Raw genomic sequence first — 144,179 nt, 5'->3', positions numbered from 1 at the left:
ACGTGTGGCTGGTAGGGGGGATTTGTTGCAGTTGAAGGCAAAGGAGGAGCGCACCCGTCCGTGTAGGATCTTTAACCGAGCGCCATGGCGACCGAAGTGGATACGTGGTCCAGCGCTCCGCAAGCCGACGGTAAGTGAATGCACCGCGGCCGTCGGTCGCTTATGTAGCCGCGCTTCGGTGCACAAGCCCCGGGGTGAGCGACCACCGTGGCCCCGCTGGCGTGAGCTCTCTCTCCCCCGAGATCCATTGTCCCTGCATGGGATGGGCTGCAGCGCCAGCCATGCTTCACCATGTGCTCCTGTTAAACCACACACACACATAGGCTACTCTCTCTCTCTTTCTCTCTCTCTCTCTCTGAACACACACCGACGCTCAAACTGGTGCAACACTCGCTGCACACTGACGCAACGTTGCACTTTCGACGTCGCATTTGCATCAAAACACCGACCATTTACATTTATTTATTTATTTATTACAGCTTTTTATCTTAGCAGCTTTGACACGGTGTTTTGTTGTTGAACTGCTTCCACATTTAACCCTTTCGCGTCTCTGATTGGACGAAGCCACCCGTACCTTACTTCCGCTTTGACAAGTCGTTGTGGTGTGCATTGTGCACACACATACACACACACTGGCCTAGCTGCTAAACACTTGCAAAATGCACGACACAGAAAGAGCTGTTTTGGTTCCTGATTTTTTTTTTCATGGGTTATCTCGTATACACGTATATCCCCACTTTCCCTGTCACTCTGTCTATTAAAATCTTTATTTAAACCGGAACTCGGAACAGATTTGACGCTTTTATCCTCCAGAAATTCAGATTTCTTTGATTGCATTAATGCTTATAGAGCAAATCCGCGCTTTGTTTACTTTTCACGCAAAAAAAAAAAAAACGATGTGCGATATTCACCCCATTCTGTCACTAACACACACACACCCCTCAGTGTCTATGATTTAATGGTTACAACAATTGTACAATGCAGTGGCTTTTTTTTTAAATTTATTTATTTTTACCACGATATTTGAGCCCATGGCCGCACTGGGTTCCGTTTTCCTCTTCCCAGCCTGTCAGTGACGTCGACACGTATAGCCTACTATACGAGCCAATAGGAAAACCTTATATAATCTCTGCGCTGCTGTTTATTAGGAAGGTTACATAAGAAATATAGTTAGCAGGTTGTAATGTATCAAAGTGGAATAACTTAATCTTGATTTGGAGCAAAATCAATTAACAAATCACACTACAGTTGATTTACCTGAGGTTACACCGAGGTAAATCTGTGACCATGTGAGACACCACATGGTTTGTTCCATGCTTGTTATGGTTGCCTTCAGTGTGTGTGTCTCTGTGTGTAAAAAGCAGCACATATGGGCTTTCCTGCATGAACTTGACTGGCCTACTTTTCCTCAAGGAGGGTTGGCCACGCTTGATGGAGCAGCCTCTTGTTGATGAGGTGGTCACACACAGACGCTGTCAAAGACTCTATTGTCTGAGCTGGAAGACGAGAAAGAAACAAAAAAAAGACCAAAGACAAAACAATTCCCCCCATATGCTGTGGGGTCAGCCTGCACACTGAACTCAACAACAGTCCTATGGGAAGTGTGTAAATAGAGCACATTATGGCTGATTTAAACATTGTCCTATGTAACCGGTCATCCAGGGGTTAAAGTAGGACTGCACAGTAAGATACATCATATTGTGACTAACATGGCACATTCTGCAATTCTGATATGCGATTTCAATTACTGTGGGAATGGTCCTTTTTTTTATCTTTCCATTTTCACCCAGATGACATTATCAAGTTTATATATGTTGTGTCCTGTACCAAACAGACATGTCCAAGACCCCTGTGCATTTTGAGAACATGATCAGTTTGCCAGGGCTTTACATTTAAGAAAATGCAACCTCCAGCGTTTTGGATATTGGATTTGGCCATATTGTGATTAATTGTGTACTTTAAAAGCCTTTCTGTATTTTCTATTTTAGGCTTCAGACTAGTAATTGCTATGAATCAGATTAATTACCAGATCTTAAAGTCATGTTTTAAGATTAACTAGTCTGGCTGGTGGCCAAAAAGCTCAGTATGAGGATAACAGAACAACCTTCAGGGAGGTACAAAGCTGTTGCACTTGAGCAGAGTCAGGATGAGGCTTTTCCTCTTTTGTTTTTTAGCTATTAGAATCAAAATCCTGAAAAATAAACTCTCATTCTTCCTTAATCTGTTTTCTGGGGATATTTTTTTTTTTTTATGTGTTGTCTCTTGACGAATAACTTTAAATGAGAAATGACCTCTAAAAATAAGACATGAATCATTTTATGTTAATGGTCCTGCTGGCTTCTCAAGTGGCTTTTTCACCACTGACGATCTGTACACGGACTGTGCAGGGTTTTGAAGCGACACAGAGCCCATCTGTGCTGTGATAAGTGCCCTATAGGATCATTCGATTTAAAACCCGTGCAGCGAGCGCCCCACCTGTGGGAACATTTACATAACTCCTCGGGTAAATGCGCATGCAAGAAGCCTGCTGCCATAAATGTCAAGCCAGATGTCTTCGTGGCCTGCTGAGTACACATTAGACTACGCTCTTTGCCTCCTCTTCTTTTGTTAACTTTCCACCCATACATACATTCATGAAAACATGTTTGCACACACCATCCGTTTGCATTAAGTCGTTCAAGTTTGTGAAACCGAACAAACCAACCGTGCAGAGTGAGTGCTTTACAGTGTACCAGTGGAGAAGATTGGTTGAGTATTGAAGAAGGAAAAAAACAAAACAGAAAACACACGCTATCAGACTCTTGGCCGTTTATCTGAGTATCTGTAATCTTTTGAACGCACCTCCCCTTGAACTTTATCTGTGCTGTTGCTCTGCAGCTATTGCAGACGGCGGTGACTCAAGAAGCAGAGTCAGCAAAAGTTTCCACTCAATGAAGATCTTTATTTTTCTCTCACTGTATAAACAAAGAAAAGAAACTTAACTTTGCTCCATATGTTGCAGCTCATGAGCGTACATTTGTGGCCAGTGTATTCTGTTCTGTACAGTTTTTTTTTTTTTTTTTTACAACCGTTTTATATTTCAAGCACAAATCGCCCCTATGCAAGTTGAGGCAACGTATATGAAGCGTGTTTCTATGCAAAAAAAAAATGCCAGCGTCTCCTTTCATTAGATGAAATGACAGTTAAACCTCTAGGACAACCACACCCTAGACTCCCTGTGATAGATAATCACCACCAGGACACATGCTGTGGAGCAGGGCTCATTTATCCCCTGTATCATTTTGCAGATGTTTATTTGGTCTTGCGTGTTTGGGTCAGCACTCAGCAGACAAGGCTTACTAGATATTTACCCCATTGACCTGTATTTAACCAGATTGTTCAACTGAGATTTGAGAGTTTCATGGGAAAGCATGAAACAAAAATTAGAGAAGTGGGTTTGTGTGTTTGGGGGGGGGGGGGTCCCGCAAGCAAGTATTGAGAACAACATAAAGTTGTGTAAATGTACAGTTCCTGTCTGTTCTTGTGCAAACAGACGAGCTCGACAAGGATCTGTGCGTGTGTTAGGTTGACTGACCCTGAATCTGAGTAGTTTGTGGTTTTGGTTGAAGTGGAAATTCAAAACGTATCTCTATCATCCCCCTAATGACAGGTTTCAGTTCTTACTGTAAAGATTTCCCTCCTGACCTGGTTTAACATGCATGGTAATACTGTGCTTTTGAATGATAGTTTGTAAACGTCTACTCTCCCCCTCTCTCACTGAAAGACGTCCACAACTTTAGCATATTATGCAAGTATTTTTTAATTTATGTAATGCACTGGAGGATATTCATTTCCACATGCGCCGCACATTTGTGTTAGTTGTGTATATGTGAGGTGATAATTGGCTTCCAAAGGAGTTGTGAGATCTGAAAATCCTGTTCACATGAACGCGTCAAACTAAATTCAGACTCGAGGCGAGCACAAACACAGCTTTCCAGTCAAACTGCACTAAAAGTAGAAAAACGTATATCTGAGTGGAATAGGACTTTTAAAAAATGGTGTCATGTGCGACAGATCCCGACGAAGTGACCCTAACTTCTGCTTAGCCCACAGTTATATTTATATTTTTGGAAAACTAGGTCTACCCTGAGCTGAGGTGTGTGAAATCCCTGCTCCACTGACCTCCTTCTCATTCATAAACAACGCCGCTGTATGGACACCTAAAAACCAACTAGCTCTCTACTGCAGCTCAGGCTCACCGGCTGTGTGAGGCTCCCACGCAGCATGTAGGGCAGAGGTCCTCTGCTGGTCTTCATCAGCCTGTGTGCTGTTAAAAAAAAAAAAAAAAAACTGGTGTGCTGTGGGGGCGGTTTTCAAAACCGTCATGACAGCAGTGAGTGGTTTGATATTGGTGTTGGTGGCGTCTGGTTAAGGAGAGAGTGCAGCTTGATGCGACAGTGACACACAGACCTACTGTTGTTGAGCTCTTTTTTTTTTTAGCTGTTACAATCAGGCTCTGCTGCAAACACACACACACATACACGGCCCGTGTTGCTGTGTTTTTAAAAAAGTTAGTTAGCCCCGGCTGAATTTTGTTTAACGCTTGTTTTGCAACTCTTGTCTTGGCAAACAGCTCTTGACTTTCTCTGCCCTCTCATTTTTCTGCTCTTTTCCAGTTGGCCGGTCGTGTGTTTTGGCTCACTGCCATTGGCTAGTTCCTAATTTACAGTGCTGGCAGGCCCCTGTGGCCTACATGAAGGGAGGAGGAGGAGGAGGAGGAGGAGGAGCAGGAGGAGGAGATGACACATGGCCTGCTGTTTACAGAGTTGTGAAGGCCAAGGGCGTGGTGCTGCTGCTGCTCCTTCTACAACAGGTTAATTCAGGGCTGCGTCGTGTTTTTCGCTCGAAAGGTGCTTCCTCTCATTCTTGATCCGACTGAACTCTGCACAAAAAACTTTAGAGTTCTATTAAAAGTTGGTCGTAATCCAGCGGAGGCATGATAAAGAAGACTCCAGTCGCAGCCATGTTGGTGTTTTCTGCAGCACACAAACTGCTGCTGCGTTTTTAGATTGTTAGTTTTATCTGCGGCTTGGACGTATTCCCCCCTCTCCCTCCCTCTGTGTGTTTTCCACATCTCCTGTAAATCTATAGGGCCATAACTCCTCCAACTGCCATGCATAAGGGATCTAAGTATTCATTACAGCCTCAGACATTCCTCCACCACCTCCTCCTGCTCTCCTACAGCCCCCCCGTCATGTGACCGGTCGTGGTCCCAACCAGGCCATATGTAGTCAGGTCCACTCCGGCTGCCGCTAACAGATCGCGAGAAGACAGAGGAATAAAAAAAATAGTGGTGTCAGCATTTCTCCAGCATGTGCTCCACTTTGCTCCCTCCCTCCCTCCCTCCTTCCCTCCCTCCCAGGCCTGCAGGAATACTCCACCACCACTTGTTGTTGTTGTTGTTGTGTCTCTCTTCACCTACAGGAAACAACCTGAGATTTGATCTCAGTTTCTCTTTCTACCCACAGTTTCTAGTACATGGTAGTTAGTCATTAATTGTGTGTTTAGTTACTTGACACACTGACACATCTTACATCTGCTTACAGAGAGGGCGAGTGTTGCAAGTGTTTGTGAGTGTGTGTGTATGTGTGTGTGAACATTCACTGCCATCTTCCTCAGTGTTCAGGGTGTTATGTGTGACCTTTGGCTCCATGTGTAAAACACGGCCATGACATACGAAGGCGTCTGGCGCACGCGCAGCCAGGACACACTGTTTTTACGCCCTGAGCTGCTGCTGTTGTTGTCGTCGCTGGAGTGTAAAGGTGCTAATGCACAAGATAATCTGTCATGTTTTGCAGCGCAGGTAAATCCAAGACAAACAAAGCCAATGAAGCACTCTGATTCTTTTTTGATTTAAGCAATAATATGCTGAACATAACTTTGTCTTTTCAACAGAATGCATTATTCTAAGTGCAGCTAAGCCACATTAATCAACATACTGCATTTTCACCATTTGTTTAACTGTTGTTGTTGGCAGATCCCTCAGACCTTAGGCTCTTTAAACAGACTCTTGTTTGTAGACAAAGAAGTTGTTTACTACAGTTTTCACTATCAATTTTTCAGCAGCTATAAAAACGGCAGCCATGTGTAACCGACGCACAAGTGTAGATGAGAGAACGTTTATTTGAATGTTTCAAAATGTTCAAGATACGAGATCGAGATACAAGGATTTTGGACAGGAAAATGAGCTAATGTCAACAAACAAGCATTTACATATTTTGACTAACTGTTCCATAAGCGTTTCTTGTTTTGTGTGCTCAACAGTTTTCTTAAGTCTCGTTTGGAGGTTGTTGTTTTTTTTACACATATTTACACTTCTTGGCCAAAACAAAATAGATGGGACACTTCAGCATAACACTAATACATAACAGTTGGATATACGACACCCATCGCTCTTCAGAGTCAGAAAACTAGATTGAACAATTAATGAAATATAATTAAAATCACAATATGTAGTATTCACATTGCAGGGACGGCTTGGTGTACAAATCATCTTCTCCAGGCATAAGTCCGACTTGTTTGTTTGTTTGGTACAGACAGAAAACAGAAAAAGACGCATCAACATCATCCTTTCAATTTTTTGTGTGAAAATGAAACACGAAAGTGACCGTTCCAGCTGAAATCATGACTCACATCGTAACTGCCAAAATAATTCCACCTCATTTGTGCACTGGATCAGAAAATGGAAACAAACCCTCCATCCTGTTGCCACGAACTTGAAACAACTCTCTTGTTTAAACAACACTGTTTGTTGGAGTATTATTATGATTGACCTCACTTTAGTGCAGTTGTCCAATGGTCTCAAGTGACTTCAATAATTCGCAGCGGCTGTTACCTCTCTGTTCTTGTTGATAAATCAACTCGTTTCATCTCTGATCACAGGGGTGTTCTCCTACAACGACAACCTGGCAGAGGCGACCCGTCCCTACAGCGATGACGACGACGCGCTCAACGATGCCGAGGTGAACGGCAACTGGACGCCCCAGGAGAAAGCGCTGCACGAGGCGCGCCTCAAAGCCAAAGCCAAGCGCCGCCTGCGCAAGTCCTCATCCCGCAACTCCACCAGCGAGTCCATCTCCGAGTCGGGAGAATTGGCAGGAAGCGACCCAAACAGTCCAAAAGGCAAAGTCAACACCAACGACCGCAAATCCAGGACGGGCAAGGGCAGAGGCCTGCCAAAAAAAGGTACAGCTGGCAGAACGGCTGAGGAAAAAGTTCAGCTCTGTGGAGAATCTCTGAATTCACAGACACGGTTCCCCTTTTTTGAGGAACAGAAACATTTACCAGATAGATCACAGGTTGAGCTGCCAGAGAGAGAAATGCTTAGAATCTGTGGTTTGTGCTGATTGTTGACAGTGCAGCATTGAAAGAAATGACTCTTACACAAGCGTGCTCCTCTTATGGCTTGTCTGTTCACTGGTTGTCTGCAGGCGGAGCAGGTGGGAAAGGAGTCTGGGGGGCTGCTGGAATGGTTTACGAAGATGAAGAACCTGATGCACGGGACCCTAACTATGATGAGTCTTCCCAGGTGGGTGACTATGACAGACACTCAGTACGTTTTAAAAAAAAAAAACCAACGTATTATGGCCTTAATCCGACTATAACTGGTCAACTGAAGTGCATGTAAACGAGTTTAGGATTGGATTTTTCCAAATCCGACTCACAAAAAGGTTGACCGGAAAGTGGAACATTTTAACCTGCTGAAACAACGCATATCACCACCTATGTTGAGGAATTCCGGTGAGATGCCCAACTCGAGTTCAATCAGACAACTCTGGAATGAGAAGAAATCATTTATTGAGCATAAGCATAGCAAGCTGAAGCACAGCATGGATAGCATATCCTTGAGCATGGCTGCAGCAGGTTTGGCGTCAGGCTCTGACTCATATTCGTTCCCTGAATGATCTGCCTTGCCAGACATTTACAGGGAATGAAGCGGACCCCCCACAAGGGATCAAGAGACAGAGCCCACAGGTGGATGCTGGGGAGGTGGTGGGTTTGCAAAACCTCATGGGCAGCAAGGCAGCAGCAGCAGCAGTACGAAAGGCAGAGCAGCAGTGGCGTAGCAGCAGAAGCATAGCCAGGGGCGAGCAGGTGAGCTGGGAGATTTAAATAACCCGCCCTATCTGGGCGAGGAGAGCATGTGACCGATCAGCTGATCAGGATGGGCGCGACTTGAGTCGTCTGCCTGAACTAGCTTCGCAGGCATCGCATCATATATGAACATAGCTCGATTTAGCTGTGCATGTAAATGCACTGTGTAGTGTCTCTTTTAGGCTCTGGTGGCACATTTAACTACACATTTATTTAGAAATGTTGGGGCTCGACTTAATTCAGTGTGGGAAAAAAAATGTACAGCATGACAAACATTAAAGTAAGGGTTGGAACCAGCATTAATGACAATATTAGGGGCAAAAATGTAGTATTACTCTCACTTAATTGCAGATATTATCCTGCATTGTTATGATATGGGAGATTTTAGAGTTGAAGTGGATTCTCTTCAGATTGTTTGTTATGTCCAGCCAACTGTCCGAAACCCAAATACATTAATTTCACTGGGAGAAGAGACAAAGAAAAAAAACAACACTCGTCCTTAATTAGGAAGGGAACGAGGGAACAGTTGCAGATGAATGTTATGATTTCATCGTTTCAACACCACATCAAAGAAAAAACACTCTTTCTGACGTGCTGTGAAAAAAAAAACAAGCTTCAAAGCGCTGGCGCGACTGGAGCATCAGCAGTCTTTACGCACATCCTCCCAACAGTCGTTTTTTTTTTTCCCCCAGTGATGAATAAGCGTCACCAGCACAGGTTAGTTCATCACAGTCGTTAGTCAGAGCTGCTGATGATGGCGCAGCCGGCAACCTTTTGTTCCAGAGGGGATCGCCGATCATAAGTGTGTGTGTGTGTGTGTGTGTGTGTGTGTGTGCTGCTGCTGAGACACTGGATAGAAAAGAAGCTTCTCCCTGTAAACAAGATAAAGGCCTGATAAATTACAGAAATGACTGCTTTGTTGTTATGAACAACAGAGCAATTATAAGTAAAATGATAAATTATGCAACCTTTTCTCCGAGGGGATATGATCAAAGAAGATATTTCCTACTGCATTGTTCACATGCTGATCAACGCGACACTGTTTTTCATATCCAAAAAGTCCCTGCGATTTGGCCGAAGCTTATTTACAGCACGCCCACTCACATGCTCGTTTGATCCAGATGGCTCTGTCCCATCACAATCAACTGCGTTTTTCAATCTTTAACCCCGTTATCAAGAAATCCGTGTGCGTGATGCTGTTGGCCAAGTTTGTCTATCTGCCGTTAATGGTCAGGCGGACTGGACACAGAGTGGGAAAGCAGCTTCTGTCAGAAAAGGAGTCGATAAAGGTTTTGGGAACGGCTCCGAAAAGTCGACGTGACTCGACCTTGAACGTTGCGGGAATGAAGTGGAAAGATGTCAGTGGGTTAAAAGGGAAGTAGGACAGAGTGGTACAAAGAACGTGGGGCATGTGCAGACTGTGAGAAGTTTTGCTGAAAGTTTGAATCTTTTAAAAAAAAAATCTTGTGCCTGTTCTTTGTCTAAAATGATTGTTTTTTGCTTTTCCCCCCATCCTCCTCTATGGTTAACAGTCATTTCATGTAACAAGGGCAGCAAACAGGAAGATGAATCAGCTTGTTGAACTCCTGGCTGTAATCCTCCTTTATACCTAGATTTCCTTGTTTCCTGTTAGATGAACCTGATTGTATAAGAGGAGGCGAAGACAAAAGAGTGATCAGAAAAGAAAAGTGTTTTTTCAGGACACTGAAGTCAGTGAAGTAAAATGGAATGTAGTCGGATTATTATTTGATCAGCTCTCCAGGTCGAGCAAAACCTCGCCACAGAGAGTCAGTCTGACTGGTTTCGACTGACATATCTGGCATTCATGCATGAGTGTGGAAGCAGAACAGAACAGAGAAGTTGAAGGTATTAGTTTGCTTCACTGAAAAGAAATGATAATGGCATGATACAACTGTAGTCAGTTTTTACGTACAATTTATTGATATTGAGTATTCTGGTGTCAGGTGGTAGAGCCTAAACTTCAATGGTTAATGCTGTTGAAGGCTAAATTCTGGTTGGGATGTAAATAAAATTGTTTGCAATGTTTGTGTACGTGAATGCCTTCTTCAAACTGACGACTGTGTGTCTTCTCATGGACAGGGGGACACAGTTTACGCAACAGTTGTGCCGGAGGTGGACGAGAGGGAACTGGAGAAAATGGTCAACCCGATCGTGCAGGAGTACTTTGAACATGGAGACACAAAAGAGGTCCAGGTAAAGGATTTTAAATAGATGTATGTATGTATGTATTATATATGGATGGAAAGCAGTTTACATGTACATTATTAATTCAGACTGGGAAGATGATCCGCAACAATCTTATTTTTTATTTGTTCTTGATCTTGTCAGATGTTGCTGAAGGGGCTCAACCTGGGCCCCCATAAGTACGAGTTCTCCTCCATGGCCGTGTCCCTGTCACTGGAGGGCAAAGCCAGCCACAGAGAGCTGACCTCCCGCCTGCTCTCTGACCTGTCAGGCAAGATGCTGTCACAGAGCGACATGGGCCGAGCCTTCGACAAGATGCTCAAAGAACTACCAGACCTCATACTGGACACACCGGAGGCTCCACAGGTAAAACTGATACACAGGGGAGGAAGGGGTGCGGGCAGAGCCACAGACGTAAGACATGAGACTGTTTATTCATCCCACACATGGGACATTTGGTTGTTACAGTAGCATACACAGTCAAAAAAATATATAATAGATATAAAACAAACATATAAAGCAAAAGAGAGAGAGAGAGATATTCCGTAAAGTTATGTACCAAAATATTTCAAGAGTATGAACAGTTATGTACAAAAATTGAATACAATTTATATAGACACAGTGTTGATTGTTGTAAGGCAGATAAGAAAGTATTGCACAGATAGAGAGGGTGTATGGGAGTGTACAGGACTATGGTGTGCAGTTTGTACACAAAAATGGTAGTGTTGGACATCAATAAATAAAACTGTAAACTGTATGCATGCAGCCTGGACCTGTTTATCAGATCTATAGTGGGTGGAGAAACACTGTATTTAAGATAAAATCTGACACGACATGCATTCAGTAGTTTTTTTTTCTCATGAAATCCGGATGTCTGTCAAAATGTTTTTTTTTCTCATAGTAAATCTAGAGGTCATCTTCGTAGTTGTTCTGAAGGGTTTTCCTCTGTATCAGTGAAGTGGCACCATATCTGCATGTTGTCATACTGACAACACGTTGGACTTGTGATGTAGTGACACTTCTATGTTTGTCTCTTCCAGATGTTAGGCCAGTTCATAGCCAGAGCCATAGCGGACCACGTCCTCCCCATGTCTTTCCTGGACTGTTACAAGGGCAAAGTGGACTGTGATCACGCCAGGTGAGTCAGTATATGCAAATACCTGCTGCTTCTTCTTCTTAAAGGTTACTCCCTTAAATACGAGAGCTATAAGATTTCTTTTTTTTTTTTTTTTTTTTTACAAGCTCTTAGGTTCTTTAAAGTGAATATCTGTTGTTGTTTTTTTACAGTAAGATAAAGATAACAGATGCAGCAGAAACACATTTTGGCCTTCCTCCTCCGCCTTGTGTTGAAAACAGCTGCTACTTTTCACTTTCTTTAAAGAGGAACAGATGTCTTCCTCTCCTGTGGTTCTGTGTGGCTGACGGATAACGTTTACGTGAATGAAACATCTTTGTTGTGGTGCTATCTTGGTCCTTTTGGACCTCCGTGCTAAATTGGGAAAATCCCTGCAGCCATTTATTGTTTTGTTTTTTTCAGTTATCAAACATTATGTAGATACACTGCCCATTTTTGATCATATGAAAGTCATCTTTTGGGTGCGGCTCTTTCTTTTTTTTTCCTATCTTTTCCAGAGTGGCTTTAGACCGCGCTGCTGTGCTGCTGACCATGAAGAGGAAGATGGTGCGTTTAGACAACGTGTGGGGTGTGGGTGGAGGCCTGAGACCTGTCAAACATCTCGTCAAAGAGGTAAGCTCTGGCCAAACAGGAAGAGTCCTGTACGTTTTAGAAGCAATAATCAAAGAAATCACTAGCTCTTTTCCATATTCAAAATAAAACAACCCAACACCTGAGGCCGCAGTGTTTTGCTACTTCTTTGTTGGCATTATGTAACATAAGCAGAAGGCAGAGTTGCATGCTGGGTAGAGAGCAACAGGCTGGCCCTCTGCTATGTTGCTGTGTCAGCAGCAGGGCACTCTTTCTCTCCATAGAAGTAGGGAATTGCAAAAAAAACGTGGGTGCAGGAGATGACCGACGGGGATACACACCCAAACCTTTAACTGACACATAAACTCTGCACACACACACATTTGCGTCCCACGTGTTTTTGCCTTTTTGTCTTTTGTTTACAATTATTGTTCCATGATCTGGATTTTCTGGAACCTGTCGTGCTAATGTGGGTGTGGATGGTGTAGGAGTTTTCAAGAGAGCTGCTTGAAAAATTATCGAGTTATGCAACCTTTTTAAGTGAATGAGAGAGTGGTCTGTCGGGGCGTCCTCGCTCCTGCAGCTCTGTGTGAGCCTCAGTAACCGCCAGACCCTCAGGCTCTCCTGTCCAGTTTTGATTTCCTGCCGGCTTGTGCGCAGCCTCGGGGGAACATCCAGGGCCGAAGGAGGCACAAGGCCTCTTTGACTCTCTGCTCTCTCCCTCTCCCTCTCCCTATTGTCCTTGCGCAGCCTCTTCCAGTCTTTTCGGTTTCTTCATCCTCCCCTCTGTTACTGTCCATGATACATTTCACTCCTGTTACTGTTTTTAATGCTCAGATGGCCGCACATTCCCTCAGCTCAGTGAATTAGACCCGGAGTTGACTCAGACGTGTTGGTTTAACTGAGAGGCTTTTGCACTTGTTGCATCAATCACGCTCCTCTCAAATCCCAAGTGGAGTGACTAATTGCTCCATAAATAGGTTTAAGTAAAACAGTGCATACAGCTCAGCAAGCGTGCCTGAACCAAAAAAATGAATCAGAGACTAAAAGATTTAAGTGCAAGCTCCAAACTGAAAGAAATGCTTTCATTTATTTTATTTTTTCCTAACTGACTTGAAGTGCCAGTTATATCAGACGTGTGTGCCAGGTTCTGTTGCCCAAGGAGGTCAGGTTATTGCTGGAGAAAATCCCTTCATACGGTTTGGAATAAAATACCTTTGAGGGACAGGCTCTTCCAGGTGTTATTCAACTCTGTGTATTCAGTCCTGTGAACACAAACAGATGTTTGAAGTTTTTTTTATTCATTATTTCCCAAACACTGTAAATTTGCAGTATCCAGGAAGGCACGACCAAGAAACTGACCTTTTAATACAGTGTTACACCATCAGTTATCATGCAATAGTTATCACACGTTATTAACCATACTGTCTGTTCTGGCTCAAAAGCAGCTGTGAATAGACTCTGCAGATGTTTCAAAGGAAAAGCCTCACAGGGGTGTGAAAGCTTCCATTTGAAATAAATGTGGGGAATAAGCCTCGTAAATACTTGAAATATGATTAACAGAATGGGTGGCACATTGCTTTTGTACAAATTGTTCTTGCATACATGGTTCCTGACTTACATACTCATCTAAATGTAGTTTTCTAAATGTGGCTCAATGCATGTTTGACACCCCCACCAGCAGCAGCATGAAAGGAGAAGACTGTATTTCTGTCTGTTACTATTACTATCTATCTGTCTTTGCAAACACAACAACGCCACTCACAGATGTTACAGATACAGAAGTCTTACACAGCTTTTACCTCATGTAGTTTTTGCACACATTGTTTGAACCACAACCTACAGTAGAAGCAATGATGGTAAAAGCTAGAAACAACTGTGGTTTCATTTGTTTGTGTTTGTTTTTAGATGAACCTTCTGCTCAAGGAGTATCTGATATCAGGAGACGTGTCAGAGGCCGAGCACTGTCTGCGGGACCTGGAAGTCCCTCACTTCCACCACGAGCTGGTCTATGAGGTACTGCAGTCAAGCTTAACATTACCTGGTGTAAATAAATACAAGTGCAGAGAAGTCTTGAGTTTGATGTCAGATTTCTGCATGTTTTTCCCCCTAATTACAACAATAAGATAATTAAATCATCAAAGTGAATGTTTTTCTCTCTTGTGCTTCAGTCTTGTCAGCTGATGAGAAAAACCGAAAACAAATCTCTTCAGAGAGACTTTCATTTCTCTTTTCTGCCAAGGACAGTGTTTGTTTGGCAGCAGCTTTCTCTCATTTGCATTTCATATATTATTAGCAAAGCTCAGTCTAAATCAATCAATCTAAAAATGTTGAAGCACATTGCATAACATGGAGCTGTCTATCCTACGTACAAATGTAATTGCTGCTGTCGTTGTTTGGTACAGTGTGTTGCTGAACTGGTTTTGTTTGTGATGATCCTAATTTTAGCAAATAAAACTGACTTTCAGTTACTCTGGCCTTTTTAAAGACCAATACCAAATCATTTTGTATGTTATCTACTCATGCCTGCTGTAATACTGGTCACTTACCAGGTCCTCTGTGTACATACACAGTTGACACAAACTGGACAATAGGTTTGTTTTTCCTGTAAATTAGATGGGGAACAAATTTATACAAAACTGTCAATGTTTGTATCATTTCATGTTGTTAGCTTTTTACTATTATTTCATACTTTCAATTGGATTATACAATCTTGTCACTGTTTTAAAATCTTAAATCTTTAATGTAGTTATTGCTAAAGTGCAATATGAGAACAACAAAGTCATGATATGGGTCTTTCTTTACCCTTACCTTGTCCTAACTCATGTCTCCTGGTGAACATCCCCCATGTCGGTCCAAACACTGCCACCATGTGGTCAACGTACAACTCTCACATGTCTGAAAAGAAAAAATCCATCTCAGTCGTCAGTTCCACCAGTATTTGACCTTGAATTGGAAACGTGATGCAGATCATCGCTCTCTGATACATGACGTTGTTGTCATTGTTTTTCAGGCTGTAGTGATGGTGCTGGAGTCCAAAGGGGACACTGCCAGTCATATGATGATAAAGCTGCTGAAGTCCTTCTGGAAAACAGGCCTCATCACTGTGGACCAGATGAACAGGGTCAGTCTCTGTCCTTTTTTTTTTTTTTTTTTTTGCTTGACTGAACTTGAAATATCTTCCTTCATGAGAGAAAAGATCTAAACGAAACCGAAAACCAGTGAGCATTCAACCAAGTCCTAACAGTATCCCTGTTTGTGCATTGTTTTTCATGTAGGGTTTCCAGCGCGTCTACGATGAACTCCCTGAGATCAACCTCGATGTGCCACATGCTCACTCCATCATGGAGACCTTTGTGGACCTCTGCTACCAGGAGTCTGTCATTACCCAACAGCTGAGAGATGCTTGTCCCTCCAGGTTAGTCAGCAAGTAATCAGCACTTAAAAGTTTGCTATTTTCCTGTGTTGTGTGTTTTTGGCCATGACAGAGAGGAACATGCTATAAGCTTTTAGCTACATAGACAACACAACAGCATGATCAATACATTGTTGGTTTGAACAAGATTTAGAAAAATGAAATATACCATCCTTACCATCTAATAGTATATACTGGGTAACAAAATTATACTAACGTGTCTCAATCTTTATTTTCTCCACCAGAGGGCGAAAGCGCTTTGTAAGCGAGGGAGATGGAGGCGCGATCAAGAACTAATGTACAGGAGGAAGAGCAGAAGGGAGGAGAGGTGTCTACAGGTTCTCCCTCTCCGTTTACGCTCCAGCACTCTGCTCTCTTGAAATGCGGCGTGCTGGCAGTCTAAAGTTTCCTTGTTCCTCTCCTGATAATGTTGTCATTACACAAACCAGCGTTGACGTTCGGTGAAAGCAGACTGAAGAGTGGCGTTCAGTTCCCTTCATCTTGTTAATCACTGTTTTTTTTTTTGACATTTTTTTGTAAGAATATTCTTTATTTCTGGGGTTGATGTTCCCCCCCCGTTGCCTCGGTCTTTGTACCTGTTTGTCAAGAATAATTAAAGTCAGAGCTGCAGAAGACAGACAGGAGGGCAGGATGGGTTTTTGTCGGAGATGAGTTTTGGTGGTTTGTCTCTTGCTTTGCTTCACCTGTTGCCACATCTCAGTTTTTTTTCATGTTAAGCACTATAAATGGGGAAAAAAGCACTTAAAAGACAGAGCATACCATACCATCAGTGAGCACTTAGAAGTTTAGCTCAAACAACAAAGATCTAAACCTTTTTATTTTCTGCTACAAATGATTTGAAGTTATTTCAAGGCTGCCATGCTTTGTACCCTTGGGTTCTGTTGATCTCTTCATGAACAGTCTTTCTTTTATTTTGATTCTTGGTCTCTGAGGCCACATCTTCCCTTTTGTACAGCACAACAATTGGATCAAGAGGTGTTTGGGCACTGTTTGGGTGTTTTCTTGCATTAGGGCGAAAATACATTGGAGTTCCTTTGTGGAAAAAAAAAATGGGGGTAAATAATGTGTGTAAAGACCATTAAACAAGCGATATTTTGAGCACACTGACTTCGCTTGCAGTTAATGAATCTACAGCCACACGGTCAGCAGTGGATTCTGGACAGGTAACCTTAAATTTAAGTCGACCTTGCTCTAGAGAACATAATTAATCTGGAAATGTTCTTTAAACATGGAATCTGTTTAATATGTCAATGACAAATCTGGAAATGTTCTTTAAACATGGAATCTGTTTAATATGTCAATGACAAGGCAACTCTGACATGTTGGGAATATTCAGATTTTTCTGCCACTGTCTGTAAAAGTTTTACATGTTGACCAAAGTTGAATTGTGGATAAGAAATATATTTCATTCATTAAAAAAGGCAACAAAAATGGAGTTTGTTTTGTTTTGTTCCCATGTATGCAGTATTAAGCAAAGAGTAACCAAGAGTAACCAAGATTGCCCCAGGGCAAAAGTAGTAGAGATATAAATCACTCACATCTGTTGATTGGAGTCCAGCTGAAAGCTTCTCAATTTCCATTTTCTCTGACTATTTATCAGAGCAGGTGTAAAAAAAAAAAAAAAAAGTTAACTTAAACCTGGAATAGAAGTAATGCTCTTCTTGCCACAGTGAATCCAGGGGGAAGCTCATTTGATGGACATATTTTTTAGATATCAGAATCCATGTGTGATGACTTTTGTCAATAACAGGTTGAAATTCACAAGGCCTATTTTTTCTTTTTTATGTAGTCCGCAGTATGAATTTTACTAATTTGTAATGCTCCTATAATGGTGGATCCATGGTATCTGTCGGACACATTTCCAGCTGTCAGAATCCATTCCTCCTTCAGACAATGGGGACTTAAGGAATATTAGGCTGAAATTCACATGCTAGAGGTAGACAAGTCAGTAGCATGAATTCACCCATTTGTGATCTTCCTGTCTTACTGAATCAAGGTGGAAAGGTATCTGATGGACGCTTTCCTAGATGGCAGTATCTGTGAATTCTTGGAATAGCAGGCTGAAATTCACAAAGCTTACTTTTGTTAAAAGTCTAAAAAAAAATTGGCATTTAAACTGTTGAGTTGTAATGGAATATATGGAATGATATCTTAGTGTTTTCAATCAATCAATCTGACTTTATTTATGGATCTATCTTATTGTCTTGTATTCCTGGAGTCATATACTGTAGGCCTATGTAGTATTGAATTATTTGGATCGGCAACATAATGTCCTAGAAAATAAGGTAATTTTCTATATTTCAATACAATTATATACTTCCCTCTATAAAATCATATTTTAACCCCCCCCCCCCCCCCCCCCCCCCCCCGGTTGCTTTAAAGCAGAAGTAAGCGATCCGGTGGTTTTGGCTAACTTCTTGTCAGCCGATGGAGTTAGCAGTCCCTACGTCACCACATTCATGCGCATCCCTTGGCTGCACACACAGAGAGGACCGCCCCTTTATGCCGTTCTTGCTCCTCATTGGATAAAGGTTGTAGGATACAAGGAAAGTTTTCTCCTTGTGACTGACAGACCCGTGTTTCAGACCAAACACTCTATATAAGTGATTGCTGTCGGAAGATATAACTATTTAAGACTTATATTAAAGCAGAAGTGAGTGGTCCGGTCGTTTTCGCTAATGCTGCGTTCCAGGCAGGCTTTTGAAATCGTAAATTACAGCTTCAAGTCACAACTTACGACTTTGTAGCGTTCCAGGCAACCCACTCGTGTTTTTCCGACCTGTTTTACCGGTGAAAGTCACTATAACGGCCACTCGTAACTTCCGACCGGTGAACTCGTACCAGATCGAACTGGTACCACTTCACGGTCGGAAAAATACGAGTTTCCTTGAACGCACCATAACAGTCCTCGTCGCTACGTCACCACATTCACAGCGTTCCTTGGCTGCACACACAGCCCTGCATGCCGTTCTCTCTCCTCATTGGATAAAAACTGTAGGATACGATAAATGTTTTCTCTTCGGCTCAGAGCAGAGCAGAGGGACTGAGAGACCCGTGTTTCAGTCCAAACACTCTATGTAAGTGATTGCTGTCGGAAGATATAACTATTTAAGACTTATATTAACACAAATATATCACTCACTTCTGCTTTAATACAAATATTCCGCTTACTTCTGCTTTAATTTGTGTTGGACACAATGCATAGGGATTAAAAAAAAATCTATTTTCAAAGGAAGAAAATCATAAAAAGGTTATTTTGTTTTCTTTTTTAAAACACTTTGCAGTGCTGTGGTACAAAATACTCCCATTATTCCAAATAAATTACATTTGAGGACAAAAAAAATTCTCCGAACAGGTCTGTGGAAATTTAAGAGCGAACTTGGTGAAATAACTGTTCCTGCATAGCAACAGAAAATTCAGGTCCATCTAATTTAAAGAATATGAACTTAATAATCATTTACCTCTTTTTCATTGATGGTAGGCAAAGATTGCTTGTTCTCATGGATGTATGATATTGGTCTTATAATAGATCCATGCTTGCTCATTTGTTTTTGCCGACAGTCCGTGAAGGCAGCACGGCATTACGAGGCGCCGACGTAACACGTCAGTGGAGGCGGCGGCACTGACCAGGAAGTAGCTAGTTTACTAGCAACGGATAATGAGCAGCTGAGTATTTCTTGTATTTTGGCAGGTCAGTAATCGTTTATTCACAGTACAAATAAATTAGAACTGCGTCGTGGAGGTATATTGTATCATCTGCTGGCTATTCAAAGCTGTGTTAAGTTACATTTCGACAGCCGGTCGGTATCGTTAAAACTGACGTTAACGTGTTGGTACGACTAGCGTGCAGTGTGTAGGCTACGTTGCTTTATCTGGGCGTTGTGGCGGGTTTCCGGCTGAATGTGCTGTGGGTGAAACAACAGGTGCCTGTGATTTTAACTGGAATCGCTGTCAATATTGAAGGTTTCATTATTATATAGTGGGCGACATAAGGAACATATTTTTTGTCATCACACACACTTACCATGCACGGGGCAGCTAGACTGTCCTGTTTAGCCTGAGGCGTTTGAGGAACACACCACAGAACTGATACAGTGTTAACAAATTATGCTGGTTGTTTTTATCTTGCTTTGAATTGGAAAGGTGCCACCACTTGCCTGTTTTATGGGTGTACTAGGAGTAAGCACCATTGCAGTCAGTCTAATTCAATGCTCCTGCCATTAAAGTAGAGCTGCAACATAGGAAGATTAAAAGGTTGGTTTTTATTGCAGAAGAAATACGAACATATCAATTACTTGCAGTGTTTAACATGCCATTTGTCAGAATTTGATGCTTGTCTTTGTCATACATGACAGTAAACACCTCTGGATTTCAGATTGTTGTTCAGACAAAACAACATTTTAAGTTGTCACCGTAATTATTTTCAATAGGCTATAGTGTCAGACAAGTCAAACGGATACATAGTCAATCTGTCTTCATTGTTATAGGCAAGAAGAACTAGACTGATAAATTGGCAAGGCTCATAGACTGTGGCCAGGCTGCTGTTCAGTATTTGCTGAAGTAAGAAGGTCTCACTGTTAAGAAATGTCAAAATAGATTACCATCCATTACCATGCAGGGGTTACGAGACAAAGAGTCCCTGAGTGCAGGCACCTGAATGCTTCACTGCGTCTCACTGTGGTCATTTTGTGCTTATTTTAACTCGTCTTCTTTTGGTTGTTTACAGGTACCTTAGTTTATCTTTACTCATTGTGAGCATTTTGTGTCTTTATGTGGTGGGTGTCAAGTGACTCCAGTTGTGCTCATTTTCTGATTCTTTCTGGTCATATGATTGACTTCACAACAAGTCGTGTTAGCGGTCACTTGCCAGAGTTAAAGGCCCCTCCTGACAGACCCTGGGCCCTGGTAGACTGCTCAGTTATCCATCAAAGTCGATTTTTCAATTGTTTAATATCTGGTTAAAATGTATCTTGCTAACAAAGAAAATTAAGGCAAAAGACAAAAGGATCTGTATCTAGATTGTTTAAGGATGTGATGGGTGTTTGGGTCAGTGACAATTATGGTTTGGCAAGATGAGCATTTCAGAAATATCTTTAAAGGAACTTGGGGCAGGATCAAGAAATAAGACTCATTAGTGACACAACCACTGTTGCGGCCATGCAGCCATCAGCCAAGCCGGTGCGGGGGCACGCATGAACTCTTCAAAGCAGTGCAGCTGATGTGGCTGTATTCGAAACCGCATAGGCTTACTGTTATGTTGCAGACAGTGTGCAAATAAAAGCACAATCTGCAGTATGAGAAAAATTCCCGGATGTTGTACTGATTCGGAAAATATCTCTAGTGTGCATCTAACCCATGGATGTACTGTATTAGATCCATGATCTGACCAGTCTACATTGTGTACTTTATCCCACAATGCAATGCGCCCCTGACCTCTAACCAAAGCTGGTTTAGATAGACTGGCTCTGGTTTAGAGTAGTGAAGTAGCCTATCTTTGCCCTGTACCGTAACCATGTTATGTAACTAAGTAAAATAAAATAAAATGTGGCTGATCGGTTCATTGTAAAACATTTATTTATTGATGTAAATGTGGTGATTTCTGTGCATGCAGAGCCCCGAGGCAGCGCTGCTCTTCTGTCCAATCACACCTGAAGCTTCACTTTTCATTCAAACAAACTAATGCAACTGCCACAGTTGTTAGTTTTCATCAATGAGACCAGCATTTATCTCTCAAAAAGAATTTAACCAGCCGGCGGTAAACCTCTAAAAACCTGCAGATAAGTTACTCAGCTCGTTTTCTCTGACGACGGAGGTTGATCAGCTCAGGAGACAGCTGCTGCAGCCTCTGTGACGAGCTGCTGCTCCCGGTCGCTGCTCCCACAGTTGCTCTGCACTTCAGAAAACGTTGGAGCAAATCTCCTAACAGGCGTTATTTGAATCACTCTCTCGCATGAAAAAATATAAAAACTTAATAAAGTGACGCTATTTCTTTACTCGCTGTTCACCTGACTATTTACTGCAAGACCTCTGCCAGTCGCAAATCAAAGCCTTCGAGGACACGCATTCAGCGTCATCTGACGTCATGTCCGCAGGACTGCGCGAGAAATTATGCAGCACACAGCCTGTTAAAGGCAGTGGAGAGATACGAGTGGGCTCATTCTTTTTGGTTTGGAATGCTTCATCACCCATTAGCATTAAAAAACTTATGTGTGTTTTTTCATGAATCCTGCCCCAAGTCCCTTTAAAAAATGTTTTAAAAGCATGCATCAGACCCGACGTTACACCTTTAGTCATTTTAAAATCAAACATGACAGGCATTACCATGCACACCCATGTAAGCACATGGCCTTGGTCTAAATATTTCAAACATACTTTAAAGTAAATAATAATTTACGTAGTAAGTAATAAATAAAGTAAATATTCATTTTTATCATTCATATGGATTATTGATGTTTTTCTAGGGTCATACCATTTGACATGTGAACTTACCAAACCTGACCAAACCCGGCCTAAAACATCAATTTATGAGTTATAAAGAGCTATTAACCTTGTCATGCAGCAGCTGTGATCACCAGGGTCGGGTCGTTATACCATGTCCTGTCACATGATTCCCCAGTTTAAATTTCAATATATAAATAAATATAAGATCATCATGCCAAACCAGTGATATGATGTTTTATTTAGAATTGTAGTGTAGTGTGTTGTTTAAGTTTTTGGTGCAAATGTTCATAGTTACATCACTTGTGCAAGTAAATCATAATTTCAAATTTTAATCCTTTTAAGATTGACTAAACCATATGGACACAAAACAATTAGTGTCAAGTCATTGACCTGTTTACTGGCCTCCTCAAAATCCAATAATGTTTGATATTCAAATAAATGGAACAGACAAAATATTAGAAAATGTGGTAAGTATTGCACAGTGCAGCTCTACAGTATCACAAACTGCAGCATCTGAAATGACCATGAATTGAACCAGATGATTATAGTCATATTATCGGATAATAAAGCTTGAAAATTTTCGAGTGGTATGAAAAAACCTTGCTTAAGAGCTGTTTGCATTTTATTCAGATAAAAAGGTGTATCTCATTGTAGTTCTCCAGAAGTGCTGCATTCATATGGGATATCTAAGGTCAAATAAACATTTGATCCTGTCGTTTAATATACATTGTTGTTTATGTAATTTGCTCTGTCCTCATAAAAAAGTGTGTGCATAAGAAGGCACTGATTGATGTTTCTCCTTCTTGTCTCCAGTTTCAGAAGGGCAGGATGGGCAGGCAGAGGAAGAGGGTGGTGAACAGTGAAGCTGCTCCCCTTCCAAGGAAAGATGAGAAGCCCCCTGCATTTCACCGAAAGGAGAAGAAAAAGAAAGTTGATATCGGCAAAGTCTTCATCAACATCTCCATCGGCCTTTGCATATTCAGTCTGATCTGGTTCTTTTATGCCCTCTACATGCGGTCCAGCTTGGCCAAACGGGTGGTGACTCTTCATCCATCACCTTCTGTCTTGGATGTCAATAGCAGTAGTTCTAAAGTTTCCCCAGAGAGGTTCTGGGGGTCGTACAGGCCGCAAGTCTACTTTGGCATGAAAACTAGGAGTCCCAGGTCCATAGTGACAGGTAGGCTGATGCATTCTCACTCGAGCTGAAGCTGATAAGCGCAATTATGATGGGTTTATTAAAGGAAAATATGACAATGACATGACATTTCTCTGATGTGGAAATACAGGAATAACTAAATAAATAGATATTAGAATTAAGATAAATATTAGAATAAGATAAATCAAATGAGTGAGGACATCTTTCCTTTCCTGTAACTGAGTGTTGGTGTGTAGGGTATGTGTGAAACTTGGTGTGTGGTTTGTGCTTTATAGAGACTTTATATAAATGTATGGGAGAAGGTGGTCAGGAATATCAGTGAAATTGTTTACAAACCGCAGGGATATCAGAGGACCTCTGTAGCTATTTCTTATAGGTGAGTGCCTTGGAGTGGAAAATACAAAAGACAAACACAAACTTTTCTTCATTGATGATATTTTCAGTGTTTCATTGCACTAGATCAGACAGGGACAGGGTGGGGAATAAACTCAGGCACTTGTCAATTTCAAGTCAATTATGGCCACAGTTCCTGCTACTATTTAGTCTTTCAGCCAATTTCGATGATTAGTATTACTGAGTAAGCACCGGTGCACTGGTGGTCTGAAAACCCAGTTGGTAACTTGGTGTATGTGATCACTTGACTTAAGAAATTAACTTTTATCTGAAACTGTTGACAAGGATTTTAAAGCATAATTTAACAGCTTTATATGTGCATCATCTGTGGTATACAACCAATTTCACTTCATCATCATATCTCCACAGGTATGATGTGGATGCGCCAGTTTTCCGACATGGACATAAACTTGAGGCACACCTGTGAGCAGGGGGATCGTTTGCAAGGATATGGCTGGCTGATGCATGATGGTGTCACCTTTGGGGTCCAGGAAATCCGAGACAACAATTTCACCCTTACCACGGAGTTTGTTAAGAGAATGGGAGGGGGTCACGGGGGCGACTGGACCTGGAGGGTCACTGCCAAACAGCATGTGAGTTCTCACAGTGTGTATGTGTAAGATTTATTGTAGATGTTCCCTTACATGATGTTGACTGTTTTTCATCTTTTTTTAATCAGCTTTTGCCTTGGATATTGCAGTCAGCGGTTGAATTAAATGTCTTTTGTTTGAAATATAAATGATTCTAAGGAATAATTCTTCTTCCTTTATCCACCAGAGCTATACCCCTCAAGCACCAGTCATCTCCCTGATGTTTTATGCAGCAGCAGACACACAAGGCTCACTGGAGGCTCACGTGGAGGAGAGAAACCGTCTTGCATCCATCACTGGTTCCTCAGAGGAGCTTGGAAACTTTAAGATCACCTTCCGAAAGCCTGTTACCGGGGAATTATCCAACGCTAAATATGCAAGGTAAATTAATAAATACAGGAGTGAATGGTAAAGTCAGCAGGTCTTTCCAAAAATTATAATCAAGAAACCCTTAGGGAATGTAATGTAGAATGACTCCCAGTGCTCAGTTATATCTGGAGTAAAGAAACCAGCAAAGAAAATTGACGGTTAGGACTTCACTTCACAGCAACAACTGCCTCAAAAAAATTGCTAATAAACATTGTAGAGAGACAGAATATAATTTTTACTTTTTTGATCCAAATAGTTTAATTATCAATCCATCAATTAAGGGAGAAGACATGTAGGCAAATCTTGATAGAAAGGGAAGAAGACATTGTGATAATATGATGATGATGATAATAATAATAATAATAATAATAATAATAATAATAATAATAATAATAATAATAATAATAATAATAGTCATAATAATGTACAGGTCATAATAAAATACAGTATGAAACAAATCAAATTTTCATGTCAGAAAATCACTGAACCCTAAATGTTACCCAACTACACATTAGATTGCCAATATCAGATGTGTAGACTTTTACACTTCGCATTTTTGGATGATATTCAGTAGTAATGCCATAATGTGTTGTAGTGTGATCCTGCAACACTATGGTGTGATCCAACAACACTGGGGTAAAAAAAATGTAACCACTAGGTGGAAGCAAAAGCAGGACTTTCTGCCTTTGTTCTATGAATTCCATCACTGTTGTGAAATGGATTTTATATATGCATTCATGCCTAGAAAGCATGTATGTATTTGAAAAGCCAAAGAATACCAGACCCTTTACTTAAGGGCTCTAGTGTTTTCCTGCAGCTGTGTTTTAATCATTGAAGGCGTTTATCCACCTTCAAAAAACTGTTGTGGCACTTTTTGCATAACGTGGATCTCTGCAGGGTGTCTGCTAACAGTATTCAAAAGAAGCACCAGTATTTCACAACTTTGTGAAGGGCAGAGAAGACCAGCATAGCAAAAGAGAAAGGTACAGTATAAACAGGTAGAAATGATAAGAATAGGCTTTATTTTTCCAGGTGTGTCTGACCTCACAACAATGGTCAGGCACACCTGGGTTAATCAGTTGGTCCAATAATGTAAGACAGGAAATAAACGAGCTGGCTTATTTCAGGAAGTAGTGGAGCTGTGCATAAAGCCTATTGTATGAATTTTGAGTTATCGTAGGAAGATGGTGGATGATGTGGTGTAAGTGGGAGAGACTAGAGTTTGATTTAACTGTGACCAGTCACTTTATCTCTGAGTCACCGGTACAACATGAGACAGCAAAGGCTAAGATACAGTTAGCTAAGGCTACCTAAGCATAGCTAGTTAAGTGAAGATCACCTGTACAGCAGTAGCTCCTGTAACTATGCTAAAAAGATTTGTGTGGCTGCTTGTTTCATAGATTTGAAAACACAGAGCAGTTAATAATAGTCTCTTAACTTTTCAGTTACAACTATCTCCAGACGGTGTCTCCTGGCTTGGAGAAGCTGACTGACATTGTGAAGCACAGTCTGAATCGCCGGTTTGTCTACAGCCATCCCACTGGTGAGAAAAGGCATTACATTGCTGTAGACACCTACAAGCCTCCCCATCACCAAAACCAACAGAAACCTGCTGACACAAGGAAAGAGGGTGACTTTGTGGTTCACCAGGTAACTGTCCAGATGCCATTCCAGATTGAAGTTCTGTTTGAGTCTGCAAGTTTCCACAATCGACCAAACCAACTGGTGGGCTCTGTTATGACCCAGGAGCTAGAGAGGAGGAAAGCTGAGTTTGATGCAAAATTTGAGAAGACTTTTGGACTTGAGAGCAAAGGATATAACCAGGCACATATTAGATTTGCCAAAGCAGCACTCAGCAACATGTTGGGTGGAATGGGCTACTTCTATGGTCAGTCAGTGGTGCAGTCAGCCTACAATGAGTACCCGCTCCTATACCCCGAGGGTGCTTTGTTCACTGCCGTACCATCACGTTCTTTTTTCCCCAGAGGATTCCTTTGGGATGAGGGCTTTCACCAGCTGCTGCTTAGTAAGTGGGATCCCCAGGTGACAAGGGAGGCTATTGCCCACTGGATAGACCTAATGAATATGGAGGGCTGGATCCCGCGTGAGCAGATCCTGGGGGATGAAGCTCGCAGTAAGGTCCCAGCTGAGTTTGTGGTTCAGCGGAACGAGAATGCAAACCCACCTACTCTTTTCTTAGCTCTTCAGGAACTTATTGAACAGCTCTCTGCTAACCCAGACAAGGCGGCTTTTCAGCCCACTTTGCCGTTCCTCCAACGGATCTTCCCCAGATTGAAAACCTGGTTTGAATGGTACAACACCACGCAGACAGGACCTTTACCCAACTCCTACCGCTGGCGTGGACGGGACAAGGACACCAATCTTTTCCTCAATCCCAAGACCTTGACTTCCGGGTTAGATGACTATCCTCGGGCCTCACACCCCTCAGCAGATGAGCGCCATGTGGATTTGCGCTGCTGGATGGCCTTGTCCTCAAGCATAATGGCTAGTGTAGCTCGGCTTCTCGGAGAGCCCTATCAGGCCTACGAACTTACCCACCAAGTGCTCAGTGACAACAACCTGCTGGATGAACTCCACTGGTCAGAACAACTCCAGGCCTTCAGTGACTTTGGCAACCACACTCAGGCTGTGTCCTTGCAGCAGGAGAAGGTGTATGTACCTCCCGGACAACCTCGTCACCAGTTCCCTGTGGCTCGCCTTGTGCGCTCAGTCCGCAGGGCCCCCAAGCTACAGTATGTTAATGCCGTGGGTTATGTCAGCTTGTTCCCCTTCTTATTGCACATCCTCCAACCTGACTCACCCAAACTAGAACATATTTTAAGAGACATGAGAGACTCCAACAAACTCTGGACACCCTATGGCCTGCGTTCACTCTCCAAGGCCGATCCCATGTATATGAAGCGAAACACAGAACACGATGCCCCCTACTGGAGGGGCCCAATTTGGATTAATCTCAACTTCTTGGCAGTGAGAGCCCTCCATTACTACAGCAACACGGAAGGGCCATATCAAGAAAAGGCAGCTGCTCTCTATGAGGAACTCAGGACTAACATTATCAATAATGTTTATAGACAATATGTAGAAACGGGATATGTCTGGGAACAGTACAATGACAGCACTGGCAGAGGCCAAGGAAGCCACCCCTTCACCGGCTGGTCAGCACTGACAGTGTTAATGATGGCTGAACAGTACTGATAGATTTCATTTCATGTTTTAAAAGGTACTGGCCGTTATTTATCTAGATGGGACTGAACAATACCATGACCAGAAATAGAGTTTGACTTGTGCGGTTAATAAAACGTATGATCTTATTTCCACAAATGACCTTTAATTAAAATAACAGGTTTCTCACAGGTGCTCTCTGAAGGGCAATTTCAAACAAGTGTAAGTGCAGCTATCCTGACTTTGCTGTATGCGGAACTAAGCACTGTCTAGTGCTTCAGTTATGTACTTAAGATGCATTCTAGTTAATGAACTCATATTTCCTTCTCATACACCTTCACATGTCTGCACATTCACTGCAATCTTTAATTTGAAACTGTTATTTAGAAAGCAGGAAATTGGCGGTCCACCTCACTGAGGGAGTATTCATACTTCACCACTCTATGTGAAGACAGTTCTTAACAGACAAGGAGCATATTGTGCTTTCATTTAAAAAATAAGGGACTTCATTGTTACATGTGCCATTTTCTCTTTAATCAACCATGTCCTTGGTTTTCTGTCTCAGTGACTAGTAATTTTGATATTAAATTGTTAAAAAAAAGTCCAGACGGTGTTGCTCAATATTTCTAAAATTACTGCTTCTAAAAGCAGCCCTATTTTGTATACACAGCCTGTGGTATGACAGACAGGGTACACAACATGGACTGTGACGTTGATCTTGTTTTGTTAAAAACAATAAATGGTTTAAAGAAGTTTTGTCATACTTTACTTTTTTTGTTGAGATGCTACTTCTACTCATAACTACAAAATCTCCAGAAGGCAGAAATAACAACAACAACAAAAAACATTTACCTTTGTCGTTATGGCTCAGACCCTCACCCTCTATCTCTTACTGGATGTTTATCACTGCAGGTGATTTGCTGTGGATGAAAGAATCATTTGAGTCTCACAAATGACACAGACCAGTTCATAATCACAACAATTAATCCTATTGTAAACCAGCTATGATTACAATAAATGTTTCACTAAAATTTGAATTTGATATTACAAATGACACAAAGAGAAAGAGTGCGGTGAACAAAATATGTTATGATAAACATAAAAATGCAATGAATTAATACACAACTTTGATTGCTTCATGTTACAGTACATTCATATGTGGTAAATGTATCAGTCAGCCTGGGTATGTGCAGATTTGAATATTTCTATCTTGTATTAATAAGATTGTTCTTATTGTCAGGAGGTTAAATCCCACCATGGCTTACTTTTTTTCCCTTTTATTTTAGAAATCTTTCCAGTATTCCCAAAAATGCCTCAGAGTGCACATTATCTATGAAGTGGAATCTTAAGATCTAAGTGTCATAATATTTAATGAATGTTACACAGTACTGTGCAGAGGAAATAACACAAACTGTTCTTAATTTCTATATTTCTATGTAAAGAATGAGAATACAGGATCCTTACCTTGCACTTAATAACTCCTCACATGTTCAGTGCAGATGTCAGTTCTCCTCTGTCAGTCAACGCAAAAGAGTAGCTTCAACACACCGTGACCTGGTCCTCTTTCTTTTGTCAGATGGCACATTTGAAGGCCTCCAGCTGACGTCAATCTGCTGTAGATTATTTCTTTTTTTTTTTTGCATGGTTTCCATGGAGCACATTTGTTGTGAGGGTTTGGTGCTTAATTAGCTAACATCAAAAGGCATGGAGAGTACATAGATGGTAAATCCTTTTCACTCCTTGACATATACTGGCATATATTCACAGACCAGGGCATACAGTGGCAGTGTTCCTATTGATAAAATGCCAAATATAAAACGCTGATACTCGGAGCACTGATACTGGCTCCCCGTCTGTGTGCATGACCACTGCGTTCCAACCTCTAGACTTTTATGAATCCTTTGAATGGGCTAGATGTGCAGTTGTATAGTTGAAGGCTTAGCATGGTGCATTAAGGTTGCATGGCTAAAAATAGTGCCTCTGTCAGTTAGCAGAACAGCAGATAGGCTGTGAAGCCACAGATTGGTAGTTTTGCCACATTTATCAGGAGATACAGTATGTCCCTCAGTTCTTCTGTTCATGAAAACTAAAGACGCTGTAAATTAACAGCAACTCAATATAATCTGTTGAAAAAAAGATTTCAGATTTACCATTTTAGAGTTTTTTTCCCAATATGAAACATTCAGTTGAATCATCCTGAGTTTAGATCTCAAAAATTAGTGTGATGTATGAGTGTGCAATGATGCCTTCAAGGGTTCAGTCGTGGGAGACCCAAGCTCATCATTTGACCCTTTGACTTGTTAACGCAAAGCATGGTATCAAGGGATTTGGACACAGATGAGCCATATCCTCTGCCTTTTGCCATTTCTCTCAGTGGAAATGGATTCCACATCCCCTGAATGCAACTACATTCGAAAATGCATTTATTTCTTTGAAGAGTGCGGACAATCTGTGTGACTAAAGCACTCACTGCGCAATCCATCCCCCTCACCCAAGACCCTTTTTTCACAGTGAGATGGGATAATAGCCAAACAGCATCAGAGCTAACTAATGTGACTGCATAATAAACAGATGAGTCAGGGAGTATTCATTTGCATATCATCCCAACCTTATCAGAGCTTCTATATAGTGAATATTTTGTGATTGCCTACTACCAGTGAATTATCTGATGATTGCAGAGAACATAGTGTGAATGCAGAGTCCAAATAGCTGCAGCCCGGTGTTGAAATGGTGTATTTTTATGATGGAAATCATCATCACATCTGCAGAGTAATTATAAAGTTGTCTAATAGTTGCTGTCTGGAAATACACCCCCACTCCCCCTCCCTCCCCACCCCCTCTGCCTGTAGCACTGACTGCTGTATTGAATGTAATTACTGGGAACTTATGCTAGAGGGAGCTAATTAATAAGGCATTTGTGAGTGGGAAAGAGGCTTTTTGAATACAGCTTAGCTATCATTTTACTTACAATGGAGAGCTACTTAGAATTAAAGCAGTATAAGTGGATAATTATGCTAATGGCTCAATTTGGATTTAAGATATGGTGGCAGGCTGTATTTCTAGATGATAACTGCTATTGCATTACCGCAGCTCTCACACAGGTTCTTTTTCTTCTCTGTACGTATGTGGGCTTGTATGTTCATATGAGCTCACTGGAGATGTCAGATGTTTTGTCCTGAGGCCACACACACAGTAATATGTCTGTGTGTGTGTGTGCAGTCTCCTCTGACCCAACTTCTTCTTTGCCTCCCAAACAAATAAACCAGACCTCTTGGCAAACTGGCTATGAACTTCTGCTTCTTGTGACGTGTGCATTCCTCGAACCTCATGGCTATGCACTGTTGAATATGTCAATTTTCATTAGCATATCTACTGTTAATCGTGTTACTGGCTCTCCAGCTTTGACATCACTACCCTCCCAGGACAGTGTTTGTTCTGCCTGACATCAAAACATAAAGCCTTCTCGGTGTAGACAATGATGCCGACTGGCCCTAATTGCTGTTTATACTTCTCCTCTTCCTATAAAATACCCTCCAGGATCGAGCATCTCCAGCCCTCTCTACCCTGCCTTTGCCCCCTAGAAGCTTACTGTTGAGCACCAAACTTGCCTCAGCAAACATAGGTCTATGTATGTTATGTAAGGCCCACTATAAATAGGTTCACCCGCGATCTTTTGTCTTTACCTGATTCGCTCTTAGCCCAACAGTTTTTATTTCTGGAGAGAGCTGTGGAAGCTAGTGCAATGTAGAGCTGGCCGTTTCCATAGTTACTTTTGTTAGCTGCAAGCTCTTAACATTCTTCATCTGTTTCCTCACATGTCTGCTGTTGGCTATTTGTTTGAATCTGTTTGCATTGCATGTCCTCACAGTGACTGTATGTGCACTGATTAAGCAGTAATGGAAACAATGTTCTAATTATTAAGACGCATACATGTTTTAATACATGTTGTTGTGTCACTGGATGGAAGAAAGCAGCAAATAGAAATCAGTGTGGGTGCAGATGAGTCAGAGACTAGAATATGTAGACCTATTAACTTCTGTTGGTCAAAAGTACATGCAATTAGTCCCGTGTTGCGTGATAATGATTTTGTGTAGTGGTTGTTATTGAGTGTCACTCTAAGGGGATTGTTGTTGTAGCTGATAGAGCAAATAACCTAGATATTTGCAATTTGACACTTTATCTACAGTTTATCGAGCATTTTTTGAATCAGTTGTGGGGTGATTAAAAAAAAAAGAAAAATCAAAAAAGAAAAATCACTGTTCTGTTTCATGGATTTCTCTTAAATATGTGCAAGCAGTTAGGTAACACCAGGTACAGTATGCTGGATCAGGCCCAAGAATTGGACTGTCAGAATGCTGCAAGCATAGATTCAGCAGAGAAGAGGGCAAGGTGGGAGCCATGCAAGTGCAGTGTGTGTGGAGGAGTCTGGGGGCATGGTTAAAGAAACACTGGGGCTTTCCGCAATCACGATTGGTGAGCTGAATGTGATTCTCACCCATCCCTGTTGTAGAACCAAAGAGTACAGGCGGCTGGGGACCAAAGTGGGCGAGTGCGAAAGTATTTTTGGATCGCACGGGAAACCTGCCGCACCAACAGCAGCAGCAGCATCGGGGCCTGGTACCGGGCTTCCCTAACCCACTCCCACTCTCAGAGGAAGAGCAGGAGAGAGATGTTCCTTCAAGAGAAGAACCACGCTTCCGCTGCTTTTATTTTTCTTATTTGTGCTATTTTTCTTTCAATTGCCCAACGTTTGAATGATGATGTAGTATATATAACTATGCAGAGCCCAACATGACAGAGAGAGAGGGAGAGAAAGAGAGGAAAAGAGAGAGGGAGAGAGAGAGAGAGAGAGAGAGAGAGAGAGAGAGAGAGAGAGAAAATAACGAACTTGGCAGCTGAGGCGAGTATCTTGTATTTATAGAAAGTCGTGTTTCCGGCAGAGGTTTCTGTGGTTTTAGCACTCCCAATCCATTTTTGCGGTGTCTTACAGGCCCTATTGTATCCAGGTTTAGATTGAAGATGTTCCCTCATCTAGCGCCTTGGGGGGAGATTTGACTGTGAGACATGTCAGAATGTGATTTGGGGGAGGTAGATGGATTTCTCCAGCTCTTGTGCAACCCTAGCTTTCGTAGGATTGCTCCAGCAAATCAGCTTTGCAGTGACAAACTTAAAAAGGCATTAGTCAAAAGTACAACACAGCACTTGAGGCTGAATGTAAATGTGCATACTGTATGATATATCCATTTCATTACTATATGGATGCAGGCATGTTTTTTTTTTTTTTTTGTAATCGCAGGTTTGTGTTATAGATTCAGCACAGTGTTTTGAGTATAACCTCTCTAGATCATGGTAGGTTTGAAGTGCTTTTTTATATCAAACAGCAACGACAGCCTCTGCATCTCAGTGGATTTCCTGGTATGGATCAGGTTCTTCTATTATTTACTCTCAAACAGTGTGGGTAGCATAGTTGGTTGACAGGATGCCAAGGCATTGAGACTTTGAGGAGCCACTGTAACTCAAGTGAGATGTATTTCATGTTGAAGTTAGATTTATTCGTATGCAATGATTATGAATGTGACAGCAGAAACAGCCAACATTTCTGAGAAAATCAAATAATGGAGCTGTTCACTAAATTTAGAATTCCCATTGGAAATCCATGGATGCGAGACTAGCCACTGATTTTCAATAACAAGCAAAAGTCTACTAATTATCACATGTTTAACCAGATTTACACTATACTTTTCAGAGCACAAGAAAATAACTGATTTGTCTATTTATAGCTTTACTGTTGAACAGTTTTACAAAAATCAACATGCCAAAGCTTGTCTCATCTCAAGATGTGTATCAGCTTTGTATGAATAAGTAGTAGTATCTTATCTAAAGGAAATGCATTTATTTTTAGATGTTATTTCTTTCATAGGAGATAACTGGGCCTAATTAGGTTAGATTTTGTGTTGTCAGCATTGCTGCTCCTTTTGTTTTTATAACAGTGTACAATCATAAATTAAAAAAAAAAAAAAAAAGACAGACTTTAGTGCCCAGCCTAGTCTTCATTTTGCAGATGGTGATCTCAGAGGGCAGTGACTCCTCACTGCCTCTTCAACTTTATCAGGCACCCAAGTGCAAGTGTAACTCCCACACCCTGTCCAGGAGTGAATCTGAAAATATCATGGACAGGGGTTTGCAGTATAAAAAAAGTATTTACTTTTATGCAAAAAGCATAGCAGTTCGGTAAGTAATATGGGGGATTGCATGTCCCATAATAAAATGGGAGTAATAAAATAATGAAATAAAGGTGGCATAATCAACAGAGATTGGAGTGGTCTGTTTCTGTTAAAGGGATAGTTCAACATTTTTGAAAATTGGCCCATCGCCATGATCCCCCTAGTAATAGCAGTAGGTTCGTTACCTTTAATTGTTGGTCCAAGCTGCTTTTAGATCGGGGGAGAAGAATACCGAGCGGCGCAGCTACACTACGGAGGCTAATGGAATTTCTTGGTTTTGCTCATCAAACTCAGCAAATACACAACCAAAAAACTCAAAAACGCTGTGGTGGACAAGTTGTGACCTGCACATTTACCACGCTATGAGATAATAGCGGAAAGTTAAGAGAAGTGAAGCAAATACTCGGAACTACTTTCTTCAGTGAACCACTGGTCGGAGGGACACAGTGTGCGCACCTCAGCCAGTGCCGTAGTATACGGACGTATCTGCAGTAAACAGGCGCTTTTGAAATCACTCCGCCGAGCAGCCGTCTAGAGTGTAAAGTCCGACTTTGCCTCTAAAACAACTCCATCTCGCAACTTTCCGCTATTATCTGATAGCGTGGTGAATGTGCAGGTCACAACTTGTCCACCACAGCGTTTTTGAGTTTTTTGGTTGTGTATTTGCTGAGTTTGATGAGCAAAACCAAGAAATTCCATTAGCCTCCGTAGTGTAGCTGCGCCGCTCGGTATTCTTCTCCCCCGATCTAAAAGCAGCTTGGACCAACAATTAAAGGTAACGAACCTAAGCTATTACTAGGGGGATCATGGCGATGGGCCAATTTTCAAAAATGTTGAACTATCCCTTTAAACAGCTTGAATTTTAGTGAGAAAAGGTCTGTAGTCATCAGGAGGTAGGGAGTAAACTACTTTGCAAAATACAAGCTTTATTGAGTGAAAAAGCTGAAGCAGTTTTTTTCTTCACAGGGACATTTTTATTAATTGCATGGCTGGAAATGTTGGTCTGTCTCTTTTGTCCTCCACAGGTTGAAATATCACAATTGCTAGTACATGGATTACGTGGTGAACTTTTGTATAAACATTAATGGTCCCCAAACGACAAACTGTAATGGCTTTGGTGATCTGCTAACTTTTCCTGTAGCACCTGTACCAGGAGGTTAATGTTGTTTTGTGTGAAATAACTCAAACACTTTTGGATGGACTGGCATGACAGTCCCTATAGACTCCTAGACATATAGGCTATAGCCACCACTCTGGTGCAGTTTATCCATTACTTTGGTTCATGACCAAACACATGTAAATATAATGACGTTCCATCCAGCCTGAACTTAACAAAGGCTTGTTAGCATTAACATGGTACACATGTTAGCCTGCTGATATACACTAAGCACTTAGACTCTCAGTCTTGTTAAAATATGCATTGAGGTGGATATGCATTAAAATCATTGCGGTGCCACACAGAGATTTATTTTAGTAGCACTTGACTAAGTAATTGACATGAAGAACGTACGGATGGATGGATGGATGGATGGATGGATCATACATAGTGGTAGGAAAAAGTATGTGAATCCTTTGGAATTTCTTAGTTTTCTGCATTAATTGGCAATTTAATATGATCTGATCTACATCTAAGTCACAAACAATGTGCTTAACCTAATACCACAAAAACAATTAAAAATGTTCATGTCTTGATTGAACATATCCATTTAACATTCACAGGTGGAAAAAGTAAGCAAACCCTTGGATTTAATAACTGGTTGAACCTCCTTTGGCAGAAATAACCTCAACCAAACATTTCCTGTAGTTGCAGATCAGATCTGCACAACACTCAGGATCCTTACAGAACTGCTTCAGCTCAACCATGTTCTGAGGATGTCTGGCTCTCTTGGGGTCATTCCACGGCATCCCTATTGGATTCAGGTCTGGGCTCTGACTGGACCACTCCGAAAGGTTGGTTTTCTTTTCTTTTCTTTTTTTGAAGCTACTCTAGATTATCTAGATAGTAGATTTACTTCAATGTTTAGGCTCATTGTCCTGCTGCATCATCCATCTTCAACTGAGCTTCAACTAGTGAACAGCCACCCTTACATTATGGAAGCCTTGATAAACTTTGGAAGTCATTTTGCCCTTGATGATGGCAAGCTGTCCAGGCCCTGAGGCAGCAAAGCCCCAAACCATGATGTTCCCTCCACCGTACTTCACCTTTGAGATGATGTTTACATGCTGGTATGAAGTGTCATTTTTACACCATATCTAAATTAGTTTTGAAAAAATTAAAAAAAATCTTAATTTCATCAGTCCACAAAACATTTTCCCATTAGTGTTGTGGAGTGGCAAACTTCAGGCCTGCAATGGAAAGCAAAGCAATTAATGCAGAAAACTAGGAAAAAAGGGTTCACATACTTTTTTTTGCCACTGTACATTTATAGATTGACAGATACACATATAGGTAGATACATAGACAGTTAATTAATATTAAGTTTAGTCAATATGAAAGCATGTTCCACTTGCACTTCGCTGGAACTATCCATTCAGTAGAAGTGCTAAGATGTCCTTTCATTAAAGCAATGTTTCATCCTCTTTCCATAGCCAGTACTTTGAACCTCTTTTGAAGTCAATATCCTTGTTAAAACATGGAGACAACTTTGTATTGCTCTAAATTTCTTCTCTACCTCTTCAATAAGAAACAGGAAGATTTTGTCTCACAGTGCTTAGATGTGAAGGAGTAAAACAAAGGCTTTCATTTATCTTTCACCAGTATGGAGTTACCCCTGCGCTATAATGTCAGTAAGTGCTAACATTACATAAATCCATTACTTAGTCCCTGTGCTGTGGCATTTTATGGAGGAGAGAGGTTAGCCACACTGCAGTTATCATAACAGCATCCCGTGATCTGAACTCTGTGTGATCAGATTGGTTTTAATAGACTTGGGATTACTTGGAGGCAGTTCCTCAAAGCTAAACATCTCTGGGCCTAGAATTAGAGTGCACATCTGAGGTGAAAACGATTTGTTCCGGAGAATGTCACCGCTGCAATGAAAGAGCTTATACGCTATTATCATACACTACCTTAAAAAGATGACAGGGAAGCGTCTCAGAGATCCTTTGATACATTTTCCACCGCTCAGTATTGGAGTAGATAACATAAAATTTGAGAAGTCTAGTGTAAGCAGGCTGTTTATTATGTCTTATTAGTCTTTTTGCATTTGTGCTACAGTAGACTGGATACATTTTATTCCATATAGCCTACAAGCTTTCTTATCTTCGCTTAATCTAGTTCGTAACAAAGAACATGTGGATACTATTCAGATGGCCAAAGATCTGAGTTCACAGGCGCCCTTTCATTACATCTCAATATAAGAAAAAAAAAATCCTATGGCGATCGGTTAAGTGCTGTCTGTAGTGGAGTGAAAGAAATTATTTTCTGCTTAGGTCCATTTACCTTATAACATTTTTGCTTATAGCTATGTTCATGTGGTGACCCCTTGTCACAGGTTCTGTGGCTATTGTGAAAGTCAAATTGAATGTGATATCATTTTCAGATTGTTTCATTTGAATAAATTTACAGGCTTTAAAATATAAATATATATACACACGTTTAGAAAACAGAAAAATAAAGATTATTTCAGGAAAGTCTTGGGAGTAAAGAGTCTTTCCATATAATGGCAATACTTCTGGCTTTGTATGGCTATACAGGAGACCTTCATTGCATGTCACCTTTTCTTTCTCCTGCCCCATGTTCCCTGTCTATCTCATTCCTGCCAAAAATCCACTCAGTGTCAAGCTAATGCAGCCCTGAACAGCTGTTCTGCCATAATGTCTACTTTTATAATGTCCATAATGTTCAGTTTTAGTTGTCATAGTTTCTGACTGTGTTGCACTGAGAGGTGTTTCTAATATTGCTCCCTACTCATGTAGGGAGAGCAAAAAAAAGATAAAAAATACAAGCACTTCCTAATAGTTCAGCACAACTGAACCTTTGATGATGGCCTCAATAGTAAATATAATGGAATTTACAATGTCTTAAAAAATGTAATTTTTTTTATCAGCTTCATTATAGTAGGTTGCAAGGGTCTACTTGATAAAGTCAAAAGAACTTCTGTCAGTGGATCCTAATTCTATGTTAACGTCATAGATTGAGATGGAGCAAAATTAATAGTTTTATGTAGGTTTCTGGGTTTCATTTTTAAAACTGAGGCATTGTATTTCATTTTATAAGATGATAAACTTAACAAAAAATGCCCTTTGTGCAAAATCCTAATCTACAGAAAATAGCCTATAGCTTTAGTAAATGAAGCTGAGTATAAAATACATTTCCCCCATGTTGGAGAAGCAGCAACAAACTAAAGAAGGAAATAGAAATAGCCTATTATGTATCAGTTACAAGGTAAATTGTTATTTGCATAGCCTTGCATCTTTTGGGCAATGTGGAAAAACATAAGGACTCGGAACACCTTCGTATATTGCTAATACGTCCCGGCTCATGTTGCACTAACGGGATCATTACAGTTGTGTTGACCACTGCTTCTGTACAAAGAAACGCACCACAAGATTTAGGCAAAATCATTGCAATAGTAAGGATTAGGCTTTCCCATAGTCCTCTGGGGTGTGATTGGATTGATGTCGTGCAACAGAATGACATTCACATGAACACAGAGCCACAGGAACTATTCAGTACAAAGCAACAAGTAAAGGGTTCGTGCGCTGCCGGTTCATATGTGATTACACGGCTGAATGCTGCACCGTCGCTATCCATGGTCCTGAACGTCCAGCCGGTGCCAGAGGTCTGCTGCAGACTGCAACGTCCTATGAAAGAGTATCGACTTTTTGTAATAGGAAGTGTGACCACGGAGTGCACCCAGCAACAGATGCGAAACTGGAAAAAAAATGCTTTGGGGGTTGAAATGTCATGTGAACAGTTGGGTTCAACCACTGAACACCTCAGGGGTGTTATCGACTCCCTTCAATGCTTTTAAAGGCCAAGGGTTCGTTTAGACTGGGCTTTGCTGTTATTCGCCCTAACGGTGTAAGCGACCACAATTTCCAGCGGCCACACGAGATGAAGGGATTTTGTAAATCTAATCAGTGGACTGCCTGGAAGAGGTGGTCAGTTTAACTGCTGAAACATCAAGAGCATGCAGTCTGGACAGAGAGGGAAGTGTCGGTACAGAAATTAGATGAACTGGACAGTAGCTTCGTCTTATATTGGTCTTAAAGTAATTACTGCAACAGTCTATAACTTATATTCAAAGACAGTCATACTTAGGAGAATAAACAATTATGTGTCTAGGTTCCCGCAGTTTTGCCTTTCATCGTTTAATTAATCGTCCATTAGTGTTCTGCTTTTTCATCTTCACTGCAGGCTGTTAACACACATAGAAGAAGAGTGTCCTCTGTCAGATCTACAAAGAACAGCCATAGTCGCACCTCTGAAATCTGCACTGTCTTACAGTGTTACATTATGTGTGATTGTGCGTTGTGTGTTGATTTTTAAACTGGAACTGGACACTAGTCTCCAGTATTACCCTACATTAAATGAAAAGACGCACTGAAGAAAACTATTATATCAGTATCAGTATCATTATTATTATTATTATATTATTATTATTGTGTAGCATCCTAAATGTATTCCTATATCATCAATCTATATTTTCTGTCATTGATCCCATAGGACATGCACTTAGTTTGCTGTAACATTAATAGACTCTCCTCAAACATATTGTATTTAATTAACATGTCTCATAAACCAAGAAGAAACACTGTGAAATATTTTGCTGTTAGCTCTCTGAACTCTTGCATACAGCTATATCAGTCTGTCACGTCTATAAAATATCTGCTGTCTGTTGTATTATATTGTTAAATCGTCAAATATAATAATATGGTTGCAGGGAATCAAACTGTCTTTAAGTTTGCCAACTCAAAATTTTCTTATCTCTCAATTCAGTGCTCAAGACTTAAGACTGTCTCGTTACTCGTTACATTACCTTCTGTGCACGCTCCCAATGCGCTCTGAGTACCATCTTATCTCCAAAGTTTGGAATATACCTAATGATCAAGTCAGCGATTTGATTTTGACTTGATTTTATTTTTGCAATACCCTTCCTCGGATACAATGCCAAAACTAAGCGGCGGGTGGAGGTCGCTCTATGTCGTGGGATGCCTTATCCTCAGAATGAGAGCAACACCTTCATATTTTATCACTGCTTTACTTAGACATGCTTTTAATTCAACTCGTTAATATGCAATGAAATATACCATTAATACAACGTTTCACCACCCAACACTGGTCGCCACTTGTTGCAACGTCAGACTCCATCTCTCCAGTATGGGAGGAGGGAGGTTTGGGCAAAAAGAGGAGGAGGGTGAAAGGGGGGGACTCCGTCACATCCTCTGTCCATATATGGGCATGAAGTTTACACGCAGCGGGGAATCCTCTCACTGGAGCTGATGAATGGGGAGGAGGGCCGAGGGAGCTGCCAAAGTGTATATAAGGAGCGAGAAGGGAAGTCGCTGATGTGAAATCCACAGCAAGCAAATACCTACCGAGGAGCAGAGAGACGAAAAGGAATACCTTTAATTGCTTTTTACACCTTTTGACACAGACCACTTTGGATCATTTGTTGAAAACCATCAAAAGGGGGGTTGAAAGAAAACAGTCATCTGCATAATTTGTTTCACATTTCCCCCCCTTTTACCTTTTTCCCTGGGAGAGACGGACTTCTTCTAAGTGCATCATTATGTTGAACAATATGGATTTGAATGCGAAAGATTCTTTTTACCCCCAGTTTGACAATTGCAACAGTTCTTCCCTGGGGATGGAAAACAGCGTGCGAAAAGATAACCAGGAGGTGTATGTCGATGCAGAGCGGGGGGTACCTGCCCAGTTTGGCCACGGTGAGTTCGCATCTTTGCACAGTCGATAAAATGTGCATGCATGAGAATTTCAATCTTTTAAATGCGCGAAGCGTTGGAAATAGCGGGCACTTTTTTTTAGTGCAGTCGTGTACGTGAAGGCGTCTTACCAAGGTATTCCTGTGTGCCAAAATACGCATGCATGTTTATGTAACGCTGAATCTCTTCACTGTTTAATTTGCACTGATTCTCAGATTTAAAACACAGGCAATGACAAAGTTTTGTGTCATTCTAATTCAACAGAAGGAGCCCCTGCAACCCTCAAAACCGAAGCTTCCAACTCGGAATTTGCTTTTAACCCCTGCGAGTGCCCAAAAGACACCTACACCCCCTCCTCGCTCGCCTACTCTGGCAGTTTCTATGTTGAGGCATCTCAGGGAGCGCCGTGCAGCACCGAAACACTCCTCAATATGATCACTGAGATCGTGGGGATATCTACTCTGCCACTTTCAGAAGTGCAACAGAGCGGCAGCAGTCGGGGAACTTATCCATCGCCAGCGCCGATGGACAGCAGCAGCAATGGCAATTTTGGAGACCTCGGCCCCAAGAGGCAATCCTACACCTGCTCCGGACCTACCCCCCCTGTATACTCTCCGGACCAGACATGTCCGAGGTATGCTGATGATCAGAGCGGCAGCCAGGCCCAAGACCCGTCCACTTCCCAGCTCAGCTTCGGCTCCTCCCGAGCTCCAAACCAGAAGAAGGCTGAACCAAAGTCAGAGGCCGCTTCTTTCCCTGTTGTGGTCAAGAATGAGTTTGAAAGCAGCTGCTACGAGTGGGGAACCTTTAATAAGTCTGACTGTTTGGAGACGAGTTTTCAGACAGAAACGTTCCCGATGTCGAGTGATTTCCCCCCCGAGCAGCAAATGGATGTAAAGGAACTTTTAGACACCTTCCCCCCAATTTGTCCCAACCCAGAGATGGAGTTTAAAGTGGAGGGAGGAATCAAGCAGGAACCGTGTTTCTCTGACACCTGTTCTCAGAGCTATTCCAGTCCCCTGTACAATAATTACCTCCCACCACCACCACCGATGGGCCTCTCCTCTAACCTGAAACCCTTCCCCGAACCACCACAGCCATCTAATCAGTGTGATTCATTATACACATCACCAGCATTACCAAGCACCATAGACTCCATCCTGTACTCTTCCTTGTTGCCAGATTCTTTTGCCCAAAGTTACACTACCCGCGCGACGAAGCCCCCCAGGGCCAGAAAGAGCCCCGCCACCTCTCACGGCCCAGCCAAAGAGAAACCTTTCACCTGCCCCATGGAGAGCTGCGACCGGCGCTTCTCTCGCTCGGACGAGCTCAACCGGCACATCCGCATCCACACGGGCCACAAACCTTTCCAGTGCCGCATCTGTTTGCGCAGTTTCAGTCGTAGCGATCACCTTACCACCCACACCAGGACTCACACGGGGGAGAAGCCGTTCTCCTGCGACGTGTGCGGCAAACGGTTTGCCCGGAGCGACGAGAGGAAACGGCACGGGCGCGTACACCAGAAACAGAAGGAGAAAATGGAACTAAAGCCACAGGTGACCGCCAGTGCATGGCCGTTCACTCTTCCCGAGGGAATTTGAAGACAAGGCTATGTGTCCACACATATAATATTAGGATCTTTCCGTCTTGGAAGATAAGCCAGCTGACTGTACAACTTGATGTCTGAGTTGGTCTGACTGGCAAAACCAATGCCTGACATTAAGATGTTTGCGAATATTGCAGTTTTTAAGGAGCAGAGAGAGAGAGAGAGAGGTGGGGGTGGGGGGTGGGGTGAGAGGTCTGCTTCGGCCTTATTGCCTGCTGCTGATGCTGCTGACTTTATGCAAAGATGCATAAGTTGTTAAAGTCGGTAAACAGATCAACAGTGACTTGTTGCGGATACTGTCAGTACAGCCAAACCTCTGCTGCGGCATTGCATGACTGCTGTTCAGCACCTCTTCATCTGGACAGCTCCAACCTCCATCCGCCTCTGAGCCTGGATGGATTGCACTTACAGATTATTAATATCTCCATTTAAGATTCTTATTTTCTGCTTTTAGCATTCTTAGAGCAATGGTTTGGACTATGTTTCTTAAAAATGCATGTTTATGTGTTTTTTTTCCTTTAACCGGAATATCAGCCACTGTCAAGGTACTCCTTCACCACACAGTGAGGGTTATTGACATGAATGTAGGCTAACATATTTTTATGGCTTTGACCATAAAGCTGTCCATCTTTGATCAAATTTAGTGTTTGTTTAACTTCTTATCATTTGGCTGTCAGTGTTTTTTGTCATTGGTCTTTGTGTTGTGTTACAATTGTTTGGATTATTACAATTGTGAAAGATATATCATAAATGGGAAATAAATATATTTGTATTACTGTACTTCTTTGTATTTTTATAGCTAACTGTATATTTTACATTTATCACATTTGAGTGTCATTTCTAAGGTGAAATGTATTCTTAATCATTAATAATGTCTTGGTTTTTTGAGGGCTACTGTTTAGTAACACAATATTTTAAATGTTACAATTTGATATCAAGAAACATTTTCGCACTTCATCCCATTGTTGGTATGATAAGAGTTATTTCATTGAACTGCTGTTCTAGATTTAAAAGGGACCAGAATGTACACTAGTTGTGGTACGGCTTTTCAACAAAAATGATTTTACAATATGTACTGAAGTATGTTTAATCAAGCTAGAGATGACTAGCAAATCATATAAACATTGCTTTTGAGTAATCAGGTAGCACACATTGCTGCGAGTTTCTGTGGACGTTACTTTGATGATGAAAGGGTTTTGACACCTGGTATCTTTTACTGGAAATACCTAATGCTGAAATGTTCACTTTAGCAAAAAAAAAAAAAAAAAAAAAAGACAAAAAGCTAAAAAATAAAAAATGTTGACAGTTTGGTGGCATTGTCACCAACAGGGTACTGCAAAAAAGTAATTTAACTCGCCTTAAGTTATATTAACTGTTCAAGTAAAGATTTTGTACATACACAGTTTCTACAATACCTTAAATTAATATTGATGTTGTTATTTTTATGAAAAGTTTATGAACAAAATAAACATTTTCTGGAAACAGCAAGTTTCTTGTGCATGGTTCAAAATGATCAACCATATTGTCCTCTCACTTTGCCCAGTCTGTTTCATCAAGACTTGAGACCCCCCATTGGAGCACTCGGATGAGTGTATCTCTTCCCAAAATATACATTATAACAGGCCACCTGTGGCACCACACTGTAGCCCTAACATTAGACGAGACAGCTCTGCCCCATGAATCACAAGGTGTTTAAATCCAGCACATTAAAGTGAACACCCTGCTACTCATCGCTGTAGTTCTGAATCGCAAATATCACTTCCCTCCTGACGTACATGTGGAGACGAATACCAAGAATGCCATGATAATCTCTGCAGAAAACCTGTTAAGCAGGACATTTTCTTGTCATGTCAGTGAGATGATCTGATGCTCTCGGTTCATTCATTCCTTTGTTCATTCACTCATCCATTTTTGCAATAAAAAGATATTAATTTCCACTCAATTGCTGAATGCAATTATGGTCTATTATCATGTATTTTTTTTCTCTCAAATAATGGTGCTACTGAAGTCTCCTCTTGTCAAAACTGCCTGTGCATTCTTGTAAATGCAGTTAATGGTCTCTGTGACTCAAAATATCTCTGCTAAGATTTTAGATAGATAGATAGATAGATAGATAGATAGATAGATAGATAGATAGATAGATAGATAGATAGATAGATAGATAGATAGATAGATAGATAGAAAGAAAGAAAGAAAGAAAGAAAGAAAGAAAGAAAGAAAGAAAGAAAGAAAGAAAGAAAGAAAGAAAGAAAAAGCAGTAGTGCAAGCAATTGCTGCCAATTCTGATGGTGAGGGCATTTCTTCAAAGCAATACATTTTGTATGCCACTATATCAAGAAACAGACCTAAATGCATTTCATAAAAAAAGTGTTAAAATTCACACACTTGTGAGCATAGTACAAGTACAATTTTAACCCATACATTTTCACTTGGCGTGAAGTGTTCCTGCAGGAGATTTGGAGTTTCTATGCATTAAGTGGGTTCCCAAGAGGTTTTGGGCTCTGTACATCTTTTCATGATGCCAAGATCTTATAGTCTGTCATTGCAAATTATGCAGACATGTATTTACCAGGGACTCCGCAGTGGTACGTAGGACATGCATGTGCCCATGACGCAGTCGGCTGGCAGAACACTACTGTGCTTGCCCACGGCAGTGCGTAAGTGCCTGCGTTGTCTGTAGCTGACAAACATACTGTACCAGTGTGAAAATGCAAGCTGCCACATGGAGCACTGTGAATAGTATGTACCCATCCTCTCCTGTCCATCACTCATCATCACTTACAATAGCACAGGGCCCCACCAGCATCAACATGCACTCCCTTATCCATGTTGTTTTAGTAGCAAACATTGTCCAGTGATGGATAGTTGAAGCTTTGAATTGCAGTGATGTGCAGTCACAGTGACCATTATCCAGACACTTGAAGACTGAAGAGTTATTGAACTCTGGCCAGTGATGGAATTTCTGCGTTTGTGCATTTGGAAGCTCAAATTCACATTTGCATACTGTAAATGGTCCTTGATATATCTACAGTACGGTTTTAGCCGTGTCGTCTTTATCGAATACGTTTACCATGTCATAAACCTTAAAACTCGTGCTTTGATACCGAGGAAAGATATAAAGCAGCTGCCTTCCACAGACTGACATTTATGTTTGTTTTTCTCCTGTAGATATGTGTAATTTCTGAAGCCATTAAGTAATTGTGCAAGGAGGGCACATGACCGCCACCGAGAACCATGCTTTCTCAGAACATAGACCTCTGTTGTTAATGGTGGCACATCAAGTACATTAAATCCTTGCCAGGGTATTACTAATGCAAACATGTTAACATTAGGACTTTTGCATCGAGGGGGGGGTTTATCCAAGGTAATGTTTCTGTGTGACTAACGTATTCCATATGTAACCGGAGAGAAAACCGTGAACAGAAGTGATTTCACTTCCTCATTGTCTCATCCAATTAATCGCTTGATGTAGGATTGCTTCTGGATAAGTCAATGGGGATATTTATCTGCTTTACCAAATGAATACTTTGGCTCAGGATTAAATAAAAAAATCCTTATAAATGACAGTGAGGGATTAAATGGGCCCAAATTCTGGGGATAAGTGTCATTGCAGAATGATATGTACTTACATGTTTGTTACTTGTAAGAACACGCTTTTTCTTCCTTCTGATTGGCACACAAAAGTTTGTTTTTTCCTGCATAATCTATTTTTTTATATATATTTCTTTTGCATCATACACAAGCAAATTGTGACCTCCAGGTTGTTTATATCATATAGGTTCATAACTAGAGTATGCTGCCCTCCTCAGTGACACAAACCCATCTATGTTTGTGATGCCATTACATGCCTGAGGTCTATCATCAAGAGGTACAAGTACAGCCCCCGTCATCTCTGAAGAGCCTAGCATCCCTTTTATCCATGCTTGAACTCCAAACAATTCTACCTCTACAACAATAATCCAATAATCACTTTCAGAATGTATGAGAATGAATTTATTTGCTTATATGAAGGATCAGAGGCAGTTTCAGTGGTCCAAGCTTCAGGTATCAGGTCACCTCAAGTGCCTATTAATAATCACAGTCCTACTTGAGACAGTCTATATGGCCACACAGCCTCATTTGCTTGCGGATTGATCCATTGTGGGGTAATCACCACATAATTTTATGCGCACCTTTAAAATGTGCACAGGGGCACGTCATGGTCCTTGGGGTGGGCTCAGTAATCAAAGTGCATAATCGCATGGCGGTAATGGCAATCAGGCTTAGCAGATTAATTCCTCGGATCATACATCAACCCGTTGGTCCTGTATCTGATCATGAAGAAGGGTGTAGGTGGTCTGGAGAGTGCAGGTGATTAAAAAGAAGAGAACCATTGTGGCAAGAAGGACCTCGTTATGCAAACATTTTAAAGTGCCTAATTCTTTCCATTGTTCTGGCTCCCAAATTCTCCATTTGTATTACAGATCAGGCGAAGAACAAGACTTAGAAAATAACTTTTTCCTTGCTCCTTCATAAATTACAAGTCAACTCAAGGGTCAAGGGCTCCTGTCTGCCACTTTTATCCTGTGCACAACATCTCTATGGTAACTACGTCAAAGGACTTAAGGTGTATGCTGCACCTTAAGTGAATGGAAAGCGGTGACCATACCCCAGCTGGCTGAATGACTTCATAGCAATTCAATTACTCAGGAAAATTTACAGCTGTCCTTGGAACATTCCAGGTATAAACCCTTACAATTCTGCCACAGCAGTGTGCTGCAGCAGCATCTATTCTATGGCAACCTCTAGGAATCTGGACAGGTCATGGAAATAATATTCTCACTCCGTACAAATGTCTTCATAGCCATGTATTCATTTCTTTCCAACTTGCTGCTTTGAATTCCCAGTGTGCTGGATACTTGTTGCTTCAGGATTGTGCAGGAACAGGGTGCTCTTTGGTTAATTTATAACATAACATAAATAATGTAAAGCTGCTACATATAATCAATACTTTCACATTAACAATAAATCCAGTTTAATGTAGAGTGGGTCACTTGCAGTGACAAACCCAGAGAATTATTACTGTAACGTGGTCTATGGTTCCCCGCCCCCTCCCCCATTTTAGCATCTTTCAGCTTATTATTTGTTTGTTTTTTCGGATACTACTCTACTGATTTAGACCCAATTACCTTCCCTTCCCTCCAACTGTGGTCCAGCCCGGTTTAGACAGCCACAACATCAGGGGGAAATATTATCCATTAACCTGATCAGCTGGTGGCAGAGTACTACAGCTACCTCTGACAGCGATCACTTCAATTAATCATGATATATGCCTGCAACAATATGCACCAAAAAAGAAATATCCTCACCTATGCTCTCATCACTCTGTTGTTCAAACGAGAGCCCCTAACAATGAAATGTCCAGCACATATACTTTGACATTTGTGGAGGAAAGGAAATAATCCTCAGGTGTGTATACAGTAGCATACGGTTGAAAAGCTTCCTGGATTGACAGTAATGACTCTGAAGGAAGTTTGTGCTTGTGTTAAAAAAAAATGTCCATCACGCTATTACTTGTTGCATATATCCAGGAAACCTGCTGTCACATTAGCATGCAGCCGTCTCACAAAAGAAGTGTGTAAAAATCCACCCATCTACATAACATCACCACATACACTCACAAGTGTTAACCCCTCCTCCCATAAAATAAATTACCGTATGACCATGTGTCCAGTGGAGCTGAGTGATTACTTTAGTGCTTTGACATTTGCAACAGCAGTAATGAGGCATGTCTGTGACAGCTGTGTCACTACCAGCAGCCTATGTCTTGGCTGTTCAGTTCATCGCTGGGAAGCAGGCATACTGTGGCCAAACACTGGCACTCTCTCTAGATAATGATGGCTCACCCATAGAGAAGCTGAGAGAATGTGTCGAAGTCTGAGGAAACTGTGCGCATGTGTGTTTAACTGAGAGAAAGAAGTGAGCGAGGCCTATTGAGCGTGTTTGTGAAGAGAGTGTGTGTGTGTGTGTGTGTGTGTGTTTGTTTGTGTGTGTGTGTGTGTGTGTGTGTGTGTGTGTGTGTGTGTGTGTGTGTGTGTGTGTGTGTGTGTGTGTGTGTGTGTGTGTGTGTGTGTGTGTGTGTGTGTGTGTGTGTGTGTGTGTGTGTGTGTGTGTGTGTATGTGTGTGTCTGTCATTGCCAAGATGGAATCAGAGACTGGGAGAGGAAGCTGGGCTGGGACATAAAGACTAGTAGTATAAAAAAAAATGAGTGGGCTGAACACGCTCCGCTCATACAGTGCACCCCTCAAGCAGGGCGACGATTTGCATGTGCACACCAGCCTCGACGCCAACTACAGTATGTATTCTGCATCTAAATTAACCATCAAAATCAAGCATCGCCCTTTCCCGAGCCTCCATGAAATGTATGCAAAACGTAGCTACTTCAGCATTAGGCGCCTGCTTTCTCTGCCGCCGCTGTTGTTTTAATGCCCGCTCAATTCTGATAGTTGTGAATTGGAGCCATTAGTAAAGGGCGGGCAGTGAACACAGAGAGTCTCGTTATATAGAGGACAAGTACATGAGTGACTTAAATCACACAGAGAGTGTTTATGGCCACTTAAGATCACTTTGTTTGTGTGACTGTATTTTTCTAGTTTTGTTTTAGAGTTCATAGAATTATTGTGTTCTATCATATTCTATTATGTTCTGTTGCGATGAATTCTTTTATTGTGTTGTCTTGTGTTGTCATCCTTTTTATTCTATTCTGGCCAATTCAATCATTTTGTTCAGTTTGGTTGTATTGTTTGTCTATTCTATTCTATTCTTAGTTGAAAAAGGTTCTTATATGAACTATTAGAATACAGACATTTTATGAACCCTTCTATTCTATTCTATTCTATTCTATTCTATTCTATTCTATTCTATTCTATTGATAAATAAATTAATAACCTTTCTGCTAGATTTCTTTGAGGGAGATTTTACTCTCAAACTAACTGAAGGATGATGAGCCCACAGTCCTTTTATGTATATAACATATATTATTCAGCAGCCTTTCAGATGTGGCAATATTTATACCATCATGTCATATGTGTGATATTTTCTGCTGTTGTAAGTTAGAACAGCTGGAGTTTCCATTATTGCATTCATAATGTTACCGCTGCGTTAATGCACTTGAGTTACAATGGCCCCCTTTCAGTGTGTTAAATCCCCTATAAACGTGCACTCAGATGTTTCTCTGTGAAATGTAAATACTGATGACAAAAAAAGCAAAAAACAACAATAATACTGGCAAACAGTGAGATAAGCTGTGAAATGATGACAACTTTTTTAACTTAGAAGAAAAAGCATGCTTTGCCACTTGTACCTGAGGCTGACTGATAAATGTGGTTTTCATGGCTTTAGTTATTGTAGATTATATCACTGGATCATTATTACAGATCCACTGAGCAAGTTGTGTATTGTAAAGTAGGCGCTGAGATGGTGCTCATTGTAGGTTGGAACTTTAATTTTTATAGCCCTCCATTATGTTTTATTAGCATATCATGTCTAAAAACTGTAATATACTATATACATTTCTAATTCCACCTAATTTCTCGGTGGGGATCAATAAAGTATTCTGATTCTGATTTAGTGAACACTTTAGTATGAATACGATGCTAATCCTGACACACAGCCTCACTTCATGGCATGGATTTCACAAGATGTTGGAAAGTTTCCTTTGAGATTCTACTCCATGTTGATATGATTGCATCACATTATTTCTGCAGATTTGTCAGGTGCACATTCATGCTATAGTCTCTGTTCTACCACACAACAAAGATGTTCTATTTTCAGATCTGGTGACTGGGGAGGCCACTGAAGTACAGTACAGTGAACTCATTGTCATGTTCATGAAACCAATTTGAGACGACTTTTGCTTTGCGACATGGAGCATCATCCTGCTGCTGTAGCCATTAGAAGATGGTCACCTGTGGCCATAAAGGGAAACTCGTTGTCAGCAGCAATATTTTGATAAGCTGTGGCATTTAAATGATTATTGATTGGTATTAAACGGAACCAAGAAAACATTCCTATGGCATTACATCACCACTGTGAGTCTTGACTGGTGAAACAAGGCAAGTTAGATCCATAGATTCATGCTGTTGATGCCAAATCAGATAGCGGAAATCCAGATTCATCAGACCATGTTACTGTAGGTTTTCCCACTCTTTAAATCTCCACTTTTGGTGTGTCAATGTCCACTACAGCCTGACAGGGGCGGAACCTGACGAGGTCTTCAGATATTGTAGCTTGTCTGCCTCAAGGTTTGACATGTTCTGTGCTCTGAGATGCTTTTATGCTCGCCACAGTTGTCAAGAGTGCTCATCTGAGTTATCGTAGCTTTTCTATCAACTCCAGCCAGTCTGGCCATTCTCCTCTGACCTCTCTCATCAACGGGGTATTTCTGTCGGCACAACTGCTGCTCAGTTTTTTTTTGTTTTTAACACCATTCTGAGTAAAAACACTGGAGACGGTTGTGTGTGAAAATCCCCAGAGAAGAGAATTCAGAAATAATTTAGTTAGAGTTAAAATGGTATCGTCTCCCTCTGGAGTGTTGTGTATTATACAGTGGAATAGAAGAAGTCAAGCGCAGTAATCAAAAAAATACTGAAGATTTGTAGTGAAATACAGTATTTGAATAAGTTACTTTCCACCACTGGTTTCCATGTGTATCCGTAACATATCCTGCGGTGCCGCTGTGCACAAACCCTGCCACCGGCTGCTTTACCACCCTCTGGTCAGTGGCATAGCAGAGCTGTAGCATCACACATTCTCCTCCCTCCTATCCTCATTCCTCACTGACCCCCCCTCGGCAGTACATAATGGCCGGCTCTGCCCCCCCAGTGGCTTTTAACCTGTGATGGACTGTCACTTTCACTGGGGGTGGGCGCACAGAGAGTGACGTCTCTCTCTGTCTGAGTGTATAGGAGCCATGCTGGGGTCACACAGGGGCGTATACAGTACAGTATGTTTCCCAAGCCTGAAAGCCCCGACCATAAATCAGACAGAAGCTGTCTCTGATCTCAAACCTGTAGAGTGTTGGAAACCTTAAGAGACGTGTTTTGTCCCCCTCCTGTGATTCTTGGCACTTTAAATGGGGCTTTCATATGTATGAGTCAGAACAGCAGTGCACATTTAAAAATCGAAACACTTTCTCTCACTGCTGCTATGCCAAATTCCCTTGTCTTGTGTTGTGAGCAATCACCATGTGAATTAACAAGTGATTTAGGTTGTAGTTTTTCTAATTGCTTCTGCAGCTTTGAACAGTATATGGTCGAGCAAGGCTGAAAATGGAGAAACTGAATGATGTTTGCAGGCCTTAAAGCTGTAATTGATAATTGATAGAAGGGTGCATTTCAAGAAGCAAAACATTTTTAAAGTTATATGTGCTTGTGTTAGCCTCTGATTTGACCAGTGTCTTTGCAAATTATTTCTGTTGCATGCTATTTTGAACTTTTCCTGAATCAAGTTACATAATGCTAATTTCAGCTTTGAAGAATTAGCAGAAATGCTTTGCAAGGAGACGGAAAGGAGGGGGGGGGGGAAGATTCTCTGCTGTTGTTGTTAGTCATCTGTGATCCTGTCACTCAATGCTGTGGCGGCATAGGGTCCGCTTCCTGTTAACAAGATATGTTTACAGCATCAGCATTGGGCTCCAACCGTCTGTGTATTTGTGCATTTATACTCCCTGTCACTCCTCAGGATTGATGCATCCACGTGTCCGTTAACTATTAACTGACCAGGAACTTACACCTCTGGGGAGACAGATAGTGACAGGGTCCTGGGTCCTAAACAGTACTCAGTGGCTGAGGCAGGCCTTCCTTTTGTCATGACGCCAAAATGGTGTCCAAGTGGCAGGATGCTGTGTCTAACCATTAACTAGATTGGTGGCACTGGGGCTCACCACTGAGGTGACAAATCACAATGTCCCCCAGAACTTAGCTTGGAGAAATATTAAGCCCATCTCAGCTGGGGCTCTTCCTCTGTCGTCCTGCAGATAAATGAATAGATGCTGATCCTTCCATCACCATCAGCTTCTCCTTCCTCCTACTCATCCACTCTCTGTGTTTGTGTCTCTTCTGGCAACACTGACAGTGGTGTCTTGTGAAGGAGGAAGAGATTGATATGATGAGAGGTAGATGTGCTGCTTCCTGCCTCTGGATGACAAAAAAAGAGATAATTTATGGATTCATCACTTTGCGGTTCGTGAAAACAGAATAACCCTCAAAGAAATTATCATTATGAACGAACACAGAAGCATGATTGAAGTTGAACAATCACTTAAACAGTCGTAGAGCTGTTACAATCAAGGACTTTAGTTTATGTAGCAGATTCTCTTCATTTGTGATCTCCTGCAGCACCTGTTCCGTACAAAGCCATTTTCAACATGACCGCATTCCTGTTCTTATGGCCCATTCACCGAACCCTCAGATGTTGTAGGTCTGCCTGTGTTTAACACCTCTGAAATATTTTCTCCCTCCCTCGAAGAGAAGTTAAAAGGGTGACAGATTTAGCTGTTGCCTCCATCATTAAATCCTGCGCCCCTTCATAAAGTCAGGAGACCTCCATGGTGTCTCGGTCCTGCGCTATAATGGCCGCTCATGGTCCAAATGAACTGAAGAGCTTTCATGTGTCCTGAACAGTCTACTCCTCTCATTACGGCCCGTAGTGGTCTCACATCAAACAGCCTCATTATTTCAACGAGGGAGGAAGCGCAAGTATGTGACGAGTTGGCGCTACAAAGTGACTACCAAGTTCAAATAAAATCTGCCCTTTGTGGTTATGCTGTGCAAGCAAAATGATACACAGATTAAAGTACTGTGTGTCTCCAGACTTGTAACATGGGACTTCAAGTCACCAGCCTCACTCATGTTTACACAGAATTTTTTTGTGGAAATGATGTGAAATCGGGACTTATAATGTTTTAACAGGATTCTTTAGCATCCTCAGTGACAAAACTGCAGAAATATGCTTTATGCATGCTGTGCCATCATCATGCCAAAAAAAAAATAATACTGTGGTTATTATGAATAACATTAAGATTCCACATCAGCCCCTCTGAATATCCTGTATCATAAATGGCTTTTCACAATCTGATCATTACAGTGCAGCAAAAATGTTTTGATATCACACAGACCATCATATTAGCTCTCAGCTGAATTATGCCTATTTATAGTTTGAAAGCATTTTACATAATTTACATAACAAGCCTCTATTACTAGCCTAATTTAATATTAGCTGACAACAATTTGACAAGGCAAGATCAAAGGTTAAGCTAACACACAATGGCTGTTAACTCTATTAACATGGAAATGAATGCAACAACTCAATAGCCTGTTGTCATACCTACAGTGAACAGCCTAAATAAGTTGCAGTGAAAAATCACAAGGGCTGTACTTGATAAGACATACTCGTGTTACTATGGCAACATCCATGGCTCAAGCTAAGAATGCAGAGATCTGGATAATCATTGTCATTGTGATACACGGGGTTTTGCTATAAGACCCATTACTATATTTGGGACGTTAATGTGTTTGCAGTCAGCAAGATCCGTTTCCATTCAGAAATCATCAACAGTGGCTTTACATACACACCACTGTGTGCAACACAAAAGACTCCTGTCTATCATTACATCTGAATTTTCAAGATTAATGTCCTCCACACATGCCTTGTTGTACAAATACAGTATGTACAGATCAGTCCTATAATGCAATAATTAAAATTGCAATGTTATGGCAATTTTCACAAATGATGAATCATTTTAAATGGATCCTGTTTTCCTATTTTGTTTTTCTCCCAGAGGACATGTAGCATTTGTTGGATATCCTGCGGAAACACTGTTAGTCACTGTATGTGAGACGTACAACAGTACAGTGTTCACCCCACTTGAAGTTTTCATGCTTCATTATCTTTTTTAAACAACGTAGATTTGATTTTTCTCTCAGAAAATGCCTTTTAATGTCAAAGTAAAAAAAAAAGTGATTAGAAATATAAAATACCTGTTGGCATTGTATGAAATGGCGAGAACAGCATGCATTTTCTATGATGAGTACAGTATTTGCAGGTAGATGCATCAGAAGGTTTTTCCTGTCTGCTTAATCACGGTCACAGAACGAAAACCCTACCTTGTAAATTTGATTTGCTCATGTTTGGCTGCACAATTGCCTTTATTTAATTCCGTTAATTAAATTCAAAACATGCATTTGTATCAGCGTAGAAATTAGATAATAATTTACTCAGCACCTGGCTTTGTAGGCATAATAATTTTTGCAGAGCGCCGTCGCTAAATAACAGATACACTGTTTGGTTTACAAATCACTTGAAGGATTCTTAAAGTGATTTCCAAATGTTTCATGTTTACCCACTGTGTGACCCCTTGAGCCAGAGTGTTGTTCACACTCACTTTCATAGCCGGGCTGCTCGATAAGCTACTGTACACTTACAGTGGAGTTGCATTGTCGTGAAGTGAATGTGTTAATGATTTTCAAGCTGCTAACCAGGCAGTTTCACATTTTCACATTTTATCCTTTTAATGAGTATAATTGGCACTTGAGGTGATATATTGATATTGGTTGGGCTCCCACAGGCTTGTATGTCGTTCCATTGTGTTATCCTGAGTGTTAACAGATGGCGAAAGCCCCTTTGACTTACTGATATAACAAGAAGTCCTCGTGCTCTGAGGGAACCAGACTGGCTGTCATTTTGCAGTGTGTGTGGTGTCTGATCAGTGACCATATTGATCTGTGAAAGATAAATCCTCAGTGTACAGGATGAATACAGAATACCATTTATTTATGCATATGCAGGAATCCATGTATTCATCTTTGAGCAATATATTTCCTTGATTTTAGAAATTAGAAAAATGCAAACAATAGCCTGCTAACAAGGAAATAATCACCCGTAAAGACACAATGTCTGCACTAACAATTACATGCACTGAAACACTTTGTTTGACTTTGTCCTGATAACTAAATATTGATATTGCTGTTGTGATGTTCATCACTTTATCTTGGCATATAACTGGTGCCCCCTGCTGTCCAAAGATTTCACTGCGTAGCTGAGATACTGTTACTCTAACATGCAGCCATGGCCTATTGATGTGTGTGTTGAAGCGTGGCTTCTTAAGTCTAATATGACCTATTGATTCAAATTAACCTTAAGGTCAGATAGAAAGCTCATTTCCTTTGAGAACATAATAATAACGTACCTTGGGAGGGGGTTAAGTAATGACCCCAAAATGAAATCGTAGGTTTCCTTCATGCTGAATAAAACGTGTGAGCTGCTACTGTATTGTCTGCTCATTAATTTCACATTTGATGTTGACATCACTTGAAGACATAAATGACCTCAACATACTTTATCGTGTTGTGCATAATAGTAATAATAGTAACAAGAATAATAAGAGATTTACCCTCTGTCTTCTCAGTTCTCTCTTCCTTTATCACCTTTTTACATCTGCTCAGCCAAAATAAAATAAACTCCAGGCAAAACGTTTTCATTGTACAAAAATGTCAGACATGTGTTGTGGTTGCTAAGCAAACAGTGACTAATAATATCTACATGGAAGAGGTTTGCATTAGTGCAGCAAGCCAAAGCACAGCATGTCTCAGTCTCTACCAATCTAAAGACAATGAAGGTTCACCACACTGTAATTACCCAACAATGAGTTTGTCAGTCACTTCTCATAAATATGAATAAGGAGGGATGGATAAAGGTGTTCGGTCTAAATTTGCCATGGTTTTTGACGTGAGAACGAGAAAACGGCCCAGCATCATATTCATCCTATCAAAATCTCCCGAGGGAGAGCGTTTTTAAGCTTTTGTGTGTCAGTCTTTCCCTGTCATGACTGGATGAGTGCAGCATGTAGAGGGCGTAGAGGGGTAGAGATTGATGTAACAGGTTTGGGTTTTTTTTTGTTTTTTTTTTACTTTTTAAATGATGAAAGGGGTTATTTTTCAGAAACAGCCTGAAGGTGTCAGCTGTTACTGCGAAGCGCAAGGATATAGTGGACAGCATGTTCTGAAAAACACAAAAAAATACATCTGAACCTGCCTTATTCTCTAGCTAATTTAAATGTTAAAAGGTTTATAAAAAAAATCGCCTCTTACACTGCTGTACATGTTTCACTTAGCATCGGTGGAGAGCACTCTTGGTGTCACCAAAGTAGGCTTGATCGTAACCATTGTTGTACAATTAGGTTCCAAATTAACAATATAAAGAGTTATTTTGGCATCAGACACCATAATAATCAATTGATCTTGGTCTCTACTCTTGGCGTGGAGACTCTCTATCTCATCAGACTATACCTCCTTGTTGTTAATAGGGCAAGTCCTGGATACATTAATGTTTATAGAGCAGCTTGGAGACATAAGGTAGAGGCAGGTGCTTCTGGCTTCTTAAAACACTGCTGAATGAATTAATGCTGGGAGGATTGGTTTCGGCACTGTAGGAATCAAAGCAGCCAAATGTTTAACAAATCGGATATGTTTATGTATATTCATAATATTATAATGATGTACAATGCATACCTTGTGTATCACAAACAGTGGAGATCGCAACTGATTAATAAGTGGATTTTTTTTTTAAGGGAGCAATATTGCATTTATTGTTCATACAGTTTGAGTATTTTCACAATAAGAGTTTTGTGACAGTTTTAATGTAAAACAGCAGCAACATCACGTATAGTGATGAAATGACTGCATCATGAGCTTTTCTACACTCATGGGTCACAGAGAACGCACTGTGTCTATGATCTCCTACAAGTTTTACAGAGGAAATTAGTGAGGAAAATGTTGACATCTGGTATGAATAATTTGACAGTTACAGAAGTGTGATGAATTATGGCCCATTTGACACGTTAATTTTCTGCGTACTTGCTGAGAAGGAAGTTGAGTGGACTAAATGAATTCATGAAAAACAACAGGACAAAAAGAGCTCGGCACTTTAATGGCAATTTCAATATTGAGTCAGAGTTTTAACATTATAGCCTTCATCACTGTACTGAAAGAACTGTGGAGTATATCCTTAAACATATGACTTTACTGACTGTATTTTATTTAATCAGGTGTTTGCCTACTCTGATACAGGACACAACAATAAAAAGGTGATGATACGTTAGATACGTTACATATAGTTTTGCTGTATTTGTATTGTGTCATGTTTATGAAGAGGAAGACTTTTTCACTTGTTCTAATTTATAAACCAGTTGTTGAAAGCTTTGAGTTTTTGTGTGATAATGTTTGTATCTCCTACTGCACAATTAATGTAAAAAAAAAAAACAGTGCCTAACAAAAGTTTCTTTCTTTTTTTTTTTCTTTTTTTTTTTTTTTTACAAACAGTGCCTGTGTGTTTTACAGGCAGCTTGTTTCTCGTATAAACCTGATTTCCCTTTGTTTTGTGTTGCATAGTAAAACTGAAGATGTGTACTTAGTCCAGTTTCAATTGATGATAAGTACCAAGAACAATAGAGACAGCTGTTACTGTTTATCAGTGGTAAATGTTGCCATGTGGGAAACATTGACTAATTCATTTCAGTTGGTTGGTAATGCTGTGTGGAAGTCAATGATGCACAGACACAGTGGTTGCAAATGGCAGCCCGCACCTAGTGTACTACTCCTCTCTCACCAGTAAGTGGTGCTTGAGTTCCTAAATGGGATTTCTGGGAATCCTGCCTCTCTCTCTCTCTCTCTCTCTCTCTCTACACACACACACACACACACACACACACACACACACACACACACACACACACACACACACACACACACACACACACACACACACACACACACACACACACACACACACACACACACACACACACACACACACTTTCTGGTCGTTGCTGTGGCTACACTAAATTTAGGCAAAAGAGGCATTTAGCGTGTTCCACCCTAATCCAGACATTGATAGGCTGCATGAAAGCTTTCAGCAGCTGAGGTTTATTGACTTCCTTTATTTAAGTTCTCCCGTTTGGTTAACTATTCCCAGAGAGTATAAGTGTGCATTCTCCTAAAATAACACACACTCATCCAGACACTGCATGATATCATCACAGAGGACCAGTTGACATCCTTGTGTGCTGACGTGATCTCAATCTGGCAACAGAGACACAAATCACACAAACTATTCTTGGCTGCTTCTCACAGAATGCAGTGACAACTCTTACTTGCAGGCACTATATGTTCTCCATACTCAGGCTTTGCTGAGTTCAGTGACACCCAAAACCATCCAGTCAAGATCATTCAAGACTGAAGTTGGTGGACAATATGTTTTGTAGGGGGAAAAAAAGATATTGAAGTAATAATGTGGGTGACAAAATCAAATATTAGTTGCTGTAAACACTCCTTGCTAAACCATTTTTAAGTCACTGGTGCAGAAAACATCCCCAGGCTGCGACACATGGGACCAAAAACATCAGCTGGAGCAGAAAGCACTTAAAGCTGATTGTAGTTGTGTAGCCTTGTTTCTATTTTCCTCTCTTTTCTGTCACCACACAGCAACTCAATGTATGATTAGCTGCAAGAGTTATGACCCTCACTATGACTCACATAAACACACTGATACAGAGTGTTCTCAAACTTTGTGATGTCAAGGACCCACAAAGAAATATCCTGCTGTAAGCCGCTGGTGCCGTATCTGACAAGTGTTTTGCAGTTCAAATGGCTGCAAGACATGATTGCATTTGGAGAAAATAACTGTGAGAGTGAAATGTACAAAACAGGTTGCTATTAACTTACAAAAGGTGAGAAGATTAAAATCAGCACCTGTAAAATCTGCGATTTGAGGACATACAGTAGTGGGCAAGATCTTTACGGCCCCTGCTAATCAAATACATTTTATACAATAATCAATACTTTTAGATGTAGGCAGATGTACTCCATGGTCGCTTTTACTTCATACTGGGAACACCGGTTAATCCAGGACAGTATCTTCACTAACTACAGCAACACCAGGGATGTAGAAATACTGTGTTCAAGTGTCAAAAATTCCCCAGTCCAATATCCACCTGATGAAAGTTTTAATTTTTGTAGTATTTCTGTGTTGATTCAACTCTCTCTCTCTCTCTCTCTCTCTCTCTCTCTCTCTCTCTCTCTCTCTCTCTCTCTCTCTCTCTCTCTCTCTCTCTCTCTCTCTCACTCTCACTCTCAATTCAATTCAAATTCACTTCATTGGCATGAATGTTTCGAGAATTATGTTGCCAAAGCATCAAGAATCAATGAAACAAAACAAATACAACTCACAGAATCAAATATGTACAAAAAAAAAGAAAATGTACTGTACCTGTGCATGTGTGTGTGCTGATGAAGTGCTGTCTCTCTCTTATACACAGATTGGGTGTCATTAGGCAGTTGCAAGTTGTTATATATAATGAAATATATATATACAGTTCATATTAAAGCAGAAGTAAGTGGTCCGGTCGTTTTCGCTAATGCTGCGTTCCAGGCAGGCTTTTGAAATCGTAAATTACAGCTTCAAGTCACAACTTACGACTTTGTAGCGTTCCAGGCAACCCACTCGTGTTTTTCCGACCTGTTTTACCGGTGAAAGTCACTATAACGGCCACTCGTAACTTCTGACCCGTGAACTCGTACCAGATCGAACTGGTACGACTTCACGGTCGGAAAAATACGAGTTTCCTTGAACGCACCATAACAGTCCTCGTCCCTACGTCGCCACATTCACGGCGTCCCTTGGCTGCACACACAGCCCTGCATGCCGTTCTCTCTCCTCATTGGATAAAAACTGTAGGATACGATAAATGTTTTCTCTTCGGCTCAGAGCAGAGCAGAGGGACTGAGAGACCCGTGTTTCAGACCAAACACTCTATGTAAGTGATTGCTGTTGGAAGATACAACTATTTAAGACTTAGATTAACACAAATATATCACTTACTTCTGCTTTAAATGATGATGATAATAATAATAATACATAACATAAAGAAATTAAAAACAACAACAACAACAACAACAACATTATACAATATTATATCATAGCAATAATGGTTGTGATCAGCTTTAATGTGTTTCTCTAGTCTCATGGCAGAGTGTTACATATTGTGCAGCTACTGTAACTTTACAAATTCTCTCTCTCTCTCTGTATAAAATAAAGTAAAAAATAGTATAAAGTAATTATAAGTACTTTAAGTAAGTCAATTATAAGTACGTATATATGTATATATTGAAAACTTTGGACACACCTCTTTCAATGGTATTTCTTTATTTTTTATTGCTTTCCACATTGTAGATTCACAAGACATCAAAACTATGAAGGAACACATATGGAGTTATGTTGTAAACACAAAAGTGTAATAAAACTTATTAAAACAAAAGGGTTATCTGTCACCTGACCTAAACCCAACTGGTGACGACCTCATGAAGCTGATGAGAGAATGTCAAGAGTGTGCAGAGCTACCATCAGAGCAAAAGGTGGCTTCAGAAAGTCTAAAATATGAAACACATTCTGCTTTGTTTAACACTTTTGTGTTAGGTCTTTTGAGGTATTCAGTTTGAATGCAATGTAATGAAAATAAAGAAAAACCATTGAATGAGAAGGTGTGTCCAAACTTTTGACTGGTAGTGTACATATTTTTTTCTTATACTGTGTAAATTCCATTTCTGTGTGTACCGCACTTTGCCAGAGATACATACCTTTCAAACCCAAGCAATTGCTGGGTTAGCGTTGTCATTAATAACAAAGTTAATTTCTTCTAAACTAATTTCATTGTAACTTGTCTCACCAATAGTCCAAAACCCAATGATATTCATTTTACGATAACAGAAACAGTCCTTCTTCTGTCAGATTCTTGTTCTATTCAGTTTGTGGTGATTTGATGAAACATAACTTTATTTTTACTCAGGAAAATGCACCATGGGAGCACTATACACAGTAACACAATAAAGGTGTCTGAATTCAGACTGTGAGACATCTCCACTGGATTAATGCAAGACCCAACTGATATTGTATTTTAATTATGCAAAGTCCCAAACACATTTGTAAGTAATCAAATTACTAAAAGTGAACTAAAGATATTTGGGCCCCCTGGAGGTCTGCAGCAGGCCCTGGAGGGGTGGGATGATATAAATCAGGACTGAGTGTACAACAGAAGAAAGCAGCAAATCATATCCTCAGATTGGAGAAGCTGGAACCAGACAGCGTTTGATGTTTGACGGTTGTGCTTGAGGAACAATTTAAACAATGAACTGATTGTTAACATGCCTGAAGATTAACTGTCTGTCAGCTGACTAATAATTGGCTTATTGTTTCAATACAACTAAAGAAACAAGCAGCAACAAAAGAGAAAAACAGAACATTAGCCAAGAAAATTCACTCTGATGTACCGTTCTTTAGATGACTATTGTATTATATGGACTCTGTTATATTTATCAGCGGCTCGGGCTTAAAGACAAAAATCAAAAAACTTTGTTTACTTAAGCACAGTATGAAATGGGAGTGGGATCAGTAGAGGATCTACTGTGCATGTAATTCACTAAGTGGATCAAGAGTTAAATTACTCTTTTAAGTGTCCACCCCCTGCTCATTCTACCTTTAGTGAATCAAAACAACTCTAATACTAAAATTGTAGGCTACATCTGAACTACCTACTGAGAATCCACAAGAACAAAACCAGCGTGAGGTCTGTGAATTGCCCCCCAAAATTTGTAGCAAGACTTACTGAGAAACCAAACTGGCTGGATGATGATTGACAGGATGCTAAATAGTCAAAGCTGTGACACATGGATGATGTTTCACAACCCAGCTGGCAGGACCAAATTGACTTAGCAGGTTGTAATGCTGAGCTGGATGAATGGGATATGTTATTAGTCTGACTGTCCGTCTGACCGCCTGTCTGCCCTACTGACTGTCTATTTGTTTTCTTGCTTGCCTATCTGTCTTCCTGACTGCCCGTCTGTCTCTCTGCTCCTCAGCCTCCCTGCACACTCACAACCTCAGCAGACACAGGTACAGCAATCTCTCCTCAATCAGAAGATGGGAGGGATGTATTTATTTATGATTCATGTTTTTGCATCTGCTCATGCCTCTCTCCCTCTCTCTCTCCCTCTCTCTGTCTCTCTCCTCCCCCCTCTCTCTGTCTCTCCTCCCTGGTCGTCCTCTGCAGGCCTGCTCCTCTCTGCTGCAGAGAGGGGCTGCGTGACGTCAGTGAAGGCTGGAGCGGTTCCTTGGTTGGAGCGGAAAAAAAAAAATGAGGAGAAGATTGCGAGGTGAGTGAGACGCACATTTCTTTCCTTTATGTTCCGATCAGATTTGTGTCGCTGTGTGTGCGTGTGTATATGTGTGTGTGAATGAATGCGTGTGTGCGCGCGCGCGCGTTGCATGTTTTTTCCATTATCCCTTCATTGACGCCGTTGCTCCTGTGCAACGATTTTTACGCAACGTCGGGAAGTAAAGAGTCCAGGCGATGAGCCCAGCGGAGGTGTGTGTGTGTGCGTGTGTGTTGGGGAGGGGGTATCGGGCACATGCCAAGCTGTCGCCCTTTTCCTCCGAGAGGGCACAGCTGCTGCCATCAGCATCGTTGCGAATTAACCTGACTCCAGGCCCGGTTCGTGCATACAAGTCTCTATACGGTGGCGTTCATTGCCGTTCACATGACATTTTGGTGATGCCGCCGGTCCACACCCACATGATAACGCTGCTTGTGATTGATCCATGTGCGGTGCAGGTATGAGGATCAGTGTGTTCTTTAGCGCCGAATGTGCCAATGTTTACACATGCCGTTAACCGCTTGTCAAGCCACAGCCTGAGAATCAGCTCCTCAGACCCAGCAGGACACTTGAATGGGCCTGTTTTGGCCTGGATGTGTGAGCACAGTACCTGCTCTTCCTGTACTTCCTAATATGAAGATGTAGTGTATTGCAAGTTAAATGAGTCCACTCATTTGGTGCACGTATATCTGTAACCAGGATAGGCATGTTTTTTTTTTTTTTTTTTTTTTTTTAACAACACCATTTTTTATTATCTTCCTTTAGTCAAGTGCACAAACTTAGTCTTCATGCATTGGCTTTTTGATGCTCTTCTGTCCACTCTTTTCAAGTGTTCAGTGTTAAAGGAAACAATGGCTTTATACATTTCACACTAATATTCCCATAGTACTTCCTCAAACTCACCTGGTCTTCAGCACACTGCTGAAGTGACAAACAGCCAGCCAGGGACTGCTGGAGTTTGGGGAAAGTGTCATGTGACTACAGTGCATGAGAAATCTGACTCAGAGTCAAAAATGCTGAATCAAATGTGACAAAAGTTGGAGCTGAAAAAAAGAAGAGACAATCACAAGATTAACAACTGGAAAGGAACATGTTAAGACTGAGTGAGATAAGCTTGACCTGCTGTGTAATAACTAAGATTTTCGGCTTTTGAGTGCTTCTCTCTCTTGAAGACAGAGCTTTGTTTTGTATCTGCACTGCAGCAGTAAACAACACACATGCTACATGCCTCTGTGCAGTGTCCCTAACAGGCTCCTTCACTCATCCAAAACACCATTTTTGACTGCATGTCAGCAAGTGTTCACACTGGATATTGTGGTCACATTACTTTGCACACGTGTGTGTGTGGCTCTTATGGAACTGCAGCAGTGAATCCCATATTCATTGCTCCCAGAATAGATAGGAATCATCTGCTGTCTGCTGCTTCTAACATGTGAATGTGTGCTTACAATACTTTGTTTGTGCCGTTTCGGGACGATGGTTTTGTTTACATTATCTGATATCTTGAAAAGTGAATCTCTTGTGGTACAGTATCTGTATCTCTTATTTATGTAGGCATTGATTGTTGCTGTTGCAGTTGGGTTTCTGGATGTGCGGTTCACAGATCAGACGTAGATACAGATAGAGGGCAGGACCTGTCAGTATGTTGTCAATCAACTAGAAATGCTCACATTGAAATTCACATACCCCACAGATATCAAAGGACATGTCCTTATTTTAGACAGGTGGGAAACATATATGTGTGTGTGTGTATATGTAGACAGACAGAGAGAGAGAGAGAAGTAGGAGTTGTTATGTTTTTGTTATTGTTGACAAATCCAATATAAAGAAAGAACCAAACCATCAATGCTTCGCTCAAAAATTTCCAATCCCGCTGCCTTCCTGACTCTGAACTTTGATTCCATTTGCTGCTTTTGAAGACAAATTTTGAGAAGCAAGTTACGAACATAAAATATCATTGTTTGAAAAACTCAGTAACTTTCTGAAACAGCCAAGTAGTAGTTTTGAGCTAACATGAGTAAATTGTGCATTTGTTGGAGGCTGTTTACAACTGCAGCTTTGATGTGCTAGCAAGCATTTACACCACCATTAAAGCCAAATAAACAGTGCCTTTCTTCATCACAATGAAAGAGCTTGTCAGCCAGTGCAACAGGGCTGACTGATGCATTTTTAATTATTTTAGGACAAGAATGGTGGTTTGTCATAAAAAACATTTCCTGGATCAGGCAAGTTGATGCCTTTTAAATGTCTTGTTTTGTCTGACCAACAGTCAAAACTCCAGAGATATTTAGATGACTGAGAATCTGAGAGAAACTGAGAATATCAGTGAATCCTCACATTAGAAAAGGAAGGTTTTTGCTTTCTGTCAATCGGCCATTGATTGGTTTAGTAAATATAGAACATCAGCAGCCTTATCTTTCCAATCAAAAACACTGTCCTCTAACAGTTTCACACTAGTTCTCAGCTTTGTCCCGACTGTGAAACTTGTTATTTCATTATGTGTCTCATTTCATGCTGCAAGTTAACGGTTCTTTTGTGATCAGACAGTTTTTTTTCCTTTTAGCTCACAATTTTAAACTCATTCTCACTTTTCATTTCTGCCATAACAATGTGTCCATGCACAGCTGCCTCAGACATTTCACAGCCTCTCTGTTGTTGTTGCGCCTGCCTGCAAAATGGTGTTCATCCAACCATCACTTAGAGATCAAGGATCAGGCTGATGACTCTGGCCTTAGGGCATTCAAACTTTTCTGACAGCTCATGTCTGCCAGACAGTATTTGGAAAAATACTGATGCTAATGTGTAAATTGTAAATCTTGTGTAATACTTACCTGTTTGCTGTTTGTCTTTATGCTTTTTAGGTTTTTCGAGTGCCCTGTGTCTGCCCCATTGAAATATGAAATATTTACTCTTCACAGATTTCGTCACTCTACCAGCAACGCGAATATCATGTCACCACAGGCTTAGGATTAATGAGTATAAGAGGACCTCAGAGGAAAGTCGAAAAGTGCCCACAAATCATAGAGGCCATTTTCTGCATCATTTCCCACAGACATCCTTTACAGAAGCTTCCTCCCCAATCTTGTTTAGGCTAGCACAGAGGGCTTAATGTACTCACATTAGAAGCTTTCTTGTGTTCTTTTCAAAGGATGTGAAATCCTGAGAAAGTATAGTATCTTAATCCAGCTCTGGTGGGATAAGATACTGTAACTCTCCTGGATGGCAGTGACAAATCTGTCAGAGAAACTATCAGCATAACTAGCACTAGCTTAAAGTAAGGCCTTTAAATGCTGTAGGTTAACACCCAGTATGACTTAATGGATCTTTTTACTTGTTGAGGAAACTGCAAGATCAATTTGAATTTTTTCTATTATTAACATGTCGGTATTTGACTAATTTCCCTCGCATACTCTTGGAAATAAACAAACTGGATGAAACACATGCACGTGTCCACATGCATTGAATCGCAGCTGCCAGAACAGTTAGTGTGTTTAACAGCGTCTTCCTGGCATGCACTGATGCTGTACGTATCCTGGAGGATAATTGTTTAACAGAGCAGTCGTCTGGATCAATAGTAGACGGTGGTGAGCCGGGGAATGGGTCTGTCCATCAGCTCACATTTGTGAAAGTCATTCTATCTCATTCACCATCCTGGCTTCGTCTTGACCCGAGCTCCTATAATGATGCTCATTCAGTGTCACTGCAGTGAGAGCTGTGCTTCTTTAGCTTTCTTGTTGTGTTCACTTTCCCTGTGGTCACTGAATGTTAATACTTCCTCAGTGGGTGCTGGAGCTATGTCAAAAATATGAACGAGCAATTTACTGAATGTGGTGTCTTCCTCTGTCTTTGTGTTAATGAAGGACTAGCTTAATGAGAGATTGTTGGGTGATAGTCATCAACAAACCTTTATTAAGTGTTCTTTTATCAGTTTCTTTTTTTATGTAGTGATGCTATGCTGAACAAGTTGAGGTCATATTATACAGGAGGATTAGATAATTATGTAATCACAAGGTCAGTTTTTACTCCTACTGGCTCATCAGCTACAGAGAGAGACTGTTTCTTAAAACCTGCAATAACACATTTTTGTGAGGGCAACAGAACAGGGGATATGGACACAACACTGTCACATGATCACCTTTTTAGGTGCCATGGCAAACTAGTTGACAAACAGTTGCTTAGAGCACTATTGTAATCTAGTATTCAGTCTATTTCAGCTATTTTTGGTTTCTACCAAATCCTGGGGGAAATGCCTGGATCTTTAGCTCCAAAATGTCCCACTGTGTTCTCCAGCTAATTGCTAACTGTCTGTCTGTTGTTTGGTGCTGGGCTGGCAAAGTGTGGTGGGTTTTTAGAACATTTTTACTGAGAACAGTCTCCTGCTTTGGCCGAAAACATAATAATGGGAACAGTGACAGTAAACCAGAAAAGTATAAAATTGTGGGTCAGACAGCTCAACAATGAGCTATAAAGCTCTGTGAAACCAAGAGGAGCTGCAGCTTCAGGTGATAATGCTCTGTGGTTCTTTCACTGATATATAGAAAATGTGATTATAACTGCTTTCAGAAGGTATTCCATCATGGGGTGTTGCCAGATGTTGTAGCTGGGTTCAATGCATCCATCTAGATTGGTTCTGTAAAGGTTTCCCAAGCATGGGTGAAATATTTGAATAGTTTATTTAGCTACTGTATGAGCCTTTTTTTTTTTTTTTTTTTAAGTTCAAACTTAATTTCTTTAGATACTCAACAAGAGCTGTCTTCTGCAGTGGAAAGCAGCTTTCTTGTTTTGCTTCTATTTCTATTTGTTTGAAGTTACAGTAGCATGCTAAAAAGCTATTCCCAGTAAAATTGGATTGACTCATCATTTTTGAAGGCTCACTGTAGCATGCAGTCTGACCCAAAGAAATTGATGTTACCTTTTTGTCATGTAAACACCCCTATGACAGAAACTCTTACCAATGCTGCTACAGATTGTCAATGCAAATGTTGGCTATAACAACAGCAAAACTAACACAGACTAACACTAAAGCTCTTTAACCATTACAGTAAAGACTAAGATATAGATATTATAATTGGAAGTATGAGGTCATTTGTTTTTTGTTTTTTCCCACTGGTTTTGATTCAGTGTAAATGTTAAATATTCCACATCTGTCCATTTTTGTTTCCTTCGAACATCCAAAAGCAGATGTTGGAAAGGAAAAGTGGGGTATAACACTGTCACATGAGATGAGATGTTATAGTCTGATCATCCTCAGATGGGTGGTGCTCTGTATAATGACCAAAGTGTGCTGAATCTTTTTTCAATATAAGCGTTTATGGTTGCCCTTTGCTGTCAGGTGAGGAGCCGCGGGCTATGAGATTGTCCTGTCATGGGAGTCCCATGGCTTATTCAGGGCTAACACATTTTGACATGCTCATGTAGGAGCCTAGAGAGGATTAGGACATTTCACTAAACCTTTTGTCATTCAGTTTATATAGGAGTCTGTTTGCTGTAGTGTAGCTTGCTGAAGTGTAGCCTGTCCTGGGAACACCTCAGAGCTATGGAGGGCTCCACTCCAAGTCGGCTGCTATCAGGATGCTTGCAGTGTTTGACATATTCATGCGGAGAAAACTATGGTTAGGCAATATGATTCATATGTTGCACATATGATCTCTTTATTTACTTGGAGTTTTATAGCATTGACTGTGAGAATAATATTATGGAAGTGGGTGGAGCACATTTCCAACATTAGAATACCAGCAGTGATCACAGCTCCATTGTTGAAGTGTAGGATGATGCTCGTGTCACACCTCTCATGCAGTCTTGGCACTTTTACAGTATTATTTACAGTAGCATACTGCTAACTGCCGGTTCGAGTTCAGCCCCGCAGCACCTCTGGGTGAAGCTTTTTGCAGAGGACTGGCATGATGGCTGTGAAACACCTTGAGTCACTCTCTTCCTCACACCTCCAAGCAAAACAAATCTTTATCACAGAGCACAGGCACACAGGAATAAATCTCACCTGACTATGAGATAGAGCCCCAGTGCTGGTCTGGTGAACTGAGATTATGTGAAGCTGAGTGGCATCTTGCTTGTAACCAGTGACTTTAATTATTTACGAACAAATTTAGACCCGTTTTAGCATTTGGTGTTTCATTCAGGGCTGGACCTTTAGCAGGCACATCTTTGTAGCCTGAGGCCCAGCTGATGTTTTATGCACATGGTGCAGAAATTCTGTTGCAATGACTGCAGCAGAGGCCACAGCGTTTTTACATTTAAAGGACTTTGGATGAAATAATCTATTACTGTGACTCTCTATCTCTCGTAATGTCTGCTGATCCTGATGTTGCTACATGGCTAACATCAGCATCAACAGTCTACTTACCGGTTAAGAGGAAACTTTTGCAAGTTCAGTATTAAACATAATTTCTTTACTTTTTCAGAGCTACCTCCAGACATAACAACATTCTTGCAAAATAACTCCTCTACTGAAGTTTGCATGCCTGCTAGTTATTTGGCCTGGTTGGAATGTCTGGTCAGTTTTTTGATAATGAGTCACTATAGTGTCCTGTCCAACCTGATGAAGTACTTTTGCTTCAAGACTGGTATAAGTAAACAGCTGTTAATGCTAACTCACAGATAGTTCCTGGAAGCCAAGTTTTTCCAAATGTAGCACAGTTCAGTCAGACATTTGCATCAACAAAAATGACCCTTAATGGATGTACAGCTGGAGTTGGTGAAAAAGGCTCTGCTCTGTGAAGGAGCTCTCCAAGAATCTGTGAAGCAATAAGGATTCAGCTGCATGGGAGAACTAGTGCCTGTAGCTTAATGAAGAGATAAATTAACGTTAACTTTGAGTTAAATTGACAACAGCAGAAATGTAGCACATATGAATGAGGTTTGGAATATGGAGGCTGCCGTAGCAAAAAGTGTTTGCAAGACCGTTTCAAAAGTAGTAGTGAGAGGTGTCAGATTCTAATGGTCAGGCTGTACACCGGCATGAATGTGACTGGACATTACGAGTCAGCTGATAGGCACAGAGCTGCAAATATGCCTAAGTGAATAAAGCAGTTGATGCTACAGTATATGATGTGACCAGAGTGCTCTGTCTGATCGAACTGTCATTAGCTCCTTGGATCTATTACACTAGTGACAGTGATGGGTGAGTTCAAGTAATGCTGATCTAATATGGAATATTTTCTCCAAGCAGAAGCCACAAGACAAGCCAAAAAGAAATATGACAGTAAATCTTAAGGGTTTTAAACCTATACAATAACTTTGTCTTGTTTACAGTGCTAACAGCTGAGCAGCACTTTGCCATCCAACTTAGAAGGCCATTTAGATAAGTACGTCTTAAGATATTACATCAAATGAAAAATATGCTGAGATTCAATAAATCAACAGTGACTCACAAAATGCCAAATTAAATAAATAAATACAATATTCAAGAACATACGAATAAGAAGATACCCGCAGATTTCTTGCACTTTCCACTTTTTAACCGAGTAACTTAGAAAAAAACTATGTAAGTAGAAAGAGAGTTGAAACGGGAGTGACCTTGGTATGCTGAGTCAACGAGGGATCACCCTGCTGAGAACTTTCAGCTTGCAGTGTGCCATAATAAAATATTAATATGTCCAGTAATCTAGCAGCAAGGAGCTGTAAAGCTTGAGGTTTGAAACCGATATTACTGATGTTAGTCTCTCTCTTCTTCTATTTAGTACATAAAATATCACTGTGCTTGATACAACAGCACAGCATGGTGCAATCAGGGTGTTTGTATGCAGAGCTGTAATTATGCGTCCCATTTCCCCTAATTAAACCTGCTTAGATACTAGTGTGTACACAAGCTATTAGAAAGTGACCACATACCTGTTGTGCTCAAATGTAAAAGGTCCAGTATTCCAGGATGTGTGTCTGCAATTATTTCTGTTACAAACAAATCATCTGATTATGCCCAAGACTTAATGACATATTGTCAAGCCACAACACTGAGGCTTGTTGTGGGCTAAAATAAATCATATGAATTACATTAGAAATATGTATGATAGATAGATACTGTAGATAGATAGATAGATAGATAGATAGATAGATAGATAGATAGATAGATAGATAGATAGATAGATAGATAGATAGATAGCTTATTGTCCAGCCACACCCTGAGGTTCTTGTAGTTGCCTACAATCTCGACCTTGTCACCCCTGATCTACATTGGACGTGGACGTGGTCTGGACCACTGAAAGTCTATGACCAGCTCCTTAGACTTTGAGGTGTTGAGCTGTACTGTGATGTTTTTTTTTCACTCACTCCAGTCTCTTATCAGACTCCTGTACTCGTCCTCTCTGTCATCCGTGTTGTCGGCGAACTTCTCGATGTGACACAGCTACGAGCAGTAGCAGAAGTTTGAGGTGTATAGGGCGAAGAGAAGAGGGGCCAGCGCCGTCCCCTGAGGTGCTCCCGTGCTGCTGACCAATGAAAGCTACATCAACATAATAATAATAATAATACATTTTATTTATTTATATCCAAGGTCACCTTACATGTAAGAAACTGAAAACAAAAAACAAAACAGATATGAAATACAATGGCACAAAATATAAATACATACAAAGAAAATACAATGTGGCTATAGATAGGGTGGATAAAACTGTTGGGGGACAGAGTATTATAGGGAATAGGACAACTTAAACAGGTGTGTTTTTAGGTGGGATTTGAAGGTGTCGATGGAGTCCAGAGTGCGTATGTGTAGTGAGAGTGAGTTCCAGAGTCTAGGTGCAGAACAGCTAAAAGCCCGAGCCCATAAATGTGCAGATAATGATTCAGTGCTTATTCATTCTTGATTAGGACTGGGTGATGCACGTAATTAAATGGTAAATAGATCATGGTTTTCCATGATTTCTCTCAATTCAGATAATTTGCAACATGAGAAAATCTTAATTTATGTGTGTATAAGTAGTTCCAACTTGTCAGGAAGATGTTACCTTAGACGAGACTATTTGATCTTATGTCATATGTTATGCCATTAACGCATTATAACTTTTAATTGCAATGTTTTCTTTACATTTAACAAAAAACACGCTTTTATATTGGCTTCCACCAAAGTTCCTTTGTTCTCTAAACCAGGGGATATAGATGAAAACCTACGTCAATGGGGCGACATGCTTTGTATGGTCACCTACTGTACCACCCCAGTCATGTCCTGTCGACTCTGGCAATTAAGTGTAGCACTACACTGAAACACCTCTGACCATAATCCAATCAGCCATTATATTTCCACCACAACATAATTGGGAAAACTATTTTGTAATACATACATGTAACTGTCAGGAGACAGGGAGGAGGCAGGGAGGAGATGGTTATGGTCCCTTACCCTGGAATTAATGGACAGCCTGCTCCACCTTCTGAGCCACTACCATCTTATTTATTTTTTAGGGTTAGTGCTGGTTAATGGTGGCACTACATGGTTACTGGTGGTAAGGATTCACTTTCTCTCTGCTCATTGATGATCATTGATGCAGACACAGATCTAGCTGGTCAATATGTAACAGTGAACTACTTGATGCAGACTCTGCTGGGTAAAACATATGGTGTATTTGGTGGCCAACTGACCATGAACTCGCCTCACATCTCCACCTGGATCACTAAGCCGTTGCCTTTAATTCTCTCACTTGTATGAAGTTGAATGTGAGGTGTTCTTACATTTCTTTTCTCCAATCAGTTTAGATACTAAGATGTTGTTACCTTAATTATGTGGTCTTTTACATTTCTGATGTGTATGTACAAGCAAATCTGATTTCCCCCCTTGTCCCTGACCAGGTGGATGTAACATGCACTTTCCGAACTTTGCCAATCAATATCTAAAATCTAAATGTTCTGCATCATGTATAATTTATACATACTGCTTGCACGATCTATAAAATCCTCTCAACCAAAGTGAACTTGGTCTCTACCAGATGCCTTCTTACACCTTCCTTACTCACCCACAGCTGCACTCCTGGTCTTTACCTTTCTATATCTTTATTCTCTCTTTGTCTGTTTGAAATAGGGATGGGACGAAATATCGTTTGGCGAAATTTCGCGATACAAAATGTGACGAAATGCATCGTGCTGCAAAAAAACGTATCGCGAAATAAACACAGGCACGCCGCGGCATAATAATTGGCACGCTGGCACCTCCACCGCTAAATTTCTCACTGCCACCAGCTCACGAGTCACTGTTTTGTTTTCCGGGCTTTCTGCGCTCTTATTTTGAAAGGACAGCTGGAGAGAAGGAGGAGGGAGAGAGAGAGAGATATGATTTGATTTGACACGCAGCAAAGGCGGAACCCAGGGTCGCTGCACACCCCGACACTCGCGGCTCAGCGTATTTAATTCTGAGATCAAGTGACGGCCTGACGCTGCGTCATTATTACCGCCGTGGCCTCAGAGTCAGGGCAGACGCACGGTCACCGGGGATCTCCGCGGGTCCGTCAGCGCAGCCGAACGGCCGTGCCGTGGTTTAGCTCCGTCCTCTGCCCGGCGTCGACAATGTCGAGCTAACGTGTCCTTTTTCACTCTCCACTCCTTCAGCCCCACGTTCTCACATCCTCACGTCCTCACAGCAGCTTCTGTTATTATGAATTAACCTGGCGATGATGTTGTAACCCACCTACACAGCTGTTAAATGATTGGCTGTTTGTCTGTCGGGTCTTTGAGATGTTGTGACTGTTACATTCTGATATGATTTTTTTTCTGGATGCACTGAAATCTGTTTTGGCATTTTCCTCCCAGTGCAATATGTTTTACATGTAGGCTAAGTTTCTGATAGGATCCAGGTCCCTGTTGTGAAAAATGGGGAAATATCTTCAAAACTGGATGTGGCTATATGGATAGATTAAAATCCCAGATGTTGTATGTCACATTGCTTTATTGTAGTAGCACCCTCAATGACAAGACAATTTCAAACTGGCACTTGCACTGCTATTTTTTATTTTTAAGAAAAACTCCTAGGCCAGGCTAACCTAGAGAGGGAGGCTGATATAGAAATAGGAAAGCAGTGTGTGTGTAAAATAATTATTGATTATTTTAGAGAAATTAACAACCTAGAGACTAAACACAGAGAAAAGGTCTGAAATAGAAACAGAAAGCAGTTTCCCTGTTTGTGTGCAACTGGAGCAAAATAAATAAGTTATAATTTATTATATAATTTATTTTTCATCCTTTTTTTGATATCGTATCGTGGCATATCGTATCGTGACCCTGGCATATCGAAGTGCATCGTTTCGTGAGTTTAGGTGTATCGTCCCATCCCTAACCACTCACTTGTTACTCCCTTGTGACTTTATGTTGAGTAACCTTTTTCTTTTCGTGATATAAATTGACTGTTGTTGTAAACAAGCCTCTCTCCACAAGTTCAGGTTTCTGCCCTGATGTAAACAGCAATCGATGTGGACCCTTTTTGTCCCGATTCTGTCTGTCTCACTCATGACCTTGTTCTAAAGAAGCATGAAGTCCTTGCTCTGTTTTCATGTGGGTCTGTACATGTCTTTATTGGACGAACTTTGATGCCTCATTTGCCTGTCTGAAAGCTTGTACTGGATTACAATGAATATGAGATTGTTACAGGACACAAGGAGCCTTTAAAGTTTTCCATTAAAAGTCTGAACAATAGGGTTACTCAGGAAATGGAAATAAAACAACCAATTAAGGGAATATTTTTGAAGGCTTTTCATATCGGTCAAGAGTCTGTCCTTTAGCTGTAATAGTAATGAGATCTTTCCTAGTGCTTCTGTTTCCCATCAGCCCCAGACTAACAAGAGACAAGGACAAGTAAAAGATAGTAGATAAACAGTCCATTCGAGATTTATGGTACTCCTTAATGCTAAACACTATGGCACTTCCTGTGATATTTTGCCATAGCACCAGATGGCTGCTTGGTAGAATCATCATCACAGAGCAAATCTGCGTATGTTCCTATCCCAACACTGTATCAAGACAAAATGTGGCCTTTGGCTCTTGATAGGTGGAGGAATGAGAAAGAGGTATTTGGCATTTTTCCTACCACACTACGGAGTTGGCAAAAGCATTTTTGTGATTTGATTTTATGTGTCTGTTTGTTTTTGTTTTTTACATAAAAAGATTCTGATCATTGAGGAACAAAAACTCCAATGTTGAATATTGTAGATTCTGTATTTTTGCTACAGTATGTGTGGTGGTGTGCTGGTAGAAAGGCAGGCTGAAAGACATGTGTGCCTTATGACTGACACACACGCCCACTATCCACTAATCCACATTAAATCAAAGTCCTCTGCAAAGTCTCAGCTGAGCTGCATTGGCGGGATGTGACATGTGGCTACCAAGCAGCCTCACTTCCTTCCATTTCCTGACTGGTTAAATACCTCGTGTAGTAATTTTAAGCAGATGGGAATGCCTGCTGTCTGCAGTGTAGTGACTGTGTCTGTAAAACCCTCCTCCTTTAATAAGTGGGCACGACATGCCAGTACACTCCCTTATCCAGCCTCAGCAGACTTCTAATAACAGTCTCAGTGACTTCTGGGTATTTCCAGTGTATGTATGTCTGTGCTTACAGCTTCGCTCATTAATAGCTTCTGTAGAAAGTAGTGAGATTGATAAAATCAGCTCTGGTTCAACCTCCAGTCTCCAGATTGGTGAACACCGCTGCTGCCCAGCTGTAAGAGTCCAAATGCTCCATGTTAATAGAAAGACTGTCTCCAATCTCCGACATTGGCTGCATCAAATATACAGACTATGAGGCGGAAACATTACTGTACAGCAGTCCAGTTCTGGGCTTCAGTATTCTTGGGTTATGCACCAGATCTCACTGGGTTGTTGATTGTTTTAAAAATGGTGACTCCCTATACATAGTTTGTATGATATAAGAACAGTTCAGCACAGCCAATAGGCGTGTTTCCACTGCAGGAACTTCGGGGTAATATTACGGGGCCAGCCCCGTTGGTGCGTGTTTCCACTGCAGGATCCTCCCCCACAGGGCCATTTACAGGAACTTTTACGGGGGCCAACGGAGTACCTACTCCAGGGTAGGTACTCCGTTCGGCCCTGAAAAGCTCCTGGGTGGGGCTCGAGGTTAACCCGGCACTGATTGGCTAAAGCTAGAGCAGGCTCTGACGCCACCAGAAAGCACCAAAACAACCAACCGGCATTTTTAAAAGGGGGAGCAGAAGGGGAGCATCAGCCTAGCAGACACCGCTGTAAACAACAAGAAAACAGCAGGAAGATGTACACAAATGGACCGACGATGAGGTGCAGACATTGATTGCAGTCTACAGCACCGAGGAGATTCAGAGGGGGTTTGAGTCATCGCGGCAAAATGAAAATATCAGCGCACCTCGACACACTGGGGATCCATCACGCCGCAAAACAATGCCGTGAAAAGTTAAAAAAAAAAAAACTCAAGCAGGATTACAATCAGCCGCCATGTGCACAAACACACAAACCAGAAACGCGCCTACCGCCTCAGCTCCTTCCATCCTTCTTCTCCATTGTTGTTATGATTTTTGTGCATGTGCTTGTGACCTGCCTGGGTGACGTCACGGTCGAAACTGTCGCACAGCGACTAAGCGGCGATCGAAACTCATGACGTCGCCGCGGGGTCCGACTCTGCAGTGGAAACACGGCCACTGAGAGGGCCGAGTGAGAGGAAGGTTCCTGTAGAAGTTCCTACCCCCTCCCTTTACCAGGAACTCCTGCAGTGGAAACACGGCTAATAGCAGACATGCACAAACACACAAATCACATCTGATGCATCTTACCAAGATTTTTGTCTGTACTCTTTAATGACATCTAATTTGATATTTAGTATACTCTCTGTGCCCCATGTTTTTTTTTAGGTATCCTTGAATAAAGGATATATCAGCCATTATCAAATGGCTCTAAATGATACATTTCATACTCTGTAGACAGTGTCAATATTGTGAAAATACCATGATGCTGGTTTCAATAGAACAAGTTTAGTCACAAAAACCCATCTAGCCACAAATAAGAGCATAAGGTCAGACTGACCTAAAATTTTGTTCAGTCTAGCGCTTGATGAAAGAGTTGTATTTTGATTAGAGGACCTGAAGTAGGGGAATGAATTGAGGCTGGATTTTTATTTCATCATGAGCATCCAGTCCTAGGTAACTGGATGAACACAGTGATGTAGTTTTGTTTGTAGCAGCTTGACTCCGCATCTACGCAACAGATGGACATGACAAATGTAAATATTTATAAAGTGATTACAACAGACTTCAGTTTTATGAATGCAAGGTTCATTGCCATTCAGAAATTGTCTGTCTTTGTTTCCTATATGTTGTAAATTCAGTTGACTTATCTTTACCCTCTACTGGGGTATAGTTACAAATAATGGGGCATTTAAATCTTCAAAGCAAAATAGTAGCAAAAGCTGAATACTCAGGTAAGAGATAGAGCAGTCTCGTTTACTGTGGGTTACCAGATCTCTTTGTAAAGGACTGTTGGACTAAGGAGATTTGTCCAGCCTGACCTTGTAGATGTCAGACTGGAAATTGATGTTGGCGCTAACAAGCACTCTCACTAATGGATCCAGTCCCGTTTGCCCAGACGTCTTCTTTTTTAGAAAAGGCTACAAGTGGGGAAGAGGAAGAAAAACAAAAACTCACCTGTGTTTTCTCCCTCTGTTTCAGGACCTCGGGCAGGAGAGCCGTGAAAAGATGAAGTGAAAGGACCAGTTGGACGTTGCCACTATGTGTGGTCATGTGACTGAGCTGGGGCTCCTTCGTCGCACATGGGATCTCTTCTTCTCCACAGCTGCCCTGTTTTCACCATGAGAGGATCTGTCAGGTGCCTGACCTCTGTGCCCTCATACTGGCGCTGCCGTTGTGCCGAGTGAGCGCCCCCCTCTCCTCCAGCAGTTACTGCACGGAATGGCCTCTCTGGACCTGCCATACCGCTGTCCTCGCTGCGGGGAGCACAAGCGCTTCCGAAGCCTGTCGTCCTTACGTGCCCACCTGGAGTACAACCACACGTACGAGACCCTCTACGTCCTCTCCAAGTCAAACAGTGTATGTGACGCCGCTGCTCTGCTGCCCCTAGTGGCCGAGGGAGCTCTCCTCACGCCTGCCAACAACAACGACCCTTTCGAGCCGCTGCGGCCTTCAGCTTTAAAGGAGCGGCGTTTCCCTTGCCGCGAACTTCCTTGCGCGGACGACCTCAGTTTGACCCCGGCCAACTCCAACTCTGCGGCCCGGTATATTCCCAATGTGGAGTTTCCCCTGGGGGAGATTTTCATGAAGAAAGCTATGACATCCACAGACCCGGGTCCCCATGGAAACCCTAGCACAGCTGTAGCGGTGGCTGCTAATGTAGCAGCAAGTGCAGTGGAGGCAGCTTACGAGGAAGGCCTCGCCAGGCTGAAGGCACGGGCGTTTGAACGGCTGGAGCTGGACGAGAGGCTGGAGAAGCTGTCTGAAGAGGTAAATGATCATTCTGGTTAACATGGAGACAACTTCTACTTCCTTAAAGGGGTAGTTCAACATTTTGGCAAATTTGCCTATTACCTTTAATTATTGGTGCATGATGTTTTGAGATCCGCAGGGCAGAGACGCGAGCTGCTCAGCGAACACAATGGAGGTGAACAGTACAGGTCACCTGTCCCTCATCAAACTCATCAAATACACAAATACACTGATCTGCTCGGTCAGGTTATGGCATCGTCTAGAGGCACCGATGGAAATAAAATAGTCATCACCATTGGTCTTCAGCTTAGACACTGAAGCACCAGCAGCACTCTTCCTGACACCCGCAGTCTGCTTTGAGAACTGAATTTGATCATTTACCAGTCTCACATCATGTCAGTGGCCAGTGAAGAGTAGCTCAGATGGGAATAATGTGTCGCCTGTAAAGAGCCCAGCAGCTTTATAATCAGGATGTTCTTTGCTGTACAAGATGACACATAGTGGAAATTAATCAGAAAATGGAGACATTTTCAACACAAGTTTTTAGAAGACAAAAAAGTTTTGTCTTAGCACTTTTTGGAATCACAGGAAGAATAACTGCACCACTGATTTTTCATGCCTCTTTCACACCTAAACTCAGAGAATATTTTTAGAAGTCACAGTTTCGATAAGAGACCAAGCTGGATAACAAATGGAGCACTTACAGTGTGTTACTGATTTAACTTAAGTTTGTCAGAACCAAGTGAGAATGGTTTCCTATAAAATACAGAGGTTATGGATCAGTACAAAACCTATGTTAATAACTGAATCTTGGTTGAACATCTGATTAGCGTTCCTAGTTTTGTTTTATTTAACATGGTTATTACAGCAGGAGAGGCTCAAGTGCTTCATGTCTTGTAGGTGGAGCAGAAAATAGCAGCCCGTGTAGGCCGTCTTCAGGCAGAGCTGGAGAGGAAGAGCTCCGAGCTGGAGAGGGCCAAGCAAGAGAGCGAGCGGCTGAGCCAGGAGAAACAAGACCTGGAGGACAAGGCCTCCGAGCTCTCTCGGCAGGTGGACGTCTCCGTGGAGATGCTAGCTAACCTCAAGCAGGATCTGGTGAACAAGGAGGCGGAGCTCAACCACAAACAGCAGTGAGTGGATCGCACTGGTTCTAGTGACTCAGACTGTCTCACAGTTTCACATATTAGCAGATTTGACTTATTATTTTCACCACAGCTCTGAAATGTGGTAATTTAGAAAAACATATTATCATGCATATAACAGTCGCACACACACACTCCCCTTCTCTCCTTCACCTCCACTTCTCTGTTGATAGCGTAATTTTCATTCATATCCACCCACCAGATGTGGTCTGCATCTGTCTCCCTCCAGGGCTGGTTAGTTGCCTCATGTTGAATGGAGGGTCGGACCGGAGCAGCTGGGATGGCAACAGAGTTGTCTAGTGTCTCTCACAGCCCGACTCTCTTTCTCTCTCTCTCTTAGGCTAGTGCCTCCATAAAGCTGCCATGCTGCATGAAATAGTTAACAGTACAGCCGCTGTAAATAGGAGTGCTTGGATATAAATCACAGAGTGGTGATGCAACTCATTGGTGGCTTTGAATCTGTTGAACATGGTTTGGATCGCTCCCACAAAAAAGCACAAAGAGTGGGTAAGACCAGGCTGCACTTGACTGATTTTCAGAGCTTTTATTGAAATGAATCCCAGGATGGTAATTGGTGCGTTCCAAACATTGAAGCTATTTTTGGTCTAGAACCAGCGTGTAAAATATATATATATATATTTTTTTTTTTCACTGAAGATAAGTCGATGTTAAAATGAAATTAAATACGGTAGATTAAATCAATGCATCGTCTACCATTATGTTTTACAAAAAGGTTTGCCCTTTTCCTGCCTCACTAATTAGAGCGTTGAATTTCCATAAAGCATATTCTACCAATGTCCAATCCAATTTCTGATTCATTGTTAATAAGTGTTTAGAAATGAGAATCACAAAGCACAATAACCGTCTATTGAGAAGGGAAGGCTCTCGAAAAAGAGGAATTCAGTAGACTGGTTATATTATATTTATTGTGAGTTGAATCATCTACTTTCATCCTCAGATAATTCAATAAAGGTGTCAGATGAAGATTAGATTAATAAAAATGTGGTTTCTGTTCCACCTGTGTAGATTAAATTCTGGTGCTTTCACAGCCTCTTCAATCACAAACATAAGCTTTCTTTCTTTGTGACACTCTCTTTTGTTAAAATGATCAGCAAATGTTGACAAGCGTTATTCGAGGCTCATATTAAAGTCGTCTGGTATCTGTGCCGTGTGTTTATCTGTCAGGATGGTCGGACGGCCTTGTCTTTCTACCTTCCTGTTGCTTTTTATCACTTCTCCCCAGTCTCCTTATCAGGTCTGAATGTCAACAGTAGGTCAGAGACAGAAAGGCACTGTCCAAGGCCTCTAATCTCATCACAGACATACCACTGCACACATCCCTGCACTACATGTATGCATGTGTGTGTGTGTGTGTGTGTGTGTGTGTGTGTGTGTGTGTGTGTGTGTGTGTGTGTGTGTGTGTGTGTGTGTGTGTGTGTGTGTGTGTGTGTGAGGCTTTCACTTATATTACGGTAGATACCCATGTGTAGATACATAATATGTGCTTTAATGGTGGTCATATAGGGCTGCAACTGACATTGATTTGCGTAGTTATTTCTAACTAACCTCCGTAGGGCCGTAAAACCTCTGATAACAGTAAAAACATCATAATTTCCCAGAGCACAAATAATCCAATCCTTACATTTTGCAATACATTATGCAGTTCTGCTGGATCAGTAAAGGTAATGATTATTTTATTATCAAAATTAAAGGATAATTACCGGTTTTTTTACAATCTGGCATAAAATACGATCATTTACTCACCCAGATAACTTTGGTGTCATTACAAGTCGTTCCGACGAAATTAGAGGATGATATCATCCAGGTCAGAGGTTAGTAGGTCAACCTACAGACCCCGGATGTTGATAACAGGTCACCCCGGACTCAGGGGAATAGCACTAGCGTATCATAACAAAATATTGGTGAAATTAACAAGTTTCGCAGCGGATAATGTGTTATTTAGAGGCTGCATTCCGGTGCCTAGCTCTCGGCTGGATCTAATTTTGTCGGAACGACTTGTAATGACACCAAAGTTATCTGGGTGAGTAAATGATCGTATTTTATGCTAGAAATAAGTCCTAGAATGTAAAAAATGGTAATTATCCTTTAAGCACTAGTTTCAGAAGTGTTGTAGATCTCTTTTTGTTGGATTTTCATTGAATTTGTTTCATATTCCATCATCGAATGACTTATAACACAAGTGGACAAGGCTGATCTTGTGACAGGAAAACACAAAACAGTGTTTCACTGGTTTGAATGAGCAGGAGACAAGTGCACTTTTCTTCTATTCAGTCCCTCCCTTTTCTTGTAAAGGTTAGTAGCTGTGGTCATGCACCCACACCCTGGCAGCATCAGGCCAGGAAGGTCACACTCTTAAAATCCTTGTCTGTGCATGTGACTGCCCCTTAGCTGTTGCCCACAGCCCGGTTCCTACTTCTTGCTCTTTCTCTCTCTCTCTCTCTCTCTCTGTCCCTCTCTCTCTCTCTCTCTCTCTCACACACACACACACACACACACACACACACACACACACACACACACACACACACACACACAGGCACTTTTTCTGTGTCTGCCTGTCTGAGGAGAAGCTGGCAGTCCAACAGTAAGCTCATTCAGCCTCTAAAATACAGAGTCGTTCTGAGATGGAAAAAGGGCATCACAGTCAGTGAATGTTCAGCAGGGTTGATGACTAAGCAGTTGTTAACAGACACAGAGCAGCTTATTGGCTTAAACGTGTCTGCCCAAAAACCTTAAACACTCAGCTGATTTTTCTCTTTCTTTGATTTCCCCCAGTGGCTGCAGAGAGTCTGCCCTTTCAAGGAAATATACATCATGTTGTATCAGTCGTGTCAAATGTTAGAAATGTGATTCACCTGTGTGTTGCCATGCAACTGGCAGAAACTCCCACAATCTGGTTTCTGCTGCTTGCAGTGCCATGCATAAAATTATGACACCGAGCTGGTAATTTATTCTGTGCTGCTCACTGAAACAGTGTAAATAACACTGAAAAGCCTCAAGTACAGTTTGATTTGATTTGATTCTGCCCCGTTTGCGTTCTGGTCTCAGCATGCAGTTTGATTTAAATACACAAACACACACCACAAACTCACACCGGAATGGTCACTGAGAGTGCATAGTGATAAATATCACCCTACGCTGCAGCTGTCGAAACTGAATGAATAACAGAGTCTCTGAAGCATGGCCATTAAGTGTTTCAGTAGCGGCTTTAATAAACGACAGCAGGCTGTAATCAGCAGAAACTGGAGTCTGAGGAGAAATGAAAGATGGTGGGATGCTTATCTCCATCATTTCAGCGTGTCGTATATTCCCTCAAATTAGAAAACATCCTCATTTTGTGTCTGTCACAGATATATGTCATAATCTTTATAGCGATTAACGATTGCTTGATGACACACAACAAGGTTTATTTGGTTGTTCCAAAATTCCTACAACTGCTAATTGGCTAATTGACTTATTATTGTTCCGGTAGATCATTTTGAAGAGCTATTTGCAATTAGCTTTGATTTTGTCTGTGGCATTTAATATGGCAGTTCAATTTGAGATCTGTTTCTTACATAGCCATGGAAATGATGGCTGTCCTCACTGAGTGCTCCTGAAGGAGGACATGATACTGTCTGCTCCTGTCACAGGCAGATCATCAGCTGCTGTTCTTCTAATACTTAATTATTCCTCTTCTCTGGGGAAAGGTTTATATGAGATGTACATGGGGTCAATACAGTATAATTTAAACCTTGCTATCCAATATGCCAGCCCTGAAATGGGAAACAAGTTAAGCGTTTTGGAAATGTTTCAAACAAAAATATCAACATTTGCCTCAGTTTTGAAGATCTCACCTTTAATTTATATTTCAAAGGTAAATGGTAATCATTGAACATAAAATAATCAACAAATTAACAGTTAATGACAATAGTTGTCATTTTCAGCAAAAGCTGCCATGCTCGAGTCCTGATTTACAGGACTCATGACTCAACATGGACTTGAGCACTGGCTTCATTTGGAAGCTGGAGACAAGGACTCGTTTTTTGTTTCGTTTATTTCATGTGGAAACACTTGTTTTCTCAATATACTCACAGATTTGTTGATGCCACAATTCAATTCACCACAACTCTATCACTCACTCATTCAGTCATTCAGGATTATTAGTTCTTTGTTGAGGGTGAGGGGGGGGGGGGGGGACAACAACAAATTTACATCTTTAAACTTAAAGGGGTAGTTCAACATTTTTGGTAAATTGGCCCATTGCCATAATCCCTATAGTTTTTGGAGTAGGTTTGTTATCTTTAATTGTCGGTGCAAGCTATTTTTAGAACGGCGGAGCAGAGCCGTGAGCTGCTCAGAGCTACGCTACGGAGGCTAATGGGATTTCTTGGTTTCCCTCATCAAACTCATCAGATACAACTGCCAATCCGGCAGTTGTGTTCATGCCAAAAACTTTCCTGGTGAGACTGGACATCGTCGCTATATGTTAAAGCAGTGTCACTGTCATTTGTATGGATGCACTGATTCAAGTAGTATTTTCCTCCCAATAGTGATTCTGATAGGACAGGATTTCTGCGTAGATCTGATACCAGTCTTCTCCTTTAAATTTAACATCTGTCCACCCCTCAATGTGGAACTTGCTGGTATCGTTTTCATGTTAAGAGGCAGCCTTATATTACTGATTGAGTGTAGCTGTGGATTGATCATATTAGTCAGTCCACTTAATAAGATAAATATAAGCGCTACTATGTTCAATTGATTCGGTTTGGTGCACCCCTACCCGAACGCTCTTGTATATGATGTAAAAATGGGAGAGACTCAGTGTTGCAGGATTGCAGTTACTAGATTATGCAGGTGCTGGTGATATTGTGTCTGCTCACCCTCTGCATACCAAAGGGAGATTTGTTAGATTTTCATATCATATTCACACACAGTGCTGCAGTATAGGCCTGAGCCCTGAGGCTTGATTTATTCCTACAACCAGCCATGATAAAGTAAGAGTGCCTTGTGCAGCATAAGAAAGCTGGAGGCTCCAAAGGCAGCACAGAACATGGAGGAGTCTTGCTGTTTACTGTCACTGGTGTTCCTTCAAAAAAAAAGAAAAGAAAACAAGCTCAGTCTTTACTGAGCAGTGAGCTTGGATGCAAAGTGAAGCTGTCAGAGAAGAGAGAGAACTTGCCTCATTAAGGGGGGTGCCAGAGAGAGAGAGGAAGAGAGGAACCCGCTGTATTAGCAAGGCAAGACTTCTGAAGGGTTATTTTACTGAAAAGAAATCAGTGTAGGAACGTGATCTGCAGCGTATCTAAAAATGTGGAATTACAAATGTGGAATCTGCAATTAAGATGGATGCAGAGGCGGGACTGTAATATCAGGCAAATATTCAGTATCTTGTAAGCCAGTAAATAGGTTCTAAAAGTATTATGCTGAAAAATGCATCCAAAGAATGGACTATATTGACTTTTTAAAATTAAAAATGATTGACAAATTTTTCGTAGAATTCAGCACAATTACCAGTGGCTTTAATGTATTTAGTTTATTGTCAAGGATTGGATGTCTGCAGTCAGATAACTTTAAGCTTAGAAAAGACACTTTACAGAGAATGATGTTCAAATTTGACATGCATAGGCTGTGCATTCAGATTTACACAGGGAGTATGAAGTGGCTTACACCAACAAAGGGTTTTATGTGTTATTACTTGACCCAGATTGTTGTGTATGGATGATGCAGTGGATGTTAGTGCTTGGTTAGAGCAGGGTTTATGGGCGTGAAGGCTGTTCATGGCCATCATTACATAGAAGGAACTGACATAATGGGCCCTAGTTTGCTGGCGCAGCGCAGGTGGCGCAAGGTAGCGCAGCCGGTCTAATGCAAGTTTCGACCAGCGCAGCCGAGCGCAAAGTCAGATTGGGAGATTTGTAGATCGCGCTGCGCTGAGATAGGCGTGGCCGCGCAGCAGGGGGAGGCGTCACAGATTCAGCTTGGTGCAGTGGAAGTTTTGTGCGAAAATGTCTCGCCGAGGTTGCGCTGAAAGCTCGCCACCTCCAACCAGGTCTAGTCTCAGCGCAGCGCGGAGCGCAGCAGGTGCAGTGGAAGTTTGGCTGACTGACCTGCAGTGCACACACGTCACCAAGACCTCACAGGCAGATCTCCACAGTTCCAGACACATGTCAATGCAATAAATATCCACAATAACCACTATTTAATGCAACTAATGGAATCAACACGTGAATTTATATCTATATAGATTGTCCCGTCACATCTGACGTCAGATCAAGGCAGAGATCAAAGGCGGTCGGCGCGTAATGGAAACTCCACCTGAATTAACACAGCAGGGACGAACTGGCACTGAAAAGCAGCTGTGGATGTCCCAAAAGCAGGACTGAGGGTGGATGACTGCATGTCGCTGCCGTGTTGAGATACCACTCTGCCCTTGTGATGATCGCTTTATTTATTTATTTATTTACTTATTAATTCATTAACGCCAGCGACCGCATCAGGCAGCCGTAATGAAAAACAAAACACAAATCTTCATCTCTCTTAGTCCACCACCACTGCCTCGGTATCAGATAGTCAGTATATAGCCTACTACAGTACTCAGCATCTCTATCACAGAAAAAAAAGAGAAAAAAAAGAGACGGAGAGAGAGAGAGAGAGAGAGAGAGAGAGAGAGAGAGAGAGAGAGAGAGAGAGCGTCCTTTACGCGGATTTCATCCGTTACGCATGGTGTTTGTTTATGTACAGTTTCTTTATTAGTTTATTAGTTGTTGTTTCTTTCATTGGGCAGGGGTTCTCAGTGTATCAGATCAAACCTGATTAAGGATATTTGTATTAGTAAACTCATTGTTGGTCACTCTGAGCTCGGACCTCCGGGGAAACAGCTGTTTCCTCCGGGGAGAGGTTCGGCCTCTGGCGTCGCTGTCTCCTCCGTCCATGTCCAAGTATAAAATGACAAACTTGCAGCGCGCATCGCCCTCCGCGCAGTTAAAGGTGAGGAGAGGAGCTCATTTGATTGGTGAAGATCTGACTCGGCTGTGTCAAACCCACTCCACGCCTTTCTCTCCTCCTTCTGTCTCCCTCCCGCCCTCTCTCCTCCCTCTTCGCCGTTTGCGCCGGTGGGAGGGACGAGGGGAGGGTTTACGCTGGTCTAAGTCTGACTGCGCGGCCCACCAATCTTGCGAAATGGACCTGGTCCACGCCCCGTTGGCGTGGCGAAGCTGCGCTGAGGTTAGACTTCGCGCGGTCTACGAGACTAGGGCCCAATGTGTCCTTGAGGTGGGATGTATCTGGAGGAGAAGGCAAACAGGAAGGATGATACAAGCACTGTTTCACTGGACACATCTGTGATCGGTTTCATTATGTTAAAGCAGAAGTGAGTGATATATTTGTGTTAATATAAGTCTTAAATAGTTATATCTTCCGACAGCAATCACTTACATAGAGTGTTTGGTCTGAATCACGGGTCTGTCAGTCACTCTGCTCTGCTCTGAGTCGAGGAGAAAACATTTATCGTATCCTACAGTTTTTATCCAATGAGGAGAGAGAACGGCATGCAGGGCTGTGTGTGCAGCCAAGGAACGCCGTGAATGTGGCGACGTAGGGACGAGGACTGTTATGGTGCGTTCAAGGAAACTCGTTTTTTTCCGACCTGTGACGTCGTACCAGTTCGATCTGGTACATAGACTGTACAAAAAGACGTAGGCCTACTGGTACGATTTCACGGGTCGGAAGTTACGAGTGGCCGTTATAGTGACTTTCACCGGTAAAACAGGTCGGAAAAACACGAGTGGGTTGCCTGGAACGCTACAAAGTCGTAAGTTGTGACTTGAAGCTGTAATTTATGATTTCAAAAGCCTGCCTGGAACGCAGCATTAGCGAAAACGACCGGATCACCCACTTCTGCTTTAAAGCAGGAGTAAGCGATCCGGTCGTTTTGGCTAACTTCTTGTCAGCCGATGGAGTTAGCAGTCCCCGCCCTCGTCCCTACGTCACCACATTCACGCGCATCCCTTGGCTGCACACACAGAGAGGACTGCCCCTTTATGCTGTTCTCTCTCCTCATTGGATAAAGGTTGTAGGATACAAGGAAAGTTTTCTCCTCGGCTTACAGCAGAGCAGAGTGACTGACAGACCCGTGTTTCAGACCAAACACTCTATGTAAGTGATTGCTGTCGGAAGATAGAACTATTTAAGATTTATATTAACACAAACATTCTGCTTACTTCTGCTTTAAGACCTGCACATGGACTCTGATTGTAGCGACAGGAGTTTAGCATCGGTAGGTCTGCGTTGCTGTTCTTCACTTGAAACACTGATATTGAGACTGCACTGTCATGGGCTTCTAGTTTTTTGTTTTTGAGCTGTCGGTTGCCATCGAGCTGAAAGAGTGCTGCCGGCATCAACAAGTTGAAATCCATAGATGTGTTAAAATAGTCTCTGTTAGCGCTGAAACATTAAGCCAGAATATTAATGTTGAGTAAGACTTGTTTTTTCAAGGAAAAAATGCTCAAAATGTGCAGATTTCAGGTTCTCAAATGTGAAGATTTATTTCATTTCTCTCTTTTATATTTTGATGTAGTAAATACCTCTGAGTTTTGGACCATTGATCGAGCAAAATAAGCAATGTGAAGGAGGTACTGTACTTTGTGCTCTGGAAATGTATGATGCTCATTTTTCATAATTTTCTGACATCAATATAGGAAAATCCCTAGCTGCAGCTCCCCCCCCCCCCCCCCCCCCCCCCACACACACACACACACACACACACACACACATTTCCATCCTACATTTCCTTGATATGATTGCCGCCATCATCATCATCTTCGCTGAAAATCACACAATTCAGAGAGCAGTTAAAGGTGTTTTTTTTCGCATAACAAATCCCTTCATGTTCATGCAGATAGATAGATAAGATAGATAAGCTTTATTTCGGTGTCACTCCACAACACACAATTAAAATCCAGAGACAATATAAAAATACAGTATTGATTACAAAATGACCCGTTCCCCCTTGACAAATTAAAAGTGTTGGGGACCACTCAAAAAGAGAGTTGTGAGACACCAACTACTAAAAACATGAATAGAAACGCACATTATGGTACCATACAAACAAAACAAACAAACAAAAAAACAAAACAAAACAAAACAAAGCAAAACAATTATTTTATGAACTGGAACTCATAAGAGACAGTCTTCTATTGAGGATGAGGTGGCAGGCTTTGGCACATTCATTAATACAATGTTTACCAGCTAAAATGACACACAATTTATTCATATCATCAAAATCATTAAAATTAAAATAAAACTTCGAAAGTGTACTAAATAGATCAGCACGAATGTCCGTATAAGTAACACAGTGCAAAAGAACATGGGCTTCTGATTCAATGGAGCCAGAATCACATAAAACACAGTAACGTCTCTCCAATGGGGTGTTTGTGTATCTACCTGTTTCTATTGCTAAAGGAGCGACTCCACATCTAAATTTAGCAAGGGAACTTCTATGTTGTCTTGATAGTATATTCTTTACATAATGCTCTGTCTCAAATGTACCCTTAAATAGGCAATAGGTGCGTAATTTATTCCCTTCTGGTTTATTTATTAACTGTAGCCATGAGTCCTCATCTGCCTTTGACACAGCCACATCAAAACATTTAAGGTCGTTACTAGAATAAACCATATCTGTACAAGCAAGATGAGGTAAATTCATAGTACTGAAAAAGGTTTTTACCGTTTGCATATAATTTTTTACATTTGTCAAATGCACGTTGCAGAGCGCCGCCACATCATCACCATCCTGTCGCATCACCGGTTGACTCAGCCGTTTTGTTTAGATTTTGGGAGAACTGGTCAAACCATAGTCAAATATTTACTTTCCCTTGATTGATCTGAGCCAAGACTCGGCTTAGTGGGTTTCTTGGGGAAACCAGTCATGCATTTTTATTCCTGGGGGCTTTGAAAACAGTACATTTCAACCTGCGTCTCTTTCATCATCCCCTTTCTCTCAGCCTTTCATCCTTGTCTGTCTCACATCTCCTCGTAGTCTCCAGACAGCTCCCCATGCTGCCTCTCTTTGTGTTATGATGTATTTTGTTATGTGTGTGTGTGTGTGCGCACGCGTGTGAGTCATACAAATATGTGACATTATGACATGATGGCACAATGTAGTGTTCTGAATTTTTCTCATCAGAACAAAATAGGCATTATTTGATCCAGGTGTCAAAACAGAGCTCAACACACAATCAGCTGTCCTTTGTTAAACCGGAAAAAGCTCCTATTCATGCAACATCCTCGTCTTCCTCATGCAGGCCTTTCAGTCAATCATCGCTGCTCTTTAATATTAATGAGGAATAATTTTGAATCATGGTCAGGGATGATGACAACTGTGAAAGGAGTCTGACCAGTGATTGTGATTAACATTTAAACAGAATCTTTCATAAGATCATGCCTTATTAATCATGCCTGTTTCAGCTGGATGTCTTTGCTTATACTGGACTATTTGTTATGGTTATTAAGTGGAAGGGAAATGAAACATGGCCGGCTTAGCTATTCATTATTTCTCTGTGCACATGCAGTGCTCATGCAGAATTAGACATGTATTATGGATTTCAAAGCCCATTTTCATTAATGTAATGAAGAAACTCCTGTTGAGATTGTTGGTTTCAGGCAATCAAGGACATTTAGCAAGACTGGAGTGAAAGAATATATATATATTTTATTTCCAAGTGCTTCAAGGGGACAAGAAGGCAACAGGTGTTAAATGCATACCTGGCAAATATGCCCCTTATTCTAGGAAGTAACAACAATTGTTTATACTAAAATTTAGCACCTACAGTAGATCTTATTCTTCTTCACCAGTGGGTTTGATTGAATATCCACTGTTGTGTGTCAGTTGGGGATTTGTTGAGGCGCACTACTTGCATCAGAGCTTAGCGTTCACATGTAATATTTAGTTCAATGAGGAAAGATCAAATGAAAGAAAATTTATGGAAGTTACATCCCATTCATGCACAGCATCTTGATGGATGTGAGATAACTGTTTGGCTTAAGGAGAGTGAGAAGGAAAATCACAGCCCAGATATGGTGTCAGAATATTGAACAGAAGTCACACATATAGGAATAACAGCATTGTGGGAGAAAAAAAGATATTTTATGAGAAATTAGCAAAACCTTTACTTAAATTGCATATTAATTAAAGGCAATAAAAAAAAAACCAAAATTGCATAGTAAGAATAGACCAGTACTTGATTCTGAGGCGGATATCAATGTTTGACAGTAAAAAATATTTTTTTTTTAATCAATAACCACACATCCATCTACTGTATAACAAGGACAATTTACGATTGGAAAAAAGTGAATATTGGCATGGATTGTCTGGATGTAATGAGTAAATTTTAGAACAATCACATCATTTTTACCCTCTGTATATATTGCAGTGGGTCAAAGTAGTGGTGCATAATCTGTCCTCTGAATAGAATCGAAAAAACCAACAAATGCTGTAGATGGAGGTAAAGGTAAACTTTAGTTATTGTGATCTAAAATCTGCACTGCGTAGCCATGAATTAATTGCTCAAGACATAACCCTGCATTAAACATTGTCAATTCTACACATGCAATGCTTTACACTTTTACAGATTACAAAAGTGATACACCACCTGCTCATCAGAAAGCTTGGGAAGTGCTGGTAGGAGGATTTCGTTACATCTGAAGAGAGCTCAGTTAGCTGTTTCCCCCTGATTCAAGTCCCCACGCTGAGCTAAGCTAAGCTAACCAGCTGCTCGCTCCAGCTGCATATTTACCTTGCAGATATGTGAGTAGTGTCAATCTGCTCATCGTCTCAACAAGACAAAAAATAATGACATTTGAGGCAAAATATAAATTGCGTGAGGGTTCGACAACATATCACATAACAGCACGTCTGGATGTTCCCTGTGTCTGTGTGTGGGTGCTCGTGAGATGGAAACAAAGATAGAAAAGAGTCGTGAACCCTGGGACACTTCAGCAAACCGTGAAGTATGTGGTTCCCCTACTCCCACGAAAATGAATTGTTGTGATGGAACCTCCGCCGAGTCATTTAGTTTTAATCACACCCCAGACTAACAACCTGCTTGCTCACCACCCACAAAAAGATGGCGGCTTTCTTTTCCAGCTTCCCTTGGCATCAGAATAAACACGTGGTGTGTTTGTCACCTTGAGGCTTTATTTCCGAGGTGTTGGAGCAAGTCACGCTGCAAGAGCAAAGTGTGTGTGTGTTTGTGTTGAAATTGGGATTGACAACAGGAAACAGCCACATCCCATTTCTCTCCCCTCCGCTGTCAAACCTCCCGTGCTTTCTGCTTCCACATGACTGCAGATTTCTGTTTCCTGTCTGTTGCTTTAGCCTCTGCAGTGTGTTTTTCTCTCGCAGTCTTAGTGCCCATTCCCTCCTCCTCGTGGGTTCGTATATCAGCTTCAGCCCTCTGAGTCTCCTCTGCTCTTTATTCCTGGTCTTACCCTTGTCTCTTTGCACGTCTCTTGGGATCTGGGGAAGGTTTTTCTTCCCTTTTTCTCCCCCGCTGCTCTCCCTCCACCGTCTCCACCGATTCCCTTTCTTCTCCATTAGGATTTCCATGCTCACTGAGGTTCCTTCAGTTGAGTGGTTAGACAGCCAGGCGGCCTGTTACAGTACATGTCGGCATTTCGTCCTCACACAGGCAAAGAGAGGGAAAGGCTTTCCTGTGTTGCTTTCAACATGTTCCTCCCATAAGAGACAGTTGCTGTCTCTGGTAACAACAAAACCTAAGACACTTGAATAATTGATTAAGACAAATAACAGATACATGGAATTTTGGACGTCAAAACACAGAGTCTAGTGCAGATCACACACACACACCTAGCTCAGCAGTCCTCACAAAGCTATATGTTTCTCAACTGGGGGATGAACTAAAACAATGTTCAGTCATGTTGTTCTCTGTTAATTAACGTGAACAATGGGATTCAAAATTTTAGCTTCAGGCTGCGCAGTCATACATCACATTAGGTACAGCTCTAATTATTAAATCAAAATAAATGATACTTGGAGTCATTTATTGTGCACCCAAATGAGATACATTATTTACAGTAGGATGAATCAATGATATAATACGCGGAGGCAGTTTACTAATTTATGCTATTTTCACATGAGCACACACCCACATCCAGCATCTGTCTTCCTGCATATTGATTATGTTGCTTTTTTTGTTGTTTTTTTGATGAGTGCAGTGGTCTCATCGTTGCAGCAATCTACCAAAAAATGCCAGAGATGTGTCTTGTGATTAGACTGAGGAGTGTTCATATATTGAGTGTTTGCAAACCAATTTTGATATTAACTTTAGGGTCTTAAGCAAATTCACCATGTAAATGTGATTATTTACAAAAGATACAGCTGTGTCTAAATTGAACATCCATTCCCTTTTCCTTTAGGTTGGGCAAGTTCATTTTTATTATGCATTTCACACACAGGGCAAGTCAAAATGCTTTATATATTGCATTAGAAACAGAAATAGTTCAATGTGTTGAAAGACAAATTGAGAGAATAGAAAACATTTTAAAAGCAAAAGAAAAGTCAAAAAAGAGAAATAAGTAGGCTAGTCAACAATAAAAGATGTCAGTGCTCTGTGGATTACAATGTGTGCTTCCAGCTTCATCATATTAGCTGTTGCAAAAACACTCACACAAAGATGTAGGTGGTGTGTAATTGAGCATGTACATGCAGTACAGTAGCTAGCATCCTGCCTATAATAATTGTGTGATGTGGTAGCCGTCGCTTGTAGTGATGAATCCAAAAAGAAAAACACCTGTAGGTCATCTGTAGGTCTACAGGACATTGTAGCATCTTTCAGCTCATTGTTTTGGTTTATACAGCTTAAAGCTTTACTGTTTTGGTTCACGCTCAACGCTCTCATCAGCATATTTTCAGCTGTTGTTAGAAAAATACCTCTGATCAACTGATTAAATGCCACTTACCAACAGCGGACAGACAAGGTCACCAATTAGCCGATGAACACAGTGGAGCGTTTAGCAGCTACAGAGCCAGAGATTTCCCTCAGGGGTTATCGGTGAAGACCATGAAGTTCACAAGAACAACTTATGTTGTTTCAATGTTGTGTGTGCACAGCATGTCTCACTGCCCCCAGGGGCATAAACAATCAGTCAACACTGCTTTAAGGTTCAGTCAAAGGCCGCAGAGAGCAAACCACTTTTTTTTAGCCCACGTTTAAAGAAAGTCAAACTTTCTGTGAAACTTCTAGAGAAGCTAGCTTTACCCTTGATAATGACATTTTGTACCCTCATGTGGTTGAAATCAGACGCTGCCTCCTCCTGTGTTTGTCTTCAGTTTGTCTCTGAGAGATCCCCGCCGATGAAATCTCTCTGATGCGTGGGATGTATGTTGGAACTGGAACTCCCTCTTCCTTTTCCATAAGCAGAGTTTACAGTTTGGTAAGGTTGAGATGGATAAAGCAGCTTCATGTCTCAAACGCACCTCTTTGTTTTTTCTCTGTTCATTTCCACAAGTCATTCCGTAGCAATGGGGACAGGAAACAGCGATGGTCCTGTTTGAATCACAGTACATTCCCTTTTAATATGATTCAGTGTAGATGGAATCATCTTATACTGCATTATGAACAATTACCAAGGGAAAAGCTCTTAACCAGCATTGATCACAGAAAGAATGAAGAGAAGTTACAGCCACTTAATTATCACATCATTTCCTGATTCACTGATAATTTACTCACTGATGTGATAACACTTTTGCCTCCTTTTCTCCTCTACAGTCAAACACCTAGACTAATCCCGGACTCATATTTTTGTAATCTTTGCCTCAAGATAAGGAAAGTTAACTGTGCCAGATGCCAAACTATTTTTACTCCAGAATGTCCCCATTTCAAGAACATTCACTCTGACTGTTGGTGCTGTTTTGAAACGACTCGGGATTGTGTAACAGCTCCAAGTAGTGAATATTTCACAGTAGCTGCTGCATAAAAAGCATCCTCCAATCAGTCTCCTTCATGTAGTTTATTAAAAACAAGTGCTTGAATGAGAACATGAGCAGCTTGGTTTGTTTCTTGACTTGTTAAAGATGTTTGTAGGGAGAAAAAGAAGAAACACAAACCAATCTAAACTTGAGGGAAACAAATTTTATGTTCCCATTCCCCGTCTGCTGTGACGGTCTGAGCCTTTCAGTGGCTCCTGTGTCTCTGTCAAGGTCAGCTGACTGAATTGCCTTGTTAAACTCTCCTGTCTGCATTGTTTAGACAGTAGAGGCATGGGCTGTTTATAAGGACACAAACAGAGATACGTATATACTGTAAAGTAAAGAAGCAAAAACAGACTTGAGGACGTCTGTAGCTTCTGGGAATTGTAGAAGTCCCACACGGAGGCTGTTCCACATTAACAGGCAAGGAAACAAAAGAAAAAAGTTGTGTAGAGGACGGGATGTGAGATTTTGGGTGGGTGGTGGGAAAATATTTGGATATGAAAAGATTTGTGTGGAAGTGAAAACTAACACTGAAACAAACACAGAAAATTCACAAAAAAAATGTTGATATTAGATTGTTCAGACACAGAGAGACACGGCTTATTTCCCCTGTTTTACACAATAATGAAAAATATATCGGATATCTTTGGGGTTTGGGGCTGTTGAAACAATTCAAGACGTCAGCATGAACTCCAATATACTGATGGACATTTTCTTGGCTGCATCATAATACTGACTAATGCATAATAAGCATTTATTGGTAGTTGTCAATGTGTAATGTCAGTGTGACATTTTGGAGGTGGTTGAGTGATGAATTTTAATGTGTCGAGAGTTCATAGTGAGTTTCAGCTCACTGTCTTGCTGTCTGCCACTGTGACTGTAGTGTTTTAGTTTTGCTCTCACTGTTGTTTTTGCACCACTTTCTGCTGCAGCAGGCAGCTGTTTACAGTGAAACAGCTCTGAAAACCCACTGCACACCACCTGCTCAGCACCAAGAGGCAGACTGACACAGTTAGCGTGTAGCTGGTGAACATGGTGGAACATTTAGCAACTAAAGATCCAATATTTCCCTCTGGAGTTGACTAGAAACCAAAAACAGAACTAAAATAAAGTACAGTATATTAGGTTTTATCCAGAAATGCTGTGAAATGAATGACAATGTCACTTCAACCACTTTTGCATAAACAAGATAGTATGTCAGTTTATTTCACAGAAGTGACATGAGGCAGGTGAAGTTTATCAGCATCTCTTTGCACATGTGTTGTTTTCATTGTTGCAGTTTGGCCTTAACATGAAATATAATCTCCATTGACATTATTTTTGGCCGTGGTTCAACTTGTTCCTTTGGGCTGATTTTGAACTAATGCCAGGTCAGGGCTGGCTTCAGTCAACAGACAGACTCCTCATTGCCACTGGACATTCAGGACTCCTTATGTAATTGATAATCCCAGCTTAAACGTGTTGAGTTAATGTGATCAGACTTCTATCGTCTGAACATTCAGGAATCCTCATCATCAGAGCATTTGTGTGATTATTCAATCACACATTGTTTTGCTTTTTTCAGTATCACTGCAGGGAAAGCTAGAAATACATGCGGAACAGGCTGCAGACATCTCCTAACACACTCTGAATTCTTGGTTTGTTTACCTCTGTATCTGGGTAACACACTGTCCCTTAAAATGATGAGAACCCCCCCCCCCCCCCCCCCCCTCCTGCGCCTGTGGTCTAAATATCCTGCTGCTCTCTCCCCCTCCATTTCTCTGCTCCTTCACCGTCTCTCTCTCTCTCGCTCTCTCCCTTTGTGTTTAGATTGTGTATTCATCTCTGCCACCAATCCTCAGTGTGTGTAAAGGGCAGGACAGCAGCTGGTGTGTATATGAGAGAGGGTTTGACAAAAATATGGGGAAGAATGTGTATAACAGTCACATAAGGGCCATTTGCTCAATAGTTATCTTCAGTTTTTTTTTACTTCAGATTTGTACTTCAAACCATGATGACACAAACTTACCAATAAACTATAACACTTTAGCCGCTAGGTTAATAACTTACCAATAACACTGCCCTTGCTTCCTGTGCCTGCAGAGAGGTCGCTCAGATCGACCAGTTCCTTCAGGAGACGGCTGCGCGGGAAGCCAACGCCAAGGTGCGCCTGCAGCAGTTCATCGAGGAGCTCCTGGACCGAGCTGACCGCGCAGAGAAACAGCTACAGATCATCAGCAGTTGCGGCACCACGCCGAACGGCAGCCTTGGACGCTGCAGCCTCCAGGCCTCAAAGGGCAACGGACGCCAGGTGAGAATCTTTGGAGTTGACCCGATCTGACTTGATTTTATTGATAATATAAAATCAGTTCCAAAGTGACAGGACAAAATATTGTACAGAAAGAGCTCAAATATAACAATGTTCTTTTCAAATCACAAGCTGCTTCAGGTCTAATTTCCTTTTTCACTAACCGAGACCCCCAAGACTTCACAATTCCTCAGAGTGCCTCTTTCTTCTTTCTGACAGAGAGCTTTTACTCGACAGAGCAGCTTTCTACTTTTGAATAGTGTATAAGCATTGATTATAGTGAGTAATGTGCCTGTAATGCACCACAGGTCAAACCCATAATGGACTTCATGATGCCCTAGACAACAAGTCTCCGCTTCTTTAAAAAGCTAAAGGGCAGCAATCACCCATTTCTTCATACATCAGCAGGTAAAGCTCAGTAAACTAATGTCAGATCAAAATCTCACCACAAACACAAGACAAGACAGAAAATGGAACAGGACTGTGAATATGAGTTTAATTTCAGCTACATGCTCAAGGTTTGTCGGTAGAGAAGAAGATGATTAGTGTGTGCGTGTGTTGTGGAAGTGTGTGTCTTTTAAATCATTTAGCACATTTGTTGAACAGTTATCTAATGAGCCACTACTTACCTGTGTTATTCTGACTGTACATCACCTTAATGCAACAAGGAGTTGATGCCATGTGTTCTAGAAACAACAGTCCTGCCTGTACTGGATATGGAAGTTTTTTTTTTTTCAAATTTCATTTTATTTACATTTATACTTTGTTTTATCTTTGAAACTATTCACAGTTCTCAGATTAAGTTTATCAAATTTTTAATCTAAGACTTCTGATGCTGAGCTCTGAAGATTTTATAAACTGAGTAAATACACTACTGTAGATGCCATGTGGACACCTGAATACCTTCTAGTGATCAAAGGTTAATGATAATTAATATTGGATGATTGACTACCCAATACATTTATTTTACGGAAATAGGAAAAAATGGGAATTTTATGTAAATGGTCAACACAACTGGGGTATAAAAGATACCCTGCTAAGATATCTTGCTGCTGGTGCATGAGGTACAAGAGAAAGAGAGCATTTATTACCACAGTGGCAAACAGATAATGAAAAAGCATAAAGTGATTGCAAACTAGATTAATATCAGTTTTATATTTTTTCTGTTTGCCAAATGATAAAATAGAAAACATTGTCACGTCCCATGAATTATATGACACAACATGAAATATATAATAAAATATGATTGATATTGCTTCTGCTAACATGTTAGTCATCATAGCCATAAAGCATCTGCTCTTAACCTCTTGCTTGCTTAAATGTCAGAGCATTTTCAGTCACAAGTTTGTTAAATTTTATTCCTGAATACGGAAGAAGAAATTAGGTAAAAGTGTTTTTACTTTAATCTTTCCAGAATTTCCAGAAATACAGGTCCAGTGCTCTGTGCACATCAGCCAAGTGCAAATTTGGAAATCCATTTCTGTACGGACCTAGTGTTGTGCATGTGGCATTGAGTTGTTGAGAGAGGAAAAGGCAACTCACAAACTGTAGCCATAAACAACACTGTTGTCTCCTACAGTAATTGGACTTAAACAGCCTGACCGTAAAAAGCCGCTGCTGTAAAGAACACACTAATGTAGGGCGTTAACCTATATCCAACCATGTACTGTATGTATCTTCAGTGTTTTGGCCTGTTATTGTTGCTCACCCACAGTAATAAGGTTGAGTCCTTTGTCCGTGAAGTCAACGGGAGTCTTGAATCCTGTCTGTTTAGCCTTCAGCATCAAAATAGTGGAAATAGCGAGGCTGTTTAGCAGACTACATCCTGACCAGAGAGTGTACTCACATAAAAAGCTGCATCTTGCTCCGGAAACCGGAGATCAGCTCTTTGTCTCCAGGCACACACGGCTTCCACTCTGGTACTTTTTTCATCTGCTTTGCCTTATAACATAATGGTTACCAAAAGAAAAAAGAGAAAAAAAACTAAAAGCAGACATTTTCTGTACTTAAAAAGTGTCACTTAATCAAGTTATTATCCAACACCTCTTGAAAAAAACAGAGGTGACCTGTTCCACATTGCACAAATGTGTGTGCTGCCATGGAAACCAGTTCTTGCTCCTGCTGAAGGTTTCAGTGTGATTTTGAATCAGATGTAACGTGGTACAAATTTTGTCTTTCATTCTGGCTTATTATTTGGAGCGATGCTCAGTACAAAACCTGCTCCTTCAGATCACTATCAACTGAGTGCAAAGATATTCTTCTTCGTACTGTTGCACAGCCCAATGAGTCATTTAAATGGTGTACTGCTGTAAGTTTGAAATAATAAAGCAGTGCACTTCTCCCTCTGCATTGGAAGCCCACGTGACCTGTGGGTGACCTGAATGCAGCCTAACTTTAGACACGATCTGTTTGGATTTACACATCAGTCAGTTTCATGTCTCAGCACTTGTGCACCATCGTAGGACTGTGAATAATCAATATGACAAGTATAAGTGTGGAGTCACACACTGGTTGGCGCTCTGTTACACAGTCACGAGGAGCCCAGAGATGTCACCCAGCCAACCACGCACCTTCACAACCTGTCTCTCCATCTCTCTCCATCTCTCTCTCTGTCACTGCGTCAGCAAGGTCACCCTCACCTGCTAAGGGGTGGGTTTTTTAGGACCGACAGTGACAGAGTGGACGGATGTTTTGTTTCCTGCTTGCTTTCTAGTTCAGTCCAAGATGAATCTAGTGTAATTCTTTAAAGAAAAGAAAGCACTGCAGTGATTTAAGGACATTTACAGTAGCTCTGTAGCAAGGGCAGAACAAGAAGCAGAAAAATTGCATAAAGTCTGACTTTAAACTTAATTCACCAGCTTGTTTTGCTCCATCCATTTGTGGGAGATTTGTCCCTGCTCTGCCTTCACTGCAGACTGGCCTGGAATGAAAACCATGGATGGAGAGTTTGCCTGTTTCCTCCACGATCCATTTCCACTGGCCCTGAGCCAGAAACAAGCTGTGTGAGTAAAGAAGAGAAAAAGAGAGGGAGAGGGAGAGAGAGAGGGACAGTGCCTGTGTTTGTGCACATTTTCCCTCTGTGGCACGTTGCCAGTCTGGTACACAGAGTTCCACCTGGCACTGCTTCACACACACACACACACACGCACGCACACACACACACACACACACACACACACACACACACACACACACACACACACACACACACACACACACACACTCACACTCACACACTCATGTACATCCAAACGCGACACACACAGCGTACTTCAATGCACAGGCGGCATTGAGTGGTGTGTGAAAGAGTGACTGGGAGGATTTTAGCTCTCAGGCGAACAGAATGAGTGAGAGTCAGATTGCACACCCACTACCAGATACATTTAAAAATTCACACCTGCTTTCGGAGCTACAGACAACCTACCACAAATTTTGTGGAAAGAGAGTTTTTTGTGTCGCTTGAGGAAGTGAAGATGTCAGTCAGCTGGTGTGTCCCGTAAGAATAAGATATCTTGCCTATTACAGTACTGGCAAGAGTCCTGTGAATGTTTGCCACTGATATTCATGATTCCCAGTGAGTTTGGAGACCTCTCTTGGACCTCCAGTTGCATCGCAATTACTAAATGCTGTAAATATGCAAAACATTACAGTCCCCTTCAACTTTGGACACAATGATATATTGACTTGTGCAGTAATGTCAGGATTTCTATCAGATTTGTTCATAGTTATTTTTGAGCCTAAATCATGATTTGAAAAGATATTCATCCAGGTCAGAATATCCCTGTTTTTGGCGATGACCCGATGAGTGATAAGAGCACATCTGAGTGGATGAGTCCTCGGTTTAGATTTCCAGCTGGTTGGATTCTTTGCTGCAGGTCACTCCCCCTATGTCTGTCCCATTTCCTGTCACTCGTCACTGTCCTATCAAATAATAAAGGCATAAAATACCTAGAAAAACTGTTTTATAGCTTTGACCCTGTAAGATAAAATGGGATGAATCCACACCACCAAACCATATAGAAATGGCTTTAATTACGAGGAAATTTCAGTTGTCTTCACACTCGTTATCTGACCTGTCACTGTCTGGTAAAAGCTGCAGTTTGATTTATTCCTTTTCTAGTGGGGGATCCATTAAGCAGTCTTTAATTTTTTTTATAGCAGTTCCAACTTATTGTGACAACTATTTCTGACCCTATTAAAATACAAACATTCACCTTTTTATCATGAAAAACCTCCCACGCAATGTGGATTTGCAATTAGGAAACACAATCAGTGGCACAGCCTAAACATCAAGGTCATCACTCATTCGTCAAGGGTTTCGGGGAGGAACACTGTAATCTCACATAACAACCATATCTCTGTGTTAATGATGTTAGAGCCAGGGGTCCATCTCCAGGCACCAAGGAGTCGTTTCAATAACACTTTCCTCCAATCTGCATCTTTGTGTCTTCTCTCAGAGAAACTCCAGCCTCTCTGGAAGCACAAGAGGCATGTACCAGGTGTCAGACCGACGCTCCTCCCCCAGCACAGGGTAAGTCAGCCCCCCGCTCCCATTTCACATATACAGACAATTTCACACCTTCTCAGTCGTTGAATACGTTGATTCTAAAATCCAAATCCACTGTGTCATAAGCTTTATGATACACTCACTGGAGCTCATAACCATCAGGAAGTAAGGAGAGGATTTTTTCTGAGGCCTTAATTGCTGTATTACATGTGATAAAATTAGTAAGTGTTAATCGTAATTTACTGTATTTTTATTTTTAGAAAGTAGCAGCAATGCTGATATATTATTGATCAGCTGTTGAGGGAGCTGTGAAAATGTCTGTTTATTTTAAAAGGAATCAGGTTCTCTGGTGCAGCTGGAGACTTTGTGACTCCTGTGTGACTCTGTGACTTGGCTGTCAAATGAATTAGGTGCACCTCATCTTTTTTTAACCTTGTGAGAGCTGCTGTAGTAGAAACACAATCTGTCAGTTGTGTGGAAATACAACAGAACCACTGGAGCCCCAGAGCTTTTAACCAACGTCTACTGTGCTGGCTGCCTTGGGCCATCGGGGAACAACTTTTCAGTCCTGTGTATAAGTGTTAGTCAGCGCAGCTGTAGCAGTTACAGTACGTCAGTTGAACAATGAAAACACTGGAAGTGCTATGGTAACAGCCTGTTGAACTCGTGGTGCTATATTATTTCCACCTTCCCCTCAGCAGTTGCAATTCAAAATAAACACTAAATATTTTATAAATTAGTCAAATCAAGTCTATTCATATAGCACCACTTCATAACAGAAGTTATCTTAAGGCACTTTTTAAATAGAGCAGGTTTCATAATAGTATTTGAGACCCAACAATTCCCACCAAGAACAAGTGCACATGGAAACAGTGGCAGAAAAAAACGTACTTTTAAGATGCAGGAACCTCATGCAGAACCAGACCCAGGAAGGGCAGCCATCTGCCTCAACAGTTTGGCTTGGAGAGGAAAAGATACTGTAGATTGAGAGCGGTCGAAAGAGGGAGGTACCATAAGTACTTATGAGATAACGCTAATAATGATAACTAATAATAATTGTAGTAGATCTTGCAGCAGGCATTACACAGGATCAGGTAGCGTGTAGCAGGTGATGATCTGGACTCAGTAGCTCTGGAGATGGGAGGACCTGCAGAAACATACAGCCTGGACGCTCATAAAAACAAATGGCTGTGATGATGCAGTAATTGACAGAAACAGTTTTATACTTATAGTTATTCTAGTACTGAACTAGCTGAGACACAATACAACAAGGACAATAGGTAAGTAATTGGATGGATGACATGATCCCAGTTTTGCTTTCCTATGAATTGATAAATTGATCATGAAAACTCAAACTGCTGTTGGTTGTGCTGCTCTCACCACACAGTAACAGATTGACTTTGTGCAGTTGGCGTATTGTTGAGAATAGCACGACTCCTCATCTCACATGCTCTTTTCACACTCTGACATCCATATTAAGATATTCATGCGCACTCTAGTGTCGGGCACTGTGATAATGTGACAGAGTAGATCCACTCTGGTTCAGTAGTGGCGCTGAGATGCAGGTTGGACGCCTCTCTCTCTCTGCACGGGGTGTGACTCTGCTGGGGGATTTCAGATGTATGACCGTGCCATGATACTCACTGACTAACACAGATGTCAGCCCCAGTTGGTATGTGAACGTCTCTTTCCTAACGTGATGTCACACACAACCCGTCAGGCCTGCTCTGTTGAATCACTGATGGCGCGACACACACTCACACACATGGTGGCCCCAACAGCCTTCTGCTGTCTCGTGGTATTAATAGCTCTTTTTCAAAGATTGAGATATTTTTGCCACAAGTTGTCATAAAGGTCGTACTCTCTAATGTGCAACGGCTTAGTGATTTATTGATATTGACCTCATCTGATGTTTATGCAACGGTCATTAGTCTGTATGTGTCAGTTTTGCCCCAAAATACCTCGGTTACACGCTAAAGTCATCTCTGATTTTTTTTGTTGATATTCTGGCTCTCTCTGTTAAAATAAACTTACCATAAAAACTATAGACCATAAATTTCTTTGTGGGGGAGCAAACAAACAAAATTAGCAGGGGATTAAGAATAATTTTCCCCACTGTATGTTATTCATAATAGCAATTTTAAGAACCTTGCGTGAATCCAATCAAAATATACTTAAATGTCCTCTTAAGATTTCTAATTCACTTTGAATTGGTTTATAACTCCCTCAGTTAATTGCATTGTTTTGTATTTACTCCCTGATGCCACTCTGTATTCTGGATGCACTCAGATAAATCATTAATTGTCAGTTGCTACGGTAACTGCAAGCTTCTCATGATTGGTATCAATTCATATCTCACATCTTGCTATTGATTTATTGCTGACAAAACATTATTATCAGGTTACTGCTTTACAACTGGCTCATTAGCAGTGTGTAATGTATATGCCAGTTTTGTCTCTGTCCCATTTTAGGTTGTCAAAACAGAACCACACTGTTTTCTTCTTACATAATAGTGATTTCAAATGTTTGGCTTCACCTGTGTTTTATCCTCTGTGAAGCCTTTTCACTTAAGAGCTACCTGCAAGATCACCTGTGATTCACTTTCACTTTTCTAGCCGAAGTGATTCATGCAGATGCTTTGACTCTCCTCTGGATTGTGAGAGAGGGAGGATGGAGATGTGAGAGAGAAGGCAGAGGAGACGAAAGAAAGAAAACTGTCCTACTTTTTGAGAGGCTGATATTTGTAACTGCTCATTACTTGTGTTGGCAAGGAGGTTATTTTAAGTACCGTCGCAGTACGTATGTACAAAAGCTGCCCTCATTCTCTGTTGAATCCTCTGAAATGCAGCTGTTCATTATCAGTCATACTGTACTTTACCTATATGTGGTTTGTTTTTGATGTGGTGGTGGTTCAATTCTTCCAGTTCTGCTAAATTAGACACTAACACAGCGATTTTCCCTCTGAGGAAATGGTGTTACTCCGACTGAAGTCTTTTCTGAAATTAATAATGAAACATGCAGGTCACCTAAGGATTTAGAGGAGGAGTAACTGAAAGTGTGTATGTGTGGTGTGGGTACATGTGAGTGTGCAAGTACATCATCATGTTTAAGTTCAGTATCTTCAGGTAATGAGTTTTATCTTTTCCATGTGTCAAGTAGAAGCACCGCTGCGTATTTCAACTTAATTAGAAAGTATTTCACTCTCTGAAAACATGATGTTATCATTACAATCATTAAAGGTGCAATATGTAAGAATGTGGCCAAAAACAGTCAAATTCAAAACACAGCGATCTCATTTTTTCTCCCAGCCGTAGCGGCAGCTCAGTGGAAGCAGACCGGAGGCTGAAATGCCACTGACGCCGCCGTGACTAGGAGAGAGGGCTACGTAGGTGGCGCAACATGTAAACATGTAAATTCAAAACATAAACATGATTTGCAGTCTGCAAAAAAAGATTTTTAATGCGAATACGCTGGCTGTACTATTGTTGTTGGTGAGTTCATCATGTTATATGAACATTATTCCTGAGTCTCTGTGACATATTAGGAGGATTTTACGGCCAGTTGCTTTAGATTTCTTACATACTGTACCTTTAAACAAGGAGCAGTAAAAGGTAGGAGTAGTTGCAACAACCATGGCATCTCAAACATAGAGTCATGATAGCACAGGGTGAGCTTCATGAACTTCTGTGTTAAAAGTAAGAACCAATAAACCAAAGAGCTCTTCAAACCATACAGTCTATGCTTCAAACACTGACCTTTGCTTGGACTGTGATACCCTGTCCCTTGAAAGCAAAGTACCTGATAGTGCAGCATCAGACTCCTACAGAGTTCTTTAAATCAAGGCTTTTCTCTTTACCTCTCCAGATTAATGTGTACTTTCCTATTCGGTCTTATTATCTTCTATTTGATTTTCTTTTGAAATCATCCTTATGTCTCCTTTTACATACAGTACCTGTTTCTTCATCTTGTCTTTATCTTTATGCTTTTTATGACTTATATAAGACACTTTGCATTGTCTTGTTGTTGACAGGTGCTATATAAATAAACCTGCCCACCTTGTCTCTAAAGCTCAGTGAATAACATGTTATTCTTTCTTAGATTAATCTGTTAAAAAGAAAAGAGAATAAAAAATAGATATAAAAACAGGTAATGGTTTTACCAAGGTTCAAGTGAAGGGCTATTTGTTGACAGAGGGCAGTGCTAAGCTAAGTGGCTGCTGTCTATAGCTTTATAATTAATGTAAAGAAAGAAGTGTGGTACTGATCTGCTCATCTAACTTTGTAAGAAATCAAGAAAGCTTATCAGCCAGATTTTTGATGATCATCGTCATTAGTGCTGTGGAATTGAATTGATCACCTATGTGTCTACCACTAAACTACCACCTTCTCTCTTTTCCTGCAGAGCATCAGGGCGGATCAAGTCCGTCTCACAGGGATCTGGAGGTTATGACAGCGACAGCGTGGAGATGCACCCCATGGAGGACTGTCCTGAGGCTCAGTACTATCACATGCAGTGTCGGCTGGGTGAGGGGGGCTACGAGCGCTCTCCTGGATGCGGCGGTGGGAGCTCAAGAAACTGGGGTCTCCGCAAACAGGCTATCCAAAACTGGCAGCGGCGGCCTTACAGGAACAGCACCGAAGGCGAGGAGGGAGACGTGTCGGACGTCGGCTCCCGGACCACCGAGTCTGAAGTGGAGATGTGGGAGCAAGAGAGGAGGGCTGTGGCTGAAGTCCAGCAGTCTGCTGCACCCTACCCTCACCACGGCAGAGCGGGCTACCGCCCCAACACAGGTAAGAGTTTTCTGTAAAAGCAATACAGAGCAGTAGAGCTGGTTATTCTTAGAAACCCAGGTGCTGCGGCTCTCTCTCTCCAGTCTAAAATACAGGCAGTAGCTCTGACACATGGGAGAGAGGATTCACCGAATAAAGGCCTTAAAGTGACTCCCGAAGGAGCAGCGACTGTTGTGGATCTAGGTCAGGTAGAATCTGAGGCAGCGTAATGTTACAGAAGCTGTGTCAGTGACCAAACATGATTCTACAAACAGGGTGGACCAGAAATGAGCATATATGGTAAACTCAGAGGGAAGAGGCCCCCTTACTGCAGCTGTGTATAGGCACAATATGAATAGGCTACTTAAAAGAGGATGCTGTGAACTATACATTTGTCTGTATAGACTAACTGGACTTAACTTGATTTGTGAGGTGCAGAAGAAACCAGTAACCAGTCAATGCTGATATTAGATTGTTTAAGTGTCAGAATACACCTTGTATTTGTTCATTCATTCAGTCTGGCAGCGAAAATCTCATCACAAAGTACAAATTACTTGGATCTTGGCCTTCCTTGTTTCGCGCCTGTTACTTAATTTGGTGGTGTAGTTGTTATTCATTATCCCATGAAGGCTGCAAAATGTGACTAAAAGCCAGTGGAGGAGCAGGTGACTGATTATTTGTCAGACTGCTGTTTCCATGACTGAGAATGAATCGTCAAACTCAGCCTGCTGTTTGTGATCGTCCAATAAATGTTAATGTTTATAACAATTAGGTCATAATACAAAAACAGTGTCTGTCTATAAATAATTGGAATTTGATATTGTTGAGACTGAAAAAAGACATGTACCGTAATACCTTGGAGGCATGCTTCTATGTATTTGTACTGTGTGTTATTGATTTTGTATCAGATGCTGTAATAAAAACAGTTTAGAGCTTTGGTTGCAGCGGTTACAGTTTGGATATAGTAGCTCTTTCATAAGTTGCAGCGAGTCCTATACACTCTTTCGTTCTGCTTGTCTTTCTTTGTTAGATATGGAACATATTTGTACTACACTACTTATCTGTTGTGTGGTCTCAGTTTCTGCTCTCATACTAAGCGTCGCAATCTACGAACCCTGCCAAGTCAGACAGCCACTCGTGCCCGCACATTTCTGCAGATCCATCACAGATTGTACATCTCTCTGTTAACTTGATGCCCATGCCAAGATCCTTAAACTCACTGCTGCTGCTCTCCATTTTTCTCCACCTGCTGTTCCTCTAAATACCAGGAGGACCCATGGCATTCTGGGAGGGTTGCAAAAGGGGGCCAGAGCCCTATGACAAATTCGTAACTGCTATAACTGCCCCGTTAGCTCAAAGATTTCTCTCACGCAACACTCACCATGTTTCTGGCATTCCTGGCCTCTGACGTAGTTGTCCTTATTGGGAGAGCCTCTGCCAGGTTTTATCAGATGGTATGTATCTACTAGCACACAGTTTTCTCTCTGCAAGAATCACACAGCTCTGCTTATTTAGTTAATTCTGCAGTCTTGAGCGTAGGTGGTGTGTGTGAGAGAGAAAAAGAGGAAGAGTTAGAGTGTAAGCATTGGTTCATAGCCCTGATGGTTTCGAGCAGACGCCTTCCAAGGCCAAAGATGAAATGAGTCATCTAGGAGCAATCTTGCTGGGAGGAATAATTCAGGCTTGGACTGGACACATGGCATCAGCCAGTAGATAGCAACAGACAGAATGAAAAGATAAAAAGAGGAGAAAAAAATTATGTAACCTCATTTAGTGTCTAGTTGATGGTTGGCGCCATCATGTGACTGAAGATCTTTCAACATTGTTTAAGTGGCACTTACCTCTGTTTGTTCAATAGAAATTAGCATTTGAAAATGGGATTGACTATAGTTTAATGGGTTTGGCCTTTATTAGAATATCACAATAAAATATGATTTAGGAAATGGTTTGCAATAAACAAACAGTAAGAACAATTATGCAACCATTTAAGAAAATAGCAAGAAAAACACAAAAAAGGCCTGTTCAGATATCAGATGTAAATATGCGCAAATATACAGTTATTACTGTAAGTGTTAATCTGTGAGTTTATATTGTATATATGTGTGTATTGGTTAAGTTAAAAGAAATCTAGTCTAATACAACAGTCTTGAAATAAATTCTATGATATTTTTTGGATAATTTTTCCTTTGTGTGACACAAACCGATTTCTATTATTTTGTCCAGCTCATTTATATCAAAGAGAGCAAACTGAACAACAGGAACACATCTCTCTGTATAAGGCGATACAGTTTAACAGCCCCACAAACTACATCCTCAAAGTGATCATAAAGTTTAAATCTACAAGGTATAATCAGAGGCCAGGCCCCAAAATATCTACAAAGAAACGAGCAGGTTCTTAAAAATCATGGATATTAAAAAGGGAATAAAAACTTCAGGACCAATAATAATGATTTCAACCACTCACAGGATTCAGGCCTTTTAAAATTGTTTTTCATTTTTACCTTTTACCCACTGTTCAACCTGTAGGACACAAGCTTGATGCTGAACCTGTAGTAATAATGAGTTACATTAAGGTATATTGTGTATTGTGTGTATTACATTAACAATTGTCATTATGGTAATTACTGAAAGAAAACAATGTTGTAAAAATGACTTACAATTAAAACTCCCTCCCTGCAACAGCCTACTCATGTAGCAGGTACTTTAAATGTTGATGTCAAATATAATTCCAGTGTTTTGAAGATGTGGATTCCTCTTCCCACAGGACGGTCAGAAGGGCTCTACAGCAAACCCTGCCGCCATGAAAAGAGCCCGTCCAAGTCCAATGAGGTGATCAGTCCAGAGATCCTGAAGATGCGTGCAGCTCTCTTCTGTATCTTCACCTACCTGGACACTAAAACCCTGCTGAGAGCTGCTGAGGTGTGCCGGGACTGGAGGTTTGTGGCCCGTCACCCGGCCGTGTGGACCAGAGTGCTCCTGGAGAACGCTCGCATCTCTTCCAAGGTGCACAGCGGTCATTTAGATACCGAGTGCAAGCGGTTCATTTAACTGTGTTGCCTATGCTGTGTGTTAAGAAGGTTTTCACTTCTCACTTCTCATTTTCTTCTTAGTTCCTGAGCACACTGTCTCAGTGGTGCACTCAGACGCACTCCCTCATCCTGCAAAACCTCAAACCACGGCAGCGAGGCAAGAAGGAAACCAAGGAGGACTACCTTAAAAGCACACGGTGAGACACGTGCCGTACAAACACAGATGGAGATATACCGAGGATTTTACAACTGCACATGGCTTTAAAAAATATAACCCAGTCATTTGGGGGATGCGTAATGCGTTGTTTATTGTTCTGTCTTGAGAGGAAGCCAACAAGAGGAACAAATGTAATTGCATACTGACGTTTCTGTGCTGTTTGATTATGACGAATGATAGACAGAAAGACAGACACTTATCCCCAAGGGGAAATGTCCAGCAGCTTATCAGTAGTAGTAATAATAATTAATGACCCTTAATAGTTCAGTCATGTCATTAGCCAGTGGGGGAAAGAGATCTCCTCAATCTCTTAGTCCTGCAGCTCAGCAAGATGTTTGAAGCTCAACGCTGCTCTTAAAACTGTTCAGATGTTGCGTATGCACTCTGCTCTCTGCACATCCTGCCACAGACATTTCAGAAACATTTTGTGCTGCGCTTTAAGTGGTTGAAGTGCTGTTTCTGAAATTCAGGAGAATGACATCCTCTGCTCTGTCTTTGTCTTTTTTCCTGTTGACCTTCGCTAACATCTCCATCTAAGTGGCTGTCTGGAGGAGGGTCTGGAGGCGTTGTTGAAGGCCACAGGAAGCAACTTACTGATACTAAAGATTTCACACTGCCCCAACCTGCTGACTGATCGCTCCCTCTGGCTGGCCAGCTGCTACTGCCGAGCTCTGCAGGCTGTAACCTACAGGTAATCGAATAACATATCGGCATATTAATATACCAAGCACCGTTGTCCTCAACTGGATGTTTTTGCATTAGACTTACAGTGTCCATCCTGTCGGTACATTTATGATTGTTACATCTTTAATGTCCCAGAAGCGCCACTGACCCCGTAGGCCAAGAGGTGATCTGGGCTCTTGGAGCAGGCTGCAGAGACATCATCTCCCTACAGGTGGCGCCACTACACCCATGGTAATTAACAGGGGAAATAAACCAACTTGTAACTTGGCAACTCTTGTCATAACTAAATACTCCATGTGTTGCAGTCACATTACTGTAGTTAAATTAGTTTATTTATATCAGTTCTGTCTTGTCTCTTTCAGTCAACAACCTGCTCGTTTCAGTAACCGATGTCTGCAGACTATTGGAAGATGTTGGCCACATCTACGCGCTCTTGGAGTGGGAGGGGCCGGATGTGGCATTCAGGGTTTAGCCTCACTCGGTAAATCTTCCTTGTACAGCAACAATCCAGTGGACTAGGGTTTTTGGCAACTGGCATATTGCTTGCTATTTATCTATAATTAAATTGAACACAATTACAGTTTAAAAATATAATACTAATAATCAATACTTTTTTTTTTAAAGAAGTATGCATTTCATGTACAATTGGTCCTTTAATATGAATGAGTGTGCCACATTCTCCTTTTTTTCCTTTAATAAGAACAGCCGTTTATGTACTGTACCTCTATTGCGACGTATCTTGATATTATTCCTCTTTGTCTTCCCCATTTCTTTATCTTTTACTACTTTTAACACCTTCACCAGCGAGGAACTGCATGCGTCTGCAGGTGCTGGAGTTGGACCACGTGAGTGAAATCAACCAGGAGGTGGCAGCAGAGGTTTGCAGAGAGGGTCTGAAGGGTCTGGAGATGCTGGTGCTCACTTCCACTCCAGTCACCCCGAAAGCCCTGCTCCACTTCAACAGTGAGTGTCAACACTGAAATCTTTTGTTACAGTGAAGGTTATGATAGAAATCAGGCACCAATAATATGTTGTGTGTGGTCTAAGGTAAGGATTTTGGGTAGGCCTCTAAACAGTCTAGGTTATGACTGTTATTGTTATTATCCTTTTCACTATGTGGCTGTCAAACTGCAGCCTGTTGTATTGTACTTCCTTTTTCTGGACTTTATTTTCCTTGTTGAAGCTAAAGAACGACTAATGCCTCGATCTTCCTTCCACTCATGCAGGTGTTTGCCGTAACCTCAAGTCCATCGTGGTTCAGATTGGTATAGAAGACTACTTTGAGGACCCCAACAGTCCTGAGGCCAGAAAACTGTTTGATGAGATGGTCAACAAACTGCAGGTAAGTGCACAAACTGTTATGTGTCTCAGAATTGTGTTATTGAGCACATTATATAGACCCAAATACTTTTCTAAACCAAAGTGGCTCTGGTAACCCAGACTTGCCATACACTCATTCTTTTACCACACAACTTTGCTTCCATCCATCCAGTGAAGTGTTGACATTGTGAAGGTAATGGCAAACAGCTCTGTTAATGGAGAGCTGCACTCAGTTAAACTTTTTTTTTTTTTTTTTTGGCCAATACGTCCTTGGAGTTTTGCACTATATTTACATGACTAAGAGTTTCTCTAACAAGCTAATTACTATTATCTAATTCTCTAAAAGCTAAGACTTGTTCAAAGGATGAGCTGCATCTATTTTTATTGCAGCTACACACCATTTAAACCATGAGTCAATCCTTGAAGTCTCAGCGATAGCTGGCTGTGGATGAGCTGCTGCTAACTCACTCAGTGAGTGAGAGGCTCGGGTCATTCCTACAGCTGACCACACACAAACAGAGACAAAAAAGGGCTGTGAAATCCCAGGTTTTATTTATGCTTTGTGTTTATGAGTCAGTTTACAGTGTGCTCTCCTTGGATATTACACTCAAGATGGTGGGGTTGCTCACAGCAGTTAGGTAACCTCTCTGAAAGCTGCAAACAGCTCTAATTTATTTTTATCTCTCCCTCTTCAAGTTTGCTGTGAAAAGGAAGCCAGAGCTCGCCTCTCATATTTAATCATCTCTCTTTTTTTTTTAAAGCAAGTTCTGAAGAGGTGAAACTCATGAAGAGAGACAGTCATCCTTAACCTACTGCACCTCAGTGCTGCAATTTTTCTACAGCTTCCTGTCATACACCAGTTATTGTACACACTTCCTGCTAATAGCAGAAAATATAAAAGCATGAAAACACAGGGATGGAAATAGAATATTTGGCCTTCAGGGAAAAATCACATACAAGGTTGCTTTTGATGAAATGAGATTCAGGTATTCCTTCCCTGCCTTCTCTTTCAGGCTCTGAAGAAGAGACCTGGCTTCTCCAAAATCCTCCATGTGAAAGCAGACAGTCTCTGCTAACATCTTTTGTGCAGATTCTTCAAGTCTTGGAGAGGTGCCATCTTGGCTCCAGTCAATCAAAAAGAGACAGCTGTTTTGAGCCCACTCTATGGGGTTGAATGCGTCTGCAGCAGTGACAGAAACAAGAGAGGTTTGCCACGATGAATCAGGAGCGTGACTCCACAAGTACAAACTTGAAACAGAAGAACTAATTTACTATTCCAGTGGGGGAACGCCAGTAAGGAGGTTTATTTGGACTAACAATGGTACTGTATCCCCGATTAAGGGCCCGTTTTAAACTTCACAGACTCAAATAACCCAACAAAACGTTAAGATCTCTCTTTCTCAGTCTTGTTTTGCTTTTACCATAAAAATGGATCATGTCGTCGCACAGAGCCAGACCCCTTTGTTGAAACACCTGGGGCCAGGTGACAGCGCTGTATTTAACTGTCTGCATCTACATAATGCTTGACATAAAAAAAAAAACCTGAGACTACCTTCAATCCGTGGGCAGGAGCACATTATACATTATACATACTTCCCACTGAGAAGAACATTAAATGGTGGCAGGTCTAAGAAAATGTAGAAATATGAATTCCCTTCTCTTCAAGGTTAAGTTCCTTGAAACAGGACCTTTATGTTTGCGTGTGCACAGATGAGTGATTGCATAAACCGACCAGCCGTGAAGAGAACAAGTGGTTATCATCCAGCCTGCCCTGCACTACTGTATGTTGAAACCGGGACAATGGACAACGTTCAGGTCTTACTGCTTCCACCTGTAAAAGAAACATGCTGCACCAGCTCCAGGCACGGAGGAGGACGGCCTCCCTGTGTCACACAGACCTTGACAGTCTTCTAGCCGCTGCATGGCAACGATGCATTTTGCCTCCTCTACCATCCTCTGCTTCCTCGCCTGAACAAGATCATGTCATAAACCTGGACTCAAGAGTTATTTTCATCATTGTAGAATAGGTCCGCTCTATGTTGCTCATCAATAAGCCTGGATAATGATCCATAATGCGTTTCTATAAAAAAAAAAACTGGTGCCATTTGGAACGATGTCTGTCCTCCACACAGTGAGCGTTTTCTCCAATGTGCCATTAATGAGGGTAGAGGGACCAGCTAGGGCAGATGTTGTGAGAAAGATGAGCGCGAGCAGCTCTTACTAAACATGAAGGTGTTGTGTTTCATGTGGAACGTGGTCTCCGGGTGTAATCTGTTGTTATAGTGTTTATAGGCTATATCATGAAAGTTTCATACAGTACTTAACCTTACTAAACTGTGCCATTCCTAGTAACAGGGCCTGTTGTGGCTGAGCCCTTGTGCAACTCTTATTTATACTCATGGGCTGATATCCTCTGGCTCCCTCTGCTGGTGTGTTTCAGGTAGTCACACAGCCGACAGCCAGGTGGTGTGATGTTACACTTGTACCCTTTGCAGCATGGGACAAGTGTCAACTTTGCTATTTCGGAGATCTCAGTCTCCAGAGATCAAGTCTCTGGTGTCACCTTCAAAATTGGCACAATTCCTGGTTACAGTTCAGTTTAGTGTACTGTGCAGAAATTCTCAAGAAGTATGGGTAGCAATACTTAGTGTGTACACTCCTGAAAGATTATTTTAAAAAGGGAAGTCCCACCAATGTCACAAACCAAAATGATTTGACAGGTTGTTAGGGGGACCACTTGGCATGGTGTAGAAGATCTGCTGTAGCTCAGGAGCTTTGTCAAAGTCTGAGAATATTATCCTGATGATGTAATGGGGATTATCTAAATTTGGAGATTATAAAATTAACACCTAGACAACAAACACAGGGGGAGTCAGAAGCTAAATGTTTCAAAGATGGGATAGGATGGAGTTTGTTTGGGGCTTGACCCATACTATGGACCAAAAGTCAGGATTAGTGTTCTACTGCTGCAGAGATTTTAGTATCGGTCTCTCTACCAAGTTCCCCATTTGTTATGAAAGTGCAATACTAAATCGCTGGAGTGCTATAAACAAAGCCCCCTCAGACTTTTACAATCACTTTGATTTTTTATGAAAATCGTGCACACAGTTTTGAAAGACGTTTGAAATTCAATCACGCATCAGGGACAACGTCACGTCTACTTGCGGCATGTTAATTGCAGGTTGCGTAACAAGTTGTTCATTTGACCTCGCACACCTCATTTGTCTTTTACAGCGGATTTTAAACATTCATGGGCAGAGTGTGCAACAGAGGAGGCTGAACAGGGGATTGTCACACAGGCTCTTTAAAAAGGAGAGCTGCTGTTTTTGGTCTCTGCTACCTAGTCGATAATGCTGATGAGGAGCTGCGTAGTGTACTAATGGTGTTCCAGGTTAATGTGTGAGAACAGTTGTGGATGTCCATTCTTCATGTTCTTCCAGTACTACGTACATATTATTATCCTACACTGGTTCTGATTATCTGCTCGGTTTCACTGAGGGGAAAAGGTTTGTAGAGGAAGGTGTAAAAAAAAACGTTGCAGACACAATAGAGGAAACACAAAAAGCACTTGTTGATTTTGAGTTTTAGACAATCCTGCCTTCGCTATCAGCTACTCTGTACATAATGTTTGTATAAAACAACAACAAAAAACATGGACAAAAACAAGAAAAAAAAGGATCAACATTTGATGTTATATAATATTAAGGTCATAAATATGAGTGGAAAAAGTTGAAGTTTACAGGTCTTCATTCTGTAAGCATTTTCTCTCCAAAGTTGAATGAAAGATAAACATAGAGAATTATATTATGTATAACAGTAGTGTTGAAATTGCAGTTGTGTATTAGATACTTTATATTAAATGTGCATCAGAGTCATATAGAGATGGAAATTATTTAAGAAGAGGATAAAGATGATAATTCAGCTATTTATTTCTATAAAAAAGAGCGATGTGTATAATGTTGGCATGTTTGTGTTTAAGCATCAATCATTAAGTTGCCTTCTTAACTGTTCTGCTACTGTGGCAAGACAAATTATTAGATGTTAAAAGAGCTTTGATTGCCTGCAGGTTAATAACGTTTCTCTTTATTTGATCCAGTCTGTTGTTGCACTAGTGAGAAAAAAAAAGAATATTTCAGATGTTTATTATAAGAGTGTTGTTTTTAATGTTCAACTATTTCTCAGTATTTGACAAAATATGAAGCACTTTTTTTCCTGAACACTTTTAAAGGCCCGTTGGTCATTTAGTCAGAAAGGAAACTGTTGTCTGTCAGCAGGGCGACTGCTGGCGGCGCAGTGCGGAAAAACAAAAACTGTGCACGCTTGCACGTTCGCTTTTGTGGGAGGAAGGTTTTCGGAAACACGAGCGATAACATGTGAACTTCAATAAGTGAACAGACGTACAGTTAGCCGCTTCTCTCTTACACCATTTTTCATGTCTCATTGGTTGGGAAGTTACAAAGATGGAAACTGATTCAATACATGCAAGTGCTTTTTTAGGTTCATAGCCAATATGACCTTATTCTCACCTTTGTATGTGTTAATGTCTTGATTTTGCTTTAGGTTTCATGCTCATACCAACGGTACATTTGCTCTCTTGTGAAAATGGACCTGCTGAAGACGTTACAGAGCCTGTGTGCTCTGAAACTCCAGACTAGAGGTGCCAAGTATGCCTGAATATGTTTTACATTTTTTGGCTTACATTTCCATTCTCTGCCTCTCCAAATGTCAAGCTGACTCATTTCTAATTTATTTTACTGATTCAGAGTCTGAGGCATCACCTGTGAACCATGATGCTTCTTCATTCACATGTATATTTACTTATTTAATTTTTTTTTTTTTGGTCCTCCTTTGTTGCAGCGACGCCAATTCATCATACTGTGCAATTGAAAGACAGTGTCTGAGTGCTCATGTACCTCTCTGTACATATTTTATGTATGAATGATTGTACTCATGCCCATTCATCTGAATAGTATTTTACACATTACCTCAACACTTATCTGGGCAATTAAGTGTGCAGTTTGTCTTTGTAATTTTTCATTTTTGAGTACCATCGACAAGTATGCCAATTGATCTGTGAACTTCATCCTTGTTCCTACAACGACAAAATGGATTTTGTTGCTGAAAAAATAAAAACTCTCCCAAAAGATGATCAGCCTTCTAGGATGACTGCAATAGATGGAAATGTTTTACTACCCATTTTCATTCATTTGTTGTCATCAATAAAATTGCTTTAAATTGTATTTTCTCATATATTCCTGTACTTTTTTGAACAAGAAGTTTAAAAAAGCAACAACCTAGCTTATAATTAGTGCCATGGGGCTTTATATTAAGTTATATGAAACACTACCACACACACACACACACACACACACACACATAGGTAACTTTATGTAATAACAGTTAGGTTAATTGTTTTAACTGAATCTAAGTAAAATATCCATGGCAACAACAACAAAAAAAAACTTAAAAGTGCTATATAAATAGTTTTATTTTATTTTTTTACTGCTTTAAGTATGTGAAGCCTGCAAAGCTAGTTCAGGCAGACAACTCAAGCCGCGCCCATCCTGATCAGCTGATCAATCACATGTCCTCCTTGTCCAAATAGGGCGGGCTATTTAAATCCCCCAGTTTACCTGCTCATCCCTGGCTATGCTTCTGCTGCTGCTCTGCCGCTGCTCTGCCGCTGCTCTGCCGCTGCTCTGCCTTTCACTGCTGCCGCTGCCCTGCTGCCCATGAGGTTTTGCAAACCCACCACCTCCCCAGCATCCACCTGTGGGCTCAGTCTCTTCATTCCCTGTAATGTCTGGCAAAAGACAGATCATTCAGGGAACGAATATGAGAAAGAGCCTGACGCCAAACCTGCTGCAGCCATGCTCAAGGATATGCTATCCATGCTGTGCTTTAGCTTGCTATGCTTACGCTCAATAAATGATTTCTTCTCATTCCAGAGTTGTCTGATTGAACTATGTCTCACTATTGGTAAGTCCCCCCAACAAAAAGGCAATGTGTACCGTGTGCACTGCTGCAGCATGAAGGGTGGAGCTACAGTATAGTGTAGGACAATGTTGCCGATTATCATTTTCATAATTGTAATTACTCTTGATCTTTGGGTCGTGGGTTTGATTCCCATGTTGACAGTGATCACACGCTGCGCCCCCTCATGGCACTCAAGATTTCTGGTTCCGGTTCCTTTGAAGGGAAATTGTGATTCCAGCAGCTGAGAATTATTTCCAGCTATTATTTCAAGATCTAAATGCAAGCTGATTTGCATTTGACAGCTAAAAACAAAGTTAGCAACACACGGCAGCTCGTAAAAATCTGAGATGTGGCAAAGACCAATATGTTTATTTTACAGGGGCTGGTGCAGGAGAAAACAAATACTGATACTGACTTGATGTGAACAGTGTGGACTTTTCCTAAAGTGATTTAAATCACAGCTTCTTTGTATCCTCTCCTCTGTGTTAATTTTTGTTTTTGAGGACAGTGCTCGGTGTGCGGCAAACTTCAAGTCTCAGCTCAGAACAATAATGGCAGATGCAGTTTTGATAAGCATGTAGGAGGTGGCTGGGTGGGTGTGGTGATGCACCTGGTTTCTGCAGGTCATTGAGATGCTGGTGGTTTATTCTGCTTACCAGAGCACATGGTTTCATGTATTATTATTAGCAATAGTGAGAAAATTAAGCCACCAGAACCACAAAAGTTTATTTTAACACCTAACATAACCTAACTGAAAACAAATGATTAATGTATCATAATTCTTAGTTATAGTTATAACTTATAAACTGTATGTGTTTACATCTAGTACTTAATGTATTTAATGTATCAGACTGCAACTATTTTCCCCTGAAGTCAACATGAAGATTTAAAGAGAACATTCTTAAACACAGTTTCCAAATGTAATGGGCCTCACCAAAGCAGTGAACGTGATGTCTTTACCTTCTGGTGATAGCTGTAGCTGAATGGTTAAGTCCTCTGCCTCTGCAGCCTCACATGTTCTCCTGCTGGACTGGGACTCCTGCCAGAACTTTGTCCCCGTGTTTCCCTCTCTGCTCTCCAACTGTCTGAATGTAGGAGGAGGGTGAGTACACTGCCCACAGAAAACAAGGTTTCAGCTGTAAAGCCTCATGCAAGGAACTCACAACACTGCACAATGATCCCCCAGGCCCGGTTCATTTCACAACTTTCTCAATGAAGCAACTGAATGTGTTAGTCCGGATGCGAATTGAAGAGGCTTGTTCACAGTTATAAAAATAAAGATCGGTGCAGCTTTTTTTTTAAATGTTTTTGGCCTTTACACTTTTTGTTGTGGTTTTACAGCTCACAAACTTATGCTGTAACCCCATTTTGACCAACAGTTTCCAGATGTGTTGAGCAAGAGAAGCTACCACTGTAATATGCCTTATCCAGTAATGAAATAATAACTTCATATATGTACATGAGCACTGCTCTGTCTCTCTAACTTCCCCCATCAGTCCACCAGTTGCCCCTGGACATTTACAATCACCTGACTGCCCTTCCCCACTCACACACCTGGTCCCTGATCCCTCATCACTAGAGCTAAACCAAACCAGCCCTTTTCACCAGCTCCTGGCTGGTTCAAGTGCTTTTATTCCCTGTGGCAGCTATAGCTACCTGAGTTTCTCTCCTGCGTGTTAACCTACCTGCTGGGCGACCCATCTGCCCACTTGCTCATCAAGCATCTTTTAATAACAAGTCCCCTCACTTCATCAGCCATATCTTTTCAGGCTGTGTCTGGGTCCTCCCTGTCTCTGCTGCTGATACCAGAAGTCCCGACATTAATGAGGCCCAGCTGTGTTCATGTCTTTAATCAGAGCTCAGGGGGAAACTCTGTTTAGCCATGTTGTGGACAGTTTCTGATAATCTGCCAAGAAATGTAACATGAGCTCAGATTGAATGTAGCCGTTGGCGAGATCTTACCCTTGACACTTTGAGGTGTCAAAAGAGACACTACAAGCCTCTGGAGTGCACCTTATTCATAATAGACCCGCTCAGTTGAAAAGTAAAAGGGGAAGCCAAGACATAAACTAATGAACTGAAACTGAAACTGAAACTAATGTTATACTTTTTTCTTTTTTTATGTTTGCTTGTGAAAATCCTCAGCCAGGTCACTTGTCCCTAGAAGTGCAAATACAAGCAGTTGTTCAAGCATAGATAGCTGGATAGACATTTTTGCTACTGCTTTATAGCCAACGTTTGGGTCAACAGTTGTTAAGCCTACTTATCATTAAGGAGTGAACATTTGGTTCAACTTCATTCATGTTCTCACGAGTCGTTTCCAGTTGTGGAAAACAGCCCTTTCATTTTGTCTCTATTTCTATCATCTCTTTTCTGGTAGGCTACCATGCTAACAATAGCCTATAGCAAGTCACTCTGCTCTGAAGTAGGCTATTATAAACTCTTGTGTACATGAAGAAAATGTATTTATAGAGCCTTTAAAGTAGGCTACCTGTGTAACGTTTCACAGAAGTGTCTGAGACACCTGCTTTGTCTGTCCCTCTTATTCAAGTATCCAGCTTAATAAAATGTAGGTGCTAATAGAGGATATATAATCAATCGCTTGTTCTGACAAAGATGATTGATTCTTGACAAGCCAAGACAGACTAACAATTTGCATATGTCCTCTCAAGTCACACCTACACAAGTGTTTTCACTTGAGGTTGATTAGACCTCTGCTCACAGTGAAACAGGGCAGAACATTTAAGCTGATCAAAAATGCTGCACTGAATATGTTAACAAAAGGACACGTACAGATTTTTAAAAATTTGCCTTTAAATGAGTCACAATGTATCTTTAGCTAAATTAAAAAAACAGATTGATCATTTAATTTCTATTGGTAACCAGTTTAACAATCAGGGAGCGTATGTAAATGCTGTCTCTCTTTAGTTTTAGTCATGACAGTAGAACAAATAAGAGAGGTCTGTGATAAAAAATTAAATAAATAAAAAGATAGACAATGGAGTAAGACATTGGAGCCTTGAAAACAATTTGCTGTCAGAAATTGGAGTCTAAATTGAATAGCGAGCCTGGAAGATTGCAATGATTTTAGTGTAGTCAATAATGTTGCCGTTAAATTACGTACCATCTGCAGGGAAATTAATTAAAACTAGAGATGGCCCAAATAAAGGAGGTTACCAATAATCCGGTCAGGATGTAATGACAGCATGAAATACTTTTTTCCGTGTCATTGAAAAAAGGAATTTGAGTGTAAAGAGGACAGAGTAACAACAGGACTGATTTGTTTATAGCAACAGTCAAATTTGTATGACACTTAACACAGGAGATGAGGTTATCTAACTTGGAGGAACCACAATTACTTAAATATAGTTTAAAAATAATGACTTTGGTTTCTTTCTGTAAAGCTGAAGGGAGTGATTTGCCACTAGTTTCAACAGCTATAGGAGCGGCTCTATAGGGCTTCTTGCTAAGTCAAGTACATTTTGAACAGGCTGGGAGAGCTGACATCTAAAAGGTCAAATACTTTCTAAACAACCAGTTGCAGACTATCAACATAAAGTAATAAACTCCATATTGATGTCACATACTTTAATTCTCCATTGCCTCAATGCTTATCACTGAGCACTGGTGTTTAAAAGTTAAGTACATTGTATATAACATGACAAGTAAGCATTGGAAATGACAGGGCATGTTATAAAGTAGCTAACATTAGTAACAGAGTTGGTAAGTCTGACTCTAGTCTGACAAGGTCTCACTAGTCAGACCGATGCGTTGCTAACTGATGAAGCCCCTTGGATAAGAGGCGAAACGTCTTCCTAGACAAATACAAGTCCAGTTGCCTATGATTTAATATGTTGCCCAGAGATAACTATGGCCTGCAATGAATGAGGATATCCATAGACATAGCTGACATTAGTTAGCCAAACTGAAAGTTAGGGCTTACGCTGGAAACTAGCTCAAGACTTGAGGATGGAGCCACTGATTATTTCTCAGCTAATGTGTAAGAAATGGTACAAAAAGAAACTATTTATGCACCTAATGCTGTACTTTATTATTTGGGTACGTTTTGAATGACTTTCCACAATGCTGTTTAAAAAAACAAACAAACATTCTTGCTATTTAATTTCTCAGTTGCCTGAGGACCCCCCCATCCCCTCACAGATCACCTATGCTGACTTCCAGGCAGTGAAAAACAAAGAGTTGTATTGTGTAAAACTGAGGTGTGGTGCTGCGGGAGAGGAGAGTTTTGGATAACATTATCTCAAATTACATCGAGATCTCTGTCAGCATTACATGTACAGCTTGGCCCCAGTCTTCAAGAAAGGTCTTTGTGGTATTTTATGTACTGAAAAACATTTGCATACTTAATTTGTGTGTTAATTAAAGGAAAATTTTTATTTTGCCACTGGCAAATGACAAATACTGTCTTTATCACACCTGTGAAAACACAAAACAAACTTGTGTAACTATAGCAAAAAGTTGCTAATAAGTATGGAGGAAGTGCAGCACTTTACACCAACATCTCTGCTTTTCTGTTGCTAATTAAAACTTTCCCAGTTCTTTTCAGCGGCTCATCGTGTTTGTCACTGATGAAGAGGATTAACACTGTTGTCCAACAGAAGTGAAGACTGGGTTGAGGTCTGTTCTAACACCATCTGTCACTTTGGCACGGCATTGCAGCTTTGGAGCCTTTTCTTTTCTTTCCATTTGCACTCACTTTCTGTTTTTCTCTCACAGATTTCTAAAGGATAGCAAAATGGTGATAGCATGGAAACTGCTCTTGTCTGTGGTTGTAGCTACTTCCCTGGAAAATATTCATTAGGGACAGAAGTGAAGTGAATGAAGAGGAGACCTCTGACAGCTACTGTGGCACTTCCAAAGTTACCAAATTAGAAACACTGACCTTGTTTGATGGTGATAGACCGTTTATTTTGTTAAAACTTTATCAACTTTTATTTAGTATTTCCAGTATTTTTGAAATAACATAACATAACGTACAGAAGGCACTTACAAAAACAAGTTAAATTACAGATGCTGTTATCATAAACATTAAATTACTGATTAAAAAAACCCCCAACATAATAAAAGAATGATAAAGACAAAAATGACAGCACCATTGGCAACCTTTGAACAGTACATCTCAAATAAAATTTAGCATGATTTGAATCTACAGTACAATAAGAACAATACTCATTTGTTATCAATGTAATAATGCCCAAGCTATGTTTTTGATCATTAAGATAAAAAGATTAAAAGACATATTGTTTGCTTTTACTTCACTAGTCAGAGGTGTTTTTTATTTTTTATTTTTTATATATTAGGCTTTGTGGTTTGAGCACTGTGCAAGTCTTGGTACATCTCTATCAGGCGAGTGGCCTCTCTCTGCCCCGACAGCAATGCACCATGGGTAGTGGAATAGTATTTTCTGTGGGTGGCCTCTCCGGCGAACAGGACCTGCAGAGGCTGAGGGAGGGGGGGGGGGGGGGCAAAGAGAGAGGGAGAGAAGCTTTTAGAAGAGAAAATCATTTTCAAAACAAGATCCATCCATCTGTCAGCTTGACATTGTTGGCCTCACGTGCAGCACAGTATTTTCTATTTCCATCACCGATTCCCTTGTTAGTGCTGAACATGTAGGCGGCCACAGCGACCTTCCTGAGGGCTGAGGATCTCTTTTTTTGACACGGCCGACAGACGTCCACAGACAGGTCATGCTGTTCCTTCAGCTGTGTCAAGTGAGCATGCAGAACCTCCACCCACAACAACCCCCCACCCCCCCACCCCACCCCCCTGGAAGATGCATCAGGTTTCATGGTCTAGACTGCTGGCCAGGGGTCAGCATTCATAACCCAGCTGTATTTGCTCTGCATGTGCTGGGATGTGACATAGTAGTGAAGACATGTCCACATTAGCCAGATGCCCTCAGAGTGTGTGCTGAGATTGTAAACAACCAAATGTACAGTCGGTGAAAAGTAGCTACAGCCCAGACCTACAGTACATACCAGCTCAACTAACATGATTATTATTATAGAACTATTGTAGGAAATGTATATTTGGTAAAAACATGATTGCCTTAAAACAAACTTTTGTAATTTGATAGTAGTAATTATGAACAATTTGGACAAAAATGTAAAAAAAAAAAACGGTTATTTCTAGATAATTTCCTGGGAAATCATGGACCAATAAAATAAAGCATTACGCAACATTTTTAGTGTTTGTATTTGCTGATACCTTGAAACACGAAGGAACTTTTTCCATTTATCTAATTTCAAACACAACTCACTGTGTTGTCATCTTAACAGCACCAGTAACTGGCTTCTGGTGAGTCGAGGCACCTTTCACCAAATTCATCATGATAAACCTCAGCTGCATTAGAGGTGTTTCATTTCTACGTATGTCCAACCCATACTGAGAGCTGTCTCACCGGAGCCTTGGTGCTGTTGGCGTAGGGCAGCGGCATGGCCAGCCTCTCACAGTCCTCACCACTGGAGCCAACCCTGGTGAAGGAGTAGGAGCCTCGGATGTGGGGGTTACTGCCCCAGGAGGAGCGCAGGACACGTCGGGGCTTTGGAATGTCAGGATTCCCTGTGGGTGGAGTCAGTAAAGATAGCGGAGGGAGAAACGTGACGTCAATTACTGACAGTGTGGTGACTTAAACAAAAGAAATCCAGTGCGTGACAGAATGAAACCAGTTCATATTAAGAATGTGGCGGCTATGAGTTGAGGCCTTTTACTGGAACGTCCCATCTGCCAGCACTAATCAACGTGTGACCCTCTGTGAGCAGAGAGGCACCAGCGAGTCTATATGTAATTAAGCGACAGCTGAGGGGATTAAACCGCAATGACCTGAATGAGAAATGTGTGTGTAGTTTCTGTAGTAATGTAGAGTCAGCATCCATAGGAAGCCCACTGACCTCACCAAGAAGTGACGGCCACTGCTCCAGCACTCGTGCTCTGACCCATTTCTGAGGCAATCACTTCACCAAGTTATAATCTCAGATTTTTCTCCTTGCGCATTCATAATCTACTGACATTGAAAGTGAGTCAGCCTGTTAGTCATGTGATTGTATTTCATGTTGCAATCACCTTGAAAAAGCTTCATTTTTTTCTCCTGGTAAACTTCCGTGTTGCACAAGAAGTGTGTGTGTGTGTGTGTTTTCAACAACTCGCAGCAGCAACACTGACTAAGCCCAAGGGAAAATATAGCACTGAAGCCTTTTGTGTGCATTTGTGTCACAAGGAAAAGGAGCGATTGATCAAATGTCAGTTAAAGAAAGGCCTCTTCACTTTATCGAACACATGATCGCTACACTAGCTTTTGTGGCAGATACACCAGACCCTGTAGCTGATGCGCACTGGACTAAAAAAAAAAAGAAAAAGACACCTGAGTCATTGAGCTGTATTATCTGTCAGCCTTTTTCTAATGAAAACAGCCTCTTACGTCACAGCTGCAGCTTATGTCATTTCCTTTATATGGAACACAATGACCCTGCCCAAGTCACAGTTCGCATGAGTCACTGAGCTGACGGACTCAGTCAAGGTTACACTGAGATCACTGATTCCTCCTAGAAACATAACTGAAGTTGGAAGATGAAAATTGATCCTGTTTGCTTTCTGTCATAATGTCTCACAATGTAAGTCAGAGTTAAAGGGATAGCTCAACATTTTGCCATAATCCCACCCATAATAGTGGTAGGTTCATTACCTTTAATTATCGGTGCATTTTGTTTTGAGATCCGTGGGGCAGAGAGACGAAGCGAACACAATGGAGGTGAATGGTACTGGTCACCTGTCCCTCAAAACTCATCAAATACACAATCCAACAACTCCAAAACGCTCTTATGGAAAAGTTGTGACCTCCACATTTGCCACACCATGAAATAATAATGTAACATAACGAGACAGAGTTGTTTGAGGCAAATTTGTAGCCGGAACTACATTGCAGACACGGCTGCTGGGCGGAGTGATTTAAAAGGCGCAATGTTACATAATGCGCAATGTTACATAATTATACATGATTATTTCATAGTGTGGTGAATGTGCAGGTCACAACTTGTCCACAAGAGCATTTTGGAGTTGTTGGAGTGTGTATTTGATGAGTTTGATGTGGAACAGGGGACCTGCACTGTTCACCTCCACTGTGTTCACTGAGCAACTTGCGTCTTTGCCCCACGGATCTCAAACAACATGCACCGTTAACCTACTTCAATGACGATAGGGATTATGGCAATGGGCAAATTTGCCAAAATGTTGAACTATCCCTTTAATGAATGAATGAAAAGGCAAAAACAAAACAAATGGCTGAAAATGTTGTTAAGAGGATAAATGAAGGGGAAGCAGATTGTAAAGCTCTGTTTCCATGAGTGTGTATTTCCTGACCTGTAAAGCGCCTCAGCAGCTCAGTGCAGGTCTCGGCCACTGTTTCGTCATCACAGCGCTCCATGTACAGCGCCTCTTGCCCACATATCCAGCCGCTCAGCATATAGCCGTAGCGCTCTGGCGGGTAGAGGACGTCAAAGCTGCATATCTTCTTGTACCACAGCTCCTCGGGGTAGACCAGCTGTTCGAGCTGAGCCTCGTCCTCCCACACAAACTGGATGCTGTTGCACTCGGGGCTCCAGAAGGGCTCTTCGAACTCCAAGAATATCTTATCGGTGGTGCTGATGCCCAGCTTATCGATGGCAAGCACCTTGTCCTCGGGCAGAGAGGGGGAGAACATGGCTTCGTGGCTCTGCTTCAGCACGCCCAGAGAGGCCGTCACGATCACGTGGTCGGCCGTGATCCACTCCTCGTCTTCGCACTCCACGCAGATGGGGTGACCCAGGATCAGAGGGTCCTGTTGAGGTTGGCAGCTGTGGTTATTTTCATTGTGGTTGTTTTCCTGGTTGGTGTTGGAGCTGTTGGCGATCACCTCCTGACGCTGTGTCGAGTAGTTCCAGTGGATGCAGCGGACCGGTTTGCTAAGGCAGATGGTGCGGGAGGGGATATCCTGGGCCAGGAGCTCCACGATCTTCATGAAACCTTCAGGAATGACGTAATGTGCACCGGGGATCTCTGTCCACTCACCGAACTCACTCAGAGACACCTCATCCATACTGGGAGAGCTGCTTTCACAACTCTCCACCTGAAACAGAGGAACAACCCAGAGAATCAGATTAGCCTCAATTCTCGTACTCGCAGCTAAATTACCTGCTGTTACATCTAAAGACCACCTTTGCAGACACGTCCTTTGCATTTTAAATTCTTTACACCCTTTAAATCCACACTAACCCGTCTACAGCTGCAGCTCTGAACACACCACCATCATTAAACTGGTTTAAACATGTTGGAAACTCATATGTTTAATTTAGAGGCCACCTACTGTGGGTGTGTAATGAAAAAGCAAAAATACTGCTGCTGCTTCTGCCTCATTAGCCAGTGAACCAGCGTGGTAGCAGATACCTGGTGGCCAATGAGCCTCTATCTCTTCTGTGTTGTATTAAGAAACAGAAACGTGTGTGTGTGTGTGTGTGTGTGTGTGTGTGTGTGTGTGTGTGTGTGTGTTGAAGCACATGGAGTACTGCCAAAATCAATAAAGTTACTGGTATGAAACTGCAGTGAAACAAAACATCAATTTAATTTCTTTAAGAGTTAGGTGTGGCAGTTTTAACTGAAATGTTTTTTTGATGACATCCTCTTGTTACATGGACACAGACCATAAAAAAGCACAGCCTTATATGAAAAACTTGTGCAACTACTGATTTGTCTTGACTTCCTATATGAGGTTCAACGATTTTGCATGCATCAAACGATTTGATGATTTATTCATTTGTTCACTGTCAGAAAATGAATGAATCTCAATTTCCATCATCAATTAAACTTTACACTCATCTCTTTTTCTTGAAAATATTTTAAAACAATGTATAAAGGATATCATTTGGAGTTTAGAGTTGCTGACAGGCAAATGTTTTCTCTACTCTTTAAAGTCTTTGTGCTAAAATAAGATAACTGGTTGTTGGACAAACATGAGAGTGGTATCAATCTTCATTTTTCACCAGTGTTTTCCTAAATCATTTATCAAGTAAACATGGAAAACATCAGCTGCTTCTTGTAGCTTCTCACTTACGGCACTCTTCACTTTCCCTGTATTTTTTCTGTCCTTTCTGACATTTTACGGACTAAAGAATTCCTACAGAAAACAGTAACCAGATTAATTGATAATTTAAACAATTATTATTGTTAGTCTGATCACACTTCTTTGTGAGAATATTGTCTTTCTATGACAGAATGAAGCCTATGTGTTTTTTCTACTATTGCACATTCAGGCTGTCAGAATAAAAGTCCTGCTAAGGGTTAGGAGTTTGGGTTAGACTAGCTAGCCTGAGTAAACCACAACTTTCAAATGTGCAGTAAGACATAAATACAAAAAAACAGCTGTGCTTTAAGCCCTTGCCTGAATATTTGTCAGTGGATATTTGAATTAGTTTACGTGGAAGTAAATAAAAGCTCATAATTACTGTCTGATTAGCAAACCAATCTTTTGTAATTAATAGCTAACTGCTGAGTAATAAACCTAACTATTAGTGCCAGCAGGAGAACAGATTAGATTAGATCAAACTACGCTCTGCCTCATTTCCCACATATTTGAGTTGATGATTCTTGAATGTTTGTATAGGTTTAGGGCCTTTGCAAACATTCACCATGCTTTACCTCATTTTAATAAGCAGACAAAATGAGGATATGAGAAACCCAGGAGACGATACACTGCCACACACTCACAGAGAGACATGGGTAGAGAGAATGTGCACACACACCTTGAGGTACTGTTGAAGCATGGACAGTTTGAGCTTCTTGGTGCTCTCAGGATCATCGAGATCCAACATGATCCTCTTGCGCACCAGATCTCGTGTAAAGATGCCGACACTGTTCTGGCTCTCGGCGCAAACTGGCTTCCCGTCCTGGAAGAACTCCTGAGTCAGCTCGTACACCTGAAAGAGAGTGAAAGGTGATAAATAATTGCTGCCACCCTCTCCATCGGCACCTTTCAAAAGGAAAGGACTTACATAAAAGGCAGTCAGAAAAGATTCTGAAGAAAATTGTTGCTGCATGTGAATGCTGGGTTGTGTTGATGGAAACTGGTCTTTGTGATAACACATCCTTCCCTAGAAAGGCGTTGTTTTCACAAATACCAGTTTGGGTTGTTTGTCAGCTTGAACTTAAATTACCGGTAATCAATTAGATAATGAAGAAAAACAGATCATTTAAAAAAATGAAATGGTTAGTTGATAGAAACATCTGAACTTCTTTCCCTCAACAATAAGAAAAAGAAAGAGTACGACCCGGAACATAATGAATCGTCTTTATATGATGCAAATTATGACAATCATCAAGGTGAGAAACACGTTCTACGTCTACAGGTCATCATGTCAGGGCCAGTTGAAATTCTTCTTTCTGAGTCAAGGCAACCGAAAGTAGAAAATGCATCTGATATCTAGTGCAGCCAGTTATACAGAATAAGCACAAGAGAAACTAAAAGGAATATGAACCGATGACTGAGAGGGCAACCAAATAGAACAGAAGCCAAAATATTCTCTGTATTTAAGTTGTTTAAACTGCCATTATGCCCCTGAATGTGTTTGAGTGTGAAATACCCAGTAGATTTATCATCATTTTTGACCTCGAGGCCACAAGGTAGACGCACAGAAAACACAAGTGTACAAGGCTTGACAAAAAAAACCAAAATGGCTTCTGTAAGTTCTTCATCTTCCCTCCGTAACTGCTTTTCCAGACTTGACCCACTTAGATGCTGCTACAGAGCAGAGAGCAGAGGATTGACTGGGCTGACAAAAAATGGTCATAGCTTGTTAAAATCATCATGCTTTGGTGCTCATTTGATTGGAGCCCCTCAAGGCGGAGGAGATGTTTAATAGTGCTGTCGTGGACATAGACAGAGGTTCGATGGAGAGACTCAACTCCTGAACATATTGTTTTCCCATTTTGTTTCCCCTTACTGAGCTTTAAGGTTGGAAAAATCATCTTGCTCTGTACTGTCTGACAGCATCGTGTATATATCCACTTCTCAATTGATGCCATAGACAATGACAAAAACAGTCAAACCATTATTCCTATACCTATTCATCACATGCAAATATTCTACATATGCTGTGCATCAATTCTTACCAGATAAATGTTTAGCATCTGTAAAAAAAATAAAAAAATAAAAATAAAAATAAAAGAGCTCTACACTAGAATCTGGGATATAAATTATATAGTGAACAGTACTTGGCTGTGACCTCAATATTGTGCATATTCTGCAGGGTGCAGGTGTGAATTGATATCTGCACCTGTGTGTTTGTGAGCCCCCTCACCTTGTTGTACACGTCACTGAACTCTTCCACCAGGTCCTTGGGGATCCTCTTCCCGACGTTGGTCTGGTAGTGAGCCACGCCATTCTTGGTGTACAGGCTGATGCGTCCCACGCTCCGCTCCCCGTCCGTGGTGTGCTCCAGCAGCCCGTTGTCCTCCGCCAGATGGTACACTGGGTTCCCGTTGGCCCCATGGATCCAGGTGGCTCCGAGCTCCAAAGTAGCTTTTCCTGCACAGAATAAAACACCACAAAAGAGTGAGTGAGAGTTTGAAAAAAAAAGAAAGAAGCATTGATGGCTTTGAACGTCACTTCAGTGGCTTTAAACAAATCAGTAGCTGTGTATAAAGTCTGCTTTGCTAAGGTACAAACACATTATCAGGCAGTTCAAGAGAGAAAGGTCAACTCAATTAACGAGACCCGCTGGAATATAATTAATTATATAATTTTCGTGAGGATGATGACGTCACTCACACAATGCTCATCTTCTTTACATTAAATTATGTAATGTCACCGGGCCAGTGCACACTGACAAAAAAAGGATATATGCCTCTTCGATTACGAAAGGTCTGAGTACGTAAACAAGCATCTACATAACAGATGCATTATCCATGTGCCCGACTCACAGGTTTACATTTAACATTGTTGTACAAGTGAGTGTGTAAACACATGACCTCTTTGGTACACCTGCTGTATCAGCACTACGAGCAGATGTTGTTCTACACTTGTTTTGGAGATTGTTGTGCAATTATAGAACAAAACCTGCACCTGTTGTCCACTTTGTTGGCAATATGTGTGAGCATCAGTCCAACGATCATTTGTGTGATTGTGTGAATGAATGCTTCCTGGACTTGACAGTTTTGCAGCATTTGCCCATCAGAGTTAATGTAATATCAGGGGAAAACAGAGATGCGCAATACTTTGATATGGAAGAGGCCTTGCACAGATTTGATCTATTTAATACATATTGGCATCATGGGGGTAACAACCCTTAAGCTATGGGCTGGTTCAATTTTGGGAAATGCCTGGCAAGATTCAGATGAGAAGATCAATATTACTGTCAGATCTTTAAAAAAAAAAGGCTATAGCCAGCTGATGGTTAGCTTAGCTTAGCATTAAAACTGGATACAGAGGGAAACCGCTAGCCTACCTCCATCCACAGGTTCAGCGTTGGCCTACCAGGACAGAACAATGTCTCTCCATGTCTTTTTAAACCTATTTTATACCACTTCATGCTTTAGTTTGAATGCATGTTTTACAAAATGAAAAGTGCATACATGGAGTTACATTGAACCAAACAAATGTTGCAAATGTTATCATTTAGCTTTAGGGAAACAGGGACGTGTCCTCTCACCGTGCTGAACGCTGTGTACTCGCCCGCCGATGTGGTCCGATGCCTCTAGTACAGTGACATCCGTGAAGCCGTTTTCCAGTAGGATCTTAGTTGCAGCAAGGCCGGCCAAGCCAGCACCAATCACTACTATTCGAGGCTGCCGATGAGTGCGTAGCCCGCTACTAAGAGGATCATCAGTGCTGTCTGACGAAATTTCACAACTTTGCATGCCGTCCAAGCTCCGCTTCGATGGAGTCTGAGGACAAAAGAAAGACAGGAGACATACGTTGTAAATGGCACAAATGAAATCAATGATAGTTTTGTGTGAAACAAAGAAAACTCAAAGTATTGTACAGTTGTTATAGCCTTTACATGACATGAAATACCTTCAAAACAATATACTTTAGAGAAAGCAAGTCTGGACTGCAAACAATGCTTGTTGGGTGAATCATATTAGGTTGGATGCCTATCAGCAGCTGCCTGTTCCCTGGAGAGTATTTTCTGCTTCTGATCATTGCTTCTCTCTGCTGATGCAGTTTGACATATATTATCACAGGTTTATGAATTATTAACCACGATATAAATTAGTTTTTAGTGGCACTGAAAGATGTTTAAAACATGTTGTGTTTGGAAACAATGGAGCCTCCAAAGACAGAACATATTTTTAATGTGCACACACACAATAATCCAGAAAAAAAATCTGTATCTGATGCTTTATGTTAAAATAAATATCATATTTCAAGGCTTGGGAGCTCATTGAGAAACAGATTTCCCCATATTTCAGCCACCTGACTCTTCCTGATTACCTGCTCACCTGTTCCCCCTGTATAAGCTACTGTATATACTGGCGCGTTTCCTCCCACTCTCTGCCAGGTAACCTGTTGTGCCTTCCAAGCTGTATCTTTCCATTTGACTGCTTCCCTTTTGCCTGCTTTTCCTGTCTACCTACTGTATTCCCAACCATTGTCTAAACCCCTGCTTCACCTATTGCTTGTCCCTGCTTGTTTTGTCTGCTGAGCCTTACGTTATCCTGAAGCCTGACGGCATTATGGACGGTGGTGTTGCTGTTACATAATAATTTTGATTAATTTTTCAATGCCGCGAGTGCCACAAGTTTAAATTCCACTGATCCCGCCCCACAGTACTGGTCTCAAAACTTGGGCAAAGTGTTTGCAGATTTGGAGCACACACATAATGTGTCCTGTTTTGAGCTCTGCAGCTGTGCAGGTTTATTAAGTGCTGACTGTACAGACCTCTTTTATAGCTGATAATGCTGCTTATTGGCATCCACCCTAATATGGCCCACGTTTACAGCTGTGTTTATAACCATGATTAACTTAATTTTTCTGTGACATGTTTATAGCGTTCCACCTAACTCCAACTCTTCATTGAGCACAAGTCCAAACTAGAAGTCCTGACATAGACCGCATTATCAGCGAACAGACCACACACGCACGCACACACACACACACACACACACACACACACACACACACACACACACACACACACACACACACATACATACACACACTTTTATTGGAGGGACAGTTACATTAAGGGTGAGGATACACAAGTGACCTTGTTACAGAACACAAGGCTGCTCACTCAGTATGTAAGGACAGCTGCCTGTAAGAAGGACACAGTGTGTGTCTTTTCAGAAGATGTTCATGTTCAGACCAATAGAGAAATGTACTAAGGAGCTACAGAAGTCAGAAGGTGCACTGTTAGTTGACAGACAATCTCTTCTCGTGCGTAACTGTATCAATTCATCTGAGGTGAGACTGTGATACCCTGCTGTTACACACATATGCACCCATACATAAATACACATTGCCTACTCCCCGCTTTGTTACCACAGCAACGCTAGACACATGGAGCCGTACATATGGTGCAGTGTAGAAAATACACACTGAGTTTCCTTCAAGTTGAGCTCACACAGCACAGACAGCTCAGTGGATTAAATATTTCATACTATATGAGTTAGTCATGAGTCACTCTATTCATTAAATCATCTTTCATGAGTTGTTATTTATTCTCCTCTTACTTGCCAGAACTCAGTATGTGCAGTATATGGATTACTGCGACCCAGTATAGAGGTCAAGGTTGGTAACTATGAACTTTGACGTCTGAGAAACTGTACTGTAAGCACATTGACCACGCAGTCAGATGACAAAGGCAGTCAAAGAGGAAACCGCCAGCCAGCGCTGCAAGAAAAAGATGCACGTGGTTGGATTAAGTAGAAGTGAGAAGACTGTGTGATGTCAGACACGTAAAGAGGGCGTACCATGGACGGTTTTCTTTGAAAATCTCTGTAACTTCCTGTTTCACATTCTAGCAGAGCTGTGGTCAACAGCTGACCTTTAACACAGATGTGGGTTAAGGCTGCTAATCTGACCTGACCTCACGACCCCTGTCTTGAATGTGGGTCGAACACCGCTCAGATTTACTAAACCGGCATTTCTATTAGAAGTGGCACGATGACAATATATATCAGGAAACAATATAACTCCGTCTGTTGTCTGAGATTTGGTCATACTGGTTTTATTGCTCATTCGTTGCACTATACTCTACTTTATAGCCTTCCTGCTTGTTTTACGCCTTTATAACCACTGAAAAAAGCAACGTCATTCTTATACTGATTATTGTAAATGGAGATCATGATAATAATGCCTATATTGCACGGTTATGATTCTTGCATCAGGATGGATTATTGATTTGTCAGGTAACCAGATCCATACTTTTTTACTATATCATTGTGGTATACAATTTACACTAAAGGTACACACAACACAGCAAAAACATAAATAGTTTCATTCATGGTGATATTAAAAAAAGAAGTTTGATGTTAATCAAATGCTAAAATATTAATAACAGAATGAATTCAAACAAACCTTAGATGAAAAGGCCTGTGTGTGATTTCTTCGTGTTATTTGCTTGTTGGTTTTGAATTGAGGCTATTTCCTGTGTTGTTGCATGTACTGTACAGTTGGTTTCCATCAAGCGTTTTCATTATTTTCATGACCATCACTGCTGCTCTTTTATAATCTGCACTTGTTGGTGATCAGGGTCATGGGAGGACACTGCTTTGTGGCAAACAACAAATGTAGACAATATATCTGACAAAAGCTGGATGCATCAGTAGGTGGTATTGTTGCTGTTTGCTGTTGTATATTGTTCCTGCATTTGTTGTCTTATTCCTAAATGCAGTTGTATGTTTTTCTCTGTCAACTGTTGACCCGTGAGCACAATAGTTTACTGTGTATGGGGATGTTTTTTCAAATAGTGACAAATTTGTATGGGGAGCAGTTTGTATTCTATTCTATTCTAGTCTATGTAATTTCTCTCAGCTATAGCTAGTGAGTAGCACATAAACTGGGCAGTAATATCCAGGCATGTCAACATATCTATATCTGATTTTTTTAATCTAATGTCTGTGAAATTAAGTTTCAAGATCATAATCTGACTGATGTACTGTGAGTCCAGCATTGGGGTCATCATAAAACTGTGTTTGTAACGTGCTTTTTTTTTTTTTTTTTTTTTTTAAATTGCTGCATCTAGAAGAAAAGTTAATAAGAATTTTGGCCATGTTGTCACAAATCCTGACTCTGTTTCCAACCCCTGACTCTCCAGTGACAGAGTGACCAAGCTTTATTACTCATTAGATAAGGCTGATCAGGTCAGAGGATTGCGACATCTTACTGTAATGCACATGAAATGACTGAAACATCTTTGGACCCTCTCTCTGGGAGGAACCACTTTCCCCTGATTCTATACAGTAGATACTTTTTGATTTTAAGGGACAGCTACAGATATGATTCATGGGCAGCGTTTCATCACTTCACACACTGGCCTCTCTGACAGATTGCGCATCCCTCCATGGTTGCTTGCTTGTAATTCTGCGGCTGGTTTGAGCACTCGCCACATGTCACCACTCCATGGTCTCCGCCACCACCGTAGATTAATTTGTGGGCCGGGCTTGGGTGGATAGGCAGCTCAGGCTGGGGTGGAGTTAGTAAGAGGAGGGAGGAGGAGGAGATGGTGGTGGGAACGATGGGGGTGGGCTGGCTATCACTGACCTAGAAATGGCAATCTGCAGTACAGTGCTGGTGGCCTTTTCAATAGCAGAGCTGCTCTGAGCGGGATTATCTTTAATGACTTTGTGTGTGTGTGTGTGTTTCTGTCATTTTTATTGCTATGGCCTTTAATTTTGGGCACAACTCTTTCCAGCTGTGTTCACCCGCATCTGCATTTCCTTGATCAGTTCCATGGAACATGTACGTATTATTTATAACGCACGCATGATAAGAATCATTTCTACATCCCTGTCTTTGTAAAAAAAAAAAAAAAAAAAAGCAGCATAATCTGAAGGTTTTGTGCCAAAGGCCTCACATTCCACACTTCTCTCCTAGCTCTGATTCTTCCCAAACTGGGATGATGGAGTAGAGGCAACACACACACGCACACTCCACCGCTCTGCTACTGTGCAAAACCAGACTGGATGTTCACCTGATGCAGATAGAGCAGACAACAGTCAACCCAAGAGACTATTGTAGTAGGCTACTGCCAAATATAAACACAAGTTACAGAAGCAAAGCCTAGGTGCATCCAGTCAGAAAGACGGAGCGATGACAGGCAAATCATCACCACTGAGACAGATAGATAGATAAACACATGATAATTAATGATGGATGAAATGTTAACATTCATTTTTCTGCATAAAGAAACACTTCCATGACTATTACTACTTTACTGTTTGTAGGTTAAAACTAACTTAACCCAAAAAACATGTAGGCTATAAACCATTTATACTTGAATAACTGGTGGATTAAAAACTTGTAATGGTGTAATTGAAGTTAAATGGAGATTAGATTGCATATGAGTGAAAATCTGTTATATTTTCTTGGCTTGACCTGACCTGACACTGTTTTTTAGTCCAAGCATTAGCAGCCTAAATGTTTTTTGTTTGTTTGTTTTTTGGCACCACTAACTAAGCTTATACCCTCAGTAAAGTGTGTCCCCAAAGTATCAATAATAAAATGAGGTTAAACAACTTTTAACAGTGTTGTTTGCAGTTAACAATGAGAGTGAAGACAGAGCAGAGACAATGAGGAGCAGGCTGTTTGATCCACTCTGTCAGTCTATATATGCTGGGAACTCACAGTCTTTACTGCCACGTATAAGCTGAGATGCCGAAGCGGCCGCAGTTTAACTCACACACACATCAAACTTGTGTGAGTTACTGGTTGTCTGTCAAACTCATCATGAGACGAGGACACAACGGCACCTCTACACACTGGAAATACATAAATAAAGCGAAAAGGTGAGGGGAATTTTTTTTTCAAATAAACCCACTTTGCTCCAACCAGAGCAATCTGTCCCGTTTAAAAAGCCCCCCCCCCCCCTCTCTCTCTCCCTCTCTCTCTCACTCACTCACACGCAGCCACAATACATCAGTGTGTTTGATCTGATCCACCGCGGTTTGGTTTCACCGGTTGTTTTTGTGAAGCGTTTTTCGTCTTTATCAACACACACAACTGGGTGACATTCACTATCATGTGTCCTCTGATAACTCCACTAGCCTTACATCAGCTGCTCTCACAATATTTCCAGCGATTCACTGACAGCCCTGTTCTTTTTTTGGTCAACATTTCAAATCTCAGCCCCTACCGTCGCCGTCCCACCGCTGTAAACAACCAGTGTGATAAATGTGTTGTGAGCGGAGCAGCTGCTTACCTGACACTCTTGGTCTTCAGCTTTTTAAATCTCTGAGCGCTCCGCTCTCCTTTGTGCCGTTTTCCCTCAGACCGGCTCCGCTTTGTATTTATGCCTGGAAACCAGAAGCAGCCAGTTTTCCTGTGGCCGCTGCCTCCTCATTAATTATATATGACCGCTGATGACGACAGAGACCAGCCCTCCACTGAGTGAGTAAGCCCACTGCTGCGTAACACACACACACACACACACACACACACACACACACACACACACACACACACACACACACACACACACACACACACACAATAAGTAATTTAGGTGTTGAATGAAAAGCTTTCAATTCCAAGTTTTTGTCATCCTCATTTAATAATGAGGGTATTTTACAGCTAAGGCGACTATGGGGTGAATTGTAACATTTCACATGGTGTTTGAGACTAAACCATACATTTTCTGTTTGTGTTGCAGAGATTTATAACACTTATGCCACATGTGACTTGTTTGTATCACATTTTGAACACACTGGCTTAACCCTTACTGTTCGGGTCAAATTTGACCCGTTTTGACATTTGACAGCAGAAAAAATACCCTAAACATCATTCTTTTAGGCTGAAATTGTATGACTTTTCCTAAAGTGACCCAAAATACACAAAAATGAAAATATTTTTAAATTGTATTTTGAACAGGTGCTACAAATTTTTAAACACTGAGGCTGTTTCGGGTCAAATTTGACCCGTATCTGTTTAGATGGATTTTAGATCCACCAGTGTGGGTCAAATCAAGGAAAATTGTGGTTTTAGGGAATCTTGAAACTGTGGAACTGTACAGGCCATGTTTGTGTGTATAATTTATGGGACAGTGGTGACAGAAACAGAGTTCAAGGGGGCCTTCGACACTGTCACGAGAACTGCCTGTGTTCCCACCACATTTGCCCAGGTTGCCACAGAGACAGACACCTGCTGGTCTTTGAGGGGGCATGGGGGAAACCTCGAAACAGTGAAATAGTAAAACAGCATAGTGGTGATCATACAGTATCGTGCACAAAGGGAACAGAGGTCATCTGAGGTCAAGGGGTGCCTTGACACAGACACGAGATCTGCACCTGCAAGCACCTGCACCTGCAATGTAATAAAACAATCTATAAAGTAACAAATTTGAATCAATTTGCGTTGGGAGGGTGGTGGTGGGGGGTCATGACATAGACGTTCCTGAGCTGCCATTTCTGTGACTGACATCATGGCAGCGAGACTTGGTACAACAGGCCCTTTATCTGATCTTCCAAAAGGAGGAGGTTGATAGTGATTTGGTGGAGGATGTGTCAGAGCAGGAAGACAATGCCAAAGAAAACCATATTATATATAAAGCAGGGAGAGTTCTTTTTTTTATAATAAGCATTTTATTATTTAATGTTTTTGTGTTCTAAGTGGTAAATGTTGAATTAATATTGATAATTATGATTTCTTATGATATAGCATTTAGCGTATAACATATAGCACAACAGTTCCACAAAGTTCATGCCATTTTAATTCAATGAAATATATTTAAATCATTGTGGCTTTTATGTGTTTATGTCTTATGTAGAACAGGATGTAATACTGTATAATAGTAGAAGTTTTTATCCAAAAACGAGTGTTGTAAAAGTTAAAAAATGCACTCTCCCTGCTCTCTGAATTTTTTTTAACACTTAATCATACATTAATTTATGTGTCATAGGCTATTTAAACATTCTAAATAGATCTGTAGTTTAAAATTCAATATAGACACTTACTATGAGGGAATTCATTGTCCGGGTCAAAATTGACCCGAACCATACTGTGAAGGTATCAAATTTAAACAGTATGTAAGGGTTAAAAGAGCTCCAAGATACAGACAGGAGTGTCAGAAATGTCTCCACTAGTGATCTTTTAGCTTTTATTGCTTGTATTTTTTATATATAGCCTACTATATCTATTCTATTTGTTCAGAATGGAATGAAATATTCATATATTATTTGCATATTGTCCATGTAGCTACTGTTTACATTTTGTTTTGTGTATTAATGTTTTGTGTAAAGAAGCACACTGTATGCCTTAGCCCACTATACAAGGGTTAGGGTTTGAAATCTGCTGTGTTTTGTGTTTCTTTGAAAAGCTACTTTAAGATTCCTGTTCATTTACAGGGCTTCATTCATGGGTAAAAAAAAAAAAAAAAAGGTAAATCCTAAACAATGAGATATTCATAACTGATGATAATTGGTAAGTGCTTATAGTTAAAGCAGAAGTAAGTGGTCCGGTCGTTTTCGCTAATGCTGCGTTCCAGGCAGGCTTTTGAAATCGTAAATTACAGCTTCAAGTCACAACTTACGACTTTGTAGCGTTCCAGGCAACCCACTCGTGTTTTTCCGACCTGTTTTACCAGTGAAAGTCACTATAACGGCCACTCGTAACTTCCGACCGGTGAACTCGTACCAGATCGAACTGGTACGACTTCACGGTCGGAAAAATACGAGTTTCCTTGAACGCACCATAACAGTCCTCGTCCCTACGTCGCCGCATTCACGGCGTCCCTTGGCTGCACACACAGCTCCTCTCTCCTCTCTCCTCATTGGATAAAAACTGTAGGATACGATAAATGTTTTCTCCTCGGCTCAGAGCAGAGCAGAGTGACTGACAGACCCGTGTTTCAGACCAAACACTCTATGTAAGTGATTGCTGTCGGAAGATACAACTATTTAAGACTTATATTAACACAAATATATCACTTACTTCTGCTTTAATGTACAGTATATAGGGTGTGCTTACGTAGAGTTGTGCAGTGATTGCAAACTGACCTCTTTGCACATTGGTCAATTTGGTTGGAAGTCGTGACTCTCACTCCATGGAGGCTGCTTTACTTCTGCATCCATACAGATTCATGGGGTTGGAGTGGCTGATGATCGCCCTGCTAAGGGGTTGTGTGTCGGTGGTCAGAAACACCAAAACATGGCAGTGTGGAAAGGCTACATTTCATTTGTCCTATCAGTTGCATGCTGTTTTGCCAGTTTCACGATCTCCACACTGGGCTTCAGGAACTAAATTATTTCACCTAAAGCATGATGATCAAGCGGACCAAGCCCAGTATAGCACTCGACTCCAGTCAAAAGGTCAAGATAACAACCGGCACACATCTTAAGTTCCGCATATATGAGAAGTTTTGCATTTATTAGAAGACGCCTTTTTGAATTTTTTGACACAACTTGTCAACACACCAACCCACTTGTAAATCAGAAATGTAAATCAGTCAACAAGGTAGACATATTCTAGATCGGTGTGTCTTGAACAAGAATATGACAACAATGAGTAAAACCATGACAGGAACGCCAGGACAAGACAAACAGAGGCAGCGTTGGCCTGGCATGTCATGATTCCACACAAAACAAACGTTTACAGATCAAATAAAAATGACTAAAGCAAAACAATGAATCCTTAATTTTCTTATTTTCCCATCAGTGCCACCCTCGACAGCATCATCATTTCCAAAATAATTATAAAGGACAAAGCACCCCAACCCAACCACATCATCACCTCAACCCAAAAACTGAACAAACCAACAAAAAAAGTGAATACAGTGAATAATATATTTATCAGCAAACTTAGCAGTAACAGTTTTTTGGGTTGTGGTTGGGGAAAACGTGTTTATGGTGTGTGTTCAATGACAAGACACAGTGTTTTAAATGGATGCTGCTGCCATGTGTTGGATTTAGTTTCCGGTTGTCGAGCAGGAAATCCCTTTAGAAGCAGGAGCTGTTTGTTTTGGTGGGTTGACCCTTTAACTTCTCAAAAAGCCCCCCTCCCCCCTTTCCCCAGCTGTTTTGTCTACAGGTCCAAACCCATAAATCAACAGGAAGTCATGTGGGTGATTCAGCGGTGCAGTGCACCTCTCGGATGTCATCAGCGTTTGTCTGTGTTCGGGCCAATAATCGCTGAAGTTCATCTTGCAGGTTGCCTCCCTTCCTGTTCTACGCTTTGTCTGTGCTTTGTTAAGAAGGAAGTTTGTCAGACAATCATTTGAATAATCAGCACAAAATGACACACAATCTGTTGAAGAAACTAAAGCTGACAATAAGAGCCGTTACAATACATAAACTATGCCATACATACTATATGAGTATAAAAAGTATAATAATTTCTCACTTATCTAAAGTTACTGATGCCACAGAACAGGTGTTGCTGCTGGAGTCTTTGGAAATGTTGTCAAATCTTTAAATCACATGAAAATTGAATAAAGTATTCATTCACTAGATTTATATTCCTGACTGAAGAATTCTCCGAAAACCACATAGATGAAGGACATAAGATACATTTAACCTACAGATTGACCCATATAAGATGCAATTCATAATACTTGGATTTCACAAAATTTAATCAAACACATTTGAAAAATTTTGCTGTCGGAAGATATAACTATTTAAGACTTATATTAACACAAATATATCGCTTACTTCTGCTTTAACAGAAAAATGTAACCCATGATTTCAGTGTCTCTGCAGTCTTGTACAGTAGCTCATGGCAGAAGTAGTGCAAGTCTTCCACACTCCTACTGCCGTCAAGCACTTTGTATCATTAAAGCAGATATCAGCTTCACGGCCGTTTCGGCTAATGCTGCGTTCAAGGCAGGCTTTTGAAACCGTAAGTTACAGCTTCAAGTCACAACTACGACTTGGTAGCGTTCCAGGTAACCCGTAGCTCGTGTTTTTACCATCCTGTTGTCTGTGAAAGTTCCCTATAACGCCCACTCGTAACTTCCGACCCGTGAACTCGTACCAGATCGAACTGGTATGACTTCACAGGAAGGAAAAACACAAAGTACGAGTTTCTTTGAACGCACCATGAGTTAGCAGCCCCCGCCCTTGTCAGGCATCAATTGGTCCTCGTGCTACGTCACCACATTCACGCGCATCCCTTGGCTGCACACACAGCCCTTCATGCCGTTCTCTCTCCTCATTGGATAACACTTGTATCCCACAAGGAAAATTTTCTCCTCGGGTTACAGCAGAGCAGAGTGACGGAGAGACTCGTGTTTAGGCTGAAATACTTCATGTAAGTGATTGCTGACGGAAAATAGGACTATTTAGGACTTATATTAACAAAAACATTCCACTGATATCTGCTTTAAAGCAGAAGTGAGTGATATATTTGTGTTAATATAATTCTTAAATAGTTATATCTTCCGACAGCAATCACTTAGGCTACATAGAGTGTTTGGACTGAAACACGGGTCTCTCAGTCCCTCTGCTCTGCTCTGAGCCGAGGAGAAAACATTTATCGTATCCTACAGTTTTTATCCAATGAGGAGAGAGAACGGCATGCAGGGCTGTGTGTGCAGCCAAGGAACGCCGTGAATGTGGCGACGTAGGGACGAGTGACTGTTATGGTGCGTTCAAGGAAACTCGTATTTTTCCGACCGTGAAGTCATACCAGTTCAATCTGGTACGAGTTCACCGGTCGGAAGTTACGAGTGGCCGTTATAGTGACTTTCACCGGTAAAACAGGTCGGAAAAACATGAGTGGGTTGCCTGAAATGCTACAAAGTCGTAAGTTGTGACTTGAAGCTGTAATTTACGATTTCAAAAGCCTGCCTGGAACGCAGCATTAGCGAAAACGACCGGACCACTCACTTCTGCTTTAAGGTCCGCTTGATCATCACGCTTTTGATGAAATAATTTAGTTCCTTAAACCCAGTGTGGAGATCATGAAACTGGCAAAATAGCATGCAACAATTTGCTGTAACTTGCTAGTAGTTAAACTACATTCATATTTTGTGCTGCATCAAGTATTTCAACTAGCCTACTTTTTGGGTCATTTTTTGTAGTTTAAATACTGAATTTACAAACTACAATTTTGGCCAATAACATGAATTTCTTTTTTTTATATATATAAAAAAAAGACCTATGAATTTTATTTTACTATTATTATGTTCCAGAACTCTCTTTGAAAAAAGGCAGGAATCATGTCATGACATGCCAAGCCAACGCTGCCTCTGTTTGTCTTGCCCTGGCGTTCCTGTTATGGTTTTACTCATTGTTGTTCAAGACACACCGATCTAGAATAGGTCTACCTTGTTGACTGATTTACATTTCTGATTTACAAGGGGGTTGGTGTGTTGACAAGATGTGTCATAACATTCAAAAAGGTGTCTTCTAATAAAAGCAAAACTTCTCATATATGCAGAACTTCAGATGTGTGCCGGTTGTTATCTTGACCTTTTGACTGGAGTTGAGTGCTATACTGGGCTTGAGTAACTTAAGGTCACGCTTTAAGTGAAATAATTTAGTTCCTGAAACCCAGTGTGGAGATCGTGAAACTGGCAAAACGGCATGCAACTCATAGGACAAATGAAATGTAGCCTTTCCACACTGCCATGTTCTGGTGTTTCTGACCACCGACACACAACCTCGGGTGATCATCAGCCACTCCAACCCCATGAATCTGTACCTATGGATGCAGAAGTAAAGCAGCCTCCATGGAGTGAGAGTCAAGACTTCCAACCGAACTGACCAATTTGCAAAGAGGTCAGTTTAGTGCAATCACTGCACAACTCTACGTAAGCACACCCTATATACATTAACTATAAGCACTTACACAGTTATCAGTTATCATCAGTTATGAATATCTTATTGTTTAGTATTTACCTTTGTTGACACTCATGACTGAAGCCCTGTAAATGAAGAGGAATCTTAAAGTAGCTTTTCAAAGAAACAGAAAACACAGCAGATTTCAAACCCTAACCCTTGTATAGGGCTTTCTAAAGCATTCAGTGTGCTGCTTTACACAAGACATTAATACATAAAATGTAAATGGTACATAGACAATATGCAAATAATATATGAATAATAATTTCATTTCATTCTGAACAAATACAATATTATATATATATATATATATATATATATATATATATATATATATATATATATATATATATATATATATATATATATATATATATATATATATAAAACAAGCTAAAGAAAAACAAAAACAACAGTACAGCCTAGAGGAAGACATAAAAGGATAGCTCCAAATGTGCTAAAACAACAACAACAACAACAACAACAACAACAACAACAACAACAACAATTTTCCACTCAATATGTAAAAGTATAACATTTGTATTAATCAGATTATTGTTTTGACATGGTGGTGGAGCCATACTGTGCTCAGTGAAATGGTAAGGGCACAGCAGGACATCCGGCGGGTCGCTACAACATACATCAACCCAGGTTAAACAATTAGCCAGTCTTTTATTGACAGGATTATGTAATCACAAGAAAGCTTTGTCCCCTCAATGTATTGGCCGTCTTGGATCACGTGAGCCTTCTATCTTAATTACGTTACAGGGTGTCCCTGGCGAGGTGACGTGATTAGCACGTGAATATACATGTGTTTGCTGCATAATCAAAGTTCAGAGGAATGCTGGCGTGGGATTGGTGAAGCAGTTGGATCATGAGAAAGGCCTCTCTGTCTGGTAGGCTACCAAGGCACAGAGACCTCACATTGTGAGTCTGGCCAGCGTTGGGTTACTGTATTGTCTATCGTTTTCCCACCTCCCTTTCGCTCTCCTGCACAGCCACGCACCAGAGAGAGGGAAGAAAGTGGCTTTTCATTGATGGGTCAGTTGGAGCATGCACAGGAACTCAGTGAGGAGGGGAGTCAGTCAGCTGCTACAACTGCCTTTCATGATCCTAAACCATTCCCCGGCAACAAGCAACCTGCATTAACACCACAGAGTGACTCATTACCTCGAACACCACGAAGCAGTGAGGAGGGTGCAAAGGACCAATCAAGAGTGGAGTCATTAATGGTACTTTTATTGCCACACTTGGTACAAGTACATTGACTGCTGAGCTTCAGGGAGTCACATGTCC

At 41.2% G+C, this 144,179-nt stretch overlaps 5 protein-coding genes across 5 annotated transcripts in view; 4 read left to right on the top strand and 1 right to left on the bottom strand.

Moving 5' to 3' along the window:
* The window catches only part of pdcd4a (programmed cell death 4a), a 17,245-nt gene extending 331 nt beyond the window's left edge, over positions 1-16,914 (top strand). The window contains exons 1-11 of the mRNA XM_083972121.1: positions 1-130; positions 6,922-7,224; positions 7,470-7,567; positions 10,234-10,347; positions 10,483-10,704; positions 11,379-11,476; positions 11,971-12,085; positions 13,952-14,059; positions 15,057-15,167; positions 15,322-15,461; positions 15,704-16,914. The exon at positions 1-130 is cut by the window's left edge and continues 331 nt beyond it. Coding sequence (XP_083828247.1) covers positions 85-130; positions 6,922-7,224; positions 7,470-7,567; positions 10,234-10,347; positions 10,483-10,704; positions 11,379-11,476; positions 11,971-12,085; positions 13,952-14,059; positions 15,057-15,167; positions 15,322-15,461; positions 15,704-15,755 — 1,407 coding nt within the window. The 5' untranslated portion in view covers positions 1-84 and the 3' untranslated portion in view covers positions 15,756-16,914. The remainder of the gene's footprint in view (positions 131-6,921; positions 7,225-7,469; positions 7,568-10,233; positions 10,348-10,482; positions 10,705-11,378; positions 11,477-11,970; positions 12,086-13,951; positions 14,060-15,056; positions 15,168-15,321; positions 15,462-15,703) is intronic.
* A 2,181-nt stretch (positions 16,915-19,095) lies between these two features.
* On the top strand, positions 19,096-28,306 carry mogs (mannosyl-oligosaccharide glucosidase). The gene is made up of 5 exons (XM_083974380.1): positions 19,096-19,170; positions 22,734-23,097; positions 23,839-24,062; positions 24,247-24,440; positions 25,874-28,306. Exons 2-5 carry the CDS (start codon positions 22,749-22,751, stop codon positions 27,642-27,644), a joined length of 2,538 nt encoding a protein of 845 aa, XP_083830506.1. The 5' UTR covers positions 19,096-19,170; positions 22,734-22,748; the 3' UTR covers positions 27,645-28,306.
* Positions 28,307-40,572: 12,266 nt separating this feature from the next.
* LOC310986793 (uncharacterized protein) lies at positions 40,573-42,327 on the top strand (the record flags this gene model as incomplete). The annotated part of the gene is made up of 2 exons (XM_083972870.1): positions 40,573-40,729; positions 40,991-42,327. 2 exons carry the CDS (start codon positions 40,573-40,575, stop codon positions 42,325-42,327), a joined length of 1,494 nt encoding a protein of 497 aa, XP_083828996.1.
* Positions 42,328-77,449: 35,122 nt separating this feature from the next.
* Positions 77,450-112,003, top strand: fbxo41 (F-box protein 41; the record flags this gene model as incomplete). The annotated part of the gene is made up of 13 exons (XM_083984118.1): positions 77,450-77,998; positions 78,881-79,110; positions 96,197-96,404; positions 100,859-100,932; positions 105,310-105,698; positions 108,442-108,680; positions 108,788-108,903; positions 109,462-109,614; positions 109,743-109,838; positions 109,970-110,088; positions 110,412-110,570; positions 110,834-110,949; positions 111,941-112,003. 13 exons carry the CDS (start codon positions 77,450-77,452, stop codon positions 112,001-112,003), a joined length of 2,511 nt encoding a protein of 836 aa, XP_083840244.1.
* Positions 112,004-121,821: 9,818 nt separating this feature from the next.
* smox (spermine oxidase) lies at positions 121,822-136,417 on the bottom strand. Its single transcript, XM_084001531.1, has 7 exons — positions 136,313-136,417; positions 130,598-130,832; positions 129,248-129,474; positions 127,694-127,867; positions 125,280-126,024; positions 123,325-123,485; positions 121,822-122,366 (listed from the first exon to the last, which is right to left on the bottom strand). Exons 2-7 carry the CDS (start codon positions 130,803-130,805, stop codon positions 122,214-122,216), a joined length of 1,668 nt encoding a protein of 555 aa, XP_083857657.1. The 5' UTR covers positions 130,806-130,832; positions 136,313-136,417; the 3' UTR covers positions 121,822-122,213.
* Positions 136,418-144,179: the final 7,762 nt, after the last annotated feature.

The sequence above is a fragment of the Trachurus trachurus genome (assembly GCF_905171665.1).
Source record: "Trachurus trachurus genome assembly, chromosome: 1".
NCBI lineage: Eukaryota > Metazoa > Chordata > Actinopteri > Carangiformes > Carangidae > Trachurus > Trachurus trachurus.
The sequence above is the reverse complement of the archived record's forward strand: the minus strand, read 5'-3'. Positions and strand labels throughout refer to the sequence as shown.

Bases quoted from the DNA above. Each gene is read 5' to 3' on its own strand.
- mogs (XM_083974380.1), top strand. From the start codon at position 22,749: ATGGGCAGGCAGAGGAAGAGGGTGGTGAACAGTGAAGCTGCTCCCCTT. The intron at 24,063-24,246 runs GTGAGTTCTCAC...TTTATCCACCAG, and splicing joins GGGTCACTGCCAAACAGCAT to AGCTATACCCCTCAAGCACC. The intron at 24,441-25,873 runs GTAAATTAATAA...TTAACTTTTCAG, and splicing joins TCCAACGCTAAATATGCAAG to TTACAACTATCTCCAGACGG.
- smox (XM_084001531.1), bottom strand. From the start codon at position 130,805: ATGCAAAGTTGTGAAATTTCGTCAGACAGCACTGATGATCCTCTTAGT. The intron at 127,868-129,247 runs GTGAGGGGGCTC...ACTCTCTTTCAG, and splicing joins TCAGTGACGTGTACAACAAG to GTGTACGAGCTGACTCAGGA. The intron at 126,025-127,693 runs GTGTGTGTGCAC...CCTCTGTTTCAG, and splicing joins TGCTTCAACAGTACCTCAAG to GTGGAGAGTTGTGAAAGCAG.